The 140,637-nt window shown below is 40.2% G+C and overlaps 12 protein-coding genes across 15 annotated transcripts; 5 read left to right on the forward strand and 7 right to left on the reverse strand.

Annotated features, from left to right (window-relative positions):
• The first annotated feature begins 2,186 nt into the window (after positions 1 to 2,186).
• LOC146630985 (lysyl oxidase homolog 4-like) lies at positions 2,187 to 19,099 on the forward strand. Its single transcript, XM_085356235.1, has 14 exons — positions 2,187 to 2,454; positions 2,546 to 3,219; positions 3,837 to 4,048; positions 9,762 to 9,800; positions 9,897 to 10,104; positions 11,735 to 11,915; positions 13,311 to 13,465; positions 13,551 to 13,718; positions 14,214 to 14,376; positions 14,493 to 14,736; positions 15,589 to 15,704; positions 16,067 to 16,203; positions 18,825 to 18,936; positions 19,029 to 19,099. Exons 1-14 carry the CDS (start codon positions 2,187 to 2,189, stop codon positions 19,097 to 19,099), a joined length of 2,748 nt encoding a protein of 915 aa, XP_085212361.1.
• Positions 19,100 to 29,508: 10,409 nt separating this feature from the next.
• r3hcc1l (R3H domain and coiled-coil containing 1-like) lies at positions 29,509 to 34,181 on the reverse strand. Its single transcript, XM_085356236.1, has 7 exons — positions 34,121 to 34,181; positions 33,328 to 33,801; positions 32,607 to 32,809; positions 31,970 to 32,040; positions 31,585 to 31,680; positions 30,839 to 30,979; positions 29,509 to 30,228 (listed from the first exon to the last, which is right to left on the reverse strand). Exons 2-7 carry the CDS (start codon positions 33,778 to 33,780, stop codon positions 30,176 to 30,178), a joined length of 1,017 nt encoding a protein of 338 aa, XP_085212362.1. The 5' UTR covers positions 33,781 to 33,801; positions 34,121 to 34,181; the 3' UTR covers positions 29,509 to 30,175.
• Positions 34,182 to 34,519: 338 nt separating this feature from the next.
• Positions 34,520 to 40,733, forward strand: crtac1a (cartilage acidic protein 1a). The gene is made up of 14 exons (XM_085356237.1): positions 34,520 to 34,624; positions 35,127 to 35,332; positions 35,425 to 35,621; positions 35,710 to 35,846; positions 35,930 to 36,086; positions 36,195 to 36,329; positions 37,651 to 37,787; positions 37,869 to 38,005; positions 38,111 to 38,193; positions 38,636 to 38,736; positions 38,873 to 39,041; positions 39,487 to 39,632; positions 39,869 to 39,908; positions 40,615 to 40,733. The coding sequence occupies exons 1-14, from the start codon at positions 34,520 to 34,522 to the stop codon at positions 40,731 to 40,733; spliced, it is 1,869 nt and encodes a 622-aa protein (XP_085212363.1).
• Positions 40,734 to 42,925: 2,192 nt separating this feature from the next.
• golga7ba (golgin A7 family, member Ba) lies at positions 42,926 to 46,894 on the reverse strand. Of its 2 annotated transcripts, XM_085356239.1 has the most exons (5): positions 46,847 to 46,894; positions 45,686 to 45,811; positions 43,333 to 43,485; positions 43,135 to 43,236; positions 42,926 to 43,009 (listed from the first exon to the last, which is right to left on the reverse strand). In XM_085356239.1, exons 1-5 carry the CDS (start codon positions 46,856 to 46,858, stop codon positions 42,926 to 42,928), a joined length of 477 nt encoding a protein of 158 aa, XP_085212365.1. In that variant the 5' UTR covers positions 46,859 to 46,894. The 2 variants fall into 2 exon arrangements, with proteins under 2 accessions (XP_085212365.1, XP_085212364.1); XM_085356238.1 differs by having other exon boundaries at positions 43,135 to 43,485; positions 46,847 to 46,858.
• A 3,570-nt stretch (positions 46,895 to 50,464) lies between these two features.
• Positions 50,465 to 60,297, reverse strand: zfyve27 (zinc finger, FYVE domain containing 27). The gene is made up of 12 exons (XM_085356240.1): positions 60,007 to 60,297; positions 58,370 to 58,607; positions 58,179 to 58,249; positions 57,896 to 58,082; positions 56,800 to 56,895; positions 56,380 to 56,492; positions 55,982 to 56,100; positions 55,510 to 55,581; positions 52,797 to 52,938; positions 52,638 to 52,684; positions 52,433 to 52,514; positions 50,465 to 52,318 (listed from the first exon to the last, which is right to left on the reverse strand). Exons 2-12 carry the CDS (start codon positions 58,603 to 58,605, stop codon positions 52,248 to 52,250), a joined length of 1,236 nt encoding a protein of 411 aa, XP_085212366.1. The 5' UTR covers positions 58,606 to 58,607; positions 60,007 to 60,297; the 3' UTR covers positions 50,465 to 52,247.
• Positions 60,298 to 62,256: 1,959 nt separating this feature from the next.
• Positions 62,257 to 68,203, reverse strand: LOC146630990 (uncharacterized). 2 transcript variants are annotated; one of them, XM_085356242.1, is made up of 3 exons: positions 67,642 to 68,203; positions 65,980 to 66,318; positions 62,257 to 63,180 (listed from the first exon to the last, which is right to left on the reverse strand). In XM_085356242.1, exons 1-3 carry the CDS (start codon positions 68,201 to 68,203, stop codon positions 62,591 to 62,593), a joined length of 1,491 nt encoding a protein of 496 aa, XP_085212368.1. In that variant the 3' UTR covers positions 62,257 to 62,590. The 2 variants fall into 2 exon arrangements, with proteins under 2 accessions (XP_085212368.1, XP_085212367.1); XM_085356241.1 differs by having other exon boundaries at positions 62,257 to 63,183.
• Positions 68,204 to 71,887: 3,684 nt separating this feature from the next.
• avpi1 (arginine vasopressin induced 1) lies at positions 71,888 to 73,332 on the forward strand. The gene is made up of 2 exons (XM_085356245.1): positions 71,888 to 72,249; positions 73,131 to 73,332. The coding sequence occupies exons 1-2, from the start codon at positions 71,888 to 71,890 to the stop codon at positions 73,330 to 73,332; spliced, it is 564 nt and encodes a 187-aa protein (XP_085212371.1).
• Positions 73,333 to 75,793: 2,461 nt separating this feature from the next.
• On the reverse strand, positions 75,794 to 82,442 carry pi4k2a (phosphatidylinositol 4-kinase type 2 alpha). Its single transcript, XM_085356246.1, has 9 exons — positions 81,990 to 82,442; positions 79,988 to 80,188; positions 79,769 to 79,900; positions 79,230 to 79,383; positions 79,023 to 79,084; positions 77,686 to 77,785; positions 77,314 to 77,447; positions 77,138 to 77,197; positions 75,794 to 77,009 (listed from the first exon to the last, which is right to left on the reverse strand). The coding sequence occupies exons 1-9, from the start codon at positions 82,326 to 82,328 to the stop codon at positions 76,848 to 76,850; spliced, it is 1,344 nt and encodes a 447-aa protein (XP_085212372.1). The 5' UTR covers positions 82,329 to 82,442; the 3' UTR covers positions 75,794 to 76,847.
• Positions 82,443 to 88,977: 6,535 nt separating this feature from the next.
• On the forward strand, positions 88,978 to 92,069 carry pgam1b (phosphoglycerate mutase 1b). The gene is made up of 4 exons (XM_085356247.1): positions 88,978 to 89,319; positions 90,112 to 90,386; positions 90,498 to 90,678; positions 91,427 to 92,069. Exons 1-4 carry the CDS (start codon positions 89,181 to 89,183, stop codon positions 91,594 to 91,596), a joined length of 765 nt encoding a protein of 254 aa, XP_085212373.1. The 5' UTR covers positions 88,978 to 89,180; the 3' UTR covers positions 91,597 to 92,069.
• A 2,511-nt stretch (positions 92,070 to 94,580) lies between these two features.
• On the forward strand, positions 94,581 to 101,259 carry exosc1 (exosome component 1). Its single transcript, XM_085356248.1, has 8 exons — positions 94,581 to 94,608; positions 97,133 to 97,248; positions 97,434 to 97,508; positions 97,607 to 97,695; positions 99,382 to 99,415; positions 99,533 to 99,583; positions 100,032 to 100,116; positions 100,476 to 101,259. The coding sequence occupies exons 1-8, from the start codon at positions 94,581 to 94,583 to the stop codon at positions 100,580 to 100,582; spliced, it is 585 nt and encodes a 194-aa protein (XP_085212374.1). The 3' UTR covers positions 100,583 to 101,259.
• A 1,642-nt stretch (positions 101,260 to 102,901) lies between these two features.
• Positions 102,902 to 107,005, reverse strand: knop1 (lysine-rich nucleolar protein 1). Of its 2 annotated transcripts, none has more exons than XM_085356249.1 (4): positions 105,647 to 107,005; positions 105,481 to 105,558; positions 104,343 to 104,411; positions 102,902 to 103,207 (listed from the first exon to the last, which is right to left on the reverse strand). In XM_085356249.1, the coding sequence occupies exons 1-4, from the start codon at positions 107,003 to 107,005 to the stop codon at positions 102,902 to 102,904; spliced, it is 1,812 nt and encodes a 603-aa protein (XP_085212375.1). The 2 variants fall into 2 exon arrangements, with proteins under 2 accessions (XP_085212375.1, XP_085212376.1); XM_085356250.1 differs by having other exon boundaries at positions 105,481 to 105,552; positions 105,647 to 107,002.
• A 5,822-nt stretch (positions 107,006 to 112,827) lies between these two features.
• On the reverse strand, positions 112,828 to 120,400 carry gprc5bb (G protein-coupled receptor, class C, group 5, member Bb). Its single transcript, XM_085356251.1, has 4 exons — positions 120,344 to 120,400; positions 118,515 to 119,625; positions 112,996 to 113,108; positions 112,828 to 112,872 (listed from the first exon to the last, which is right to left on the reverse strand). Exons 2-4 carry the CDS (start codon positions 119,623 to 119,625, stop codon positions 112,828 to 112,830), a joined length of 1,269 nt encoding a protein of 422 aa, XP_085212377.1. The 5' UTR covers positions 120,344 to 120,400.
• Between the last annotated feature and the right edge of the window lie 20,237 nt (positions 120,401 to 140,637).

The raw sequence follows: 140,637 nt of genomic DNA on the forward strand, positions 1-140,637 counted from the left end.
TAGTCTTAGATGTGGAGTTACACAAAGTTTAGTTTTTATTCTTTATTTTCAGGGACAACAAACATTGATCTCATAAGAGCAGATTTAGCTACTAACTAAATTCCATCAACAGTTGTTGGGCAGGAACTCAATGTTAAATAAACTACATGCTAAATACAGATACAAGTAGCTGCTGTTTTTTTCTAGTCTTCCATTTACATTTATCAACAATTAAAAATAATGAACTTCAGCAAGCATTCCAGATTATATAGAAATGTCTGATGCTGTTGATATTTATATGAAATGTGTTATAAAGACTAGCCGTTCATTGTTATTTCAACAAAGAGGGGGATTAAAACACAGCCCTTAATAAACCAGAAAAGAATTAATCCATACTTAATAACATTTGCCATTTCCATAAAAGGAAAAGGTTTCTATGGATTGTTACGTAGTTAATGCAAAGATTTGAAGTTGCTGCTTCATAAGTGTTTAAGCACTAAAGCCTCTTTGGGATTATCTGCTCTTTTTTTTTATAAAATCACAGGGCTGCCATTTGACTCTATTCTTAGAGATAACTTTCTTCACGTAATGAGGTGCCACGACTGAGGATGTTATGAAACTTCAAGTTCATGCAAAGAGTTCAGACATGCAGTTTCACTCGCACTGCAGAGCACATAGTATTTGTTTTATGACACCACCAACTGTGGGCAGGGCAGGGTGCCAGGCTTGTGTGTGAGAGAGAGAGAGCATGTGATTTTATCATTGCATGGAATAAAAGACTTCACAAAGCAAACAAGTAAGAGTAAAAGTAATGAGATTGAAACTTAGAATTGTGTAAGATTGGACACACAATAAAACAAGCGTCCATTGACTGGAATATATGTTTGCCGGGGGGGGAAAGATTAGAGATTCTTATAAAAATTACAGGCTTTTATAATTCAAGCTCACGTGTCAAGTGAGCCAAACATGTGACCAGACCAGGGAGTTTACCCACCTGCTGCAATATATAGCATATATTCAATTTGGAGCAACTGTGACCACATAATTTTCTCTGAGATTAATAAAGTATTCTGATTCATATGTATGCACTGGGAGATAGGAGAGAATAAAAGTCATTGATTTGTTTATGTTTTCATTGATTTCCATGGTCAGTTTCCCTTTTCCAGATTTCCTTTGACGGGCAGTATGTGTTGGAAAGGAGAAACGTGACCAGAGGAAGGAAAAACTCCTTAAATGAATAAAATGGGAGGGATGGAGAGCCAACCTGAGGGAGTGACAGAAGAAGAAAGAGGGAGGGAAAGAGGAGAATAGAGACAGCAGGACCAAGCTCACTGCCCCAGTGCTCTCCTTTCTTTCCTCCAGAAGCTCAAGGCTGAGATCAACAGATAGGTAAGTTTTCTCCAGCATTTTTATTTTGTTCTCCTCTCCTTCTGTTTATTTTTTATTTCATTTTTTCTTGTTGTGTTTTTCCTCAATAACTAAAAATTTCATCTCTGTAACTAATTGAAGTCATCCTCAGTCAACATTTGTATGAGGGCCCATGATCCATACACAAAGCAGAATTTGTCTGACTCCTAAATCCATAAAGTGTTTCTATCATCTTCTAGACCTTCTCCTCACAGCTTGCTCCTCACCACTAGTTAGCTACTCTGCTAGAAGACAAACATTTTAGAGGTTGTAATTATTGCTCATTAACTACAGCATCTCGCACAGATGGAGACCTGCTGCTCTATTTATGTGTGAGAGCATTTTTATGACAATGTTTATTTGCTTATGTGTCTGTTGGCCTAATACGTGCAACTAAACTTGAGGGTTTGCGGAAAGCCAGAATTTCCGTTGGCTGGATGCAGAAGCTACTTTTAGCTCCGGTTATTACTCCCTGTGCCTTGACTGGTTCAGGCTGTTTCTCAAACCTCCCGCTGTACTTTAAATGACTCTGATTATTTTAAAGGATAAAAACATCTATCAATCTTTCATTTTACTGTGGAATGTCCCATTAGGGTTGAAGAAAAGGTTTCTAATTATACGTTCTGTTAGACTATGGAATGTGACTTCCATGGCTTTGTGTTTTTTTGAAGATTTTTGTGGTAACATACACATTTATTTTGGGAGCTGCAAGCATCTTGTCTGCTTTGCTCTTTTGAGCTGATGTCAGGCTGATGTTTCTATCAGCCTGTGTTTCACTCTTTGTTCTCCCCCCTACCAGGATGCGGTGGCTCAGCTCCTTGTCTACGCTCCTTGTCCTGCTTCTCCTCTGCCCCCCCTCGTTTTATGCACAGGAGGTCCATGTACGCCTTGCAGGCTTAAACCGGCGCAGTACAAACGAAGGACGTGTGGAGGTGCTCTACAATGGCGCATGGGGCACTGTGTGTGATGATGAGGTAGATCTTAACCTGGCCAATGTGATATGCCGGCAGTTGGGCTTCCAGCGCAGCTTGACCTGGGCACACAGTGCCAGGTTTGGCCAAGGACAAGGTAGGTCCAGCCAAAAATGTGAAGCTTTAAAATACAAGTCTCTTGATTGATTTCCCTTTATTTGATGACTTGCCACTCTTTCTTGTGTTAGGTGTGATCTGGTTAGACAATGTGCGCTGCAGGGGCACAGAGGCCTCTATTGCAGAATGTCGTTCCAATGGTTGGGGGGTCAATGACTGTAGCCATGCTGAGGATCTAGGAGTTGTTTGCAGCCCAGAAAGGAGACCCGGTTTCCCTGCTGTGACTGTAGAAGAGAGTCCTTCATCTTCCAACCAGCAAAGACAGAGAAACCAGTCACCAAGACAGTCTCTGTCGCCCCCAGCTCCACCTCCAGGCCCAGCACACATCTCATCTGCCTCTCAAAGAGGCCATGAGATTGCTCTCCATCGCAACCCAGTCTCTTCCCGCCGTAGCAACATCTCCCCGCAAGAAAATGGTCATGAGATCCAGATCTTGCGACGAAATCGAGGTGGTTCAAGAGATAACAACCAAGTCAGCCCAGCTGCTCCACAAGGGCACCAGCTACTTTCACGTCTGGCAAATGGTGAAACTTACAGGCAAAGACAGGAAACGGCACAGCGCAGTCCACAGGCAGGGAGACAACAGGAAGAGGAGAGGGTGAACAGGCAGTCCCAATATCAACCTGAATCCCAGATCCCCTCTGGGAGGAGGAGTGACAGGAATCAGCAGCTCAGTGGGAACCATGTTGAACCAGAAACTCTTTATCCAGACATAGGAGCGGAGAATGGTGCATACTACACACAGGTAAACACACACACACACACACACACACAATACACACAGCCTCTAGTGCACACCAAAGAAGCAACCCAGTCTAGTTTTAGCCAGACTTCTGCAGAAATGTCATTTGTGGAACCACAGGCCAGTGGACATGTATAATTAGAGACAAACCTAAAACCAGACCTTCCCCAGAACCAGTTCTTATGAATTACCATGGCCTGAAGTTTAGTTTAACCACCAATAGCTCTTCCTCTGAAGGAAAAACTTTAGATCAGAGGAAACTCTGCTATTTATCCCTGCTGTTTGACTTTATTTTTTCTTCTTTTCAACTTGCCGAGTTTACACTTCTTGACCATTTTGTAATCACGATGACACATATTCCAACACGTTAAACAAACTCTGTCGACCTCTGTTAGTTTCTTTCCTGCTGCCAACAGTATTTAATGTGGATGATTAGAGACAACGCATAGGAATCTCCTCGTGTTATTCTTGTCTTGATTGTGTGCTATCTGCTTATGCTTATTTAAACAGTAGGACAATGTGTCAACCTTTAAATGAATTGTTGATGCGAAGCTAAAAAGACAACAATGATTATTTATTTGGGATAAATCAGTGCCCGTTCTGTTTTTTCCTGTCAACAGGGATCTGAGAGAGTTCACTTAGAGGAGGCTCGTCTGCGGCCAGTGTTGTCCAGCAGCCACGGCGGTCTGGTCACAGAGGGAGTGCTGGAAGTGAAGCATGCTGGGAAGTGGCGTCATGTATGTAATCGTGGATGGGACCTGAGCAGCAGCCGTGTTGTCTGTGGCATGTTAGGATTCCCTGCAGCAGAAGCGTTTGAGCAAAACGCCTACCGGTAAGTATGTTACCGTGGGCCAGGCAGAGTACCAGAGGTGGAAAGAGACATAGAAATGGATGTGTGTGTGTGTGTGTGTGTGTGTGTGTGTGTGTGTGTGAGAGAGTGAGTGAGTGAGTGAGTGAAAGGGATGGAAAAGTATAATGGACTAACATCCCTCCACAGATTAGGCAGCCCCATGCCTGGATTGCTGTTCCAACCCCCCTGTAGTAGAGGTTAACCACAACCGCTGTCATTAGTATAACCACACTTGGCATGACAGGTCCATAGTGGTATTAGCCAAGCCTGGCTGTCCACCAGGGCTGTCTTCCCCACTGGCTGAGTTGGTCTCAGCACAGACTTTTAAAATAGTCCTAGAAAGTATGTTATTAATGTCAGATCCAGACAACAAGATTACCGTCATCCTCATCTTGTGTGTCTCTCTACTTAAAACCTTCCCTTACATGGTTTCTAATCTCATACAATTAAGAATCATCCAGTGAAAACTGTGTGCAGCAGCATCTGCGAATGCCAGGTGACATGTTTACAAGAACTAAGAGCTCACACTTACTGAATTCATTAGTAATTATGACTTTTTTCAGCCATACACTTACTTAACAGCTTCTGTAACTATGAGAGCAGAGGTTTTAGAGGTTTTGGAGGCTCTCCCAGGTGGTTAATATACTTTGACCCCCTCCTCCTTTTTTATTTGGTTCATTCTAGTCAGGGCAAACATGCAGGCCAATTTAGAATTACCAGTTAACCTAACATGCATATTATTTGAATGTGGGAGGAAAACAGCACACCTGGTGGGGATCCCAGGCTCAGGGAACACATGTCACCTCTCCACAATTGCGCATTTAAATAAACATACAGAGAAACACAACTAAAACATGTGTCGGGTTTTTGGAACGCCGGAATAATGATCCAGTACGTATACAATAATGACTAAGAAAAGTGAAAGATCTCACTTTTTTTTCAAACTGCGTGTTTTTATAACTATTTAATTGTTCCCTAAACATAAACCCTTTGCTCTACAAATAATACCAGGCTGAATTGTTGATTTTATACCCATAAATCCAAGTGTCTCGTCTAACTTTGGCTGTAAATACCCACTAAAACACCTACAGCAGCCTTCAAAGCCTTTACACACACTTGCGCATGCTTAAACATTCTGCCCTCCGCGCACACAGACCTTGCATAAACTTTGTCCGAAATCCACGTGCTCACACAAATAAACATGCAAACAGAGTACACACACGCGCGCACATACACTTGCGCACATGCAAACACAACTCTCCATATGTCCCTCTGGCTGCCCACAGAGGTCTTTTTACGTCTTGGCTAACAGGACGACTGTACTGACCGCTGGCCTGTTCTACACCATCTGTCTCTTCTCTCCATTTCACCAATAATTACTCCATGTGTCTTGCTACTCTCTGCTCAGCAGCAGGACACAGGCTTATTCACCTCATCTGCCCCATTCACTGCAGCTCCAGCAGCCTAACACTGGCGCTCTGTCTTCTTTCTGACTTATCTCCAGTGCTTCAGAAGTTTGTCTTCACTTTTACGTAATTAGATACATTTGGTCACATTTGGAACCCAAACGTGACCAAATGTCAAAAAGCATAAACAAGTCTGGTTGTCCAACTTTTGGAAACACTGAAAAAAAAACACATCTCAAAGTTGTCTGGAGAAGAATCTTGTGTCTGTGCCAAGAGCCTGAGCAGCAGCTTGTGTAAAGATTGTTTGTTTTTGTCAACCTCCACCCCGCTACGTGGGAGATGAATAGAGCAGACATTTTTGTCCAACAGTAAACAGTTGGAGGTGGCATCAGGTTGAGCATTAGCGTCTGTTTTAACAGATATTTTGTAGATGAATGTTTTTTAAGTGAGGTAGAAGTAGATGTGTTATGTCTCTCCTTAATGGCAGGAGCCTATTTTAGCCATGTTAGCAGAGAAGATCTATGGGGATGGCAGCGCTGCTCGGTACCTTTGGTCCAGACTAAAATATTGTTTTAGTGACTATAAATTGATTCCTGTCACTTTTTATAAAGACCCAAAGGGTTTTGGGGTTTACGTGGCTTTAATTTTAAGTCATTATTTTATGTTTTAGTGATATGTGTTGACCGCCACTGAGTGGATTATCATGAAATTTGCATTGAACAAATACAAATATATTATAAATATAATTCCTTGAGTTTCTGTGCGCACCACCAAGCTTTTCTTATTGCTTATCCAGACATGACAGCAGTCACATCGCCTCTTTCTGGTGCTACACACTACACTGGCAGTTTTCCACGACTAGTCTTTTTTGGGGATTGGTGTCCACTTGAGCAGCTGTAATTATGGTCTGCGCGATCCTCTAATCTAGAATATTCTCTCAGCAGAACCTGCTGCACACCCTTTGCTGTGTCAGCACATCCCCCTCTTACCATGCGGTTGTTTTTTTGGTGTGACTGCCTTTGTCTCTGCCTGTTAAGTTGCTCAGCACATTTTTACAGATGTTTAAAGACTCCCCCACTTTGCTGTGCTTACAAAAGGCAAGTGTTAAATCCATTTTCCAGCTCCCTTCTTTTCTAACATCCACACTCTCTTTGAGGCTGACACTAACTTCTTCAGTTCTTCTAATTTACTTTCACCCCCTGCTCCTTTTTCTCCCATCCTCAGCTTCAGTTTATTAAAAGACCATGTTTAATGCCTTGGAGGCAATTATGCTAAACCCCGCTTTTCATGGAAAGTACATCATTATGACCCCTTTGAGTTTTTTTTTCCATGGAGGTTGACGGGACTCATTAGGGGCTGTTGTGGAGTCAGTGTGGCAACCTGCTGCCTCTTCAGTGAGCCAATTGTTCCAGTCAGGCAGCTTTGCATTCATGCAGTATAATAACATGTTATCTCAGTTTTCCTGAGAGTCAGCTCCTCTCTCCGCTGTGGCTTATGGTATTGTGTGGTCAGAGTTTCATTAAAAAAATAGCATTAAGCTGAGGATCCGGAGGAGAATATTTTCTCCTGAGTAAAAGACTTCAGCAGTACTACAGCAATCAGAATTGGTATGCTGCGTTGAGGCACGTTGCTGTGGTTCACTTATCCGCCACTAAAGCCTTAACTCAGTTCCAACCTGTTTTCAATCCAACAAAGAGCATCACACATTGCATTTTTAGCTCTCAGCTGAGACCTATCGAAGAGAACATGCATTTCCTCTTCCTGTTAAGTGAAGAGATGCCCCTAAAAGTTGCCCGGCTCATGGATACTTTACTCTTACATCACTCGTTCCATGTTTCCCAGCATGCAGTCGTAACTGCAGTTTTACAGAATATTAAAGATCTTTGCTTTTACAGAGGCTGGGAAAGTCTATATGTACGTGCATATTTCCATGTCTGCTGTGTGTGAACCAACATGCTACTGCTCACCACAAAGCAGACACTGCCAAGGAGAGCAGGCAATTATATGGGAAGTACTCTCACCCCCGCCTCCTCCAGACCATGAACCAACACCCCCATGCAGTCTGTCTCTCCCATTTTGATTTACCACGGAGTTGTGACACATTTTATAAGGTGCAAACACAGACAGATAGGCTTACACAAGCACACAGGGAGATAAAGCCAAGGAAATAAAATAGAAGCCTCTATAAAGTCACAAAATACATTTTCATACCGTATATAATAATATTTCCTCACAGTGATGGGCAGCAGGTGGTTTTCTACCTGATCAGAGAAATTACAAGCATGGTCATTTTTTGAAAGCATTCAGCAGCCACTGTTTATAGGTGGGGGGGGGGGGGGGGGGGGACCTCTTGGTTGTGTGACTAAGTGCATGTAAAATGTTCAGGCTTGTCACAGAAGTGGTCACTACTTCTGTCATTAAAATCTGGGGCAACGAGTTTGTTTTCTAAGATGTGGTTATTTAATTGTTATTGTTTACTAGACCATTTAATTCTAGTTAACCCAACCAAGTAGTTTAGGGGCCTAAACTTGACCAAATAGTGCCTGCAAACAAATAAACGGTAAACACAGTGTTAGATCTCAGGTCCCCTGATTAAATGTCTTGTGTCTGAGTCAAACCACAGTCCTATCCTCCATCTCCAGATATAGATTTTATTGGTCTTTATACTTCCTCGCAGGTGCTGCTGCTGTGGGAAATGTGAAAGCACTCATATATTTTATTTCTGTAGACACTTGACAATCAACCTATTCTGCTGTTTCAGTCTGAGGATGTGTTGGTTTTTGCCATTTTTACCTCCCACTATGCTTTCACTGCTTTTATTGTATCCGTTTTCAGCTTCAGTCTGCAGCTATTTGAACAAAAACGACCCCTGATAAAGCTATATACCTGCTCAGTGCAGAAAGGAAACAGACACAATTAGCAGCCAACCAAGTGAATACTGTACATTCTTCAGTTCGACAGAAACAGAGCTCTAAGTCGAAAACAGTTTTCTTAACTGCTGAATGACGCCAAAAATGCTACATCAATTTTTTGTTTCCATTGCAGATAAAACTCATAACAACTTAGGATTTGTGTCTCATTTCTGTTGTTTGTGGGGATTTATTACCAGAGAAGGCCAGCATTAGTGACCAAACTTGCAGACTAAATTACATTTCATAACCACTGGACTGCAGCGGAAATCAGAAAAAAAATATGCAACAGTTTATGCTTATCTGAGCATGGAAAATGTCTTTTATTGTAAAAGAGCTTAAATATACACCATTTTCCCTCCACAGACTGCCTTTTGTTAGACTGTAAATGACTTGTGGTGCAAATGTTCCACACAGTAGTTTTCTGGCTCAGGATTTCTATTAGTTTTCATTATAAGTGCTTCCAGCATCAAAGACATTTCTCTTCTAATATTGGGACTGTGCATGAAAGCACTCAGAAAAGCAGGATACCGAGGTTCTCCCGGAGAGGAAACATCTCCCTTTTCCAGTATGCCAAATATTTAATTGCATCACAAATCTGGTTTTAGTGTAAACTCCTCCTGGTTATACTTGGTTTTGAGTCATTTAATTCAGGCACATTCATGAAGGGCGTCAGTCGCGCTGCACCTGTCTGTGGTCACACTGTCTAATACAAGTGGTCAGCGCTAATGTGTCTGTTTCCAGATTTAAGGGAGCCCATTTTGTGCATAGACAATATTTCCTCTTTGGATTCTAGTTTAAGGTAATACCCATAAAACTAGACAGAGTTTGGAAAGCCTGTTGAAGTTGGCAGACCTCAATAAGGATTCCCGCTGGGATTAATATATAGTGGACTATTCATATGTTTAGTTTCTTTTCCACGTGGACTCCTCAAACCAGACGTCCACACTAGACATATAGGCAAACACTGAAACTGAAATACCCATGAACGTAGGAATAGAAGCTCTAAAAAAGACACAAGAAGGAGGGGATGATTTTAGAGGAAAAATGAAAGAAAGAGGAAACTTTGTTATCCGTTATTCTAAATCTCCTCCTCTCTGTCTTTCTGACATATGTTTAACTAGGGAACAAATGCCCTGTCAAGGATGTTGTGTCTCCTTCATATTTATAGTTTCAGCTGGTTTACTTAACCTTTGATGAACAGAATGGAAGAAGCGGGGATTTCAGGGAAGAAACAAGAAGGTGACTGAAAAGGAGACTGTACAGGAGAAGCACAGGGGTAGACTGTGGGAGTATGTAGGACAGCAGATTGTTTAGTCTACTCGATGTAAAGATGCACATGACTGAACATTCATGACTATAATGTTCTCTGTGTTTTAGGAAACTGTGGGACTCCAAGCTGGCTGATCCTTCCTCCAGGTAAAATCAGCATCTGCTTTTTAAAGGATACAACTCGAGCACAAAATCATAGTTATAATGTGTCGTCTCATTCCATTTCTTCTTTGAATCACTCAGGCTGAGGACACAGATCAGTAAGAAGGGTTACTGGGTGGAGAAGGTGCAGTGTCAGGGTGTGGAAACATCTTTGTCACAGTGTCAGGCCCTGCTGTCCCTGGCCAGGAGCGATGTCCCATGCAGAGGGGGCATGCACGCCGTGGTCCGTTGTGTACCCGGATCCCAGTTCGCGCGTAACGGCAGAGCACCTGCACCGCCTGCAGTGCCGGTTAGTGTCGGGGTGGAATATGACAAATACAGACTGGAAGTGTTCAAATTAAAACCTTAAGCTGTGTCTACAGTGGAACCACTTTTCAGTGACTTGGTGACCAGAGACCACAGAAGGCGAATTACTGTAAAAAACTACGAGTGATCTACTTTTCTCAATGTCACAAGATGCTGCAGACTGATATATGAAATACACCCAGGCCAGATTTACCTAGGCACCCAGCACTTCAAACATTAGCTTCAAAGTAACACGTCCCAAGTGAGTCACTTCCAGTGTGGACGCAGCTTAAGTCTTTTGGGAAAAATGCTCAGTGGTTTTCTTTTTAAGTGGTAAATGAGAAGATTTTTATCACATTACATACAGTATGGTCTCCATGTAGTGGTAACAAGGAAGTTCTATATAAAGGGCCTATAGTATACTCTATGGTATACTCTGTGTGTATGAATCAGCTTTTGGCCTCAGAGGCCCCCCCACTGCCCCGTCTTCCTTGGTGGCAAGAGACACTTTTGTATACAATTACTGGGTTACTATGACTAATATTGTCCTGCTTAATTTTCCCTGCCAGTTGACCTTGTACATATTGTAGGTATTTCTTTATCTGTACAAAATCACAGGGGTCACAGTCTGATACTTTGAGCACATACCTTTACGCAAAAGTCTTCTTATAGGTGTGAAAAGTATTTGCCCTCTTGCTGATTTCTTAGTTGGTTTTTTCTTGTTATTTTTTTATATATTTGTCACACTTAACACTAAACAAATTTTAATATTAGACAAACATGAGTGAATACAAATGCAGTATTTCAACGATGAAGGGGAAAAACTATCCAAACCCAGGTCACCCTATGTGAATAATGTTGTTGCGAGTTCTTTTGTGACCTCCTGAATAAGTCATTGATGCAAAGACTCATTTCTTTGAGGCCGGCCAGTCCTGGGAAGGTTTCTGTTTCACGTTTTCTCCATTTGTGGATAATGACTCTCTCTATGGTTGACTGGAGTCCCAAAGCCTTAGAAATGACTTTGTGACCCTTGCAGACTAAGAGACTAACTGAATATGTTTCTCTGCTGTTTTTAAGTTTCTTTAGCTCCTGGCACGATGCGTTGTCAGACAGGTTATATTTAAGACAATTCATGATTCAACTCGGCTTAAAAAAAATATGGTTAATCACAGTTAGTTTATGATTTAATAAGAGGGAGCAGTCACTTTTTCATAGAAGTCTAGGTAGGTTTAAAGAGCTTTTTTTCCCTTAATAAATGAAAGCATCGTTTTAAAAAAGCATTTTGTTTTTACTCGAGTTAACTTTGTCTAAAATAACGTGTTCATGATTTGAACATTTATTTGACCAGTTTTTTAAAATCTAAGAAACCAGGAAGGGAGCAAAGATTTTGTTCAAAGCACTGTATGCCTTTGAGTCCAAAAAACATATTTTGCTTCTTTTTTTTTAAGTTTTTTTAGTTTGTAGTTTACTCCTGTTTCCTGTTTTTATGCTAACTTTCCCTTTGCTTTTCAGCAAGAAACTGAGTTTAATGAGAAATGAGAAAATGTAGCATCCAAATGTGAACATGCTTTAAGTGTAAAATTTCCAAATTGATTCAGAAACACCTCACTAAAACTTGCACTTTTTTCTTCCAGCCTGTTGTGCGTCTGAAGGCCGGGCCCCGTCTCGGGGAGGGCCGCGTTGAGGTGCTGAAAGAAGGCAAGTGGGGCACCATATGTGACCATCTGTGGGACTTACCTGCAGCCAGCGTGGTCTGCAGAGAGCTGGGTTTTGGGACTGCCAAAGAGGCACTGACCCAGGCTCAGCTGGGACAGGGTAAGATACATAGCCACACACATAGTTTGCATACAGTCAAGCAGTACTTTGATGTCTTTCTGGTGCAGTGAACTTTATTCACCATGACCTGGAAGGTCACTGTGGGAGATGTTTGTGTGTTTGAACAAAACCAAAAGCAGGTTTTATTTGTCTTTATTAGTAAAAAGATAACCTCATTTATGAAATCACAGAGAGGATTAAAAAAAGGCCACGAGCTGCTGATATGATAACCATAAAAGATGTGGTGCAGACTTTGAATCAGTGCATCCTAAGTATGATTAGTTTATTTCAGCGATTCCTTTAGACTAAACACTTTTCTATCTAAATGTCTGTTGCTGCACTCCAAGAATCGTGGACCTGAGCAGACAAATAAACCCAGAGAAAATATTTACTGCCTCACTTCCACTTCTATCAGAGAAGCTGATTGTTGAAGAACTTTACCCATGACCACTTAGACAAGTGTAAACAATGCTATGAAGTTCCACTGATGAAAAAAACTGCATGTGTTGTTGTCAAAATAAACATATATGTATGTGAAAAGTTAGCGCAGCTTTGAAACTGGGATGTCAGGCAATCAGTGCCTGACCAAACACTCAGTTGTAATTATAATAGTAATGCTTTTGTTGTGGGCGTAAAAATATAGCCACCAAAGTGTCTGGCAGTAATGCTTTTTTCAGCCAGGGAACAAAATAGGCCCTTTCTCACACTTTGTTATTGACACTTTTTCTTGCCATACCTCTGCAGTAACTCTGTAATCACATTTATTTCCTCCCATTATCTTTCTGCCCAAATAAGCACATAGCATGTCCTATAATGGTGGGAGCATTTCCTTCTCTCTACTTTACTTAATTAAGTAATTCATGGAAAGCATGTGAGTGTTACTTTAAAGGCTCTATTAAACTAGGTGCTATGGTTACATTTCAGCATGGGGCATTGTGCCTTTTAGCGTCTTATGCTAGTTTATGAGTTGTGTAAACATATAAGGCATGAGTCCATGTGAGGTCCCATGGTTCTGCAGTCAGAAGAGAACAGCAACTCAAAACTAGGTTTGATGACATCATTAGCTATTTAAGACTAAATTATAGGGCTTTAATGGGCTTTACCCTGGGCCCCATACACCTACGCAAACATAGATGTGTTCAAAGATTTTGCTCCATTTTGCTATTTTGACATCTATTTTTGAGTTATAAAGAGCAGCCCTGGTGTGCGACGTGCATGACGGAGTGTACAGTAATTTGGCTTTCAGAGCCACATCACAGGTCCCATTCATGTCTGGGCTTTTAATCCTTCTCTTTGCTCATCTGCTGCACTTGAGCCATCAGGTTTCAGGGATTTTTATGTCTGTATCGCTCTTTTAATTTGCAATCAGTCAACTGCTACTCCGTTATGCTGTAGGTACTGGTCTCATCCACATGAACAGTGTCCAGTGCACAGGCAGGGAGAAGTCAATTACCGAGTGCCACTCCAGACCAGTGCCTCTTTACACCTGCAAACACAGCCAGGATGTGGCAGTCCGCTGCAACGTCCCAAAAACTGGAATGGAAGCCACGGTGAGAAACCCACACAAACAAAGTACACACATATCAACATTTAAGCATACAACAGGAAACATTTTCTTGCTCCTTTCACTTTTAGGTGCGTCTGGCAGGAGGCAGAGAACCATCACAGGGCCGTGTGGAGGTGCTGATGGAAATCGGAGGAGTGAAACGCTGGGGCTCTGTCTGCAGTGAAAACTGGGGCCTGAATGAGGCCATGGTGGTCTGTCGTCAGCTTGGCTTGGGCTTTGCCTCAAGTGCTCATCAGGTGGAAAAAAACAGAATTCCCTTTGTTGATGTTTTCCTCCGATTCCGTCCTTTTTGTCTCTAAGCTTTTGTTATGTGTGCTCCCATTTCCCCGCTTTCTCTCCATCCTACTGTTTGTGTGCCTGTGCTGTGTTATTACTGAGGCCTGAGGTAATTACAGGCTTCTCAGACGTCCACTTCCAGCGCACTGAAAATAAAAGAGGGAAAGTAAGCCGAAGAGAGATTGGGAGAAAGTCACAGAGCAAACAAACTGAAAATAGACTTTGCATGGAAAAGGCCACCGAGAACATTTAACAGGCAGTTTCAACATTGTGAAAAAGAGTGGAAAATGTGATAATATGTACTGATAGATCCTATAAAAAATGGTGCTTCTCTGTTTGCAGCAGAAGCTCCTATTTGCCTTCCGCTGTGCCATTTTTCACAATTCTTGTTATAATATTTCAAAGCACAAATGACTTCTGGGGATTTTTCTTTGAATATTTTTTCTTCTGTGCAGGAGACTTGGTACTGGCCTGGATCCGCAGATGCTGGTGAGGTGTTGCTCAGTGGGACACATTGCATTGGCACTGAGATGTCTATTCAGCAGTGCCGCAGAAATGCACACGTCTACTGTCCAAGAGGGGGAGATGGCAGGGCAGCAGGAGTCACATGTGTAGAAAGTAAGTCTAGAACTGGCAAACACGTGGACACAACTGCACTTTTAGTGATGTTTCCAGTGCAGTACAGTGCCAAATTGGAAGGGAAACTTAACAATAAAACTCTTTGATTCATGCAGCTGCTCCTGACCTTGTACTGGATGCACAGCTCGTCCAAGAGACTGCTTACATCGAGGATCGGCCTCTTCACCTTCTGACTTGTGCTAACGAGGAAAACTGCCTGTCCTCCTCTGCCGCCAGAATGAACTGGCCCTACGGACACCGCCGCCTGCTACGCTTCTCCTCCCGCATTATGAACATGGGTCGTGCAGACTTCCGACCACGAGCCCCAAGAGAAAGTTGGGTATGGCACCAGTGCCACAGGTAAGAAGTAAAGCAGGCATTTAGAAGCCAATGTGCCATTTAACTGAGCTTCAAGGTTTTAATTTAAAACTGTAGCTGCTTATTTTATGCCTCCAAGCAGATAGGGAGTAACTATGTGCTGCAGTCTTTGGCTGGAAAAGAAAAGTACCATAACCTCCTCTATGGTGCAGCACAGGGTATTATGAGGTGATGCAAAACAAAAGCATTTTATAGTAAACACAGCTAGCAGAGGTCAAAAAATTAAATGTCAGCAGGGAAAGATAAATGGGACATTAAGATTTAGTAAGTGAAACTGGATCACTGGGTTTTGCACTATAAATAGCGAAACATGTATAAAAGTCTGTTATTTAGCACAATGAACATAATGTTTTATCCTCCAAAATACTGTTTACAATAAACATCCTTCTCACTGGTCACCCAATTGTTAGCGTCAGAGCCATGACTGCACTCAGAGCAGCCTGGCTTCTTATCTTGGCGGTTGTGGTTGTGTGTCCCAAAACGAGAGGCACAGCTCGTTGTGTCTCCCAGCCACAACCCAATCACTACCTCCCCGACCAGAGAACACATGGTTTGACTTTGAGTTTTGATAGGATTTGCTCTGGGAATGGTTCTGTAATGAGAGGACACCAAACTGATATTTGTCTGTTCTCTTTTGCTTTTTTACAACTTTTTCCTGTGTTCGTCTGACACCTTAAGAACAACATAACAGGATTTATAGCTGCTGAATTTCAAGTTGACGCTAGGATTCTTGTCCATAGATTGTGTAGTTGGAAAATAAAACAGCAGCAAGTCTTTCTTAGTTTTGTTCTCTCTCTTTTTTATGTATTTCATTGTTTATTTGCCTTCTTTCAGACACTACCACAGCATTGAGGTGTTTACCCACTATGATCTGCTCACACTCAATGGGACAAAGGTAGCTGAAGGTCACAAAGCCAGCTTCTGTCTGGAGGACACCTACTGTCCTGATGGTAAGATATTAATAGAGATTACTAATACATTCATTTGTTTTTTGTGTGGAAATGTGAAAACAAAAAAGAGCAGAATCGTGACAGACAAGAAAGAATCAAGAATACATAAAAATGCAAAGCTGAAATCCTATAATGAGTGCTCAAAGTCAGGCTGTAAGATCAGAAGCCAAGCCTAAATAGATCTTGGTTTCAGAGAGGCCAGACAGCTTTATGCAGATCCTTTCTATTCATTTAGAGGAAACGCCAGAAAAGACTTGTTTTATAAATCATGTTATTTTAACTTCAGACCTCAAATCCACAGCGACTGACAGCAAAGAAAATTTACGTTTAAAGTCTCTCCAACTATTTTTTTGTCCCTCTAGGTCTCCATAAGCGATATTCCTGTTATAACATGGGACAACAGGGAATCTCAGTTGGCTGCTGGGACACCTACCGGCATGACATTGACTGTCAGTGGGTGGACATCACAGACATACGACCTGGTGAATACATCTTTCAGGTCAGTTTGTTTTAAGACACAAAAATATATTAAATATATTATCGCTTTACTAATTTGTTTACTTCGTGCTGAGCTCATGGTGAAACTGTTAGTCCAGTGAAAGTGCAGAACAAAAAGTAATCCACACTTAATCTTCATGCTGAAATAGCATCAGTGATCTCAGTAGCTTACACAACTTCTCAGATCAGGCATGAAAGCAAAATAGAGAGCAGAGCAAACACAGACGTTTGTGTTTCAACATCTGAAGGCACACATGAGATAAAAGCACAGATAAAACACTATAATTTTAGCTAAGTGGCTCTTGGCTGTGTTTCCAGCCATTCAGGTGTACAGTATATATGTAGTTTCAAGGGTGTGTGTGTATTTAGAGAAAGTGAATTTAGTCTGGATTTATATAGAAAGTAGACCTGCTATTAGTCCACCCTCTTAGAAGGTACGGACTTATTGGCAGTAGAAAAGCTCTGTCAGCACTTTGCATTTGTACAAGTTTTAGTGCTCTATCACGTCTGTTTCTAGACATGCCGTGTGCCGCTGTGTGGCGACCTTCTCATCTGTCCTCTTGTTCTCTCTGTCATTTGTTCTATTTTTTTCTGGACATTTTAGTGGCAGAAAAGCAACGCTGTTTACAGTTTCTAATCATTTTCGGAGTGTTTACATGAAATCAAGATGCCAGAGTTAGACTTGCATGTGCCTACGTGGACTTTATGTAAACTACACGCAGGAGTGGTCCTTCTGTGTCCACATGAGCCTGCGCACATGTGACGAGCCACTTCTTGAGAGATAAACCCACATAAAGCACAGATGCAGTGCTGCCACGATGCAGCACTTTGTGGTCGAGATTGTGGCGTAACAGTAGTTGAGCTGCTCATAAATTTGTGTAAGAAGTGAGAGATTAAGGAAGGGCGTAGAGCCTTGCTTTTTCTTGTGCAGCCTTCACCGTGATTCACAGCGTGGCAGCCATTTTTAAGACCATACATTAAGCTGATGAGTCACGTCCACCTCAGCCTGATTACTCCTTATTGGGTTGTTATTTAAAAATCAGCGACACAACCTCATAGTCTTTTACATGACTGTGACAGCCTTTCATTGTTCTGTAAAACAGGCTAAGAGTCCTTTGTTTCACATTATTACAAGAGCATTTAATGGGATATCAGCTGCCACTAAGTTAACGTGGTGTTTTACAAAATATGTGCTGACATCATTGGCTGGTCCCAATGTGCTTTTAGGACCAGTTGTAATATATATATATATACATGTAATACTGCACATTATAAATTCATAATTATGAAAATTCTGCATCTTAAATCTTTGTCTGTGAATATAATTGTAACCACAACATTTATACAGTATGTAAAAAATGAAAGTGGGTTACTTTATTGAATATGTGGTCACGTTATCTGTTTGATGTGTGCACCAGGAAAATTCATTTGTGTGCTTTCCTTATATATGGCAGACAGACAGGGTGGAAAACAACAAACCATGGCAACCAACCATGGTTACGGTCTAATGGTAGGCTGCGACTTGAATCCAAACCCAACACTATCATCTGCCTTTCTGGGTCTTTTGTCCTCTACAGAGATAGCAGTGGAAAGTGATGCCATGCATCGCTTGAACCCAAAATATATAAGATCACTGGTCATATAGAAAAGGTGAAAACAATAATCCTGTGGCTTCTCAGTCGGGCCCCATGAAAACCTGTTGTTTCAAAATTATCTGAGGAGAACTGCTACTTTCACACTCACTCCCTTACTTTATTAAAAGACACCCTTTGCAGCATTTCAAGTCTAGACAGAATGTTGCTTTTACTATCAATCCCATGCAAACACCCACCCGTATTTCCAGTATAAACTGAACTAACAGCTGCCCAACTCTAGCTACATGATTAATATACATGCATTAAATAATAACAATACAAAGAAGAAGAAAAAGATGGCCTGAGTAAATTGTGCACATGAAGTATACAGTCTTACCAATACATAAAGTAGTTGTTTAAAATGTTAACATAGCAGAGCATTATCAGAAATGTGTAAGACAGCTCGATGCATGAAATTCTTTGATTTAAATTTAATTGGTGCTACTTAAATAAGTTTAGTCAATGTTGCTGCAATAATAAATATTAAATGAAAACGTGGTAAAACATCCTCGTTATCATATGTGTAACTAAACCCCTCCTAACTGTGTGTTTAATGCAGATTTCGAGCTTTGATGGTGGATATATAATGTTCCGTGTATCGCAGTGATAACCTGGGATACTCTAAATGCTTGCAGTGGTTCAAAAACTGTCCAGACACTATGTACAATGCAGCCACAAATTGCAGTACAATCTTTGAAAAAGACATAGGGAAGGTTGTAGTTATGTACAAGCCATCACAGTATACAGAAGTGGGTTATTTGTTGTTGTTGTTTGTGGTGGTGGTGGTGGTGGTAATCAAATCTAGAGCATCTAAAGCAAGAACAGGGGTTGCTGGTGAATTATAGCGATGCCGTTTTCTCCATCTAGCAAAAGGATTACATTGTGCTTTTTATCTTTTTTTAATAATTCTTCTGTTTCAAAATGAAACTCTATTTGTTATGAAGATGACTGACCTTCAGTCTAATCATCTGTCCTGTTTCTTACTCAGGTGGATGTCAACCCGTCTTTAGACATGGCTGAGTCTGATTTCCAGAACAATGTGATGCGCTGCCGCTGCAAGTACGATGGAGCTCGGGTTTACATGTTCGGATGCCATGCAGGTAACATGTCTTTTACTAAATTCTCTCTGTTTCAATACTTTCCTGACTGATTCTGTGTAAGACTCTTATCTTCTTTGTTGTGTTTTTATCAGGCGACGCTTACAGCGCTGAGGCGGAGGACTTGTTCGACCACCAGCGTCAGATCTCCAACAACTTCCTGTGAATTATGGGAGACCCAAATTTGTTAACAGAACAACTGTAGAACTCCTCATCACACCTCAACATATATGGGGAGGGAGGGTGAATGATAATTACTTGCCAGTAAACAAAGAGGTGGGGATCAGAGAGAGGAGGGTCTGTACACAGGAATGATTTGGGAGGGATGGAGTGACTTTATTAAAAATGAAAAACAGTATCCTGTGACTGATTATGATCAGCAATGAGTTTTGTTGTTAGAAAGTCAAAGAGATTAAAGGAAAAAAATGTTTAAACAAGAAAAAAAAACACATTAAAGTCAGATATCATAAGCATCATGACACCATAATAGACATACAATAGTTTACAATTTTCAGAACTTGATGTTTTAACACTTACCTTGACTAAAAAGTAACATGAAGGCATATGAGAACAACTTTGCAGTACATCACCAGACTGTAGTCCATAAATCTCTGTACCTGCTTACTGTGCTTTCCATCATCACACTGCAAAATGTAGCATTTATTGTTACAGCTGTGTGGTTTTTGGTTTTAAATGAGATTTATTTTTCATGGTGCTATTTTGCCTGTTTTGAATAAATATTGTAATGTATTGCAAATGTATTGTCATGTACAGTTTTATATTACCTCTCTGGAATAATGTTCTTAAGGTCTCTAATTTATGCAGAATTTTAATGTACTTTTGAGTTGAAAGCTGTTTGTATTGTTAATTTTATTATGATAACTATCTCCACTTTGTTTGTTCTTTACCTGTTTAACATTGGGAACAACAGACGAGATCTGGTTGTACCACAGTATTGCGTCAGTACTTGGTAATGGTAGTGAAAGAATAAATGTCAGATTGAAAACTGTCATTTGAGGCATTATTATTTGACCGCAGACATTTATAATGCAGAAAGCAGAGAATAATTGGGCCGTGTTTAAGGATATAATAATAATTAAGCAGAGTTGATGTTACAGTTTCTGTAGAAGGTTTGGAGAATTGCCTAATAGGCTAAAAGAGATTCTTGAAGTTCATGCAGTGCCTTATGCGAGTCTAACCAAGTTGCTTCAGCTTCTTCAGCAGATTTTAAAAAGATCTAAGATGATTAAAGTTGCTGGGTTTCCCATCCTTTTCCTGGGAGCGTGAGCTAAGCGGCGTTTTATTGTTGTTTCCACCATATTTCCACTGAGGAATACATAGAAACACTGGAAATTCTCACAGTTACCCTCTGTCACATTACATAGGCTATGCTTTAAATAAATGACTCACTTTGGCCTTTTTTCTTTCCATTTTATGAGCTGGTGCCATATAAAACTATATAAATAAAGTGGTAAATTAAAATCAAATACAAAGTCGGTAAAGGTGACATAAACATGATGCAAATCTGCATTGCAGATTGTGACTGCATCTGGGGTGGTAGTGCATCAGCAGGCTGTAGACACTCCTTCCATTTATTCATTTTCTTCAACTTATCCGATTCAGGGTCACGGGGGGCTGGAGCATATCCCAGCCGTCATAGGGGGGGGGCCAAGTAGGGCAAACCCAATGTGTTGCAGGGATCACAGAGAGACAGACAACCATTTGCACTTATGTCTAATTTAGAATTTGTTATTATGAAATAAGGTTATTAGAAAATAACATAACGTCTTTAAACTGTGGGAGGAAGCCAGGAGACCAAGAGAGAACCTACACAGGCACAGGGAGAACATACAAACTCCACACATAAGGACCCCAGCCAGCCAGTAGATTCAAACCTAGAGGCTTAACACAGCGGTCCCCAACCTTTTTTGCGCCACGGACCAGTTTGTGTCCGACAACATTTTCACAGACTGGGCTTTAAGGTGTTGCGGATAAATACAACAAAATACAACCGGTATCAAAAAAAGAAGATTTATTCATAACACGGAAAGAGACCCAGGAAACCAAGTTAATGAAAAAAATAACGCTAAAGATAAGATAATAAGATAACCTTTATTAGTCCCACACGTGGGAAATTTGTTTCCCCACGTGTAAAAACCGATAAAAAAAAAAACCCTGTTAAAACCGATAAAAACCCTGAAAACCATTCATTTCACACCCAAGCTCAACTCTCGCGGCCCGGTACCAAACAACTCACGACCCAGTACCGGTCCATGGCCCGGGGGTTGAGGACCGCTTCCTTAACACACTGAAGCAATAGTGCTAACACGACTGTGTTGCCGGCATTTGTCATTTTCAATCAATTCAGTGAGTCAGCTCAGTGGAGTGGGGGGATTGGTAAAGGTCTGATAAAGGTCTGAATCCAGGTAAATTAGATCTGTAAGTTTTAGAAAATTTGAAAACAAAAAATAACTCCCTGAACAAGTCATTTCAGTGTCTGTGGCTCCAATGTCTGGACCTGTTATTAAGACCTTCACGTGTTTATTATCATACAACCCATTTGTTCCATGAAACCAAGACACTACTTTGACTTTTTCAATGTATGTGGTTCTTGACATCAAAGCAAATTACCATTCTGTTATCATTGTATTATTTTATTTAATGCCTGCTTATTTCTACTGCCTTCATATGGCTATAGCTCATGAGGTAGAGCAGGTCATCTACTAATCAAAAGGTTGGTAGTTTGAGCCCTGTCTGCTCCAGTCTGTAACCAACTATCCCTGGGTAAGATATTAACTGCAAGTTGCTCTCTGATGCATCCAGATCAGTGTAGTTGTTCAATAGAAACAATGGTAGCACTTTCTATTACAGCTCGGTAATAAAGCAGTAATAGTAGGATAACAAGGGGGAAACAAGAGGGTAATAATGTGGTAATTATCACTCGTAGATTACTTAATTTAATAGACTACTCATACGATAAAAACATCGAAACCATAATATTATCTCTAGATGCAGAAAAAGCATTTGACAGAGTTAATTGGAAATTTTTATTCGCAACTTTACACAAATTTGGTTTTGGAAACTCTTTCATAAACTGGATAAGAATATTATACAATTCCCCAACGGCTCGTATCAGAACAAATGACCAGACATCCTCCAGCTTCTGTCTCCTGAGGGGCACCAGACAGGGATGCCCACTCTCCCCTTCACTTTTTGCAATTTTTATCGAACCTCTAGCAGCAGCATTTAGACAGGCTACAACAATTAAGGGCATAAAATGTAAGAACATAGAACATAAAATCAGTCTCTATGCGGATGATGTGTTGCTTTTTCTGCAAAACACACAAACCAACCTCTCTGAAGTAATTACTTTAATAAACTGGTTTTCAAGAGTTTCAGATTATTCAATTAACTGGCCAAAATCTACAGTTCTCCCCATTAACTGCTCCTTCCATAATTCTTCCTCTGCCCCACTGCAATCCGGAAATATTAAATATTTAGGTATTAATGTCTCTCCTAAGCTTTCAGACTTAACTAAACTAAACCACATCCCACTTCTAAAGAAAGTAGAAGGCGATCTGACTAGATGGAAATCTTTACCCATATCACTCATGGGAAGGGTCGCCACTATAAAAATGATGATCTTGCCAAAAATAAATTACTTATTTTTGATGATCCCTAACAAACCATCACAAGATTGGTTCAGATCTCTGGATTCATATATTTCCAAATTCCTTTGGAAAGATAAACCCCCGCGTATTAGCTTAAAAACGCTACAAAGAACCAAGGATAGAGGAGGATTAGATCTACCTAATTTTCACCAATACTTCTTAGCCAACAGGCTTCAGTTCATCTCAGAATGGTTAAAACATACCTTCTTAGTTGAGCCCTGGCTAGATGTTGAACAGGCACTATGCAAGGATCTAGAGATTTCAGACCTACCATTTATTAGCTCAAACATCAAAAGACATGAATGCTTTAAAAGTATCAACATCAGCTTTTCTCTAACAGCATGGTGGGAGTTTCTAAAAATAACGGAGTCTTCATTAATCCCATGCAAACGTACACCTATCTGGAATAACCCTGACATATTACAAAACAATAATATGATTAATTTCCCAGAATGGAGTTGTAAAGGAATTAAATACTTAGAACATATATTAGAGGGAACAGAATTTATTCCATTTGACAGACTAGTTGAACAATATGGGATCAACAAGACAAGGTTTTTAGAATATCAACAAATTAAATCCATAGTAAAAAAGAAATTTAACCTCAGTCAAGTTGAATTACAAACACCACTAAGTGCGGCACATTTTCTTACTCTTAAATCCCCCAAATTATTATCTAAAATATACAGAACACTTTCTAAATTAGATGAATCAATATCCCTTCCTACTGCAAAGTGGGAAGCAGATTTATCAGTCAACCTAGACCAAAACTTCTGGTCTCAGATTTGCTTAAAAACTTTCAAATTGATTAAAAATCCCAGTCTGCAATTAATACAATACAAAATACTTCATAGAGTGCACTATACAGGTCATCGGATGTTCAAGATGGGCTTTACATCTTCCAACAACTGCTCACACTGTCAAGGCAATACACCAGACAATTACATCCACGCTCTTTGGTTCTGTCCACCAGTGCAAAAGTTTTGGCGCGAGATATGTGAAGACTTATCAAAGTGTCTGAAATGTAACATTCCAACTTCCCCCTTAGTGTGTCTACTGGGCAGCTTAGATAATGTCACTTCAGAAAAGAATATAGCCCATATGATCTTCACTGCCCTATGCATAGCCAAGAAAACAGTCCTCATGAACTGGAAAAATAAAAATAATCTTAATTCTAACCAATATAGAAATTATCTATTAGATTACATTAGTCTTGACACAGCCTCTGCCACCACATTAGATCAATTGCTCTGGGCCCCTTTTATCAGCTCCATCACCTAGTGGGGGTGGGGGGTCATAGTTTGGTCCCGCCTTCACTGTTGTGATTGGTGAGGGGGTAGGGACAGGCTTAGGGCGTCGGGGGGTTCCCCGGAGGCATCTTCCTTGGGGGGCTCAACCCGGGGTAGCGGTCACGTCCGGTTGGGGGCTCTGTTGGCTCTCAGGTGACTGTTTCCTCGCGGCTGCGTGCAGCGGGGCTAGGGGAGGGTCTGTGCTGACGGACGTGGGTTACTGACCTGGCAACCTGACTGCCCCTGGGTGGGTCCGGGATGGGCGTGAGGTTCTGGGGGCGCTCCGTCTCTGGGCTGGGGCCCGGGCCGGGCCTCGGGGGCTTGGGTCCTGGTTGGTGTGTTGCCGGGGTTGTGGGCGGGTGGGTGCATGGGGGCCCGGCCCTGGAGCAGGGTGCCGCCGGTGCGTCGAGCCGCCTGGGGGGCTCTTCATCTGGTGGGGGGGATGGTCACATCTTGCAGGAGCTTTCTTCTCTTCAGGAACTCTCTGCGGGAGGGGGAGATACAGGAGAGGTGGAGGAAGATCTCAGCCTGGGCGTTTACCGTCTTATGTAGTCTGGAAGATGTGTGGATGGTGGGGTGGGTGCAGTTTTCTCTGTGGTGGGGTTGGGTGGACTGTCCAGGGCTCTGTGGAGCTGGAGGGCGCTACTGCACTGGGCCCCGGTCTGATGGGCCTGGGCCCCCCTTCCCTGGCGGGTCGCGGAGGGTGGGAGTGCCTACTGGGGTCAGCGGGGGAGCTGGCCCCAGGGAGGGGTTACCTGCCCCTCCCTTCCTTCCCTCCCCATCTCCAGCTGCCTCCCTCTTCCCGCTCCTCCACAACCACCCATACATGCAGGGCCTTGGAGTGGGGGTATGTCACCAGGGTGCAGAGGAGGCTACCCCCCCCCCCCCCCCCCCCCCTGTCCCCTTCTGGCTGCCTCTGCCTCAATTTTATCCCACAACTTAGACATTCACATTATTCACACTCTCATTACACATACATATAGGATCTTGGGGGTGGGCACAATCACGGAGTCCAATTTACCATCAGGGTGTATACCTCACCCCTGACGTCGTTGCCCACCTCTCAATTTTAAATACACTTAGTCATTGAGGGCTAGCAGGAGGGACTATGCGCTTACCTGCTGCTCCATGGCAGGTAGCTCCATGCCCTCCTGGGTTTTAATTGCACCTTAGAACACATATGCATCAACACTACAATGAGCGGGTGGAGGGAGGTTTGGAGTCTTCTCCCACCCCCATTCTCTGCGGCCTGCTGGAGCGGGAGGGCTAGTAGGAGGAGTTGGCCGTCCGACTGCGGTCTGGGGTGTGGGGCCTCCCTGCTGCTGCGGAGTCGGGGTGGTCTGCTTCTCCCCACCGCAGGGAAAAGGGTAACACCACCTGGGTCTGGGTGCAATTCCCCCCTCCAGGGGCAAGGGTACCTAGACCCGGTTTGTAGAGTACGCTTGGGGAGTGTGATTGTGTGTACAGCGTCTCTTTATGTCTGTCTCCACGTTGGTTGAGTGTGGAGTGAGTGCATATGAGAGCATGAGGGTGGGAATGGATGTTTGTGTCTGTGTGTGCCTGTATGTCTGTGTCTATATGTCAGGTTGGGTATCAGACGCCACCTCTCTGGGGACACCTCAGGCCCTCCAAGGTTTGGAGGCCTATCTCCACCCACCACCACTTCCCCTGCCGGTGGCGGACTCCCTCAGGTGTCGGTGTGTTGGTGGTTCTTTGTGTCTGGGGGTGGGCGTCCGGGTACACACCGGCTCACTCCTTGGCGGCCGCTTGTCGGGGCCTGGGGCCTGGGGCTCGCTCGGGCCCCTTTGGAGGTGGGGTGCCCCCGGCCTCTCGGCCTGGGGCTCGGTCACTCAGGCGCAGCTGGGGGCCGGCGGAGCTCACGGGCGCGTCACTGCAACTCCCCCTGACTTCTGCTCCGCGGCTGCTGGGCGAGCCCTCATCTGGGACTCTCCTCAGCTCTTACTGGAACAGTGGCGCGGCTGCCCCTCTGTTGGTCTTCCATGGTCTCTTGTGTTCTGGGGGCCTCTGGATGTCTGGAGTTTTGATCTCCTCCATACCCGCTTCACACCCTGGAGGACGGGGCTGTGGCCCCCCCACACTCCCTAGCAGATCATTACATGGAGAAACCTTTGGAATGCAAGCATGCTGATCCACACAGGTATGCACACATGGGTATTCACAGACGCGGACTAAAGCTTTCTTGGCTGCTACCTCAAAGCACACTGTGCGCTGTCTATCTTGCGTGCTGCACAATATCGTTTATTATTTAGTAAATATTGATATCTATGGCTAGCTAGTTTATTGTGATGGTGCTTTGTTTTCTCTATTATTATGTTGCTCTTTGTTGTTTGCTGTCTCCTCTGTTTGTTTTTTTTTGTTTGTTTGTTTTTTTCTCCATACAGGTGACCCAGGAGTTCTTTTTTTTTTTTTTCTCTCTCTCTCTTCCCCCCCCTTCTCACCGTCTCTTCTCCCCTTTGGTTTTCTTTCTTTCTCTCCCCCTCTTTCTCTCATTCATTCCCCCTGTCCTATTTATTTAAAAAAAAAAAAAAAAAAAAAAAAAAAAAAAATGACAAAGGATGAACTGAAGCTCTGCCATCACGTAATGTCGCATACTGCTGTTTCTGATGTCATTTAAAAAAAAAAAAAAAAAAAAATAAAAAATAATAAAAAATAATAAAAAATAATGTGGTAATTATCACCACAGAAATTACCCGAGATATTTCCAGGTAATAATCACACTTCCTTAAGTTAGCTTTAATAGGTTATTCATATGTTATTATAGAGAAATAGGCATTTTTGCTTTTTGCAATGCTATTTCCTCCTTATTACACATAAGACACCTCAGGTAAAAAGCCCCTAAGCTGCCTGTTGTTTCAAAATGGCACCTTAAAAACATTACTGAAATAAATCAAAAACAATGATTTTTCAGGTGTTAATGAAAACGTGTCATTGCTAAGCCAAATTTTAACAAAGGGAAGCGAGTGATGTAAGGTATGTTTGCTGACAGTGTTTGGTGCTAGGAAACCCTTCACCACCAGGGTCCTTTGCTGTGGTGGGAGATTAGATTACTTCTTAATTTGGACCATGTCTCACACTTCACTTGCTCCATGACATAACATGTAGCATTTCTGTGTAGAGTTGGCACTTGAAACCACTTCTTTCTCAGTTGTGGCTTGTGTTTGTGTAGTTAATCTAATGATTGTGTGTGAGGTATCCAGTTGGCTGCTCTGTGGTACATCACCCCCTCGTAAAGCCACAGTAAAACATGAGATTATGGGCAGGGTTCAGATCTCACACGATGATGGTAAAGAGCAGCTACAGACTCTATATGTAGTCCAGCTGCAAGAACAACAGCACACACGGAGGTCTGTTATGAAAATGTGTCCACATTTGCACTTGGCATCAAGAAGAGCCATCTGTGCACTACGATCAAGAAACACCTGTCTATAACCAACAATGAGTGCATAAAGTCTAACAATTAATAGATGACATATCAACATAAAATAATATTTGCTATTCTTTCTTTTTTTTACATTTCACATCAGTTATAGTGCCAAAAACTGCAGTCCCATTGATGGCCACTTGAGGCTGGTTGCAGAAGCTAATCGATCCCTGTAGACTGCCCTGTTAGATTTACCAAGTTAAGTCATAAAAACAACTTTTTCAAAGCCTAAATCAAAAAATTGTTTCAATCATTGTACCTTATTGCTCCTCGAATTTTCTAAAACTTTTTCTGGTTTTCACTCATTTTCACTATATTTTTTTAAATTCGAGAAATGTATGCTTTGATTGACCTCGCCGCTCACTGTATAGACTTTACATCTTTAATGTGTTTGTGTTGTCGGTTCCTCTTGGAGCATTTTTACTACAATTATATGACATATGATACAGTCTGCTGTGAAGTAGCACCCATCTATGTTCATCTTTTATATGCAGTCTATGGTTGTCTCACTACCAGCAACTCAAAAATCACCAACCACTACAAAAGAACAAGTTCCTGCAGAAGAGATTCTTAGCTAGCGAAGAGAGTGACTGAAATAACTGATTTAATGAGCAGTTTCACCGTACCAGCTGCATATACTTAGACTGGCATGGCTCATGCATTTATTTGAACATTTCAGTACTTTAAAAGTTAAGCCAAGCCACTTATAACTCTTCAAATTAGCATTTCCATAATTTTGTGCTTATGTTCATATAATGGACAAATAGCTTTTAATACATAATATGTGTACCCAGTGCTGGGCTTGGCAAAACACCTCGAGCACATGTTTCACAAAGTGGCAGCAGTTACACAGTCTATGGTTTGAACGCTGATACCTAGAAAAGGGAACCATTAAAGTACTTCTAAGGCTGCAAGGTTATCAAATTGTGTATTATAGAGAATGGAATCACTTATCATATAACCACTTTTACACTAATGAGTCACCCATTAAATAAAAGCTTTTTTTTTTATCCTTTTTCATCCTGCCTTGGTATTCATGATTATATAGAAAAAACTATTACATGCTTTCAGATATTTTTTATCACCTTCTAAAAGAGCACATCGTAAACACCAAATGATACACTGTAAAAGGAAATTCTTCCTAATACTGAATCCTCAAACCTGCTTTACAAAAACGTCTTTCACATTATCTGCATGGATATAAATGTGTCAATACACATTCAGAAGAACTGATGTGAAAGGAAACAAATATGTAATGAGACTTTTTCTCATGCTGCAGCGCTTTAATTAGCCCACTGTGAGCCACGTGGCAGTGCCTCATTCATCCACAGCCAGTGAGCTAAACAGTTACAAAACTAACTCTCTTAGAGCAATACAGGGTCGATTTGGATGTTTAAAAGGAGGGGAACTATAAATCACAGTCATCTGCAGGACTACTTAAATTTAAGGAATAATCATTTTAAACATTTAAGTACACAGCAATCTGCTCTGTTAGTGCATGAACATTTCGACTGGCTGAAAGGGCTAAAAAAAAAATGTAAAAAATAATTAAAAATAAAAAAAACTTAATTTAGCAGCAAATTTGATTTTTGTTACAAATCTCTTGAAGAACAAATTTAAAACGCCTTCTCCACACTGGCTGAAAGTGGTGTAATTATTCACTGAGGAACTGAATGAGCTGCAGTGCCACATGGTCTGTGGTCTGCTGGGTAAAGCCTCAGAAGAGGCGTCTGCCTGCAGCTGTCAAAAAAGGGCTCTGGAGCCTGAGATATGTGTCTGAGGAAGCTGAATTATGAAAGCTGACTCTTGGGAAACCCTGTTTGATGACAGTTAGAATAAATACTGTCTCTCTTTAGTGATTACCTTTGTAAAGTTTAAAAAAAAAAAAGCTTGTCAGGAATAAAGAGACACGTTTTTCTTCGTACTGTCATTACATTTTGTCAACAAACAGAGCAAGAATGGATGGAGCTAAAAACAGGAGCTGAACTGAAAATCTTGGTAGATTTGTTTAAGTGATGCACAAAAATAGTGAGGTGCTTCAATGTCAAGGAAAATCTTTGATGACAGTTTTGCTTGTCATCGTGAAATGTCTAGACTCGTGTCTTTAAGCACACGCTCAGATTTTAACAGACGAAGTCGAGCAGTTTTTTTGTTTTTTGTTTTTTTACTGGACATACATAACAGCAGCTGCATTGAGCAAAACATTATACATAATATCGGGTATCAGTTCAAACACCGGAAACCACCTGACACGATGGCTTAAAAGTAAGTTAATACTTTGATAAAACTTAAACTGCAAACAATGCAGCATTAATTTTTAATGACACCATCTTCAATTTAATCACTCAAACTGGATAAAATCAACAATGTTGTGACACATAAAAATTTAACGAATCAACATGACTGAACTTCAGTGACATGTAACTGAAAGCGTCACGTCACTTTTATATCTTAAAACATTTAAAAACCCAAACACGGGGATGTGTACAGATAAGTATTTCAGTTAACGCGTTCGTTACTTGTTAACTGAACCATTAGCTTCAGTGCTTGACTACAGACTGTGCTTACAATACATAGAGTCCAGGTGAGTCGGTGAGTTCACAGATAATTGAAGGTGATCTGATCATGTAGCATTTTATGATGTCAGACACTGAGTGACAAAGGAAACGGTAAAAGCCTCTCAGGAAACAGTTTGAAAAAAAAAAAATCATTTCTCGGAAATATGCCTGTACGAAGGAGTGGCCAGCTAAAAAACCAGAGCATTACATGAAACAGAAATGATTTAAGCCTCTGCTGACTCAAGGAATTTAAAGGGAAAAAAAAAATAGAGGTTTGTCCAGTTACTTTCCCTCCCAAGCGTCTTCCCTCTGCTTGGCTGCCAGGCGCTTTTGTTCTGAAAGATAAATCACACGACAAACAAAAGTCTTATATTTATATCACTGTCTTTGCCGCATGAAGAGCAGTAAAGAGCTGAAGATGATTGCATATTAATCTTCACATAGAACCATACATGGCATCTGTTCCAACACCAAGTTTAGTATTTGTTCACTGATGGTAGTGCAGCAGTGAGCCTAAACTGAGAACAAAGGAGCTTTTTTTTTAGTGTGCTTTACTTCCTGACTTCCTGGACTGACTGTCATTGGATGGCCAGCGGTTGTTTTCTGGCCCTATATACTTATTTTCCATCTGTGAAAGGAAATGGTTGCTTTACTGATTATAGATTTACTGTAACCTACACAGCAATGGACGGACTTCTTTTGGCACTACATTTGAAACTTTCCACTTTCTTCAGTTAAGTATGAAAACAGCTCCCACTTGTGGTGGTAACTTTGTGATACAACTATTGGGACAGTAATTATTTGTACTTACGTCTCAGTTTAACTGAGCACCCTGTATGACCCTCACACATTAGCTACCGAATCCATAATTAGTTTAGCAACCGCCCACCCAAGATGAGACTTCAGCCCAAAAAGTAAGTGGAGACCTAAAGAAGTACAACGTACCTCTTGCTTCCTGGAGTTTCTTCCTCTCTGCCTCACGCTGCTCCTTTGTGAGGTTGCTCTTTACACCGAGGGCACCGATCACAAGCTTCCGAGCCAGTGCTGCACTCGTCTGAGGTCTCTCTTTAGCAGGCAGGAGGTAGTCTGGGGGCAAGAGGAAAGGAGGATACATATAAATGTGGGAGATACAGAACAGTTTTTAAGCGCTTTAAATGTTTAATTTGTGGTGTAATACAACCTGGATGGCACCAAAATACACTTTACAAACATCACAATAACCCCAAAACCACATCATCTTAATTAAGCCTGTAACATATGTAACTGGCTCATTCTACATATTTCCATTCATTTCTTCTTCTGCTGTCATTTTCTTTAGCTGACTGGAAGAGTACGGATCATCTCAAAGAGAGAAACTGGACCACCAATTGGTATTTCAGTGGAGAAACTGAGGAGTAAAGCAGGCAAACCAGGCATAAGTATAAACGCTGGCAACAACATCAGCTATTTGTGTAGGCTGCACCATAGGTGAGATTCAATTCAAAGTAGAAATTCAGTTTCAGTTTGAGGAAGCGACAGACACAAACCAAACCCACAGTCAAGAATGCAGAGGATCTTGAAAGACTAAATGGTAGTGTACTGGAGAATTGGATATGAAGCTAAAGGGTTTTCTCAACAAATATGGATTTGCTTTATTATTATACAAACACAAAATTATGAAAAATGACAAACACAGATATGTGCAATCGCACCTGAGCAGCTACGGGCTTTGGCCTTTGTTGCAGAGGAAGATTTGGAAAGTGGTCGCAACTTCATCAGTGGATTCTTGGATCTCAGAGCTTCACGAGCTTAAAAGGGAAAATGAACAAAATGTAATAGTCGGTGAGTTTAATATCTCCTTACAACTGAAAAATGTGTTTTTCTAACCTGAAGTCAGAAAAACGATGGCCCAAGTAACAGAGACACAATCTCAAAAAGCTCAGGAGCAAACAGCATTAAGATTGTTGGACAGGATTTTCTTTACTAAAACAATTCTACTTACAACATCGTAGCAAGATGATGAGTCATAGCAATGACACTTAATGAACAGCATAATGAACTGTAATTGCCTTAAATGTGAGGCAGAGCTTTACTTACCTGCTATGGGGCTTGAGAAAAGGCCGAGGGCATGTGTGTCATCAATCCATTTAATGTCAAATCCTCTCTTTCTGAAAAGACAGTCAGAAATCACACAAGGTAGTAAGAATATTTCACAACATGCCCTCAGAGCATTAGCTCTAAAAGGAAGACAGTGCTCCCTAAAGATGTAAAAATCATATACTTGTGCTCTTTCATAGATTTCACAACTTTTTTTGTCTTAAAGTAAACCTATTATCCTTTCCTTATTTTCTAACATATACTGTTACAATGGTACTCATCCAAATGCTCTATTAAAAAAGTTTCTTCTACTTCATCTGCATGATGTCAAGAACAGCCTGGTGGAACAGTGATCTTGGAGTGAGCACAGAAGCCCCTCTCACCTGCAGTCCCACCCAATTAGAAGAACACAGCTAGCACCAAGACAAAAAAAAAGAGCTGCAGCAGCTGGTTTCAGACAATGCTGAACTCAGGGCTGCACCAAGGCTCAGTATACGATAAAAAAAAGGATTATTTCAAACTGTGAATCATGCAAATAGATGCAGAGGTTTACTGACATCTCTGCAAATATAAAAGGACATACAGTATATAAGGCAAAAACAAAGTTTGTACAATTCTAACATGGTTAGAGACTTACTGGTAGCACTGAAACAGCTTAAGAAGGTCTTCTGTTTTGAACTCTGTAGGGAAATCGTAGATCTCTACAATATGAGATAGTTCATCCTCTGTGAGGTCAATGTCATCATCATCATCATCATCATAACTGGCTCTGTCCATGTTGTAGTAATCAAACCTAGGCTCTTGGATTGACTCCTTCTTTTTTCCTTCCTTCAAAGCCAGCTGTGCATTCAAGGCAGGCAGGAGAGAAGACAATGATGAGAAGAGAAAAAGATCTGTTTTGCATCATATTAAATAGGATTTTTTAGGTTAATTATCAGCAATGTGTATGTGAATCTGGGTGGACATTATTCTGCTTGTCACTTTTAAAAACACACTTTTTTTCGAAGGCTTTTTAGGAGTAGTACCAGAGTCTGCTTGTAGTCAGTTTTAGTCAGCTGTTGGTCACTCTTAATCTTTTATATTTTGTTAATTTTATTCATTGTATATTTTATTGTCTATTTTACTCATGTTTTAATATTTAATATACTGATTTTTTTTATCTTCTTTTTCCATTTATTTATTTTATTGGTATTTATATTTATTTCTTTGTCTGCTTAATGTATGGTTTTTAACTGTTATCTCTGTTTTATTATTGGAAAGCACTTTGGTCAACTTTGTTGTTTTTAAAGTGCTGTATAAATAAAGTTGGATTGGACTGTCTTGGGTTTTGATTATCAAAACCTAAATCAAGCTCTCACCTCTTCAAGCAGATGTGGATCCAGACAGTCTCCATCATCGTTGAACAAGGTGTCCCAGCTCTCCTCTTCCTGCTCTGCAGTATCGCCTGCCTCCACTTTGGCGGAAGACTCCCCATTAGCCTCAGCATCTAAACCCTGTAATCGGTCCTCCTTCACATCTGGCTTAACGTCGTTGTTTTGCGCTTCACCTCCATCTCCTTCTCCCCCAGCGGGCGATGGTTTATTCGCTCCTCCAGCTTTGTCCTTCTTGTTCTTGGCGTTCTTTCGTGCTTTGTCTGTGTAGCGAGGCCTGGTTTTTGGTTTAACTTCTCCCTGAGTCTGAGCTTTCTCTTTCGAGGCATGAAGTCGTTGTTTGGGGACGTACAGAGGCTGACTTGGCCTCTTTGATTGAGAGGGAGGTGTAGGTGTTGGTTGAGTTGGACCACAGTCTTCTTTAAGCTGCACATCCTCCATGGTTAAATGATGTTAAAGTATCTGGATCACGGAGGAACGAGAACATGAACATTGTCAGACCTTCGCAGATTTTCAAAACACTCTAAATTTACTTTAAAGACTTTATTAAGGAATGAAGCAGCCAGGTACGCGGCAAACTGTTCTAAATAAACAGGATTTGAATAACTAGCTTCAGTTAGCTAACTAAACTTCCTCCCGTGTAGCTTGTAAAGATATTTTTAAATGAAGAAATAAATATAAAATAAATAGCGGTTAATGTTACATTCATTCATGTTCATTTATTTTCACTCAGAATATTTAATCTGTAATTAAATCAAATAAATTTACTCTGTCGGCTTACCCGTTTATGATTTGTTTAACAACAGACTTTCGTCGCACACTTGACGCAAGCAAATCCTAGCGCAAAGCGTAGTGGGAAATTGTGTTCTTCTACAGCACTGCCGCTCCGAAATCCGGAATAACTGCCAGGTTATTAGTTCCTTTTTCCAACGAATTTTCTTTTCCTTTGTAGTTCAACGAGTTTCCCCAAAAGAAATGGTAAATATACTATCTACCGAATCCATCTTTTCTGTGCCATCGTTTAACATAAACTACAAACAAACCAAACCCTTGGGTGCAAGAGACACGTGCACAGAAATTCAGCTCAGCCATTGGTCACCATCTTCATCGGTCAGATAGTTCTTCGCTGATTGGACAGTATTCTCCGCGTTACACAAGGTGTTTCGTAAATTTGTAATTTATGAAACTTATTTGTGTAATAGAGGCGTTGACAAGCTCGCTTCACAACTATAAACACATCATCTTCACTGCAGGAGACGCATTTTCTCCTCCACACCTTGATACGGTAAGACGGTATTGCCATAATGAAGGGAATGAATTCTTGCTCACGCCTCTGCTTTGCACAAAATGGGGAAAAGGCTTCATCCATGTTTTTATTAAAATCAGTGAATTGCATGTCATTACGCTGGAGGAAAAACAAGTCAGAAATACAGAAAATGTATTTGCTGGAGAGCATTAATAACATATTAGTAGTTTTTGCGTTTTGTGTTTTTTAACGTCTTGAAATTTTATAGCTTTCTTAAAGGATTTAAAGGCTTTTGGTTGGTAGATTTAGACAGAAACACTCCACGTTTAAAACAATGTCTGGTGGTTATGTTTTTGTTTTTCTTCTTTCTTTTAACGTACTTATTTGATCGCTTTCGATCAATTCGGATAATTCTATTTTCATATTTAGTTTCAATTGTTAAGAAATGTTGTTTTGTTTTGTATTATAATTCTCAGTTTCAGATGTTTCTTGCAAGTTTTGTTCAAAACAAGATATCTTCCTGACTTCCGTGTCTCGCCAGGTTGGAATAATGTGGGGTTCGGGTCTGCTGCTCCTACTAGTGACACTCTGGCATCACTCCCATGCCCAAAACCTGAATCCCATGCTTCAGGTTGTTACACAGACCATGCTTCCCCCTGACAATCTGCACAATCCCACACAACTCAACTATGGGATGGCTGTGACAGATGTGGATGGTGATGGTGACCTGGAAGTGGTGGTGGCAGGGTAAGTGTGAGTGTTAGTGTATTACCATGTGTGAGGATTTTTATGCAGAAATTTGTGATAAAAAAATAAATCAAAATCACGTTTTCTCTCAGGTACAACGGGCCCAACCTGGTGCTGAAGTATGACAGGACTCAGAAAAAGCTGGTAAACATTGCTGTTGATGACAGTAACTCTCCATACTATGCTCTGAGAGACCAGGCAGGAAATGCTATTGGAGTTGCTGCCTGCGATGTGGATGGAGATGGACGAGAAGAAATCTATTTTCTTAATACAAACAATGCCTACTCTGGTAAATATGATATTGCAAAGTCATCCTGAAATTAAAGTGTCATCAAAGTAATTTGAGGGAACCAAATAATTTTTCTTTCTCTGTCAAGGACGAGCAACATACACTGACAAGCTCTTCAAGTTTCGTAATGGCCGCTTTGAAGATCTGCTCAACGATGAGCTGAATGTACGTCGTGGTGTTGCTAATCGGATGGCGGGACGTTCAGTCGCATGTGTTGATAGAAAGGTGAGTGAACCCACCTATTTCTTCTATCTCATTGCATTTGAGTACATTATACGTTATTCTAAGTTACCGATGTTTCTGTGCAGGGAACAGGCCGTTACTCAGTCTACGTGGCGAACTACGCCAGTGGAAATGTTGGCCCCCACGCTCTCTTAGAAATGGACGAGGCTGCCAGTGATGTGAGCAAGGGCATCATCGCGCTGTCTGACGTAGCTGCTGAGGCCGGAGTCAACAGGTACACAGGTGAGATGTCACAGTGTTTACCTGAAACATGGGATTTTTTTTTTTGATTTTTTTTTTTTTGAAGTTGTCAAAAACAACTGAAAGCTTCACTGTTGGCTCGTTGGTCAGGTGGTCGCGGTGTGGTCGTTGGACCAATCCTGAGCGAGTCGAGGTCTGATGTGTTCTGTGACAATGAAAATGGACCTAACTTCCTGTTCAAGAATAATGGAAATGGGGCTTTTGTTGACATGGCAACACAGGCAGGTGAGAATGAAGTGGTAAGGGAACATGAAGCCTAACTCAGTAGTACTTTCTGCAGTCTGTCCTTCAACTTATGGTTTCATATCAGGTATTCTTTGTCTCATCTCACTCTTCCATTATTTGGTTTCTAATTTTAAATTTATTTACTTTTTTATTATTATATTATTATTATATATTATATTATTCATTTACCCTGTGAATGCCAGCTAGGAGGAACCTTTGTTTCGCTTTTCTGAACTGAATGGCTTGTGTCATATTTCAGGCCAGCTTATAGAACAAAATGCCTGAGTGTGCATCAGAAGTTAGTGGGGGTGGTCTCTGTTTATGCAGCAACCTTTGGAAAAAACCAGAAATTATAATAATAATAATAATAATGGATTGCATTTATTTAGCGCTTTTCGGGGCCCTCAAAGCGCTTTACAATTCCACTATTCATTCACTCTCACATTCACACACTGGTGGAGGCAAGCTACAGTTGTAGCCACAGCTGCCCTGGGGCAGACTGACAGAAGCGAGGCTGCCATATTGCGCCATCGGCCCCTCTGACCATTACCAGTAGGCAGCAGGTGAAGTGTCTTGCCCAAGGACACAACGACCGAGACTGTCCAAGCCGGGGCTCGAACCGGCAACCTTCCGGTTACAAGACGAACTGCCAACCACAATCGATATAGTCATCAAACTACATCTTTATTGATATGATGTGATTTATATATGATTTGTAGAGTTACCAAGAGATTAGAAATATTTGGAGGCTTTTATGTTTGACTGTTTATTTATCCATCAATCCTCTACTGCTTATCTGGGTTTGGGTCATAGGGGTAGCAGTCTAAGTAGAGAAGCCCAGATTTCCACCTGGCCACTTCTACCAGGTATGTAGAAATTTAGATTGACTGGTAAATTGACAGCTTCGCTTTTACACTCAGCTCTCTCCTTACCACAACAGGTTGTAGCAGGTGATGCCCTGTTTGATTTTAATCAGTCTATTTGCTTAGCTTACTATAACATTTGCTGGCTGTCTGGTAGGCTCATAAGGATAACACCTCATGAAGTAACACAGCCTGTCATGTGAATATTAATCAAACACAAGTGAAAATGCTAACTGGTGAGTTTAAGACATTCAGGTATGTGGAGCGTCTTACTGTTATTGAGCCAGGCTGATTTATCCCCCCAGAATCCAGTCCTTATGCTAAACTAATCTAGCAGTCTCCTGGATGTAGCACTAAATATAAGAGACATATGAAGGTCCTCTGATCACTTTTACTTAGTTTTTTTTTATTGTACAAAATTGGATTAGTTGCTTTTAACACTGTGCCCATGCAAACAGGTGTGGAGGACCAATACCAGCATGGCAGAGGAGTAGCACTGGCTGACTTCAATGGAGATGGAAAGACAGACATTGTTTATGGCAACTGGAACGGCCCACACAGACTTTTCCTGCAGCGCAGCGATTCCAGTTTCCAGGTAAGAGAGGAGTGACAAAATTGGCAAAAACAAAAGGTTTTAATAAAGTGTATCTTGAGAGAAGTACAATTTTCTTTGCAGAATATTGCTACTGGAAGATTTGCTGAAGCCTCACCTATTCGCACAGTCATTGCTGCTGACTTTGATAATGACAAGGAGTTGGAGGTGTTCTTTAACAATATTGCCTACAGAGGAAATGCTCCCAATAGGCTGTTCAGGTTAGATTTCATGTATTTGTTAAATTTCCAATGAAATGTCTTTGTTAATTAAAAAATAACTGTTACTAGATTTATTTATTTTTTTGGCTGTTTCCTTTTTTGCAGGGTCTCAAGGAGGACTAATGCAGACCCTTTGATCCAGGAACTTAATGTGGGAGATGCTGAAGAGCCACAAGGGAGAGGAACAGGTCTGTAAACTCTTAATATCAGAGCACATTTTGTGCTGTTTTTCCTATGCATTTAACCGGCACGGTACATCTTAATGGATATCCGTTTAAAAATCTAACATATATTAAGTTGCCAATTCTTTTAGATGTGTAGTCCCAGGCAATACAGACACAAAATAGTGATATACAGATGTTTTTTTTCTAAAATATTACAATCAATTGAGAATGATTTTTATGGCTTTCTTGAAAAGTGACTCTATTGAAGTGTTGTTTCACCTGGTAACAAAACAATAATCAATATGTGAAAATATTAGAGAACATCCTAGCCGGTTAAAATATATTGAGGTTGCCTGAACTGCCTCTGTGTTTGGATGAGCCTCAGAAATATAACTGTCAGGGAGACTCCCCATTGACATTGATGTGTAGGTCAGTTCAGTGAAAGCACTCTGTGTGTTCTGGACAGGTGGTACTGTGACTGACTTGGATGGGGATGGACAGCTGGACCTGCTGTTGGCACACGGGGAGAGCGCCCAGCAGCCAATCTCTGTCTTTAAGGTCACGCAGGTGGGTGTGCGTGTGTGTATTTGTCGGGTGGAGTTTGTTTGTTTTTCTTTTTACTAACAGCCTAATGATATACCTACTAACTGGTCTTCTTATTATTAGTTAGCGAATAATAATCCATGAACATCCTTGTTGCTAGGGATCATCCAATAACTGGCTGCGGGTCATTCCTCGCACCCAGTTTGGGTCTTTCGCCCGGGGTGCCAAGGTGACAGTCTTCACCAGTCAGAGTGGAGCTCACACGCGCATCATTGATGGAGGCTCTGGATATCTATGTGAGATGGAGCCAGTCGCCCACTTTGGTTTAGGTGATTTCCTTTTAAATGTTGTAGACACTGAAAAAACAGCAGACACCTCACAAGTAAACACTAGAGCAGATTGTTGGCCAAACAGCTTTTTTTTTGTGATCGTGCATCTATCCTGTCAAACACTAGAACTCAGTATGTGTGCCTTTGTCATTGGTGTTTTTAGACATCTCAGCTAAACAATAGTATCCCTGATATTTTTTTACTTTAAACCAGATACTGGTGTTATAACTAATGGCTGGTAAAAGTTTACAAATTTTGGGATATAAGCTAATGTCCTTTCTTGCTAAAATTAAGATGAGATGCTCTCACATCAGTCTGTAAAACATAGTTTGATAGTCAGGAGGCAGGTAGCATCCCAGCAGATATTTTTAAATCTAATCCCAAAATACAAATTTGTACTTGTAAAATGTAACGTAGTATTGTGTCTTGTACTCATGACTCCCAGGAAATGATGAGGTGAAGGTGCTCGAGGTCTCCTGGCCAGACAGCACTAGTTTTACTCGAGCTCTTCAGGCTGGTGAAATGAACTCTGTGTTGGAAGTCACCTATCCCAAAGAAGGGGAAACCACTGAGCTTGCCAATGACACGCAGGTACACAGCCCGAATTCCCAGCATGAATTATGAACACGCCTTTTTTTCTGTTAGTGGAGCAGTGAATTGAACAACACCAAAGCCTTAATCTCTCTCTCTCTCTGGTTAGTTTAATTATAAGATATTTTACTCCTACCTTTCAAAAAATAAAAGTAAATTGTTTTTAAAACGTCTCAGAATCAGCTTATTTGGTTTGGATAAAAACCTTTTCCTCTATTTTTTTCTTTTCTTTTTAGTGTGGTAACGGCTTTACTGTCAGGAATGGACGCTGTGCAGGTGAGCAAGTCTTAAAGATTCATAAAATAATCCAAAACAAGATATTATTTTATTTTTAATTGAATGTTTATTTTTCTACAGGTCTTTAAAGAGAATCACATGAAATGCAATAAAGGATTTTTGTGGTTTACAATAATGTTACAGAAAAAAAAATGTCTTTTGCTTTGGTTTTTAAAAGGGAGAGCTGGTTGTTTTTCTTTACTCTGTGAGCAGATTTATTTCATTTTCCTTTTTTTAAGATTTCTTTTCTCTTTTATGGCTTTAAATGAAGTGAATAAACTTGTTCCTATCAATACACCGGCTCTTTCAAATTATTTCATAGCTCAAAAGTCAGTCTTAACTGTTCTAGTACTCACATTTTAATCCTCCAGTCTCAGCATTACCCCTGCTACCCTGAGAGTAACAAATGCAAGGAAGTGTTTCCTGCGTGACTTAAGAGATGCTGAATTTGCACTAAAAACGTGCTGAAACAGAACAAGACACACGAACTGTGGCTGACACAGAGTAACTGAAAGTATTTAGTGCAAACCACAAAGGTTACCCTGAGTTCCCCAATTTTCCCCACTTGTACCTGTCCTCGTCTTCACACGTGGATGACCAAGTCTTCATTTTTAGTCATTCTGTTTGTTTAGTATTAATCTGATGTCTGCTTGTCTGTCTCGTCCTCCCTCACTGTTACTCTCCTCTGTTCTCTCCACCCATGCAGCATTGGCTCCATTTTATGATGGTGTTCGATCTTCGGTCTCCATGTTTGAAGCCTCCTGGTTTAAGACAGTTTTATTACAATGTGTTTTATTCCTGTCTGCAGTATCAGAAATGAAGTGAGACTAGTCTTCAGGGAAAAGACAACCTCTATCCAGCGCTGGTCACCTGGATCTAACACCTGCTAGAACAAATTACTGTGACATGCATGGAGCATGTCCATCCTGAACTTTGCTTGTTTGTTTTGATGAGCTGGCTGCATGTGGAAGCTGTAGTGCCAAATAACCAGTTAGTGCATGCAGGCATGAGGAATTTGTAACAAAATAAGCAATACGCTTAAATTGTTAAGTAATTTTTTTAAGGCAGGTTTTTTTTGTTACCTCTGTGCTACTTAGGTATCGGTGACTGCTAGCAGTGTCCACAATACCACGGCCCTGAGTGGACATTATCAATTTGTTAATTTCTTTACCACTTTGTCAGCTTTGTCTGCTGTGAAGACAAAATGCCTTTAGAAAAAAAGGGCTGCATAAAATTATACATCTTTGGTTTTTTTGGAAATGGTGTCCGTCTCCAGTAAATTTAAGATTTAATGATGTTTAATATTGTTGTCTTTTACACTGATTTACGGATCATGTTACTGTCAAGCTAAAGAATTAAACCAAATATTTTGGTAATAAACTCTAAGCTTACTGACATGTCAAACAAAGTGTACACAACATTGCCTTTGAGTTTAAATGATACATCCAGCAGCTACATTATCACTGATTTGGGCTGTTTGCTTACTGTATCTTTAATGCATTATTGATAACTCAGTGAGAGCTTTGACACTGAAACAAAGCACTTGGATTTTAGACTAACAATTTGATCAAGTACTGAAAACTGTGGAGCTCAGAGGAACTACACGACCAGTATGTCATCCGTAGGCGTTGCTATGAGCAATCCTCTTCACCTTCCATGCTGAGAGTATTAATGCAGAAATGTTAACCAGTGCTGCTTTTGATATTTGCAAACTTCCATTTAGCAGCTGCTCTTCTATATTCCTGCTTAGATAATCTGTGTCCTTCCTTCCATCACATTTGATTTGATGCCGAGGATGGTAGTGTTGTCTGAATGGGGCAGGTTCAACTAGAAAGATTTTTATACCCAATCTAAATGATGACACTCTAAGGCAGAGAGAAAAATTGGCAACAACAGATAAAGGGAGGGAAATATGGATGCCTGGGAGGTATTTATAGCGTTGCACTTGCTTGTTTACATGAAACTTGGTTTCTGGTTTATGTCCAACAAGCAGCTCAGATTGAGTACTGAGCCTTTTCTTATGTTTGTAATCATTTAAAATGCTTAATATGAGTAACACTGATTTCATATATTTGTATAATACAAGAACAATGAGCTCGATGGGGCTGTGATGAAACTGTTTATTTGACGCCAGTCATTTCTACCATGTGTATTAAAACAATAAGCAGTATGAAAACTTGTTCTTGCACAAAATGTCACCAAAATAAAAGAAACATTCACATTTGTGAGCCAGTTTGTTTTTTGGCAGTTATTTTTCTTTGGAAGTCTGTTCATAAAGCAGGGAAGGGTTGGTGTATTTTCATAAACACTTACAGGTATAATTTAGGAAGACATTTCTGACCCATCCCTTCTTTACTTACTGCTGCGCTTCACGCACAACGAGTCTTTGCATAATCTAAATTTAGGAAGAGTTGCTCTCGCTCAATGAAACCAAGAGGTTAGTACTTGGATTTGTGGCTATGACTTTAAAAAAGGAAATACAAGCTTCATCATAAATATGGAGGATCTGCTACATTATGGATGACTTAAATGGCATTCATCTGCTGCCAGACAGCATGATTTAGAGCCGATTTGGAAGAGGTGCTGAATTTGGGGTCTAGTCTTGTGTTTGGTCCAGTGTTTGGGGTGCAGCCCAGGTTGATCTGGCCTACGTGGTACAATGACAGCAGATGAGGCACTTCGTCCCTTTTATCTTGAAATCAGACAGGAAGGAGAGAAATGGTGGGATCACACAAAGCATCACTAGCTGCATCTTTTCATCCTTTTCATTGAGACATTACATCTTAGCAAAAGTGCATCAGCACCTGCACATTTCTTTCGTAATAAACCACTAAAGTGCGTGTTTCAAGTGTCTACTCTGAACAAGTTAGGGACATGATGGGGAAAAAAACTGGTGAATACTTTGTGTGAGCGTAGCTGAGGGGGTGGTTGGTGTTGGAAGAGGAGTCGTATTACATCCTAGGTTTTCCTTCATGGTTGTGAGTGATCAGGTGGACGCAGGTTTAGGAAGCATCCAGTCATCGAGCAGTGCTGCCGGACACAGAGCTGCTCCCTGAGCTGGAGCCACTGGAGCCCCGATCTTCATAGATGGAGATCTCTATCTGTTAAAAGTTGTTAAGGAACAAAAATGATCTGTGGTTTATAATAAATTGCACAAATATTTTACAGAAATGTGGTTTTGTTTTGCTTTTTTTTGCAATACACCCAAAATTCAGAATAAGGATACAACACGCATTCCCCTTTCTATGGGATCTGTGATAAGGAGACCTCTGGGAGCATAAATCTTCTCATTCTGCTCCTGAATGTACTTGGCAATCTTCTTCAGCACCTGACACACAGACGGAAGAGGAAAAATGAGAAGCAATATAAAATCCAAACTACATGTTAATTTGTCCCAGAACATCAAAATGTATTGGATTCTGACCTTCTCATAACGTGTCTCCATGCAGAGGAAAATGAGATATGCTGTAGCACAGGCCAGACACCCTTCCAAGTAGGACTGTCCTCCAATCTTTTCCGCCTCTGCATAATAGTTATTCAGCGTCTTCACAGTGTCCTCAAACAGTGTTCGCTCGATCTGGAGACAGACAAAAGAGCAGAAATGGGGTCAGTGAGTAGCAACAGCAAATACTATGTTTAATAAAGTAACTTACTGAGCTGGAGAAGGGAAAAAATATTGCATGATTTTAATTTCCCCTTTGAAGTCACTTCCATGGAAGACGCTGCGAGTGTTTTATTGCCCATGCACTTGCGAGATTTCAGCACAAACCTCAAACATCAGCTAACGTGTGAAACTGACCTTCATTTCAAGAATCGTCAGTGCTGATGAGACCTGGGACTCCAGCTATGACCCAGTGACCAGCTGTGTTTATTCCTCCACATTTACAACAATACCTATGAAGCTTTAAGACGAGACCCCACAAGCAACTATGAAAAGAAAGTCATCAGTTGCCTACAACAACTTGAAATGGATGAAGCCACTGACTACACTTCCTGTACCCAGGAAATGCTATACCCTGTATATATGGACTTCCAAAGATCCACAAAGGAGTCCCAAGCAGTATCAACTCAGCCACCTACAAAATTTCCAAGCACCTTGCAACCATCCTAGCTCCCTTGTGGGGAACACACATCATCACATCTAAACTCTGAAATCAAAACCCAAGAAGTAGAAGCCTTCACTGTTCACATCGACTCAGTGGATAGAATGATAGTTTACCAGGAAAGATACAAAGTATAACAGTTTGTCATTTCTGGAAGCCTACACACACAGACCAGTACCTACTCTTTGACTCCCACCACCCTCTGGAACACAAACTTGGAGTAATCAGGACCCTACAACACAGAAACTGTTCCCTTTAAGCCAGAAGGAAAAGAAAGGGAACACACACATGTAAATAAAGCTCTTAAAACATGTGGATTTCCCAATTGAGCTTTCATCAAATCAGCAAGGATGCACAGAAAATAAGGTCAGACACCAACTAGGGAGAATCAGAAGGACAAACGTCATATCTTATGTAGCCAGTTTATCAAAGAAACTCAGGAGAGTCTTCTCCAAGCAGGACATCCCAGTGTAGTCCAGACACAGCCACACACATTTAGACAAAAGCTGGTTGATCCCAAGGAAAAAACCTCCAAACACAAACTAAACAATGTAGTGTATGCAGTACAGTGCAGCGAGGAGGGCTCCATTGGAGAAACCAAGCAGCCACTCCGTAAACACTTGGCACAACATAAAAGAGCCACCTTGACAGGACAAGACTCAGCTGTACATCTGCATCTAAAGGACAAAGGTCACTCGTCTTGAAAGACGAGTCTAAGAGGCCATCTATGTCCACTCTGAACAGAGGGTGTGGCTTACAACACCAACTGTCTGCCACCTACAGTGCAGTTTTGAAATCCCTGCACAGATGCCTTAACGCCCACTCACATCATGCGTCAGTTGATCTCAATAGGTCATATAATAGGGTGAGGCAAGGTCTCACAATGGTTTCACCCACACCTCTGGTTATAATGACCCACACCCTTTTTCCCACCTTGGCTCATGTGATGAGGCACATAATCAATAGTGGGTCAGCAACCCTCTTAATGGACGACTTACACCTCATACTTTTTACTCCACAGTGATAAAAGCTAGCGAGGTAATGACTGACCAAATCACAGAGCTTTGTGCGTATATCATTCTACACAGCATAACAATTTTATCTAGCAATCAGGAATTTTGTTTGCTTTATCTACATGTGAAAGAACCGATCTGAGTCATGAAACCCTTATATTGCTACATTAAAAATCAATAAAATAAAGGGAATTAAGTGTCTGATGCTGAAAGATTCACTTTTTGTCCACCCCAAATGAACTCTACACACATATGATATGATGACATAAGGCTTTATTCTATACGTGTTAAAATGATGCCAAAAATAGGGAACATGATCCTCAATAAATAACATGTTTAAAAAGAAGTGGGAAGAAGCATTCAAATACGCTGAAACCAGTGAACAACAGAGAATGTGGAGTGATTTGTGTGTTTTGCTTTACTCGGTACTGAAATGAAACTTTGTTACTGTATATGCGTTTATATTTATTATATTATTTATATTATTTTGCATCTATTATCAAGCATATGAATGTCATGATAATGCCTTTTAACAGACTTTTTCTTTTCAGACCATGATGCTAACAAAGATCTAAATGCTTGTATGATCTGCACCTATTAAAACACAATATAAAACCTAGAATTAAATCACATTACACTGTAACTCCTCCAGTTTCCTTACCCTGCTCTCCAACTCAGAGGGGAACTTGGTCTGAAACTTGCAGGTGGTTCCTTCACTGTAGTCTCTCTGAATGAATACTTTGTTGGCCAGAGATGCACTGTGCCTCAACTCCTGCAGGTTATGAAACTGTGGGAATCAAATAACACAGAGAGAGAGAGTAATACAGTAAGGGTTAATATAGTATCTCTTTAATGAGTCCCAAAAGAGAGCTATGTATCCCTCTATGTGCATCCCTGAGCACCTGTTCACCTGTAATGTGTACAAACAGCAGCTGATTTAGAGGAACAGGGTGATGGAGTAGATGTGATCGATCACTCGTTGGCTCAGTGTCTGCACGCTTTTCTGCCTTGTTGACTGCTGGAGCAAAGCCCAGCATCAGACATACGATCTTTTACACACACACACACACACACACTTTCTCTTGGTCTTTCAGGAAAGCAGGGAGACGGGACAACATTTCACTACGGCTAAACACGGATCGATTACACGGAACAAGCTGAAGCAGACTTTTAGAGGCCAAATAAGTATTACATACAAGCTTGTTTATGCTTGATATAATCAGTTTTGTGCGTCACCATTATTTTTGGTTACATGAAAGCACAGATGGAGGAAAAGGGAGTCAGGCAAAGCACGGAGGAAGGTCGGGGTGGAGTGGCTTCTGTCCATGGTGCTGAACGGCTGTCCTCCGTGTGTGTGTGAGTGGGTATGTGTGTGTAGTCAAACACAGTTGCTTGTCACCGGATTAACGTGGCTTCTCAATACACAAAAACAGATCTGCTTTCACCAAAACAGCTTAACATGGCAGGGACGGAGGGGGCTGCACTGATCCTTTTTTCTTATAGCTCAGCTGACTTTCAAAAATGCCTCCCTCCCTTTTTTTTTCTCTTTAAACAAAATACTAGAACGCGTTTATGTGGTAAAAAAAAAAAAAAAAAAGACAGAAATGAAAACGACCAAATCCTCTGGCGAAACTGGCGTGATAATGTAGGACACAGTGGTCACTCCAGATACAAGTGATCCGCACAGGTTAACCGTGTGCAGCCTCCATGCCCTCAACGTCCGTGTTAACTGGAGCCGCGCCTGTTTCGTTTAAACCTTCATGTCACTGTTCGTGCCGGTAACCGGACCCGAGCTGGAAATTAAACCGAGCGAGTGTCTTACCTCTGTCGCCATGTTGCACCGTGCATCCGTGGCTGTAGGGACGAGTCCCTTCACGCTCTGAAACCGCTTAGTGGGACACGGAAGGGGGGAGGGTGGGGAGAGGAGGAGAGGCTTGTAATCCTGAGGGGGCGGGGCTTAATGTAGTAGAGTGTTCGGCTTTTTCTTCAGTCTCAACTTGACTTTGCAGGACGTCGGGGTGGGGGAGACGACCTCCAAACCTGAAAAATGCAGCCAGAGCGGAGAATGTGGAAGTGTCAAAAACTGCAGTTCCTCTGCTGGCCACTTGAGGCGGTCTCTGAAAGGGAGTCAGCTAGTTATCTGCCATGCTGCACATTTTGGTATCGATCAGATATGAACTAAATATTGCCGATACTAATACCGATACTGATATGTTTAACCTATAAAGGCAACTTATATAGGGTTTAAGGGGTTAGGTTTCTTTTTTGGAGACCTGGAATGTCAATGTGCCTGTCTTTAATACACTTTGGGTCAGCTTGTACATGTACATTTAACACAAAAAGGTTCAGACATTTTTCACAGTGTATGTTTGAGGTCTAAATACTGAAGTTGGAGGATAGAATTAGAAATATCAATACTATTGCGCTAGTATTGCGATACTTATACCAGCATTGGGATCGACCCCCCCCCCCCCCCCCCCCCAAATAGAGGCAATAGTGTCCCTCCTCACAGCAGTTCAAAGTTTTTATAACTCATTCACCTGATAATTGAATCAGGGGCGTGGCTGCTTGATTGACAGGTGTTCTGACATAGGATGCTGCAGGTCCTCATCCACTATTTGGAGTGAAATTGAGGTTTTGAAGCCATGTGACTGTTAACCAAGTGACATTAACTTGTCTGCCATTTTGGACATATGATAATATAGAGTCAAATCAATAAGACAGCAATCATACAAGTTTAGAGGACATCTGGCAACCATCTCCACATCCAGAACCCTTAGAGTTAGAATTGTGGCCACCACCGTATTTCTGGAAGGTCGAAACTACTTTAAAGCATAACACAATCCAAAAAGGTGAATTAAAAAAAACTCAAACAAACTGTAAACATGTTGTTTTGATTGCTGGGTTTGGTCTTTTCTAGCCTGCTTTTGCCTTTGGAAGCAACCTCAAGAGGCTATTAGAGGAACTGCATTTATTGATAATTAGGTGTTTGCTTTTATTTTATTTGTTTTACAAAATCTCCATGTAAATTTCATAATATGTGTTAAAAAGGCTTCATGAAATAAGTTTTTCCTTACAAAACTATATCTAAAATATAAATTTCTGTGACAAGAGCTTTTTGGTTTTATGTTCAGGAAATGAGAGCTTGTTTGAAACAGATTGCAGTCTTGATTATTAGTAGTAGCCTATACTATAAGCTATATGTTAAAGAAAGCAGCATCATTCATCCTAAATTTTCAAATAAAATTTATTACAGCTCCATTTTGTGATTTAACAACTAATTTTTCTCTCATTTAAAAACAATCGAAATGAGTCTAAATGGCAATTAGTTTTTAAAACTTCAAATGTCACTTCAAGGTCTTACTTGAAGTGTCGTTATTTGTATTTTCTTTCCCATATCTGCACCCTTTACAGTAGAGCTTTCTTGTTTAACCTTCCTCTGGCATAAACATTATGAGTTTATCAGTGGGAGTGACCCATTTCACTTTACACATCATAATTTAATCCACTAGTTCAGACAAATATTTGTAAAACCAACTTTGAGGATCTATCACCAGCATATCACTGAAAATGTTGATACTTGAATAAATTAGTTAAAAGTTAAACACCAAATTTTAAATGAAGGAATTCAAACTTTTATTTCTAAATGGAATAAATCAATCAAATGAAGCTGTTTTGAAAAAAAAATAAATTTCTGATGCTTTTTTTAAAGTGTGGTACAACTGTGCTTTGAAATGACAATGCCTTTTAGTTGCTAATAAAATGATTCCCATGCCAAAAGGAACATACTTACCACCTGTCACTTTAATTGCTGCTGTGGTTACGCTCATCATGGCCACGAGTGCCATGCTCATTTTGAGCTTTTAATTGATTTCAATGACCGAACTATTCTTTTTTCCAGAGTGGAATGATCATACAGCATACATCTTCAACAACTTGTAAAAACAAGTCCTAATTTATTTTTGATTTTCTCTCATCTGCACAGGGTCAAAGTGATACATGTAGCCACAAATATATACATAGACCCACATTTTTATTTGGCTAAATGTCTCTTAGCAAGTTGCACCTCGAGAAGGTGCTTTTATTCTTCTGGCATAATCTTGGCTGGATAGTTCTTGGCAGAATTGGTAGAGATCATTTAAATTGGTTGATTTTCTGGCACCAACTCGGCTTTTAAGCATAGTCTACATATTTTCAGTAAGGTTGAGTTCAGGGCTTTGATTGGGATCATTGTCCTGTTGGAATATTTGACTGTGTACAATTTTCAACCCTTTAGCTGTTGATGTGAAGTCAAGTTGAAGAATTTGGAGGTAGTCCTTCTCTTTCATTACTCCATCAATCTTGTGCAATGCATCAATGCCATTAGCATCAAAACAGACAATGATGCTTCCACAAGCGTGCTTGAGAGGTGGCATTGTGTTCTTTGGGATGAAAGCCTCACCTTTCTGCTCCTTTAAACATGCCCCTTATAAATAAGCAAATACCTCAATCTTTGTCTCATCTGATCATATTACTTTTCTCCAGAAGGCATCTGGCTTGTCACTGTGGGCAGGTGAAAATTCCAGTCGAGCTTAAAAGTTATAATTTTAGACCAGGGCTTTTGGTACATTCTCAGTCCATTGTAGAAGTTGCTTCACTGTGGACAGTGGCTCTGGTGTTCCACCAGTTTCCAGTTAACAGCAATTCTAACCAATTTTCTCTCACCTGAGGGTGACTATTTTGGTCTCTTGTAGACCTTGGAAAAGTAGTGATACGTCCAATTGTTAAGTTTGTTTGAACTGATTATCTTTGAATACAGCTGTTTAGAAACGGCTCCAAGAGGCCTTTCCAGTTTGTGTAAATCTCCAGTTCTAATTTAAGGCTTCACTGAGTTTCTTGCACTTTCCAATTGCAGTATTGGTCACTCCACCATGGCAGCAAAGAGAAGCTAGCAGCTGTAGTCATTCACAATCACTCTTGAGAAATTAAGAGACCTTGGCCTCGCCACCACACTGTAGAACCTTCAGCACCATTTATTGAAACATTTAACGGAGCGTGTGCATATATTTGAGCCCTTGCATAAAATTTTGACCCTGTGTGGATTAGAGAAAATTCAAAATAAAATTAAACGTGTCAGAAAAGGGATAAGAACAGTTCAAAGAAATTGTGAAAATTCAAAAGTTACTATGACATGCAAGCTCACAATGAGTGTATGTAAACTGACCACAGCTGTAAATCTTTACATTGTTTATTTTAATAACGGCATAATTTAATCTTTAAAATCCTGGGCAGTATATACATAATTAATCATTCGGTCAAATAATAACTCGCACTTTCAGGAGTTTTAAATTAAATATATCATACATAGAACAATTAGAACTATTTACAGTAAGCTTATATATAATTACAGTAAAAGCAAAGCAAACAGTTACAATCATCTGTGTCTGAAACATGATTAAAACAATGTTGCCACCAGGATCCACATATTGGGTTTCAGTGCCTCACATGAGTTCTTCAAGTCAAGTCCTGCTTGCAAGAGTGTGAAGTTCTGGTAACAGTTTTAGTGGGTTCTTCGGTCCACTCAAATTATTTTTATCCAGTTGGGTCGACTCGATCCAGTCAGACGAAAAACATGGACTCAAAGGACCTTTGGACGTGCTGCTGTAATACAATAAAGCTTGTTTGACACGCCCACGTAGGAAACCATGACAACTGAAATGCAGCAGCAATTAGATTATTACAAGAGTGAACTGGTCTGCTCAACTTCGAAAACGGCTCAGACCCTGCCTTCAACAAAACCACGCTGTGTGAGACTTTGCTTTGCATTTTCAGTTTTTTATGCTTTTCTGCATCTGCTTCCTCTGGTAGGAAAATCAACTGAAAAAGACAAATCTAATCACAGTGAGTTTTCCAGACCAGGATTACCAGGATAGCATTTGCTCAAAAATGATCTTATGTGAGCAAACTATCTGTCGTGCATGTGCCAATCAGTTAGTAAGCAGGTGCTGGCAGACACTCTGATATTGACTGCTAAAGCCCTATTCACTCAGACATGATGAACAGTCAAAGCTCTGTGAGATGACTGGTTGATAGGAGACTAGAGTGAAAACAATTGCAAACTACTCGCCAACAGCAGCAAAACTGTAAAGGTGTGACAGAAACCGGAGATGGAGAACATTCGGCTTCAAAGTGAAAGGTGACCCTTTTAAAATGTGTTTGTTCCAGTAAGGCACAACTTGTACTATGAAGGCAAATGTTCTCTTTTTCCAGTTTGCACTGTTCTTTTTCAACTTTTACTACAGCTCAGAGACTAAAATGATAAATGTCTCCAAACAAGTTGGCATCTTCCTCGCACACTACTAGTGCCCGCAGCAATCTGCCCGCAACAGAAGCAATCACAAGTTTTTTTTGCAATGCTCTCTTTGCAACTTTACTTAACAAGAGCCAGAAACCTCCAGCAACTCTTCACAAACAGTCGGGGAACGCACATTCTCTTGGGGCCAGAGGTGGCTTACTGTGGCTGTGGCCCGGTGTGACTCAGAACTCAAACTTCCCTTCAGAATCTCGGACAAACCCACAATTCATCATATCATATTGGTGACAGATGGATGTCAAGGTCCTTCAGCATTATCTTGTACTTTTGAACAAGCTTAAGCACAACTTAAGCATTTTCCCACATCATATTCATCAGTCTGAACGGCAGATTTGATGCCTTATGTTCTTACAGAAAGGTCCTTCAGCATTACATTGTCATTAATCTGCCAAACAGTCCTTAAGATATCAAAATTCACGAGCCATCACCGTTATTGTGAGGCAAAGATTGTAAAGCAAAACCGCTGTAACCCTGTTCACTTATTTTAACCACCAATCACTACTAGCTGAGTCGTGGTTATCACTGTGCATATATTGGTCCTTCTCAGAAAGACTGTAAATAGGTCCTTTGATTTTAGAGCCACTGTGTACTGTGCTGAGTCTCATTGAGTGATAAGATCCAGTCCTTCACTGATAGCACAAAAAAAGAAAAATCCAACAACAGGAATAGTAGAAATCCCATAAGCAACAAGAGAAGCTAACGAGGAACTGATAAAGGCAAAGGAGTGTAGGAGCTCCACATGGGATGTTTCTTGACAGAAGAGCCTTAACATGAACACAAAGGCATGTACGTCAGGGTCCAATATAGGGCTCAGGGCCAAACAGTGAGAGAACACTTGCTGACCGTTGGGAGATATAACCAACATGCCATCTCACTGTGGTTTGATGAGAGTGGAATTACAGGCAGCACAAACAAACACTGTCTCTCTCTGTGCTTCTGGAGCTGAGGATGAAATAATAAAAGACAGCGGCTTTAACTCAAAGAACAGATGAATAAAACTAACAGAAACAGAATTGTGTGATATGATGCAAATATTTTAACGATACTGCTTCTCACCTGTTGCCCCCATAACAGATTTCAGCACCTTAAAGGAACAGCATCGAGAGCAGAAGCTGTTGCCACAGTTACTGCAGTTTCTCTGCAATAAAAACAGACAGTGGGTTAGAGCTCATCCCAACAGAAAAATAGGATAAAATTAACCATGATGACGACGTGATGCCTAAATATATCCCAAATTCTTGCCACAAGGTTTCAGTCTCACCCTTTTCTTCAGAACTGAGAAGACGGCATTGCAGCTCGAACAGTTGCCTTTGGAGACAGAAAGAAACAGCCAAGAATAGAGCTGTAAGTCTTAGAAAATCTACCGTGTCATCACCGAGCTATAAATAAGAGGGTTGAAATCAGTGGAGGATTCGCTGACCTGTGACGGTTGCGGGATAGCGTTTACGCAGTTTCTCTGTCAGTTTAGACACTTTGCTGCGTATTGGTTCATTTCGGCTTAGAAGACCATTTTCAGAGATAGTGTCATACTCGGGAGCTCCAAGGGATCCATCATCATCCTCCTTAGGGAGACGAAGAGGAGTGAGATACATAGAAAAAACAAATGGTTTTTTTTAATATAACGTCTAAGCTTTTGAAGTGTAAAGAAGCCAGGAAACAAATTAAACATTAACAGAGGAGAAACTAGAATTAAAAATAAATCAGGTAGTCTGACTAATAGCTGTTTGATGAATAAGCTAAGCATGATGATCACAACAACTACGACTACTAGGATGATTATGAAGGTGGAGAATACATTTCAAAGAACATGCATTCACGCACTTGCTGTACTTAATTTATCTGCCAAACATGAGGACCGCAACCTCCATAAGAGCAAAAGCAGAAATATTAAAGAAATTAAATGTTGTTAATCTCTCTTAACTCTTAATATTCAATATAACTAGGATGTGATAAAGGTACCAACTGTCTGTGAACCAAGGGCTACCAAGTAAGGTTAGCACAACCTACTCCACTACAAATGTGATCCACTACACTGAGTGACAGCAATGACACAGAACCAAATGAACAGAGTGTAGGAGGACAAACAGAATGAAGATATTAGTTGTCATGTGTTAAAAGCTTTTCTTGTTAAAGAATATAAAACTATTCTTTAATAAGAATAACACGTATCCAACTTCAGCAAAAAATAAAGACTTGGAGAGAGGAGGATAACTTCTTTCTTCCCTGCAGTTAATGGAACAGTTTAGGATTTTAGCAAATAAGTGTATCCATTTATTTGATGAACAAATTCATGTACAGATAAGTCAGGTGTAATGGACCTTGTTGACTAATATTGGCCACTAAATTTGACAACATATTTTTTTTATTTAAAGTTTTATGTCACAAGAGCTAATAGATTTTAAACGCACTTTTGGTGTTTAACTAAATCCCTCACCACAAGGGGGCAGCATTTTACCAGTCCTGAAACGTTTTTGGGTCTTTGTTTCTGTTCTTTAAACGTTTTAAAAGACATTTCTTTTTAGCTCTAACCCCATTTCCCCTATTATGAATAACAATGTGTGTTTTTAAAATAAAAGGTTCATCGCTACTCATTCTTGACTGAGTCTTGTCGTGCAGACTGGTGTTACACAAAAGAACACCCTGGAGCTAGTGTTCAGCTGATTTCTCTTAAAATATTTTGGACAGAAAGTCACAGGCAATTATTCACATTCTGTTGATAGAATTCGTTCAGTCTGGGGATTTAATATAGTAAAGATTTGTTTGTTGCGTAAAGCATGATGGTGATCATGCTGAATAATAATGATACAAATATTCTGTGTAATGGAACCACTGGAGGCAACAATTATGGGCATGTTATTTATAGCATTATTGCTGCCACACAACTCCTGCCAAGGTGAATGGATGGATGGATGGATGGATGGACTGGCAGTAGGGATGAACAGTGAAATCACTTACCACCAAAACCAATGGGGTTTCCTTGTCAGGCAACAAAACAAGAGATGAGAAAAACGTTACCTAAAAGTACTAATATTCAGTGTTACTATCCGTGACCACACCTAAAACTGCGCTTCAAAAAGCAAAGCAAGAACTAAAGAAAAAGCCATGACGAACTAGCCTCCTCTCAACAAAGGAGAGAACACTTACCTGTGTTGAAACTGAATTTTCCTGAGTTAGGAGGATAGCAGAGGGAAAAAAAACTAATAAAGACAGGAGGTATGTCAGCAACAAAGGCTTCCTCCTCCCTAACAGTTACCGGCAAGCTCAAACTGAACTTCTTAATTTTTTTTATTATTTTGCAAGACAAAAATTTATAGAATTCACCATCCAAATTTGTTTCCCCCTACATCTATATATTACATGAAAAGTTAAGCTAATGAATGACTCCAGTTTACTGAAGATTTCAGTAGAAATTACTTATCTCAGCAAAAGAAGAAAGGAATGAAAGATAAAACTTCTCCCATTCTTTACACCATTTCGGTTGCTGTCAGGGTGAACCAAGTGGAACACACTTGGCCTTTTTGCTCCACCTATGAGTGTAAATCTGGGTCAAATCAGCTACAAGAGTTGGGAGTTCGCCTTGTAATCGGAAGGTTGCCGGTTCGAGCCCCGGCTTGGACAGTCTTGGTCGTTGTGTCCTTGGGCAAGACACTTCACCCGTTGCTTACTGGTGGTGGTCAGAGGGCCCGGTGGCGCCAGTGTCCGGCAGCCTCGCCTCTGTCAGTGCGCCCCAGGGTGGCTGTGGCTACAATGTAGCTTGCCATCACCAGTGTGTGAATGTGTGCGTGAATGGGTGGATGACTGGATATGTAAAGCGCTTTGGGGTCCTTAGGGACTAGTAAAGCGCTATATAAATACAGGCCATTTACCATAAATTCACTGCTTCCAACTTGGCCAGACAATAAATGGCAGTAACCATTTTTTCTAGTATAACTTTGGCAAGAAAACAAATTAAAATACTACAGAAACATATTTTATGATTACTTAAACTAGAAAGATTTATGAAATTGGACATCACATTAGACATTATAAGGAAGAAGTTATAATACTGCAGACATCTGAGAATTACAACTGCATAGAAGTAACATACAAATGTAATTTAAAAGAACATCCTAAAGTGTAAGTGTTCCGTTTACCTCAATGGCATCTTTAAATTCATCATCAGGCTCAGCTTCCTCAGCTTCTTCTACACTGCCAGGGGACAGATCCTGTTGTGACAAAACACAAAACAACATCTGAGCACTTGTTTACTTAACTCCTGAAACACAGCTGATCCCAGAGTGAGCACCCAGGACAGCTGTTAAACTGTGGTATGGTCAAGAGATCTGAAATCGGGATCACACATGAATGTAACGGGTGAAGTTTTCACTCTGGAATTCCACAGATCAATGTGATCCCCAGTCCGTGACTTTGCTGGAGTAAAAATCCTAACACAGAAAGACACAGAGGGCATGAAAGGAAAATGATGGATGGACTGTTTATCCCATGCTCTCAGTGTAAGAAGCTTTCAGCTGTATTTGGTTTTAATATAAATCACAGCAAATAATCCTTCAGTGTAAGTCGTATCAGACCGTATAAACTTTTGTCCTCCGTGCTTCTGTCTCTCACCTCTAGACTGGTTGGTGTGGGGGTCCTCTCCAATAAATTGCCTTGTTCTTGTTCTTCACACGCCCCTTCTGAAGTCTGTGTCTTGCTCATGTGGAACAGTTTCTTAAGCTCCAATAAAACTGAAACAGATTAACAGACCATCGACTGCATTTATAAAGATGGATGTAGCCACCTAAAGGTCGTTCACTGGATTGTGGACTACCCTTTTTAAAGTCTCAAATTCAGTCACCATCTTACTTTTTAACCATAATTAAATGAGAATGTATTGTATGGAATGACCATGTACTACTATTGTATTTTATTACTGTTTTTAGAGCCAGGCTCTAGAGGCCGTTTGAAGATCTGCAGTTTTTAACGCTTCAGTGTTAGTTTTATTTTTCAGCCTTTTCCAAACTAACCTCTGCAGAAGTCTCTGTTCCACAGAAACATGACACTGTTGAGTCCAGCTAGCACCCAGGCCACCGGAGCAACATAGAGTAGACACACCACGATTAATATCCCTCCATAGAACCTGGAGGTGGAACATTTTGAGAAGTCACATTAAAACTATGTGAGCGATTGATCAGCAACAGAATTCTTTGTTAAGTTCACATTTGACATTTTAAACCGTGACTACTGACACACATCTGAATGTCTTGTTACTATCGGCAACAACAGAAGAGATCAGTACAGTAGAGCTTGTTAAAACATATACATTTCATTCACATGCATGAGCTGAACTGATGTTATCATGAGCGCCGGCTGTTGAGCAATAATGACTCAGCTATAAGCAAAAAGAATGTGCGTGTGTGTAAAAGAGAGAGACCACAGATGCAGACCTTGATGACTTGGTGTGATTATCCCAGTACAAGACTTTATAAGCAGCTTCTGCTGACTGACAGGCAGAGGACAGCATGTCATCCAGCTGCTTCAACCTGGTGAAGGCAAATGAGACCCACAAATAAAGGGTGAACAAATACATTTCAATCGATTTGCAAATACATACCATGAACAAATACTCAGAAATGCACCGATAGCTACAGTTTATAAACTGCTTAAAAAATAAAAATAAAAAAGGAAGAAGAAACTGACTTCCTCCATCTTCTTTATCAGTGTTTGCCTGAAACTTAATCTTTAAATTGGATATTTTAAAATCGTATGAAACAATGAATATGCCGGTAGCAGGTAGGACTCTAAGTCAATATTGTGTGATGAGAGACACATTCAAGTTTATAATAGTTTGGAAATAATGACAGTTTCACTCCGATCAACAATTGTGGGATGCATTACATTTTATAAATGTAAAGTTAACAACTCTACAGGACAACTAAGCATTTCCTCAAAGGTTTTTCCTCCAAACACGAGCCAAGTGTTTGCTGACATCTTCCATGTCAACTACAGGCAACCATGGCAACCTGCTAATAACCAAAGCAATTGAAAAGAGGTTTTTGATGCATCGCTGTAAACCTCTCTACAACCAATTTCACCTAGTGACTGCCAGCAACCTCAAGCAATTGCTCACAAATCAGCAAGGGAATATACTTTTTTCCCCCCTAGCGACCAGTGGTTGCCAGGGGGTCACCTAAAGGTCTCTAAACCTTCCAATTGGGACCTTAGCTTTTTGAAACCAGAGTTTATAAGTATAGAGTGCATCAAACATTGAAAGCATACTCTGCTTAACTTCTTTCTGCACATTACGGGGGACCATAATTTACAAAATGAACATAATGTTGGATTCAGTAAAACCTGAAAGAAGTGTCTCAGACATGGATCAAGTGAGCTGAGGGCTCTGGACTTTGTTTTTGACAACCACAGGTTGTCTCTGCTGGCCTTTTAAACGAAAGCAGGTTTAAAGCAGCTCCACACTGACTTCATTTTTTAGATTGGACGCTACATGCTAATAGTTTAAGACATTAAATGCATAATTTGCCTTACAGGTCTTTGACTTCCAACATGGCCTCCTGTTTGGTGAGATGAATGATCTGCAAGTCTCTGCGATACACAGCATGAAAGCGACGCTTCTGAAGCTCATCGTCTGAGGCTCTGCCCCTACACCTGTCCTGCAGGTAACCCAGGGCAGCCGGCAAAGATACTGCTGCTAAACTCACAGTGAACCAACCAACTGATGTCAGAAGAGGGAGACAGAAAAAAACAACATAGTAAATTATTCAAAGGGCAACAATAAGGCTGAATAAGGCTGTGTAATGGTTCCTCCTACCTTCATTAACTGTGCAGAAGAAGACATTGAGGAAAATACAAACAAGCAGAGAACACAGTGGCATCTTCCACCTGAGAGATTAAAAAAAAAGATCATAATGAATACTGCAATATAAATATGTAGTTCTGTGATTACTATGAAAAAGCAGTTATGTGATATTCATATAGGGTACAGAAAGCACAAATACACACCCGAGCAGGAAGCGAATGAGCTCCACTGTATCTGTAACCGGTTCTAGATATAGAGCCATCCTCTTATAGGACAAAACCATGTTGAGGAGGTCAAAGTTTGGTGTACTGCGAGGGCTTCCCAACTCAGAGGCATCTGAAGACCCAGGGGCTTCTTTAGACAATGTGTGCACCAGCTCCCCCCGATCCCCTGTGCCCTGTGAGGGGTCTTGGAATGATCCAGTACTGTGCAAAGCCATCCCTGGACAGAATGAGGGACAGACGACAAGCAGGATTCAGGTGTTGAGTAACTTTGAAAGCAAAAATGCATCTGCTGTGATAATATTACCAACTGTCTAGAGCTTCAGCAACAGAAAGTTTGTAAACCCTTTTGAATTACTGAAATTTCATCTTCTTACAAATAAAGACAAACATAAACTGATAACACAAAAAAAAAGTCTTACAAAAAGTCCAAGCTGAGAAAAGTAACAGGCCTCGAGTTTCCTATATCTTAGAATCTCTTTTAGCAAAAACATACATCAGATCTTTTTAGGCTTTATAGAGGATTTTCAACATTTTCCATCATACATCAACCTTAAGCAGTTGTGTTAAGGTTAGGACTCTGACATGACCATTCCAAAAACATGAATTTTTTTTCTTTTTAAACTATCGTGTTGTCGATTTACTTGTGCACTTTGGTCACTTTGTAGTTGTGGCACTCTACTCCTGAGATAGCAAAGCAGCCCCAAACCACAATCCGTCCACCACTCTTTCAGTTTTAGAGCTGGTAGACAGTACTGTTCTAAAATTCACAAATACAGAGTTGTGTGTTTTAAATAGAAAAATGGACTTCTTTGTCATCTGTCCACAAAACATCATCTCAGAAGTCATTGCAAACCTGAAACACACTAAAATGCTTCCTTCCATTAATACTACTCTTATTTGGTGTTTTGAATGAACAAAAATTCTGATACTTGGAGAGATTTTTACTCTTTGTTGAGTTCATCAAGCTGAACTCAGTTTTGCTCAATATTAATTGTATCTCTCAATAAGCGTATTAGTGTAACCCTCCACAGCAGTCCCTGTTTCTTCTGTGACCCCCTTGAGAAAATTAACTGCTTTAGTGAGATTAACACCAGTGCTTGATTTGTTCAATTTGTAGATAGTCTGCCTCGTTATGACCAACCACGTTTTCAGAGACGCTTTTGTTGGCTTTTCCGGGGTCTATTCCTGAGACCTGTGAGAGAAACCCATCATCCAAGCGTTATTGGAAAGAGCGAATTTCTCCACTAACCTATTCTTGTGCGCTTTAGTTATATGGAGGATCTCCCATAACCCACGCTTACAGTCTCAACTCCTTTATGCGAGTTGATGAATGAACAAACCTAGCGTTCAGGTGGATTCCTTCCAAGGGTTACGATATGTTGGTAGCTTTCATGAGGACTACTTATTTCTGATTAATCTATTAAAATCGATTTCTTTATCGTGACCATAAGGAGGGAAATCCGGGCTAACTGCTGTGGCCTGCGAGATGCGGTCAAACCGGAAAGTTAACTCAAGTCCTGTGCCGGTGGGAGAGCGCTGTGCTGTACAATAGCAGCACGACACCGGCATGTCAGCCTTGCTAACACTAGCTACTAAATACGAAGGAGATCATTTACCTCGAGCTCGGTTTCCAACAACAACCAACTTATGAGGCGGCGGCGGTGCTGAAAGGAGCTCAGGCGAAACTAGCGAGTCCCACCGATACCATCATCTTCAGCCTGGAGGAAGAAAGAGCCTCCAAATTCAAGCAGCTCAGTCAACATGGCTCCGGTTGTCCTCCTGCATGAGCACAAACCTGGAACAACGAGGCGATTTCTGAAACTGTCAGCGTGTCGGCATAGAGAGTCAACCCGCTATTTTGCTTTTTTGGACCTGCTACCTTTGCCTTGCTAGCTCTGTTCAGCTGCGAGAGCGTCTGCTTCCTCGTTTAATCCAGGCCTGATAATTGATAACAGAAAATGGTCAATGGCAGGTGTCCAAACCAGTCGATCGCAGAGAGACTGATCAGTCAAGTCCCCCCCCACTTTTTTTTTTTTTAAATTAAGAATACTCCTTTGTAAAACAAGAACATAATAAACATTCTTTTATTAGGGGTTTTTTTTTTTTTTAAACAATTATATTTGTTAATTTTACCACCATCTGCGCTCTTGGACAATCTTTCCATACATTTCAATTTTATATTGAAAGTAATTTTGTGAGTAATGATGATAATAATAATAATAATGTCTCTTTGTGACCTTTAAAGCAGAAATTATTCAGACTGTCAGAGTTTTGACCGTTATGATTTATCAGAATAGTTTTCATACCAAAACATCTAATTAAAGGATGATTTTGCTTTTTTGTTTTTGGAAGGGGGGGGGGCTCCAGTAGATGTGGAAATAGGTTTTTGTTGATTATTAGTGAAAGTACAACAGTTAAACAAAATACACTGATGGAACTACACAAGTTGAAGTCATGTTGAAGTTGAAGTCATGACAAAGTAAAACTCACCTGGTTTAAAGAGCTTCAGTCAGTCCTTGACCACACATTTACTGTACAGCAGTTGATGAAGATTAAATAGCAGCTGTGGAATTTAGACTGTTGCTTTAAATCCCAACACACAGGCAGAATGTAATAGAAATAACAGAGGAAGCTTAAGTTAAGGTTTTGCAATTTTGCAAAGCTATTCAGCAAAAATGAAGGAGTATCCTTCTGCAAATGAGCAAAGAAAGAAGAAAAAAGAGGAAGATGATATAAAAGTGTCAGCAAGACAAGTGGAGCAGTTAATAACAATCAAATGAAACACTAAATAATAATAATAATAATAATAATAATAATAATAATAATGGATTGGATTTATATAGCGCTTTTCGAGACCCTCAAAGCGCTTTACAATACCACTATTCATTCACTCTCACATTCATACACTGGTGGAGGCAGCTACAGTTGTAGCCACAGCTGCCCTGGGGCAGGCTGACAGAAGCGAGGCTGCCATATCGCGCCATCGGCCCCTCTGGCCAACACCAGTAGGCAAGTAGGGTAAAGTGTCTTGCCCAGGGACACAACGACCAGGACAGAGAGCCCAGGGATCGAACCGGCGACCTAACCGGTGAATAACTGAATGCTGCTAGTTTAGTCTGGGAGAGACTTGAATGACACATTATTTCTTTTGTTAACCTTAAACATTAGTTACCTTAGCTTAAAAAAAAAAAAAAAAAAAAAGATGATAAATAAATAACAAGTTTCAACTTTAATTCATTCATTGTTTAGGAAATTGTTTTCGTACAGTTCCCCGTTGTTAACTGAAAAACTCCTCTACTGGGTTAAGATCAGGTGACTGATTAAACAAAAAAAAAAAAAAAAAAAAGGATCCACTTTGTGACTTTCTACTTTTAAATACTACTTTTATTAGTCCATATACATTATTTTACATAGTGTAGTCGAAATAAGAGACATACAGTAGTACATATGTGAGTCACAGACAATTATAAAAACGGGATTGGCATAAACACATACTGGCTCAACCAGTAGTTTCTTCAATACCACGAACATAATTAAAATGGCACTTGGAATTACACTGAAAGGCTCCACACACATTTAGTTTTCAGCACTTACTACTGACCTGACATATACCGTATGCATTTAAATGTTGACCTCAGTGATCACTGAGCTACAGTTCCTGGAGCTTATTTTCTTTTCACCATGTAATCATAAAAGTATTTAAATTTGTCTGAGAGTTAGATAGTTTTAGTTTTTGACAGGTGACCTAAGATGCTCGTTGCAGTATCTATAACTTGAGATACTGCTTTGTAAGATTTCTTTTGAAACAACACAGTCTCAAAGGGAAAACCTGGTCTTAAAAAAAAAAAAAAAAGTGGATTGCACAGAGAGACCTCATACTGGTGAGTCATTTCGGGTTATATCAATATACAGTAGGGACTGATTATGGCCACTGAGCATGGCGCACCTCAGAAACGTAAATATTTGCGTCCTGTATTGTGAATGTTGCTTGTTTTTAGACATGACTCTTCTGAGCGTGCTGTGCCTGTATATCACGTGTGCATGGGAAAATATTAAATGTCTTTCTTTGACATTTTACTCAGCAGAGGCAGGACTGATAGGTGGCTGCTAACATAAAAATAAAATTTAAACATATTAAGCCTTGCATAAAATCAACTTTTATGCATATTGCATAACAAAATTCCAATCTCAAGAACCACACTACTGTAGCTGCTTGCTATGAGAGCGCTGGTGGAATTTGAGCCCACCACAGTTTCTAAAAGACTTTCCACACTGTCCACAGATGTAAGGCTTCTCTCCAGTGTGGATGCGGAAGTGCCTGGTTAAAGCACCAGAATGACGGAAACACTTTGAGCAGACTGAGCAGGTATATGGCCTCTCTCCTGTGTGGATTCGAAGGTGGGTCTTGAGATTCTCCAGGCGATTGAACTCTCGGTTGCACACTGTGCAGCGGAAGGGGCTGCAACCCGGTGGGTAAAGCTGCAATCTGGCCCTCTTGCTTCCTGCCACAGGTTGCTGACAGCGTTGCTGGAACCTTAGCTGGCACTGGCCAGTGTGTCGGCGCAACAAGCTGGGCAGATGGAAAGTCTGACCACAGGACTTACAGGCATAGAGGGTAGCTACGGGGTGGTTGAGTTTATGACTGGTTCGAACATTGACTGGGTAAACCTGTGGAGCGGCCTCTGACACAGGAGCTGGTTCGGACAGCTGGAAGATACTGGAGAACTCTGCAGGGAGGGATGGAAGATCTGTGGGCGGTTGAAGGGTGGAGGCTGGGTTTGAAGGATGAGCTGCTGAAAGACATAACATGCAGAGTTAATTACACTGTAGAATAATTATTTAAAAAATATATTTTTCAATTACACAAACTTCATTAGCCTTAAAGATCAGAATTCATGTAGTACATACATAATACATGTAAACAAATAAGTGTTTTAAGTCAGTAGATTGACCATTGTTTTTATATAGAGCAAACATTTTTTGAATCCTTTAGAATAATCTGAGGAATAATCTGACATTTAGCCGCCTGACTGGAAGTCCAGATGTTAAAATTTTGCATCACTAGACAGTAGGAAAGCATAAATGTTGTGCTGTTTGACTGGCACATGGGTATGAGGCAAATTTTCTATTGCATACTGGGTGTACAACCAATCAATATTATTGATAATGAGAAATTGTCTGTTACTTATATAGAACTTTTGTCCCACTAGCAACTTAGATCATTTTACATTGCAAGCCAATAAACCCATTCATTTCCCTGCACCGCCAACTTTTTGTTTATCTCACATGCACAGATAAACTCAATCCAGCATCGCTAGTTAACTGAACATGTATGTATTTGAACCACGTGAAGAAACTGCTGTATCGGTGCCAGAACACTAAAAACATCCCAAAAATTTCAAACCCAGAATCTTTGTAATGTAAAGTAACAATGCCAACCGAAAAACAAAAACTACTCTGGGTCATGAATGAAAGTATTTCTATCTACCTGAACACAAACAGGAAACTGCTGTTGTTCTTGTATGACTATGATGTCTAATTTAATTATACAAACTCAGGAGATAAAATTATAAAAAAAATAATCTTTCACTAAGCCCGTATTCTGTCATCGTGTTGGCTGTGCTCAGTCCCAGAAGGGCAGAACTGGCCAAACATTTGTTCTCACTTTCACAATTCCCTATACAGCTTCCTTGGAGCTTGTCCAGCTTCCACTATGGTGGCAGTCAGAATGGACTGTGGGCTGGTGAAGTTAACTGCTGGCACAGAAAGTACTGCTTGTCCTGCTGGTGCGATGATCTGAGGTGTCAGAAAGAATGCTGGTAGGTCTTTCTCTTCACTGATTGCTTTGACATGATGGGATGTGGGAGGTGACTAGAAGTCATCTCCCTCTGTTGCGTCTGATCTGCTGTCATCTCTAGCAGCTGCCAGTGATGCTCCTGTTGTGCTGGCATGGCTTGAGCACTGCTTACTCCTGTAGATGCTTGTCAGACTCGGGGCAAGCTGCAAGCAGCACAGGACTCTGAAGCAGCACTAAGAGTTCCTGCCTCTTCTACATGTTATACCATTAGACAAGCATGTTCTGGTTTATTTCCATCAGCTGAATGTCTGCTCCCTTCATCACCTAAGAGTTCCAAATGCTAAATCTCACAACAATCCCTCAGAATTTAGGACCAACTTGGTTCAATCCCCTTAGCATTCCTTTTTGTGGCGGTGGGAAGAAAAGAGTCTTATATGTTTTCCACTATCTGGAAGTAGCCAGGACACTACAGGTCCCAAACTCACACTACAAGTCATGCTCTCTGCACCTGCCATTTGTTTAGAGCTTAAACCAACTTTTCCTTGTCACCTTGATCCAGTCTCTTGCACAGAGATATAGTTGTGTTTGTCTGCTGGATACTAACATAGAGAGGTGTGATCACACAGCTCTACCAAATCCTCAGCAAGTCTGTCTGTATTTTAGTTATTCACAGCCTATTCAAATGAATAAACAGAAAAGACAATAGCAATGTAAGATATTTACTGTCAAAGACCTTTAACAACATTTTTCTATGCTGTGGATTTAACAAAATATGTGTACACAAGTACTCAGAAATACTATAGATTGGCTCAGTGATGGCATAATTGCATCTATGGCTCAAACATACCACATTAATTAACCTTAGGGGCGATCGTGGCTCAAGAGTTGGGAGTTCGCCTTGTAATCGGAAGGTTGCCGGTTCGAGCCCCGGCTTGGACAGTCTTGGTCGTTGTGTCCTTGGGCAAGACACTTCACCCGTTACCTACTGGTGGTGGTCAGAGGGCCCGGTGGCGCCAGTGTCCGGCAGCCTCGCCTCTGTCAGTGCGCCCCAGGGTGGCTGTGGCTACAATGTAGCTTGCCATCACCTGTGTGTGGATGACTGGATATGTAAAGCGCTTTAGGGACTAGTAAAGCGCTATATAAATACAGGCCATTTACCATTTACCATCTAATTTGCATTACAATTGCTTCATTTGAGATTAAACTATTTTAATTACATCGTAAGTGGACTTACACATATAATTTAAGCACAACTTTAATGCTTGTTAATGCTAAGTAAAATGAACAGCTAATCATTTTGCACCCAGTGAAATAGCACATGGTGAGTTGGCATATAGTCCATCTACCAGTTTTAATAGTAATTTCGGAAACAGACAATAATTTCCCATAATGATCAAATCTAGCTGCAAATGTGACTGGCCTGCAGCTCCAAAAATGACAAAAATTTCCCTGGATGATCTTTCAGCAACTTGATCACAAGGAAAAATGTCTATTTACTCTTGTTGATTCCACATTTCTAAATCTGAATATTGGAAATGTCAGTGCAGTACATTTGTAAAACTAAACAATTCATGAGAGAAGGCTCTGCAATGTGTTAACTGTGTTTACAGGCCTGGGTTTTTTTAAGCCCTCTTGAATCTCAAACATTTTACCCTCCCATGAGGTAAATGCAGTTTCAAAGACTTTTCCACTTTAGGTGAGTATGTCATTGTTAGATATTGCAAATCTGATCTTAATTTCAACCTTATTTGTTGTAACAGAGGGAATACTTTATGGCAGTTTTCGCTCTTACCCTGATCGAGCCCATCGCTGGACAGCTGAGAGTTTGAATCTTGGCTCTGAATATCCTGCACTTCTGGTTTCCACTCCAACATTTTGGACTGGACTCCAGATATACTCTCCAGGCTAAAATCCTCCACTTTAAAGGAATCCAAACAGCAAGAGGAACCATGCGTTTCCTCTTCTGGCTTCTCCTGCTTTACAGTAACCTGAGTAACCAGCTCTCGAGTGGATTTGCCAAGAACGCTGGGAAGTGGTGGTGAGATGCCATCTTGAGCTGCTTGGTTTGGACATACTGGGTTCATACGTTCGATCTTCACCATACAAACGCGAGAAATCTCTTCAGTTACCTCTGCAAATAAAGAGATGCAAGCATTTAATGATTTCTTTTAAATTAGAAAACTAAGACAATTTTTCCATACATTATAAAATAAATTTAAAGTCAGCCTTCTATGGAGCTTGAGCACAGTACCTTTGCAACTGTTTCCAAAAACAGTTACTTTAAAAACAGAACTCAAAACAGATGTGAGGATCCAGAACTTTATGTTTGGAAATCATTACAGCGTTAGCCTCTTTTCTCTCTAGTCTGAAACCATCAGGCATGTAATCAGGGCACAGGTCAAAAGCCAGAATCAGAATACTTTAATCCCAGAGGAAATTATGTGGTCACAGTTGCTCCAAGATAGTTTATTTTGTTACTGTTCTTACTAAATGAAATAATACCATATGTTACAAATATAACAACATAGCTCTTATTATAATTATCCCAGTATATTACACAAAATTAAATATATATATATATATATATATATATATATGGTTCACACCGAGGTGCCCTTCGTATCATAATCCCACACAGCAAAATCTCCAGTGTTAAATTAACGCTAGAGAGTGTCTATATGGGTCCACACCTCTGAGTGTTAAATACAACACTGTTGAGTGTTAAATTAACACTTTTGACAGTGTTATATGTTTAAAAGTAACCTAGTCAGTTTTGAAGATTAACAATGGCTAACACTGAGCAGTGCTGATTTTCTAACACTGGAAAATATCCCAGTGTTAGAAAATCAGCACTGGAGATTTTGCTGTGCACAAACATCTGGTGTGGCAACAAATTGGTGCACAAAGCATGGGTAACCTGCAAATCTGTGAAGACACCATTAATGCTGAATATACACTTTTTGGAACAAGATATTGCAACCCCATCAATGCATAACCTGGGTGGCATACGTCACCATTTTTATTTTTGAAACACTTGTAAGTTATATGAGCGCATCAAGACAAGCTAAAGACCTTTTAATGATTCTTGGATGATGTGTTGTGTATTTTTGATCTTTGCACTTGGTGGATTCACACACAAACCAACAGGTATATTGTTTAAGTCTTTGCATTGGCCGCAATCTTAACTGTGTTAAAATAAATAAATAAAAATTAAAATAGCAAAAAGGTGACTGTTTGCACTTCAGCAATCCTGCTAGTAAAACATTCTGTTGTTAAAACTGGCAACTGTGCATCACTGGTTTCACACTTGTCTACAAAACGTGTGAAAAATGTTCATCCCCATGCATTAACAGTTTAGCTGTTAGTTTCTGTGCACACATCGTGATCTAAATATAACTAGGATGCTGAGGCAATTACTGGGGCAGTAATGAAAGAGAACAAGTCTCACAAGTACCTCTAGTGCATCCATCGTTCGCCTCATTTTCTGGATCTGAAGCTGCGTCATTTATTCTCTCTTCCTCGCGCGATCTGCGCTCGTCGGGTCTTCTCAAATGTAGATCGTGGGTGTCACGAGGCTGATGCGCTCCGCTGTGACCCGCAGGGGTAGTGTCACCTCTGACCTCTGTGCGGCTGAGCACACTGCCCACAGCACTTGTGCTTATTTGACTGCAGTTGGGGTGTGGCGGTTGATCGGTGTATTTTATGGCACCGAAGAGCTGATTTGTAGTAAGAGGGCTTCCACAGTTCTCCTCTCTGCGCGCAGAGTCCAGCTTAGCTTCGGCTCTCTGCAGCCTTTGTTTGAGGGACTCGTTTTCTCGTCGTATCTCTTCATAGATGTCGCTCGTCACCTGACCTGCCACAAGCTTTTTCACCTCGCGAACCGCGATCTCCACGGCCACTTCAAATGCTCCGTGTATGGCAGCTACAAGCTCCTCTTGAAAGGACAGCGCAGCGTCCGCGCTGGTTTTGTTTGTTACGCACGGTCGCTCTTTGGTCCCAAACAGCTGCGGCTTCATGGTGCGTTTAACGACCCACTAACGCTGTGCAATGACTTAATATTAAAACCCCTGATGAGCACGTGATGGACCCCTTGTACTGATGGAGCTCGTTTATAAGCAAAGTGAGAGGTTTTACTTCCGCCAACAATTGCTTATGTGCCAACTAGTGGTCCAAACGGCGAAGTGCATCACTTTGTTGGTAAAAAAGAAAAAAAGGACAAAGTACAACTGAGAAACCTAAATTTATTATCTCAGCAACGACTGAAATATCTGAAATTATGCTCTTTTAAGGGCAAGCACAGGTGTAACGACTGCTCCTGGGACGTCTTCCATCAGTCACGGGTTTTGTAATGGTCTAGGCGGGAAAGAATCCAACCAGAAGGCCCTAGGATGGCCAGAGACATCACCATCAAGACAAAGGCAGATTGCTGCAGAACAACAACATGTTACTTCTGTTACCACCAGTCAAAATTTGTAACATATTCAACAGACATGGAATTAGCGTCTACTTACGACAGCGCCTATTTTATCTTTGGGCGGTTTGCCATGGATGTAAGTTGCTCTTTGTTGAATACCTGACCCGGGTATAAAGAACCCGGCCAGCTTTTAATCCAGCAAAAAGCCCACGCATGTTTGGTCTTGAAAGGAAACGCTGGTCACACGCAAGAGAAATAACCACCAGGCGTTTTATGAGTTTTTAAAGAGATCTCCTCACACGCCTGCTAATTGGTCTTAATTAGGTGCTCTACACCTGCTGTAGAAAACGAGCTTTGTTTTTTAACGTCAGCGACATCCTGAAAGTAAATAGTTAAGGTATTTCGAGCAAGTTAAGCTAGAATCTTGGATCTACTAAATGCTCGTTATCTTAAGTAAATGGTTAACGTTTAAAATCTGTCCTTTTCCTGTTGACGATCACATTAAACTCTAAATTCAGGGTTTGGGTCTTCCACAGTCACAGTGCTTCCTTTTATCAGTGTTTATAAGCATATACAGTTTGATGTATTTCTGTTTTATTTAAATTACAATCAACCTCCTACACGGTAAAAATAAATAAATTAATAAATAAAAAGATGGAGCGTTATGAGTTTATATATACGGAGCCCCCCAGGGGACATGGGAGAAAAAAAAAAATTAGGGAGGAAAAAAAAAATTAAGACGGACTTTTTGCGAGCGCTCGCAAAAGTATTGCGAGATCTCGCAATAAGTATTGCGAGCGCTTGCAAAAGTATTGCGAGATCTCGCAAAAGTTTTAGCCGCATTCTTCGGAGGCCGCCAGCTCGAAGCCGACCGGGAGGTCGAGGCACGATGTGCCGGGAAAGCGGTGTTCCTCCCGGCTGTAGTAGGTCTCGACTTCCCGTTAGCTTCGAGCTAGTGGCCGCCAGCTCGAAGCCGACCGGGAGGTCGAGGCACGATGTGCCGGGAAAGCGGTGTTCCTCCCGGCTGTAGTAGGTCTCGACCGCCCGTTAGCTTCGAGCTAGTGGGTGTCAGATCTCCAAAAACGTCGGAGCTCTTTTGCAAATATGTGATGTCTTGTAAACCGAGCAGGTATCTGACGTTTACACAACTACATTCACGCCTCAAAATATCTTAAAAGTGTATTTTGTGACCCAGAAAGAGTAATATTACAACTAAGTAGCTGCCGCCATTGTTGGAGTTTTGCGAGATCTCGCAATACTTTTGCGAGCGCTCGCAATACTTATTGCGAGATCTCGCAATACTTTTGCGAGCGCTCGCAATACTTTTGCGAGATCTCGCAAAAGTCCGTCTTAATTTTTTTTTTTCTCCCTAATTTTTTTTTTTCCTCCGTAATTTTTTTTTCTCCCATGTCCCCTGGGGGGCTCCGTATTATATAAGTCAGGGCCGTATGAGAGTATATGAATAAAAAACTTTACATTACCTCTAAACCAGCCATTGCTAATTGCTACCTTTCCACCAGGCTTCTTGCCGAATGGTAGGAACAATGGGTCACGTGGTATGTGCTATTAAATGATGTTGAACGTCTGAACAGAGACTGGATAACGGCAGTAATTTCAGTGGCTTTAATCGTAGGAGGTATTAGCTTTAGTTCAGCTTGTCTAAAATAAGTTAATAATGGCGCACTCACTTTTTTTACAGGTAAAATTGCTTTGCGTGGGTTTTATTAACGACTTCACTTTATTAATCTCATTAATAACAGGAAGGTATAGATAGAAGTACCACTGAAATTTCGTTGACGGAAGAAATGGGAGAAATGCATAAAAGAGGCTTGAAATAAACTTATCAAATAAGACAGTTATGATGCCTCAGACCATTTTGATCTATTCAATATTCTTCAGGAGATCCTGAAGCTCATGCTCAAGCAATGCACTCATGTTCAGCTCTCATGCATAGATACCTGTAAGGTTAATTAGACGGCTATTTAGAATTTTAAGACAAAATAACCCCGCTTTTAATCTCGCCACATGGATTTGTGCGAGATTAAAAGCACAAATCCATGTGGTGGGGTTAATGTTTGCTCTGTTGGTTATTGTTTTTCTTTTTGAATGCTACAGGCTGACTCTTGCTGTGAGGTGAGCGCACAAACACTAACGTCACTAATGGATTAGCCTACTCTTTGATTATTCCTTTACGTTCCTCGTGACACCACGTGCCACTGACGCGCCCCTGTGAAGTGGGTCGGCTGGGCATTAGCCGGTGTGAAGGTTACACTTTGGATGCCGGTTCATTAATCAGGTTGTCTGTCTACTGGCCTAGTGCATACAGTTGTCTCACTCAGACTGAAGGTAAGCACCCTTATTATTGCATTTGTAGTTTACAGTTATATTTGGGATACACTGTCAAGATGATAATGGAGAATTATTTGATGTAGATTTGGGGCTTTTGATGCTTTAGATATGACATGGAGACTGGCTGTCACAACAATGTGACGCATAGAACTATTAGGCTGTGAATAGCCTATGAAACTTCCAATTTCCTTATCAGTTCTCATCAGCCAAAACAAAAGCAAAAAAGCAAAAAGCTAGCCTAATCTTAAAAATACCAGTTTCTCCTGAAACAGCAAAAAGACCTGAAGTCACCCACTTCAAACATGAGGTGGTGTTTTGTTAATGTTTTTTTTTTTTAAAGATACACATGCATGTTTTTTGAAAGCCTACAGGGGGCTTGAACACATGTTGTCATGATTTAGCAAAAAATACAAAATTCTGTCGTTTTCGTCTTCTCAGATTTATTCTTTTTCAGGTTTTACTTAATACAATTAAACAATTAGAAAATCTGACTTTTTATGGCCCAGTTAAGTCACTGAAAAAATATATTGGTAAGAGAAATTTGCTATTTGCAGTCCCACATAAGTGTTTTCACATGGATGTGTGCAAGTACATGAGTTTGTACAATGTGTAAGTTGTAATGTGCCCAACAAACTCCCTACATACTGTACTTAACCCAATACCCATGAGTAATGAGATAAGAGTTTGTCAGACAAGGATGGTGTTGGTAAATAGTTTTTTTGGCTCCAGTCATGGAAATTGTCTGCTGGATAAAAGCTTGTGGTCGTGATCTCTTTATCCTTATCCTTATCCTTAGTTTGACCAGGTTAGTCTCTCTCCTTTTAATTCTCTCTCTTTTACCTTATCTTCCAGACTCTCAGCAGTGCCCGTACATTGGGTTCACATCATCATCCTCGTGCCCTTATATAACAACCCAGAAATTCTCCAACCGTGTGACATGGCAGATTCCCTGGAATCCAGCTCCAGTGAGGAAAGTCTCCTTATGCAGTGGAACATTTCCAGTCGACGCAGCCGAAAGTCTGGATGCTCTAACATTTTTACAGGCTTGAACATGCATCAGCTACACAGGCTGTTCAGAATGTCAGGGGAGAGAAATGCTGAGCATCGGGCGAAGCTGGTGTGGCAGGGGATAGATGACGATATGCCAGGAGCAAATGAAGAAAAGGATGAGAAAGAAGGGGAAGAAACAGGGCTGGCCGAGGCCTTGGTAGGACTGAGAGTCCGAGCAAGGAATAAAGCAGGAATCAGAGTCGAGGGACGGAAAGATCACAAGTGGAACAGAGCACTGGGATATCTCAGGTTTGTGTCTGTTTTGTCTTTTCCTACACAAAATAAGAAAAGACAGGATGTGTGAAGATAATGATTTTAGATTTTATTTGTAGAAAATTGTTTTCCCCCTCGTATCAGTAATACTGTCACCAGTTAAACTTTGGGTTACACAAGCTCCTGCCTAAATGCAGCAAACAATTGTCATGTGTCTAACAAACTCATTTTAACCTCACATGACTGTGTGTTCCCCTGCATTCTGTCACACACACACACACAGTCATACATCTGTTTCTACATTCCTCACTGAGATGAAATAAGAGTTCTTAGAGTAATAATAAAGTCTCACAGCGTGGTGAAGGTCGGCGACAGAGTGGTGCAGTATTAACAGAATTACTCAGTGTTACTTCTTTGACAACGCTGTGAGCTAAAGTTGTGAAACTCTGTTTGACTGTATAGTTCAGCTTGTTTTCTCATGCTAAATGTCTAATGTGACAATTTATTTTTGACACTTTTTTGTATGCCACAAATGACATATTCATTTCACTTGCTGAAAGGCTTTTTTTCTATTTCTGGAGAAATAAAGAGACATTGTAACTTTATTCTGTTCTACAACCATAAAGTAAAAGTAATTGTCAATAACGTTTTTACTTGTTACGTTGTAATTTAACTTCTTTTCCATGTGGCAACCTACAAATTTTCTTTATGGCTGTTCTCTCATTGTAGCTCGTCTGTGGCTATATTTCTGCTTTAGAGTACCATACACATTAGTATCAAACCATCAGGCCAACTGCAAAGGAATCAGAATTTTAGAATATAAACAGCAAATGAAATGTTCAGATCCTCAAATTATAATGTGTCTTTGTGACAGTGTATTTAACTGCCTAACCAAGAGTTATTTATCTTTGTTCCAGGATTAAGGAGCCATTATCTGACTTTAGTGCTGATGATGAAGAAACCACTAAAGCTCCAAGTGCAGGAGAATTTCTGTTGCCAACTGAGGAAGACATCTCAGATAGTCAAAATCCCTTCAAACCTTCATCATGGAGGTTGGGGGTGACAAGGCTTGAGGACGCCAGAGACTCTGAACGTTACCTTCATCGCATCCTCTATTAAAAACTAGATTTTGGATGAAGATGCAACAAAACTGAAGGCTGATTTTGTTTAGAAGTACGCGCTTCTGCTATCATGCACTATACGTGTTAGACACTAGCACAACTTTATGAACTGTGGTAAATCTGCATGCAAATTAAAGGACAATCTATTATAGGAAATTCAAATGTGTGTCTACTCACAAAGAGAGTTGTTGGAAAGAGGCTAGAATGAACAGTTTTATTGTTGTTGTTGTGGTTTTTTAATGAGCTGTTCTGTACACTACAATTCTTATACACAGAGTGAAATATTTTTGAATAAACAGAGGGAAATACTTTTATATGGATATTTCAATGTGTCACAGAATATCAAAGCAATCATAAATTTAAAATAAATAGTTAGCGGTGAAATGTACATCCATCCATCCATCCATTCGCTTCCACGTATCCTTTTCAGGGTCGTGGGGGGCGCTGGGGCCTATCCCAGCTGTCATAGGGTGAGAGGTGGGGTACACCCTGGACAGGTCGCCAGTCTGTCACAGGGCCAACACACAGGGACAGACAACCATTCGCACTCACATTCACTCCTGCATTCACACCTATGGGCAATTTAGATTGATCAATTAACCTACCCCCACAAACTGCATGTCTGAAATGTACATATAAATAATAAAACAATTCACTCACATTCATTTCAAACCCTGGATTAGCTTTTCAGCAACAGAAAAAAAGGTACCATATTGTAAAGTTGCCTATTTACAACACACTAGCATGAATTTACAGTTAGTTCTAGCCATCTGGTAAATTTAAATACAACATTCTCTATCTGGTTGCTAAATCTTAGTTGCTAAATTCCCCAATATATTTACCAGCTGGGTGCTAATTGTGTTTGTCGATGGGTGGTGGAGAGAGTGTACTGTGGGTTGATCAGTGCTCTTTTCTGCAAACAAGTGCGATGCTAACCCAGAGAATAAGGGGACAAAGGAGAATGAACCAAATCATTAAAACTGGCAGTGAAAACAATGAATAAATCAACAAGCTGAAGAAAGTTGGGTGGTTACTGTGGGTTTGTCACTACGTGTGACAAACCCACGATGCACACCAGGGTTGGAACCTGATTACAGAACTGCTTTAATTCTTCGTGAAATAGATTCAACAAGGTGCTGGAAATATTCCTCAGAGATTTTGGTCAGTATTGACATGATAGCATCACACAGTTGCTGTGGCTTTGCATGCACATTCATAATGTGAATTTTCCATTCTACTGCAATGCAGAGGTTGCTTGTTGGAGAACTGGTGACCGTGGAGGATATTAGAGTACAGTGAATTCATTGGCATGTTCAATAAACCTGTTTGAGATTATCTTAACTTCATTACATGGGATGTTGTCTTGCTGGAAGCAGCCAACAGAAGATGGGTACACTACTCAGGTAGGCTGATTCCCCAAAAGATCCCCCACTCCATTACACCACCAAGTTTGAGTCGCCAAATTCTGACCCCACTATCCAAATGTTGCATCAGAAAAAGCAACTCATCAAACCAGGCAATACTTTTCCAATCTTCTCCTGTCTCTCTCAGTTTCCTCTTCTTTGAAGCAGTGGCATGTGGTTCGGTCTTCTGCTGCTCTAGCCCATCGGCTTCAAGATTCAGCAGTCAGCAGTCTGGCCATTCTCCTCTGACCTCTGGCACCAGCAAGGCATTTTTGCCCAGAGAAATGCCGCTCACTGCCATGCTCTGTAAACCCAGATGATTGTGTGGAAAAAAAAATCTGGCACCAACAACCATGCCACGTTCAAAATTACTTAAAATAACCTTTATCCCCCATTCTGATGCTCAGTTTGGACTTCAGCAGGTCGTCTGTTCTATGTTTACATGCACGATGAGTTGCTTGCCTGCGATTGGATAATTAGTTATTTGCATTAAAAAACAGTTCAGCAGTGAAGTGGTCCTGATTTTATATCAACTGTCAACAGAAAAGGATACTGAGCATAGCACTGAGTCTTAATTAAGAGTGGAACAATTTTAAAGACAAGGCCAAAATGCAAAATAGACTTCAAAAGTGCTGCCTGTGGTTCCCTCTCCATGCAACTCGATACGCATGAATAACTGTTGTCAGATTAAAGTGTGCTAGTCCGGTGTTAAAGGTTGTTCAGTTAAAAAATTCAGTGCAAATCCAACAGAATAATAAAGTTTATTATTTGTTCATGACTCAGTCATGATTAAAAAAAAATTTTCTATCCATTAAAAAAAAAGAAAGAAAAAAAGCCATAAACTGAAAGTATAGTTTTGAAAAACTAACAAACTTTAGTTCTGCTTGAACATGAGCAAATTATTCTTGCACTTCTTATTTTTTGATTGTACATGTACAATGACAATAAAGGGCTGTTCTATTCTTTTGTATTGTAATAAAATCAATTATAATCAACAGTCACAAACGCACAAATCGCCTGTATTAATGGAATATGTTTTAATTATAATCTGTCATTAAATATTACATACAAATTATACAGTGCATTACATTTCATGTCAGTTCAATACAGCAGAAAGTTACTTCTTTGTTTACTTAGGTCCACCTTGGAGACAGAAAATCAACTCAAACCAAGAGTCCAAAACAAAAGGAGCTGATGGACGAGCAACCACCACTCCCCTTTGTTTAGTTGCAGATGCAGTAATTTTGTTTTCTTCACCAAAGACTCAATTCCTCAGAGGGAGTAGACACATTAGACGAGCCACTCAAACTCACACTTACCTTAACTTAACAAACAGTTAAGTTCTTAAACCAAAAGTACCTCAGCTTTTCTACATCAACCAAGATGACTTGCAGATCCTGATCTTAGGAGGAACCATGTGAAACCAGTTCACATGGTCGATGTTCATTGTGTAAAGGCATGCACACCACTGAGTGCCTGTTTCCTGAATCTGTCATACTTGGTCACAATGAACACTTCTCTTATTTGTTAAAAAATAAAGTAAAATAAAATAACGATTTAGTGGCACAACTGCTTTCACCAACCCGGGGTTTTGAACTTTGTGGGAGGGAATATGCATGTGGATATTGAAGGATGAGAGATATGGAAAAAAGCAAACAAAACAAAACATGGACTTCAACACTTCCCATAAAAAAACAACAACATGAGAGGCTTCTGACGAGTGTGCGTGAACAAACATTGTGTGCACCCAGGATTCCAACAGAACAGTCACCTCACTGAAATCTTTCACAAGAAGGTACAAAATCTTCATCACATCATCAGTTTTTAAGCTGACCTCCACAAAAGGCACATAAGTAAAACAGGGAAGATACATTATGAAATTCTTCCTCTTTTGGCCTCTTCTTAACATTCACCAACTCACACTCTGCTACTGAATTATCCATAAGGAAAGGATGGGAGATGTGAGGACTAATTCCATTTCAAGGAAAAAAAAAAAAAAAAATTAAAACCTGTGCCCTCAGGTTCTGTAGTGTCCTTCATCCAAACACTAATGTTCTCAATTGCTTTTCTCGCTCCAGCTCCTTGTTGTTTCTCTTCTTCTGCTTCTTTTCTACCACCAGGTGAAGAAGGGTCTCCTGCTCTGGAAACTCTGCGTGTAAGACTCACTGTTTGCTCTCTGAGGAGCTCTGGCTGTTTCAACAATTACTGGAGGCATCTGGACCAACTGGAGGGGTGTTTTACCATCTTTCAGGGCTTGGCACAGGTTCAAGATCTTGGGATGCAAATTGAGAGGTTTGTCACATCTTAAACTCATACATATATTAAGAATCATTTCCCACTTTTTGTCCTCACCATTAGGTTTTGCTGTCTAGACAGACAATTTCAGAAACGACAACTCACCTGTCCCCTCATAACAGCTACTTGTCTGTGAAACTGTCCTCTGTCAAAACCAGGATCTTTCTGTGAGACACAGTAGATAACATGTATATACCATAGCCATCCTCTCCATCCTTGTTTTCACTTCAAACTTCTCTCACTTACATCAGTCTATGCCACAAAAATTAATGATGACTTGCCTTAAAGAGTTCATAGAGGTCCTCTTCTAGGTCTTTGATGAAATTTGGGTCACTGAGTTTAGGAAGCACTATCTCTCTGATTTCCTGAGAGAAAGGAACTTTGGCCTGGGGAAGCCACGCCCAGTAAAAGGGGTCTGTGATTGGACAAGGAAACATTCTAATTGAATATATTGCTTGTAAAGAGCTCAGCAATTATTTGTGAAATCAAAACGAAGAGAAAATTAATTAAAACCTAATGAAACAAGCAAAGATACAGTCAATGTATATAAAATGTACGTACTTATAAAAAGGAAAAATAAAAAGCTCTTTCTTTTTCTCAAGGGAAGAATAATGTTCTTAAGTTGAACAATGAGTGGTTTAAACGGTGCTTACAAGCTCTCCAGGAGTCAGGGTGTTTCAGGGGGAATGCTAGGCCGTTGTCTATGGCTGCCAACTTGATGATAGGATCCTTTACTACCACCCAGTCTGTGTCCTGGACAGATAAAAACATAAATATAACAAATACATATTTAACTACTGACCTTTTCGGGAGAAAGCATTTGGCCTTCACAATGCAGAATGAGCAAAAACAATAACAAAAAAAAAAATTAACAATATTAAAATTGCAATGTTTAGCATTTTTCACGTATCCATCCATCCATTTTCATCCACTTATCTAATTCACTGTTGAGACATGGGTTGTAACTCTTCCAGCTGTCACTGGGCACAAGGCAAAGTACAGCCCGAATGCATCGCCAGTCTATTGCAGGGCTAAAAGAGAGGGGCAACCACTGACTGTTGCATTAACACCTACGGCTGATTTAGGATAACCACTTAACCTGACATAAACATCTTTGGACCGTAGCCAGAGAACCCAAGAAGATTAAAGCAGGCACGGGGACAATAAACAGGCTGGTCCACAGCTGGTTAATGGTTTGGAACCCAGGACCTTATTACTGTGAGGCAACAGCATGCCACTCTCATTCTTCATATGTTAACGATTCATTTATTTATTGCAAATATATGAACAGATTCTCATTTAATTCTAACAGGGTTGATTCACTGAGGGACCTTCACTTGATTTTGTTGCTCAAAAGTGAGACGTCTTTTTTCTTGCTAATGTAAGCTAATGCTAGCTCATCTGCTAATACTGATACTGATTTTTGGTGATTTAAAAATCGGATATATCGGTAATCTATATCAACATCGATAATTTTTATTTCCTTTCAGATACATGAAACATAGACAGATTTCCATAAAATCTGTTATGTTTAGTTATTTATGTGTCCTTACTAAGATAATGAAACTGCAGTTAAAAAATAATATTGTTTTTAGGTTAGCAGCAAGTCTGCCTGACTACAACAATGTTGTAGCATCCAACTGCAATAATCAAACAGCACTTTAAGAGACATCTGCCTTTCTCCATCTGCATGCTACAACATGAAACAATACTAAGACCACATCCTGTACTACTACATTCATGTTCTCAGCCTCACTGTAGTTTAGACTGAGCAGTAGGTTATTGTCTTTTATTTTATAAAAAGAATAAAAAGATGCTCAGATCAGCTGGTTGGTTGATGTTTGTGTGGGAAACATGTTTTGCCTACAGGAAAAATGTAAATCGCTACCTGTGCTTTTCCTGACAGTTATATTTTAATTAGCATTTCTGAAAATTAATATTACAACTCTAAATGTATTTGCACTTAAGCTTTCGTGTGTGTGTTTCTCACCCGGTTTCCAACAGTGTCCATGGGACAGTCGTACTTCAGCAACCAGTTGTCATTTCCCCGGTCTGGGATGCAAAAAATATTCAAATTCAGATAAACCCAATCCTAACCAAAGCAGCACTACACGCTCTGCAATGAGCACAATAAATGTTTTCAACAGTGATAAATGAGTTCACTCTGCTTCGTTTACTTACGGTTGTGAGTACGTACCTGTATTCCTGATAATATAATCGAGGACTACGAGCCGCTCAAACTGCAGCTGGAGCTGCCGGTTGGTGTTTTCGGGCAAAGGCTCTGCTTCAAACCTTCGCAGCCAGAAATCTGCATCCTTGTATCCCTCAACAAAGAGCTGAAAAGAACCGACCTGTTGAAGCAGAAAAAGTACTGCAAATTAGAGATTTTCTGATAGATTTCGAAATCATTTTCCCAAGAAAGTTAAAAAGCCTACAACTCTTCATCTGAAATGACCTAAAATGGTATTTTATCCCTGGGAGTTTTTTTTAATATTTATGTGGGTTGATGACCAAACATAGATATTGTGTCCACTACAGCTAAAACGGCATTTGATTTTATAAGCTAATCAATAATGATGAACATGATTATTTCATGAGAAACAAGCTTAAATCTCTTGATGAGAGAAACTGAACATTTCATAGAAATGTAAGAATACATTTAAGAATATTTGTAGAATAATAAACAAATTAATAACTGAATAAAATGACTTGCATAAAACCAATGTACCAGATTACCTTGGGTGGCAGTCCAATCCTGTGAAAGCGCTGGCCCACTTTAGGCACCTTCTCCAAAGCTAGCCTTTTTCCTCGAGACTTGACCCTGTCTATGGCACTATAGTTGAATGTTTCACTTGCCAAATACACCACCTAAAAGTAGAAATTCTGATTAAAAAGAGGGAAATTTTTTCTTTACTGACCTTTGTAATGTGAAGACACTGCCCTGAGAGTTTATACCTTGGTCCTGGGAACAATATTGAGCTCCAGTTTCTGATCAACCAGACTGGCCCCAGCTTCTGAGAGGTAGCCCTGGTTCAGGACCAAACAGTCACGGCCAAAACAGCACGGACAACACAGTTTCTGGAGCCACTTGGTCCACTTGGGATTCAGCTGCCCATAGGGCTCTTCATTTTTTGGTTTGAACACACCAATTATCTTCTGCAAAGGGAGACAGAATGGAAGAAAAATAAAATAAATTGCAGATAAAGTGGCCCATGCAGAGAAGATAGAGTAAGAAGGGCAGGTTTACATATATGTATGAGACAAACAGTAAAATTCAAAGACAATGTGTTTCTTTTTTGTTTTGTTTTTTAAATCTGACACCAACACAGAATAGAGAATAACAGAAAGCAGAATTATCCTGTAGTTTAAATAATAAAAGCCATTAACAACATGAACTGAAATTGTATACTGAAACCATATTATGGCTGAAATGAAACTAGAACCTTTAAACTTATTTTAAAAGCTACACAGGATGACAGTTTCACAGGATAGGCAAAAGGCAGATTTTTGGTATGGTGGTTATAATTCTTTATAGAAGTCACATGTTACATTACATGGTGCGTATAGTGTATCTCATGCGGCAATTACAACATAAACCTTGGTCACTGAAGAGTTATATCCTCACAGGGAGCAAGCACATGACTACTAATCACGGTAGTGACTAAGGAAACTGGAGAGGTGGAGAATGGGAGGTGAATGGGAGCAGCAGGTCACTGGATAAAAACCTCACACATTCAGCCTTAACAAGCAGCACAATAAAGCTGGTGTGATTAGACGGAAAATGCATTTGTGTGGATCCATCTCAGATGCCTTGAGGCACACTTCTCTTTTCTTAAACAACTTAACACACTGGGAGAAACTGGGAGGAAGGTGTCAGTGAGCTGCTCAAGCTGGCTCCAATCATGAAACTTTAGAGTATCATCTGAAAAAAAAAAAGAAGCCTAAAAATCATGTATGTTATTTGAATATGTGTTGCTGTCACCGGGACAGCTGGTCAGATACAGAGTCGCTAACAGATTACTTACACTAGCTGGGATGTAGATAATGAACATGTGTCAACACACTTACAGTAACAATGGTGATGAAAGCATTTTAGAAGAAAGCAAGTAATTTGTTATAGGAGTTTTGCAATTGGTATATAACATTCATAATTTTGGTTGAAGACAGATATATTTGTTGGAAGCGGCCTGCAGTGTGTGTCTTATTTAGGGTGCGCTGATGTGCAATGCATAAGCTAAAAAACAGCATCAGTGTGGCCAGTAAAATAAAAAGAATACCCCAGGTCCATTTGGGTTGTGTCTGTGTGTGTTTTTTAATTAACCTATTTTTCACTGATTTGGTGCATAAAGAGTCCTGGCATTACTGGACCTAGTGTTGGAACCACTGACATCTGTGATTATGAGTAATTAAGTCAGAACTAAGTCTACACTGGCACGGACAGTGGTGCACTGGTTACCAATTCAAAGTTCCAACTTCAGCTGGGGTTGCATGTTCGCATGTTGTCACTGTGCCTGGGTTTCCTGTGGACACCTCACCCTTCTGTCACAGCACATTAGGTGATTACAAATTGGTAGTGGAGGTGAAATAGAGGTAAAGTACTTAGAGAAAATAAATATCTGAGAAGAAAACCTGAGCTGAGAAGGAAGGAAAAAACCCTAAAGCCCCTCTTATGGAATCTCGGGCTATGTTTTATTTAAACTTTCTCTGTTGCATTGTATTATTCATATACCAACCTCCAATTCTCTTCAGTATCTGGCTATTCGATTGGATGATAATTAGTTTATCTAGACTTACAGTGTATCTGCAAAGTCATCACGAGGCCTTTCCTGGGACCAAGTAACACTTCTCAAAACACCCTTAAGTGTTTTCAGACAACACCAACAACCTCTCGGGTTTCACAAATCCCTCAAATGACCGGTCAGTTAAGAGGCAGATTTAAGTTAGCAAGTCTTCTTACCCCCTGTGAATCTTTGACAAAATAGCTCCCACTGGAACCCTGATAGATCCTCTCGGGGTAGATCCCCTCCTCTATAGCTCGTTCGGCCTTTCGGATGATCTCCCTGAACTCGGGATCTTCTGGGAATTCATTCCTGTGCGCCTCCCGTGGCGTGTTTCCACGGTCTCGATCCAGAAGCGGCTGTCTCTCTCGATTGCGCCCCGGACTGCCGGCCGTGATGCGCACCACGGAGCCCGGCGTGCTTCCAAACGCGCCCCGGGGGCTGGTGGGCTCCGTGGGGCAGTAGGTGAAATCACCCGAGTCCCGGAGCGGAGAGACAAGCGGACTCGTCTCGTCCATGACTTGGGAGGTAGACGAGAAGTTCCTTTAACTCCTAATAATGGATGCAGAGAGGAAATAGAAGACCGAAAAGAAAGTGGAATCGATGTTTTGTTAGCTAGCACTGACGCTTGCTAACAAGGAACAAGAAAAAAAAATCAGATGACCGTCAGCTTCCGGGAAGAGGCGGGACCCGTGAAGTGTTTTGATCTGTAACCAATCAGCGTGCAAATAGCCACTTCAGCAAGCTAATCTGTTGCAGTGATTGGACAGAATAGTTCCGCCCACGGAAAGCATGTGAGAGAAAAGTTAACCCAATCAATTAACCCCACAAAAAAGCCTTTGATAAACACGTCCTGTGTTTTTATCACGGGGCCTTTTTAGGATGTTATCAGACTGGGTTATAACAGTTTTACTTGTAGATGTCGGTAAATTCTGCCAGGCTGATAAAAAAGGACTTATATTTAGATTCAAGTACTGCATGAAAGCGCTTTCAATTTAATTAGGAGAATTAGATAAATCAGTGTCATAATATAATTATGGAAACTGAAGTTGAGTCATGGAAAGTTGGAATTGGACGTGTCATTTCTAATGATTTCTGGTGATATTTTTAAATGTAAAAAAAAAAAAACATTTAACAATCAGGCAATGGGTCACAGTTCAAGATACTGAAACATAACAAAACTAGACTCTATGGAATTTTTAAAACTATTTTTAAACAATTTATTCTTAATTCTTTTTATTTTATACTATCATGCACATGTATGATTTACTGTCTTGTTTGTCTAGAGTTCGTTAACATCTTCACCTAACACACAGAAGACCCGATGGCAGGGCATCCGGAGGAAAAATCTGTTTCAAATGAGAATATACAGTTCCATATCCTGTGCAACCTCTTGCAATTAAGGATTCAGCTATACAAAGCATCATTATCATTATTTTGTATTTTTTTCTGGTTTACACTTAGAGACATTTCTGGGTGACATCGGGCTGACGTACCTAGCTTTTACATGTAGACATGTTTCCCGTTCCCATCAATGATAAAATAAATTATTTTCATACTTGTGGTATATTAAAAAAAACTAAAAAGAATGCCCTGTCCCCAGTCAATTAAACATGCATGCACAAACACAGATTCCCCATTCACCCTGCAGGTGGTCTTTGAGGGTCCCGTGCAGTATCTTTGCTTTTCCTAGGACTGCACCTTCCTGGACTAAGATCTGGGATTCCTTTGGTATAGCTACATTTATCACTGTGCCACCGCTACTCTGTCTGGTTGGTTAGCCATCATATCTATACTGAGAACATGTGTGTAGGAGTGTTCTCAGTCCTTGTTGAGTCATATAACATCAGAATGCCTTAGGCAGCGGATGATAAATGGTGATGAGGAACTATCATGGATGACCAACCTCTTTGTGGGATGTACCATGGACAGATAGAGGAAGTTGGTAACATCATGAAATCCTACCAGTGGCTTAAAGGCTGACTTAAAGGACAGCACAGAGGGTCTGATCATGCCATCATCAGAACCAAGATCCATGGAAGCAGGAGTCTACCACAGCCAAGAAGACCCAAGTTTTAGCCTGTGCAAAGGTGCCCTGGAGACTATCCAACAGCATATAGCACGATGTAATGTGCAAGCTGAGATGGTATACACTGAGACGGATAGTGTACAGGAAAATGTGTGAAACATGTGAATTAGAAGTCTTCAACTCCTGATGGGAGATGACACTGAAGGTGGTTGGGGACACCAGCGCTAATATACCAGCGCTGCAGGCCCTGATGGCATCCCCGGGCGTGTTCTCAGAGCGTGTTCTGGGGAGCTTGCAGGAGTGCTCACAGACATATTCAATCTGTCCTTGGCCCACGCTGTGGTACCGGCCTGCTTCAAATCCACCTCCATCGTCCCGATACCCAAAAACTCCAACCCATCTTGCCTCAATGATTACCGCCCAGTAGCACTCACCCCCATCATCACTAAGTGCTTAGAGCGACTGGTCCTAGCACACTTCAAATCCTGTCTCCCCCCCACCCTGGACCCCCACCAATTCGCATACCGCCGGAACAGGAGCACAGAGGATGCAGTCTCCATCGCAATGCACTCTGTCCTCTCACACCTGGACAACAACAACACCTACGCCAGAATGCTGTTTATAGACTTCAGTTCAGCATTCAATACAATCCACCCCTCACAACTCATCAGGAAACTGACAGACCTGGGTATCAGTTCCCTCATCTGCAAATGGTTACTGGACTTCCTGACCAACCGCCCCCAACATGTCCGGCTGGATAACCGCTGCTCATCTACCATCACAATGAACACCGGTGTACCACAAGGCTGTGTGATGAGCCCTTTCCTCTACTCCCTCTTCACCCACGACTGCAGACCTGCTGATGGTTCCAACACCATCATTAAGTTTGCAGATGACACCACGGTGATTGGCCTCATCAGTGACAACGATGAGGCCGCCTACAGGGAGGAGGTGGATCGTCTGGCTGAGTGGTGCGACAGAAACAACCTGCTGCTTAACACCGAGAAGACCAAGGAGCTCATCGTGGACTACAGGAGGAATGCTGACCCACATCCACCCATCCACATTAAGGGGACGGCTGTGGAGCGTGTGAGCAGCTTCAAGTTCCTGGGAGTCCACATCTCCGAGGATCTCACCTGGACGACCAACTGCTCCAAGCTGGTCAAGAAGGCTCACCAGCGCCTCTTCTTCTTGAGGACTCTGAGGAAGAACCACCTGTCCTCAGACATCCTGGTGAACTTCTATCGCTGCACCATCGAGAGCATCCTGACCAACTGTATAACAGTCTGGTACGGGAACTGCTCTGCCTCGGACCGGAAGGCGTTGCAGAGGGTCGTGAAAACTGCCCAGCGCATCGCCGGAGCACCACTTCCTGCCATAAAAGACATCTACAGGAAGCGGTGTCTGAAAAGGGCTGGGAAAATCATCAAAGACCCCAGTCACCCATCACATGGACTCTTCACCCTCCTGCCCTCTGGGAGGCGCCACAGGAGCCTCCGGACTAAGACCACCAGGTACCGGAACAGCTTCTTCCCCACAGCTGTCAGACTCCTGAACTCTGCCTCCTGACATCTGACCCACGTTAAACTCATGGACTGAACATACACACACCCACAATGGACAACTGTACCCTCAAACACACAATAATAACATGGACTGAACCACCACTCACAACCACTAGCACTTTATATAGCCTCTGTAGAAACTATCTACACCCTCACTTATCTTAACTGCACTACTGTATAGCTCTGTGTAAATAATCATTCTGTACATTCGATAATCTTTAATCCTACAACTGTTTACAACTTGCATAGTTCCCATTTCTGTATAGCTGTATATCCCAGATTCTGTAAAGTTATTTATTTCATTTCATATTCTGTATAGTTTTTCATATTTATATCCTGTTCATATCCTGTACATAGCTTGTACTCACTACAGCCTGTACATACTTATAGTTATAGAATATTCACAACATACTTCATACCGTGTACATTATAACATACCATAATAGACCCATTTCTGTAATATACTCACATATCTATATTATTGCTAATATATATTGTAATATATCTATATCACTAAAGCACTTCTGGATGGATGCAAACTGCATTTCGTTGCCCTGTACCTGTGCATGTGCAATGACAATAAAGTTGAATTCTATTCTATTCTATTCTAAGGTACTGTAGGACTTCAAGTTCCAGACAAATAAACAGCTGCTGGTCAACCAAACACACATAGTGATGGTTGACAAGGAACAGAAGACTGCAGCTGTGACAGATGTGGCAATCTCGGTTGAAAGTAACATCAAGAAAAAGGAGCACAAGAAAAGAAAGAAGCACCATGGGCTAAAGGAAAACTGGAACAGACGTGGAAGTCCAAAGTGGTTCGAGTGATAGAATAGAATAAAGGCATTTGGAGCAAACTCCAAGCTGGAAGAGCATCTCTAACAGATTCTATCAGAGGTCTCTGTCCTGTCTCAGAACTGCTGAGATACAACAGTCTTCAAACGCTCAGGCCAAGAGGCTTGAGAAAGAGACACATAGCACCCCCTACAGGGGTGACAGGGAGATGCCTTCTCCGTGCTTTATTGGAAAAGACAAATGTATATGCTCTAAATTTTTAGTGGGGGATGTCTTTTACCTGTAGATGGTATAGTTTCCATTAAAAGTGATGTGAATCTGCTGGTATATGTGCACTCATTTGCCACTTCTCACCCTTTGCTCCTGTTGTTAGAATGGATGCTATCCATTATAAGAAGAAGGCTTAATATCTTGAGTAGGGGGTGTTAAAATCTGAACCTTTCTGAATTTAGAGTCACACTGAACATTTGAAGACAAAGTGTGGTTTAAATGCGGGTACGCTAAGTGCATACTCATCACACGACTACCACGTCTCAGTGTGATGAATGTCTGAAAATTCCAATGAGTAACAGGAAAACCCAACTCACATCTCAGGGTTTCTAACCATAAAGGATTCCTTATTTAAATATACTCAGTTTAAAACGATTTTATATTAATTTTAAAATATTAATGATAAATAATAAATCATGTAATCACATATAAATAATTTATTTGTCAAATGGGAGTCTGGGAGTTAAAAGAGAAAAAAAAAAGTGACAAAACTGACTCACCTTTTGTATCAGTGATTGATTTTTATAACCCAACAGGTGTTTTAGATTTTACACAATAGTTCTGCTGTCATTTTTTACTTTTACTGGTAATCTATATGTGTCTAAATGTGTGATGAGGCTATAGTGTTTATTATTAATATGATACTAGTGGTGCTTTAGTGGTGTTTCTAAAATTGTCTCCTTCATGTTAATAAAGTGCACAAATATCTATAACATCTTTGAATATAATGCATTTAAGTAAATTGTCTACAGTGACCTAAAGAATTATGAAAGTAACCGATTATCGCATTTTTGACAGTGGCAACAGAAACTATGTAGACTAGCTTTGAGATTATGGCACAGTCTTATGTTTGGATCATGTTTCACAGATGCTACCATTGACTAATGGTTCTATCTTAAATATGATCAATCTTTCGCTCTCCGTGTATTTATACACCACAGAGTAGTGTATAAATTCAATAACCAGTAACTGGATTTAATCAACAGTAACAAATTTGAAACTTCGTCTCTCTCCCATGTGTCTCCCTCTGCTCTCTTCTCTTGCCACTCATTAAACTGAATTGAATATATGTTTCTAACTTAGTGAGGATATGCGATATATGACTTTTTTTTTTCAACGATTAAAATGATCATTCGTGATTTTTTTACAGGCACGTGCTAACATGATGCACAAACACCGGTGTGGACGTGCCGCTGTGCGCATCTTCCTGCCTCCCCTCCTCCATTGAACGCAGCACGCCTTCTGATTGGTGGAAACTAGTGATGGGATTTCCGGCTCTTTTTAGAGATCCGGCTCTTTCGGTTCGGCTCACTAAAAAGAGCCGGCTCTTTCGGCTCCGAACCGGCTCTTCAGGTTGTTTTGTTGCTTTAATTAATTTATTATTAACAATAATATAAAATTATGCACAAAAAGAATTACTAACGTAAAACAAAGTGGTTTTATTTATATACCGGTATGTTTATATATAAATATATGCGGTGGCCCCTAGAGACAAAACACGTACAAACTCCGAAAAACATTTCTAGCATGAACTGAACTTCCAAAGCAGAGCTACTAGATCACTTAAATTACACAATTGAAAGCATGTGTGTATTGTTTGTGTATTTATACACAGGCACTCATATATATTCAAATAATTAAAAAAAAAAGTTCATTTACCTGTTACTACCACACACCAAATCCGGTTGTTGGTACTTGCTGGCTTGTGTAGCCACAAGATACCAAAAGCTCCACACTGCGCCCAGCATCCTGGAGCACTTCTGTTGTCTTTTGTACGTGTTTTGAGTTTTTATGTGCTTCTGAGTTTTTACATGCTTCGGAGTTTGTACGTGTTTTGGAGTTTGCACATGCATCAGAGTTCGTACGTGATTTGAAGTTTGTATGTGCTTTGTCTGTAGGGGCCACCGTAAATATACTTTTATTTATTCACTCCACATAAAATGTAATAAATAAATCATATAATACAAAAATCAACTATTCACATTTCAACTTTTAACTATTTAAATTTTCAGCTTTTTCCTTTTACAAATTTAAAGTGAAAACAACACAAAACACTGCAAACCACAACCCAATTAAATATAAATTAAAATATCAAAACAAAAAGAACATGCATATTCTCTGTCATATGGGCCTGGATGAATAAACTTTCTGAATCCTTTATCATCTGCAACCGAAAATAGTTGTGGATGATTACTATACCTTTCTAATGTCACGTTTTTGTCCCTGGCTCTCTTTGTCTCTCTCTCTCTCTCCCTCTGGCTCTGTTCCTGCTACTGAGTGTAACTACCGCCCCTCCCCCCTCTGCCCAGCGTAAAGCACAAGGCTCACGTGCAGGCGAGAGAGAGAGGGTGAGAGAAAGAAAAAGAAAAAAAACCCCACGTGACGGCTCGCGATAAGGAGCCGGCTCGCGTCGTTCACGTCAAAGAGTCGGCTCTAAGAGCCATTTCGTTCGCGAACGACCCATCACTAGTGGAAACTAGCAGGAAGAGAGGAAGAGGACTCAAATCTTGAGAGCTGTCAAACTGGGCTACTCGCTAACCTTCCATCACACGAGCTCACATTTAGCAATCACCCGCCTGTTGCTTTGTAGGAACGTTTGGGGTTTCGGTGAAGCCCGGCTAAATCTGAGACCGTTGCTTCTGCTGCCTTTTAGGAGGAGTCACTTTCCCCGAAGTTCCCGGAAATACAGCGTAGAGGACATTGGTGTGAGGATGGCTGCGTACAAGATTGTCCTGATCCGCCATGGAGAGAGCTGCTGGAACCAGGAGAACCGCTTCTGCGGCTGGTTCGACGCGGACCTGAGCGAGACCGGGGAGCAGGAGGCAAAGAGGGGAGGACAGGCCTTGAAAGGTACGGTATCAGAAAATGTCAAGGCCTAATCGGGCTTTCTCTCGGTCACTGGATTAAGCCACAGCAAGCCGGTGCTTACGCAACTTTGTTGAATGGGGAAACCGGTGGTAGGCCCAGTGCGGCAGAAGGGATGGAGTCATTTCACGGGTTGTCCCGCAGTCTGCTGGGCCACACGGTCACTGCTTCAAATTAAATGCTACTGGAGTTTTTTTCCATTAGCTTCTCTCCCACCGGGGCAGACGGTTTGGCGCCTCCTGGTGCAGCAACATAGCCTCTAATTTTCATTCAAAGAAAGCAATTCTTATTTGTGGTGTTCTTTAACCACAGAAGTATTTTGGAGAGTCATAATATAATTAATTTAGTCTTTGACGATCTTAAGTGTATTTGTATTTATCAAAAATAATAATAAAAATCCATAGCTTTTAGAAATGAGCATATGAATTAAAACTGGAGCATATAACCAGGCCAAAGATGCTTTTGTTTCCAGAGGGCAGAATATTACTGTTTGCTGAGTCATCATGCTGGATTCACACACACACACACACACTCCTGCTGTTTTTTTTATGACCTAAAAATCCCAAACAGGCACATCTTGCAGTGTTAAGTCTGCCAGTGCCTTGCGGCCCCTGACCAAGAAAAATCACATGCAACTGATAAAAGAAGGGCAATAAAACATGAAGGTATCTATTATTTGATCCTGTGAATGGTAGCTGCAGTAGTATTCCTTCATGAAAAATATGACAAACTGTTTTGAAATACACGTCTCAAAATGTCATCTCTATTTCCCCTCAGATGCTGGCTATGAGTTTGACATTTGCTACACATCTGTCCTAAAGAGGGCCATCCGCACTCTGTGGTTTGTCCTGGATAGCATCGACCAGATGTGGCTGCCCGTCCACCGGACCTGGCGCCTCAACGAGCGTCACTATGGTGGTCTGACTGGGCTGAACAAGGCTGAAACGGCAGCCAAACACGGGGAAGCCCAGGTCAAGATCTGGAGGCGTTCTTTTGACATTCCTCCCCCACCTATGGATGAGGGACATGACTATTATCAGACCATAAGCAAGGTAACCGCTCGGGGAAATTATGACAAGTTGACTCTTTTCGTTATTGCTTCAATGTAACCCTGCGTTGCTGAAACTATTTTGACAACACCGACTTCTTCTTTTTCCCTGTAGGACCGACGTTATGCTGACCTGACAGAGGACCAGCTCCCTAGCTGTGAGAGTCTTAAGGACACCATTGCTCGGGCACTTCCTTTCTGGAACGAGGAGATCGTGCCACAGATCAAAGAAGGAAAGAGGGTGCTGATTGCTGCCCATGGCAACAGTCTCCGTGGCATTGTCAAGCACCTGGAGGGTAAGGAGTAGAGGAGAAACTTGTGAAACATTTCTCAGCACTAAAAACACCTTTCAGTGTTATTTCACTTACTATGAGTCAACAATGAATTGAGTTACCTGCTAAACCTTCATAAAGGCCAATATTTGATCCATCCATTTGGGTTTTAGGGAAGTCAGAAATTAACTTATAGACAAGAGTGTAGAGTTATTAGCTGTTGCAGTGGGTTAACTAGCAGATTGTTATTGGTCTAGGTGGCCACATTCCTAATAGTGCAGACACCCAAGTTTATGACTGTGATAACTTGAGAGTTACACAGTGTTGTTTTTTGAAATTATACCATAGAGGCATCTACTAAAAATCTCAGGCAAGTTCGAGTCCTGGTGACCTTGACCTCAAGGTCAGAGGTCACCAGGAGCAGCACCATAGGAGCAGCTATTAAATTTTTTTGAGTTTGAATCTGTGACCTTGAATTCAAAGTCAAGGTCATAGGTCACATTTTCTGAAAATCTTGTAAATGCAATAACTCAAGAAGGAAGTCACCTAAGATTTTCAAATTGATCTAGTTGCAGGCTGAGGGATAGGCAGTATTTTGTGTTCCAAGCAGGTTTATTTTAGTTCTTAAGTTGTGAATTTTAATGTAACAGTTTAACAATCATGTGTTTATCTAACAAAGCTATCATCCGCTGTTACGCATTTTAACGCGGTCTAAAGCAGCAGCAGCTACATTGAAATGAGTTACAGCTTTGTGTCTGTCATTGTTTCATAGGTATGTCAGAGGAGGCCATCATGGAGCTGAACCTGCCAACAGGCATCCCCATCGTGTATGAGCTGGACAAGAACCTGAAGCCTATTGGACCCATGCAGTTCCTGGGAGATGAGGAGACTGTAAAGAAAGCCATGGAAGCTGTAGCTGCTCAGGGCAAAGCCAAGAAATAGACTTGTCCTTCCTTTGGGAGTAAAGATCAATCATCTGCTTTTTTTTTTCTTTCCCCATCCAGTTTTGAAAGGGTCATTTACTGTTTATGTCATCGCAGACTTGAGCACAGGTAGACACACAATGTGCACTTTATCTTAATACCACCCATTTTTCACAAAAATGTACAATCTGATGTTTAATTTGACTGCTCTTTACTTTGTTACATACTGAAACACACATTTCATTATTAGACTGTGGATATAAGTTGTAATGTGGTTTAAGCACTGACCAAATATAAATTAGGGACCAGCAAACGCACTACCCCAGCAGAGTTCCAAGTATTCTTTCCAATTTACAATCCATGTAGATGAAGCGCAGTGGAAAAACCTACAGTTACACTGGCTATGTTAAAGTGTGAGCAGACTTGCTCTAGACTGCTGAATATTGTTTGCTGTGGCATTGTGCTTAAAAATTAATAAATGTTGTGAGTCATTATGCAGTGTACTGTGTGTGATGTCATTTTTTTTTTCCAGGACAACTGCACTTTTTTTTTTTTTTATATGGTAACTGAGAAATTTGTCTCAGTAAAAGGCAAATATTGAAATGCACTTTATCCAGTTCCCTCACTAAGTAAATGCAATTAGCAGAAATGAAAAGTTTGTTTTAATTGCCTTATGTGATAGTCCTTGTATTCACACTTTTCTGTCACAGTAACTGCTACTTCAGCAGCTGTTCTGTTGGTTAAACACATTTGTATTTCTTGTATACATCCATAGATCAACACGTTTCACACGAGACTCTGATAACGAGTTTTGTAAACTGCAACCAATCGAAAATGTGAGAGATTGTTTTAGTTTGTGGGATTGGGGGGGCAAGTTTTTTTTTCTCGAAGGTTTGAGATGCACCGTAACAGAGGACTATCATAAACATGATTATTTTGAAGAAATGGCTCCTTGGTGGCAATTTTCCGATTATATGATGTTTTTAAAACCATGCTCAGATAAAGAGATTTTCAATAAAATAATCTACAATTAAATTTACATTGTAGGGAAGTAATAAACCTAGTACATCCCAATACTGTAAGTAGCTAACTTTCATAATAGAGGTGGGTAGATTGATACCAATATCGATCGTATCAATAAGAATGCTGGTACTGGTGTCAGATACTTTAGCATCAGATTGCTACCAAAATCTGCAGTATCTCACTGACGTATTTCATAATTATCTGACCATATACAGTGGGGCAAAAAAGTATTTAGTCAGCCACCGATTGTGCAAGTTCCCCCACTTAAAATGATGACAGAGGTCAGTAATTTGCACCAGAGGTACACTTCAACTGTGAGAGACAGAATGTGAAAAAAAAATCCATGAATTCACATGGTAGGATTTGTAAAGAATTTATTCGTAAATCAGGGTGGAAAATAAGTATTTGGTCACCTCAAACAAGGAAAATCTCTGGCTCTCACAGACCTGTAACGTCTTCTGTAAGAAGCTTTTCTGTCCCCCACTCGTTACCTGTATGAATGGCACCTGTTTGAACTCATCATCTGTATAAAAGACACCTGTCCACAGCCTCAAACAGTCAGACTCCAAACTCCGCCATGGCCAAGACCAAAGAGCTTTCGAAGGACACCAGGAAAAGTATTGTAGACCTGCACCAGACTGGGAAGAGTGAATCTACAATAGGCAAGCAGCTTGGTGTGAAAAAATCAACTGTGGGAGCAATCATCAGAAAATGGAAGACATACAAGACCACTGATAATCTCCCTCGATCTGGGGCTCCACGCAAGATCTCATCCCGTGGGGTCAAAATGATCATGAGAACGGTGAGCAAAGATCCCAGAACCACACGGGGGGACCTGGTGAATGACCTGCAGAGAGCTGGGACCAAAGTAACAAAGGTCACCATCAGTAACACACTACAACGGCAGGGAATCAAATCCCGCAGTGCCAGACGTGTTCCGCTGCTGAAGCCAGTGCATGTCCAGGCCCGTCTGAAGTTTGCCAGAGAGCACATGGATGATACAGCAGAGGATTGGGAGAATGTCATGTGGTCAGATGAAACCAAAGTAGAACTTTTTGGTATAAACTCAACTCGTCGTGTTTGGAGGAAGAAGAATACTGAGTTGCATCCCAAGAACACCATACCTACTGTGAAGCATGGGGGTGGAAACATCATGCTATGGGGCTGTTTTTCTGCCAAGGGGACAGGACGACTGATCCGTGTTAAGGACAGAATGAATGGGGCCATGTATCGTGAGATTTTGAGCCAAAACCTCCTTCCATCAGTGAGAACTTTGAAGATGAAACGAGGCTGGGTCTTCCAACATGACAATGATCCAAAACACACCGCCCGGGCAACAAAGGAGTGGCTCCGTAAGAAGCATTTGAAAGTCCTGGAGTGGCCTAGCCAGTCTCCAGACCTCAACCCCATAGAAAATCTGTGGCGGGAGTTGAAAGTCCGTGTTGCTCGGCGACAGCCCCAAAACATCACTGCTCTCGAGAAGATCTGCATGGAGGAATGGGCCAAAATACCAGCTACTGTGTGTGCAAACCTGGTAAAGACCTATAGTAAACGTTTGACCTCTGTTATTGCCAACAAAGGTTATGTTACAAAGTATTGAGTTGTATCTTTGTTATTGACCAAATACTTATTTTCCACCCTGATTTACGAATAAATTCTTTACAAATCCTACCATGTGGATTCATGGATTTTTATTTTTTTTTTCACATTCTGTCTCTCACAGTTGAAGTGTACCTCTGGTGCAAATTACTGACCTCTGTCATCATTTTAGGTGGGGGAACTTGCACAATCGGTGGCTGACTAAATACTTTTTTGCCCCACTGTATAACTTATTCAATCATGTACCCGCCCATGTGTAGCTCAACAATCATGGCGGATCAACGCATTTTGTTCCGCTGACGCTAGTGACTCTGACCAATCAAAATCTTCCCAAGCCCTTCGTCCTAACCAATAGGCTGCCTACGTTCACCTCTCGAAAACATGTCGCCGATGAAGCTGTGCGTTCCCGGTAAGTCCCGTAATTTTGTCTCTAAAAGCGCTTAAAAACTAAATATACCGGTGTGTAGATTGTATTTTGGGATATGTAAACAGATTTAACAGCTTTAGCGTCATTTTCTATTAGAAAAGGAAGTTAAACGGCATTCCGAGCGTGTGAAACCCTGGTGATTATTTCCAGCTGCCATGCGTGGAGTAGGCTTTGGCTTCCCATTTTGACATAATGAATGGTGTTTTGAAACTTAAATGGTTAAAATCCTTCCTAAATAATCCACACTCCATTTGGTTTTTTATACCAAGTAAGGTCTTTAACACACTAGGGGGTATCGACTTTCTCCTAAAGTGTGACTTTGAAATTACTAAGCTACCTGCTAAACTCTCTGAATTCCATAAACAGGTCCTTCTTTATTGGAAAATGTTATTTAAACATAATTTCACTCCACATAATAGCCCAATTTGGAACAATAGATATATACTGATGAACAGAAAATCTATTTTTATTCAAGATTGGTTATCAAAAGGTGTTTGGGCAATTGCCCATTTTGTAGATGAGGAAGGACATGTTCTAGGACATCAAGATTTTTGCCAAAAGTTTAATATCCAATGTTCTAAAAGTAAATTTAATCGGGTTATAAAATCCATTCCATTGTCACTTAAAAACATAGTTGTAAATGATATAATATATTCTGACATCTCCCCCAAGTTAAGGCAATTATATATAGATGGTATTCGATTTTGTGATGTTAAATGCAACAATAAGTTTCTTAGATCTTCATTAAGGAGTCTTTATTCTCCAAATTTACTTAGACGTAATTACATATTAAAAGATTTCCAAAGGGAAGAAATTGAAAAAATAAGAACTGATTATATCACCTTCCCTATCCCTCCTAAAGGGAAAGAAGTCCAATTTAAAATCTTGAATAAAATTTACCCGACAAATAGACTCCTTAGTGATAGATTCAAAATAGAAACGGGTAATTGTGTATTTTGTGAAACAGAAGAGGAGGATTTGGACCATCTATTCTTTTTGTGCAATTTTATACAAATATTTTGGTTGGATTTTCATACCTGGCTTTATTCCAGTGGGATTCAAATTACCCCATTTACCTTAAATATGATAATGTTTGGAGTGTTTTTGAAAGAAAAGAAAGCTAATTATGGTGTTAATGTGTTATTAATCTTGTGTAAGTATTTTATACATAAATGTCGCTTTTTTAAGATTAAACCAACACTGGCTCACTGGAAAAACGACCTAAACCTGTTGGTTAAATCTTTGACTTTAGTTAAAAAGAAAAAGGCTGCTTTTTTGTTTCCTTTGTAGAAGATTTTGATTTAGTGAGTTAATAATCTGTTAATTTATGTGACCCCATCTTTATATTTTATTTTCACTATATATGAAAGTTGCTAATATGTAAGAAATGTTTATTCTCTGAATCTGTAATATATGGTGCATTTTGTTTGTATGTTTATATTACTAATAAAATAAAATAAAAATAAAAAAAAATAAAAAGTAAAAAAAGTAAAAAAAAAAAAAAAAAAAAAGGCTTTGGCTTCCCGTACTTGTAACGCTGTAGTAACTTATTTTATAATCAATCACCTGTTGGATCAGCTGACTGTCAGATGGAGTCGGGGTTTTCAGCTCTACCGTATCATGGTCTTTTACCGTATTTGCAGGGCTGTGAGTTATTGACTTTGGCTTTCCACTGCTGATGAGACCCGATCCGCAGCCCTGCCCATCTCCTCGGGCAAGATAACGCATTCCTAAGCTTTGTTTTGTCACACCCGTGGGAAAGCTGCATGTCTATCCGGCGCATGGCAGTAGTGAACCTTAAATGAGTTGTCAGCAGGAGTAGCATTTAATTTCATTCTAATTACGGTTGAAAAAGCGCAAAGTAGCAAGATAATTAATTGTAGTGCAAGAAAAATGAAGGGTAGTAATGTGTCACATGACATAAATTATGTTTTGTGTTTTAATCTTATTGTCCATGATGTGTTTTGTGCTTAAGGGTTGCAGATACATTGTTAGTCCCACAATGCTGTTACATCAAAGCATCCTCAGTTAGCCTCTCAGTTTCAGTTAGCAGATGATAACCAAAATAAGGGAAACTATTATTATTGTTATTATTCTTTAGTTATATATTGTATAGTCTATGTTTACAATTGTAACAAAATATTCTGTTACAATGCTGGATGCTTATATTAAACATGGACAAAGTTTTAAATAATGATATGTACAGATCATCCCTGTAAGCCAGTAGCTCATTTTCAGTTTTTATTCTACGGTACTTCTGGATCTTTGTTTTGTCCTCAAGAGAGGGAGGATGTTCAATCTGTCTGATAAAGATGTCAGATAAAGATGGTTGATGGAGATGTGAAAAGGCTGGGTTCAGATATGGAGCCAAGCATAAGATAAAGATTATTTTTGGTGATGACTCATGCAACAATGTTTTTATTTTAATTCATTTTTTTAGAAGGAACAGTGCATCTCCAGAACCCAAACACTAACACAACATCTATGTCTTTTTGTTTGTACTTAGGTGACAAACTATGCAGCGCGGAAGACTGTATTCCTGGCACAGGAGTATACCTGCGACATGGCTACATATACTCGTCACTAGCAGGCTATGTGCTCAGGAAGAATGAGGGAGAGGAGGTAAGGGGTGTGGGTAAGACAGGGGAGGGGAAAGTTTGTTCAGCAGTGAGACAAGTACAAATGCCAGACTAAAGGTATTTTTGCAATGTCTGTTGACGTGAGTGAGCTGAACTAGTTTTGTTAATGTCTTAAGTGATTTGTACATCATATGGATAACTTCTACTGGGATTATTTTGTCTCCTTAGTTACCAGTGATTTCAGTCGTGAGGGAAACAGAAACACAACTGCTGCCAGATGTAGGCGCAATAGTCACCTGTAAGGTATGCAATAGAATAAGAAACTGTTACTACCGCTGGATGTTCTGAGTAAATATTCGTGCACAGTTTACAATCTGTTTTATTTATTTTTCATTTAACAGGTAACCAGCATCAATCCCAGATTTGCCAAAGTCCACATCCTTTATGTAGGTTCCACACCGCTGAAGGACCGCTTTAGAGGCACTATCAGGTAACCACAAAAACTGAGCCAGTTTTTGTCTAATATTATACTGGAGACTGTTCAGTACAATTCAGTTTTATTTATACAGAGTCAAATCACAATAACAGTTGCCTCAAGGTACTTTATATTGTAAGGTAAAGGCCCTACAATAACACAAAGAAAACAGAGAAAACCCAACAATCATATGATTCCCTATGAGCAAGCACGTTAGCGATAGTGGGAAAGAAAAACTCCCCTTTAACAGGAAGAAACCTCCAGCAAAACTAGGCTCAGGAAGGGTGGCCAATAGGATAAGATGGGGACTGATTATTCCAGACCTTGTATGTGAGGAGCAGGATTTTGAATTCAATTCTGGATTTAACAAGGAGCCAATGAAGAGAAGCCAATATACGAGAAATCTGATCTCTCTTTCTAGTCCGTGCCAGTACTCTTGCTGCAGCATTTTGTATTAACTGAAGGCTTTTCAGTAAGTTTTTAGGAAATCCTGATAATCATGAATTACAGTCGTCCAGCCTAGAAGTAATAAATGCATGAACTAGTTTTTCAGCATCAGTCTGAGACAGGATCTTTCTCATTTTGGAAATGGAAGAAAGACATCTTACATTTTTGTTTAATATGTTCATTGAAGGACATATCCTGGTCAAAAATGACGTCTTTAAGACATTCTCATAGTTTAACAAATTGGTGTGCGCTATCTGGCTTAATAGATAAATGAATGAATAGATAAAGTCTAGTGTCATCTGTATAACAGCGGAAATGTATGCTATGTCTTCTAATGATACTGCCTACGGGAAGCATGTATAATGTGAACAGAATTCTAGAATGGAACCCTGTGGAACGCCATAGTTATTCTTCCTATCTGAAGAGGACTCTCATTTACATGAACAAATTGCAGTCTTTTAGATACGATTCAAACCGCTGCAGCGCAGGACCTTTAATACCTACAGCATGCTCTAACTGCTGTAAAAAATGTTATGGTCACAGAGATGTGTCCACTGTCAGAGGCCATAAGAAGCTCAATTGTAACCTTCACTAAAGCTAATTCTGTAAAGAAACTGTTAGAAATACCAGGTAGGTAAGAATGAAGAAGCTTTTTTAAAGTTGCTGTTATCCTATGATTGGACTTAAACATACATAAAAATAGTAATTACTGCCTCCAGATTTTAAGATGAATTCAAAAACACATTTTTTTCTACTGTTTTTTTTTTTTCCAAAATAAAAATTCATCTCATTGTAATTCTCACCAGTACTTGCCCAGCTAGTCTTATTCAAATTCAAACCGATGAGTTGATTTAAAAACAACGAAATAAACTCATTAAAGTCTCTACTTAAACTCCAATATATGTATGCCAAACTTTCAGACTGCTAATCATGTGAGATGGGCCTGAGGCGGCCAAAAGCAGGACCTGTTTTAACCCTCTCAGGCTCAAATTAAACTTTTTGTTGCTAATGCACAACCAAGTCCTGCAGTGGTACTTCTGAGTAAAAAAAACTCATAAAATATGTATGTGGGGTAATCAGGTTGTTAGTTTTTAACTGTTGCAAATCGGCAACGCCTGCCTCGAGAGGGTTAAGGAGGTGGTTGTAGAAAATGCTCATAGCCGCTACCGTACAGATCTAACTCCAGCGTGAGGCAGGGTTTTATGGACATAATATTCTGGCCTAAACACAAACTCACTCTCTGTTTCTCTACAGAAAAGAAGATGTGCGTGCAACAGAAAAAGACAAGGTCTGTTTGAATTCCTGTTTTCCACTCACATCTTTCATTAGTTTCTTCTGCATATAATAATTTTTATTAAAATAAGGTGACATGTTTATTTGTAACCGTTTTTCTTCCTTGTTACAGGTAGAGACATACAAAAGCTTCAGACCCGGTGACATCGTCTTGGCAAAAGTTGTATCCTTCACATTATTATGCCGTCACTGGTGGTTTTGAACCAGCGCATGCTTGTCATTTCTTTTTCTTTTTTTCAACATTTACATAATTGTGGACTCTGAATTCATTCCCCAGGCTGAGACTGTCAACAACAAGTTTTCCTTTTTTCATTTCAAAATGTGCTTGAGGGAGAATATTTGTCACAGTCAAAATAACCCCTGTGCCAAAAATGTTAATAAGAGTGAACGATGAATGACTGGAAAGTATGCAGGTCATATGTAACTTTTATTTCTTCCTGGAAACACATCAGGTCACCAAGACACGGCTTAAAAAACAAAAACAAAACGTGATGTGTAACATGTAAACGTTTCATCATCTGCCTTTACAAATTCACCTTTCCATTTCTGGAATAAGAATTTTTTAAATCCTGATTTGTATCCATTGATAAACCTTGACGTGACTGTGTCAGATTTCTCTTGGTGATGTTCAGTCTAACTACCTGTTGACAACAGCAGAAAATGAACTGGGAGTGGTCGTTGCACACAGTGAAGCAGGTAAATATCAAATGCATAATATGGCCATTGGCCTTGAAGCGCTGGAGAATTCCAGCACCGTGCTGCACAGAATACTAGCACCCTGTTGGACCACAAGGTGGTGCTATCTGATGGATTATCTTTCTACAGAAAAGCATTTGTTAGGTTTGTTATTGCCACTTGAAGACTGTGACAACACATGTGAGAAACATGTATCAGTCTTCTTTTAAACTACCACTGCTTTTTGCAGAATTATAATTGTGCCTAAGTATCAAAATGTCTGATTCACTAATCTGTTAGCTGTGAAGTAATTTATTGTTGGTTAATAATGTAATCTTGATGTATTTTTTTTTTTTTCACTCTGTTTTTCTGTATCCCAGGTGCTCAGATGGTTCCCATCAGCTGGTGTGAGATGCAGTGCCCACTTACGCACGCCAAAGAGTTCCGTAAAGTAGCGCGAGTGCAACCCGAGTACCTACAAGCATGAGTCTGGAAATTCCTTCCTATCACAAGGAACGCACAACCCCGCCCGTCTGTCCTTCAGTCACTCCTGTCAAGTAGCTTCCCAGCTCTGTTTTTCGATGCTATCTGAGTAATGATTCACAGATTACTTCTGGTTTCGCGTGTCTTAAGTGTTTTGCAGAAAGCTGTCTTTCATCTGTCCATGCTGTTTATTTAGTCATCTTTTCATTGTGTTAGATTAAAACCACTGAACAGAACAATTTAGAAAAAAGTGGTTAAATTCCAAACAATAGCAGGTGTTGTTAAATCCACATGCCAGAAATGTGGGTGTGAAAAATTGCCTTTAAATTTTCTGACAGCAATCATATTAGAACTGTATCAGTTCACTCAACGTGTTGCATTGCAGCTGCCAAACTGTCACAAACCTGAAAACTGAAAATTGAGCAACTAGCCAAATGCAGGAGTCACTTAGTTTTACTGTTAAGTATTACAGTTAGAAATGTGGCAGGTCATCGGGTTGGTTAGTCGATAAATGGATGGATCTTTGACATAAAGACAAAACTGGACTCTTTTATATCCATTTTATATCTGGAGAGGTGAGAAAAGTGACCCTGATCCAACCAGAAATACTACATAGGTAGCAATGTAGTTTTTCTGCTGAGATATCCATGCAACTAACCTGATTGGCCACGTTCATAAAAGTGAAAGACTTTGAGCTGAAAAGACTGAGCTCTTTTTTTTTTTTTTTTTTGGTTCCTTTAAAACTTTTCAGTTTCTAGTAAAATAAATGTGATTAAAAGAATGGAATACTGAAGTACTGCATACGATAGTCAGATATTTTTGATTTCCAGCATATTAACTCAAAGATTATAAGCGAAATACAAGAAAGCAGTAATACTAACATTTTCTTTGATATATACTGGACTTCTCTTATTCTTTCTTTACTGTACAGAAGATGTGCAAGAATGAAATAAAACGACTATCCAAACCATCTGTGCAAGGTTTCCTCTTTACACACATTCATAAGATCACAATGAGAATTTTGATTACTTCCACATTGCTTTGCAAATTAAAATCATTTGACAATTATTATATTCTGTGTTTTACAATTTTGTGGCCCATGCTTTTGTAAACAGACCGTTAACACATTTAACTCAATATATTCTAACCGAACTCTTTCTCAGGTGCACCATGCTGGCACTGGGTTCATCAACCCTTTTGGCTTCTCAAGTGCTTTAATTCCTTTTCACATAGAATCTACAAGGTGTTCAAACCGTTCCTCAGAGTTTGGTTAATGTTAACATGACATCATCACGAAATTTCTTCAGATTTCTCTGCTGCACATCCATGATGGTGAATCCCGTATTCCGTGTCATCCCAAAGGTGCTCTTTTGGATTGAGTTCTGGAAATGGTGTGTTAGCCTGATGTTATCTTTGTACACTCTGATCATAAAGGGTTGGACATGTTCAACAATACTCAGTTGGTACTAAGAGGCCCAAAATGTGCCAAGAAATTATTTCCCCACACTGTTTCACCGTCACATTCAACCTGAGCCACTGATACAAGAGGATGGATCTCTGCTTTCATGTGGTTTACTCCAGATTCTGACCTGGTAGTGACTGACTGCCTGGGTAGGATTCAACATCTTGTGGATTTAAATGCTCTTATATATACCTCAGTTGTAACAATTGGTTATTTGAGTTACTGCTGCCTGCAGCAAGAACCAACAAAACATTTTCACCTAGATCTGCCACTCACTGAATACTTCTGTTTTTCTGCACCATTCTCTGTAAATCTGAAGAGATGCAGGAAATGTTATGCAGGAAAATTCCCATAAACAATCACGTCACTCAACATCACTTGAATCACCCTCCTTCCTCATTCTGATGCGCTGTTTGAACTTCAGCAGGTGCCTTGACCATGTTTACATGCATAAATGCGTTGAGTCGTTTCCATGTGATCTGCTGATTAGATATAGTTGCATTAACAGTCAAGTGTATCTAACAAAGTAATCAGTAAGTGTAGATGTCTCATTGTGATCTTTCCCCAAACGTATATGTTTCACTATTTTACAAAGTAAACAGTAATCCTTAATCTATATAAAATCCCACAAACTGTTATAAAATAATGAGCTGCTCACACATTAAACCAGCCGCTTGTTTTCCAGCTGTTGGAGAAATGTTTAATATACAGTATATACAACTAACGATGTGTTTTTCTTTTTTTCACCAGTGTACATTTGACTTTCTGCAGGATCAATTCTACAGTAAAGCTGATTAAACAAAAAAGTGTGCCAATTAAAACACTATGTACAAAAGCTTTGTAAAACCAAATCTTCACTCGTCAATCATCAAAGCGAACTGATCGACATGTATTGATATCAATTGAAAATTTCTTATTGGACGGTGCAGTAAACCCAAGTCCCGCCCCCCTGTTATTAAAGTCCATTCTGCGCGAGTGGGCTCGTTCAAACTCCCCCAGAAGTCCTTGCTGCAACTGCTGCTGCGCGTCCTTCCCTAGTGCCATATTTGCTCCACCAGTGCTCGTTGCCGCCGGCTGGAAACCCTTTTTAAAGCCCCCCATCAACCGGAGGAACTTCTGCTGTTGTTCAGAGCTGTTGAACTGCGCCGTGCTCCACTGGCCCAAACCCTGCAGAACAGAAACAAAAGTTCATAAACATTAGAAATGCATTCAGGAGTAAAGTTTCCACATTTAAGAACCTTCTTCTGCTTGAAGACTATAATTCTGTAGCTACAGCCACACTAAACGCATCGTTTTCTCTCCCGTCCACACCGAGACGGCGTTTTCGCTGATGGAAAACGCAACATTTTAAAAACGCATGCATTTGATAAAGGTGCTTTCACGTCGCAGTGTGGACAGCAAAAGCGGAGACTTTCTAAAACGATGACGCATGTTAGTCATGTGATGCAGTCATGTGACCAATTAAACAAAGACAGCGGAAGGCATTATACAGCAGTTGTTTTGTTTGCTCTCAGTTTTGACAGCCCTATTAAAGATTAATATCAGTCTGTGCATGCTCCAGATAGCTTTTCTTCAAATTCTTTAACTCTCTCTCGCTTTTGCAACTTTGTACTTTTGTGTTACTCGCAGCAACAACTCCACCTCATTGTTAGTCCATTTAAAAAACTCAGTGCTTTTCCTCAACATTTTGCCGCCACGTTTCAAAGAGCTGGAAAGTAAATAAGCGGCAGACAGAAATGAGGCAGGTCGAATCGTCTTGCGTTTCACGCATGCGCAGTACCGGAACATAACCGTTTTCAGCCGTTTCAATGTGGATGCACAACTCTGTGAAAACGGCTAAAAACGCCAGTGTGGACGCGCAGGGTTTTCAGACGAAAACGCCGTTTTCAAATCTATCCGGGCTAGTGTGGACGTAGCCTTAGAAACTTGGGATTATTTGTTTTAAAAGATGGGGGCATTTGGCAGGTAGAACTGATCTTAAAGACGTATGTGAGCATTGTGAGAAGTTTTTTGTTTTATTTTTATCTTCACCCACAACAGTGTCTTCCTTAGATAACCCCGTATGTCTCATCTCTGTTTACCATTCCCTTTTTTTGAGTCTATCTGCCATGTTAATTCATTAAAATGCATTGGTGTTGCACAAGGAAGGGCATCTGACATAAAAACTCTGCCAGATCAAACATGCTGAGCTACGTGCTGTGACAAACAAGTGCTCCTTCATTTAAAGGCATTTAAGACACGGGGAGTTTGCATAGTGGTATTCTTTGTAAAAACAAAACAAACAAACAACACTAATACCGACCGTAGGTTTGACTGTTTTGTCAGGTTGAGAGGCCTTGTCGATCTCCATTTGTAAAGCCTGTCTTCTTTCCTTTAAGACAAAAACAAACAAAACAAAACAATCATCAAACTACACTGCATAAAACACAAAAAGCATTCTGATTTGCTTAGCTCTGGTAAACTCATTTTACATCGTGGGCCACATACAACCCACTTTGAGCTTAAGTTAAAATACCCTTTCTGACAGTGTAAAGGTATTTAACTGCACATTTAATCTCTGAGATATCTCAATATATGAGGAAGAAGAGTAATTTAAACATTGTCTCCGCTTTTCAAGATGATAAAAAAAATGCTGCTCCTGTAATTATAAAGTGGATTTTTTTTTTTGTTGATTCCCAGAAAACTTCCTATTTTTGTAATTTATTTTTACTGTGGACACGCTTAAAAACAGACACCTATAGCTGTACATTGGAACTAAATAATAAAAATACATAAGATTTAAATAAAAAACACATTTAAAAAAGCTCAAATAACTAAAACAAAAGCTAAAAAAAGAAAAGAAAAAAAAGGAAAAAGTGTTTTAAAACGAGTTTTAAAAGTAGACAGTGAAGGGGCCTCTCCACCTGCAGAGGCGACTGGGCACGATAGAAAAAGCCTAGTCGCTTCTGCGCTTCCTACTGGATCTTGGTCAGCTGACCTGAGACACTGACAGGGTGTGCAGGGATCAGGAAGTGCAGAGAGGGAAGGTGGGGCAAGATTGTGAAAGGATTTAAAAACAAACGTAAGAATTTTAAAATGAACTCTAAAAGACACAGGCAGCCTGTGCAGCGAGGCCAGGACAGGGGTGCAGCTGACGCGAAAGTAATGACCCACTGACTCAGTGGTCAGTGACGTCAGACAGAAACTACAGTTTAACAACTTGAATGAATGTGTTTCCTTGGACCTTACGTGATATATGTCACATCTTGCTCATAGTACATAATAATGTCCCTCAGGGAATGTTGATGTGACAAGGGCTGCTAATATAAAAGTGGCCTGTAGAAGAACAGTGTTTCCTAAATTTCTGAAGGACTACGTGCATTTTGAAACATGCCAATTCCTGATTATGGCAATAAGTTTCACACATCAATCTACGGAGAGATAACGAGAGCTCTGTTGACCTGATTGATGGTGATCTCATCAGTGTTTCCACTCCTCTCTGACAGGAAAACCACGTCGACTTGGGGAGACTCCTGAAACTACAGTTCATAAAAAGCTCATACACTGTTCATACCAAATAAAAAGCATCCAGGCACACGGCTAACAACCTGAGAGAAGCACACTCACCTCTGGGTCTTCCCGTTCTTGTTTGATGTTTTTCTTCTTTTTAGCAACAGGTTCAACTCCAGAGTTGCTCGTGCGTTGCACCTTAGCAGAGCTCTTTTTCTTTTTGCTCTTCTTCTTGTCACCAGCTTCGCCACTCTGCTCATCCCCCTGAACCTCCTGTTTGTCTTCTTCCTCTTCACATTTTACCTTTTTTCTTTTCTTCTTCTTTGGCTCTTCTTCCTCTGCATTGGTAGACTCCACAGTAGCTATTTTACATTTACCCTTTTTTACCTTTTTCTTAAATTCTGTCGTTACTTCATCATCAGTAGTAACAATAACACTGTTTGTTGATTTCTCTTGCTTTTCACTTTTTCTAACTTTGTCTGATGCTGCGTTGCTCTTTTTGTTTTTGCCTTTAACCTCTGTTGTTTCTACTCCATTTTCTTCTTTAGTCTCAGTTTCTTTCTTTTTCTTCTTTTTTATTTTTACGTCCTCGTGTTCGATTTTTTCTAACTTTATGCCATTTTCAGCTGCTTTAGCTTTCTTTAATGTTGCTCCTTCCACAGTTAAAGGGCATTTTTGTTTTTTCTTCTTTTCTTTTCTTTGCCCTTCGGTCGCCTCTGTGCTCATATCTAAAGCATGTTGCTTATCTTTCACTTTCTTGGGCAGACTGTCTTGTTCCACTTGCTTTTCTTCCTCCTCTTCTTTTACCATATTTTCTCGTTTTATTTGTGTAGACTTATTCTTTACGTTCTTCTTCTGTTTCTTATCCACTTCCTGCTCTTTTACTAAAGTATCTGCAGTTTCTACATAAGCCTCGCCATCAGCCAACACCTTATTTTTCTTCTTCTTTTCTTTGCTTTTCACCTCAGTCTCCTCTGTGCTCATATCTAAAACCTGTTTTTTCCCTTTCTTGACTTTTTTGGGCAGATTATCTTTTCCCACTTGCTCCTCTTCCTCTTTCACCATGTTTTCTTGTTTAATTTGTGTAGACTTATTTTTTCCTTTTGTCTTCTTCTCTTTCTTTTCCACTTCCTTCTCTTTTACTAAACTCTGTGTAATTTCTCCTAGACTCTCACCATCTGCCAGCAGCCTCTTCTTCTTCTTCTTTTTGGTGACATCTTGTCCATCAGTGACCTCAGAGTCATTGACATCATCCAGAGAATCTGTTTTCCTCTCCTTCTTTTTCTTATTTTTTTCCTTCTCACCATTTCCGTCCCAAGACCCGTCTTCGATCCCCACAGCATCAGCCATTTTGCCTTTCTTCTGTTCTTTTCTCACCTCTTTTAGGCTGGAATCATCAGCTTTTCCTTTTTTGTGTTTCTTCTCTTTCTTTATATTATTTTCCTCACTCTTCTCTTCCTCCATCTTCATTTTCATGATTTCTGAGTGCCTCTCCTCAGCTACAGGTCTCTTGCTTGACTGGTGAGAGAAAGTTCACTGTTACTTCAAGTTTCTATTCTGTGTTTGTGGAACAGTGAATGACAGAGCAGTAAACACTAACCAAAGGTTTGGCTGGCTCTTTGGGTCGGGACTGCTGATCAATTTCTCTTTGGAGGGCCAGTCGCTTTGCCTGAAGAGAACCAATCAGAACTGGACATAAATATTTGTAATAAAAATGGACAACCCCACCGCAACACTGTTTTGTGTATTGGTTAGCAAGTCTGGATTACTTTGTCGCCTTGTAGCGTTAAGAAGTCAGAATAAGATATTCCGATTAGGTTGGATAATCAGTACCTGATCAATTGTGATTTCAATGGGCTTGTGACAGGACCTTTCAGAAACAAAAACTACGTCCTCATCGGAATCCGTCTGAAACATAAAAGGGAAATATCAGCATCCATTCAGACACATCTCTAAGCTAACCGGTCCATGGTCTCAAATATTTAGAAAAAAAATGAAGTTAAAGCTTTACTAAAACACCAGGTGTTGTGTTTGAATATGTACGTTAAAGGCAAAATAATATATAACAAAACTAAGCGATTTGATTCAAGATAAGAAGACCAGGTTTATGCACAAAACGCTACAGGTAACTGGCCACGCTAGCTTATTAGCCAACGGGAGCTTACAGTAAAAAAAAAGTTAATCCGATCCAGAACTGAACAGTTTAATTAGTCAGACAATTACACTATTTTGGCACAAGCGCATCGGATATTGTAAAATACAAACTTCAAAAGCGATTTACTTACTTTGCACACTTTTACAATTCACGTGGGTAGCGTTTTACGTTCGCGACCCGGAAGTAGATTTTTCTCTTCCTGCTAGAGACGAGAAAGGAGTCCGTAGCAACGGAGGCGAGCTGCTAAACAGTTTGACAGTTGTTTAATTTTTAATTTTCACTGTTTTTGTTTGTGTTAACCATCAACATTAAAATGATTAAAAAATATTAACTAAAATATGCACAATTTTCAATTGTAACCCAAGTAGGACCAAATTCAGAACTCATAATTACTTTGTCTTTATTTAAACAGACGTATGTAGTTAGATGTATGATTTGCTTATGATAATGTTAAATACCCTCAAGTTATTACTGTCAGTGTCATTGAGGAAAAGTGACGATGCAAGTCAGCAACGCCTAACAGACGTCTCTTTGAAACATGTCTTGTGATTTGACTTTAAAGCATGATCTCACTTGAAACTTGCAAAATAAATAACAATGCTGTGTATTTAAGGTTATTATGCATACTTTTTATAATGGGATTTTAGATATGGTTGTGTGTGCTGAATTTCTTGTGCAGGTGGCAGAATTTCTTATGAAATGGCAAGGGGAGTGAGATGAGCCTAATGTGCCCCTGTCAAAGTTGTACTTCCCCCTTTTTGGGTGACATTCCAGTATTGACAATACACTTGTGACAGCAGATAATATCATTGAGCTTCAAATGCACTTTGTTCATGACACAAATAACAGCTCAATTATTCCAAGCCACTTACTTACCACAGGGGAAGGATGCATTTTACACCAGATGTCCTTCCTAATGTAACCCTCCCATTTATTCAGGCTTGTGATCCCTGAGGCTGGGTTTGTGTCGAAAAAACAGGTATCTTTCAAAGCAGGATCCACAACTTAAACACATAGTTTGAGGAGAAATTTTGGGAGTTTGGCAGCGAAATCCCTGTTATTTTAACAGTGAATTCACCCTGCTGACTTCTGTTACAACCAGGGATTAAAATGGTCTGAAATGATGTGGCACCTTAAGTAAATTAGTAATTTACATCTCTTTAACGCATGATAAAATCAAGCCACTTAATTATTCATGTTTTGTGTCCAGCATTCTTACAAGCCTTCCTAAACATAGGCTCACCCCCCCCCCCCCCCCCCCCCCCCCCCGACATCCCCTTTAGTCTAAACAAAGCCAGAAGCCAGCGACAGGTCTCCGATGCCTTTATTAACATGTAACCCTCCCCCTGCAACCTCTTGTAGCCAGCCATTGCAGATCCAGCCATTAGCTTTATACTCTTCCATGTGCATGACAGTCATTTTGACCAAGCATACAGTTTTCTGTCACCCAGCTTTCATTTTGGAAATGGACGTTTAAGAAGCCGCATCCGAATCCAGCTCTGCTCCTAGTAGCTAGCTGCAATCCTCCTCCATCTCCATCATCCAGCAGGCCATGCTTTTGCAGGTCCCTGACGTTCTTACTACTGAAAGCTTACTTATTTTTAGAAGACTCCCACATACAGTGAGGATTTTTGGCTATTTATGTGATATGACTTGGCTCGTGATTTAACATAACACAGAGAAGGGGGATGTGTGTGCCTTCATATCAGTAGTTTCAGTCCTACTAAATAACACTCAAAGCTAATGATATAGCTTAAGTATCATAAGCAGATTTGCATATATATTAAGTTTTAAAATACACTCTAGATCAGGATTGTTAAGGAGAATGTGTGGACTAATATGTGGACCAATTTTAAGGATAATCTTTTCAGGAAACATACATTTATATGCTTGAAGTGTTGCTTGGAAACCAGTTTGGTGTTAAAACAGTTGCACCATTTCTTTCTTTATTTGTGATTCAGTTACAGTGCACTGAACACTTGACGACGATACATCTGAACTAGATGTAGTAGTACCTGACTTTATAGTTATCCCAACAATAAAAACAACAACACCAGGGTATATTTAACAGAATAGGTGCACTGATGTATTAGTCACTTTGTGCAAATCACATTACAGACATTCATGTTATGCTGCCATAAAACAGTGACAGAGCTATCATTATAAGAGGATCTCAAAAAAGAAATACCAGTGCTTTTTCACATTTGGAACAACTACAGTACATGTTTAAAAATCAGTTATATAGGCTTAATACATTAAAAAAATCCTACAATGATCATATTTTCATTGTACTATATTAGAACACAAGGCTTTACACAAAAGTAAAATCACTCACAGTTTAGTTGTTTAGTGTTATAGTAAGAAGAAATGGTCTCAAGATTAGAGAAGAACATTGTGAGACCTGCTTTTCAACCTCATTTTACTAACTTGTTCAGGATTGGATTCAGAATTCAGTCTCAAAGTTAACTGAGTCTTAATAGGTTAAATTCAACACAAACTTTTCAGCATTGTAATTAAATGGGCTTGATTTACTAAACAGGACAAAATAGTGCGTGAGCACGATCCCCAAATAGCACTTACAGGTGTGGTTAGTTATCTAAACACACCCACTTTCAGTTCATTATAATATCAATTGCAAAAAATGTGATATGCTGTTTTTCAGTGTAAAATATCACGACTGGATCGGTCACAAAAATCTCTGAAATCCCACCTCTGACATGCAATCTTGTTACTGCAATGTCTTTGTTAATACTGATGTTACTTTTTTTTCACACCAAAACCCAATTTCTGCTTGTGCAATACGTCAGCAAATCTGGCCCAAAATATCAAAGGTTTCCAGTTAAATTTACAGTTATGCCAAATCTTTTCATTTTGTTTCATGGAATTTAAAGTTTAACTGTAAAGTGGGAAGAAAATGCAAGAAAACCCTTTGGAATTATCAAAATAACCCTACATGTAAACTTACATGTGATATCCCACATAGTGTTATCATTTTGGGCCACTTTTGTTTCTGTTGCGCCTGGGACTCCACCAAGTGATCACCACCATTAAGCTTCAGTATAATGTAAGGATGGGTGGTATTAAGCTGAAGTCTAGTAGAGGTTAGGTAAGAAGGTAATAATGAGAACAATAAGCCTAACCTGAAGTAAAATCATCATCTCTGTCTTGCCAACATACCATAAAGCCTGCTTTGTTGTCATTTTGACTGAGGTGGGACCATAATACACAAAATTAATGTTTTGTTGTAGTCAAAAAATGTGAAACAACCGATTAAGACCTTAAACTCATAGGGGAAGTTCTTACAAAGGTGGGAATCAAGGGAGCCCAGACTTTTATAAATTTTGACTTCTTTTTGCAACATCAAGGGCCCCTGCTGACCGTTAGAAAGAACCCATGTTTAAGGCACTTTGGCACTAGCTTTACTTATCAGACTCAGAAGCTACAGCCATCTTTTATATACATTTTATGGCTTTCTGGAATGAATTTATTAACCAGTGTACTACAGAATGATTTCAGTGAAATATAATCCTAAAATGAACCCAGGAGCATCGTTATATGACAGTTTAGGGAGGTATAAGATCCAAGGTTCATCATTTTTCCTTTGTCAATATATATATTCACTATGTTTAATGAAGACTAATGACAGCTGTTTATTTCTCACCACCAGTTAATGGATAAAAACCCAATAAAAAAATTTAGATTTTTAATTCCAAAGGGTTTACTTTTTCTGCCATTTTTAAGATTTTATCATACATCTAAAAAATGTTGATAATGCACAATAAACTCTGCAAGACAAAACAGTCTGACCACAGAAACGGTTACCTGTTTCTTTTAGGTTTACACATACCTGGCCTTCCTCAGCAACGGGATTTGCTTGATTGTCCAGAAATTGTTTTATTTTTAAATGTAAATTTTCTGACTTATTGGCTTAGAGGGGTGAGACTGTTTTGTCAATGATCTCTCCAATGCCAATTTATTAGAAACACAAACAACTGGTCATTTTCTTTAGTATACAGTTATTAAAATTCTAGAAAACAAAACACTTATGTTTTGACAAAATACATTACCTTTAAACTGTGCTTTTACATGCATGTCCAGTAATGTCAAATATCACAATTCCCAGATGTAATCAGTGCTGATAAAGTGCAAAATTACAGCCACTAACAGTAAACCCTATTTACTAATACTGCAGGATTAGTGCTGCAGTATTAAATGGCTTTTTATCATAGGCTTATTAAAAATTAACCTTGTTTAAAAAAAACAATCCACAAGCTGTAGAGTTTTTATTCACCTTTTAAAATCTATTTGATAGTCCTCCACAGCCCTGCACGAGATCTGCTGAATACAAAGCCTTTATGAGTAAACACTGTGAATGTGGCAAACTGCCCAACAGTACTTATATTGGAAAGGCGAGGGATAGAGAGAAAATCACTATGCGAATCCTTTGGGACTTTCCAGGATGAAAAACAGAGGCTGTGCAAGCATTGTGGGTGTAAGCAGGTATTTTACATACCTATCCTAACAGCTTATTTGTAGTTGTAGCTTGAATGCAAACAAAAAAATAATAATAATAATAAATGACATACAAAGTGCATTTTTATGAAGTAAGCATGGTTGATAAACAAAAGTTAGAATGTTGCAGCACTGGTTTGGTGCTGCTCAGGCAAAAGAGTTTACCTCAACACATTCAAGTCTTCCTCTAAGCTCAACTCTGTCATGGTTTAACAACAGGTCATTCAATATGTCTCTTTTAATATAATATAATAAAAAAAAAACACTTTAAATATAACATTTAGTTGTGCTAATAGACTTCTTGTTCTTGTGTGTATGTATTATAATTCAGATTACACGTGTTCATCGAAAAATGCATCATCGAAAAATATCACTTTACTGAGAGATGTCGCTTTCTCTTCCCTCTCTTGTTCCTTTACATCCATCAAAAAAGCCTTCGGGAAAATGTAGGCAAAAATACCACTAGTTTCTTTTTAAAATGCCAAATCTGCACATGTGTGGCAAAAAACACAAACACAGTAAACATAGCTATCTCTTATGAAGTCGCTTCTTTGTGATATGTACCGTCTTTAATACTTCTTCCCTCAAAAATGTGACTGAAGTGTGTCCTCTTCAACATTTGCCCCGTATATTACCATAACCGTCGTCCAGTGTAGTTAACTGGGGCTGTGGGCATCTATAAGACACGAACAAGTAGTGAGAAAGTACAGCATTCTACTGTATCTAATCTACTGTACAGTCATGTTATTCCAGAGTGATTTAGAGGCAAAAACGCAGTTTGTGTTTATGGCATACTTACTGTACCACCGTTCATCACTAGAGCCATCTCGGTAGGTTGGTAGACATGCCCTCTGAAGGCGATACCAGGACGCATACTTCCATGGCTACCGTGGTATGTTCCGCTTCGGAGAGCTGGCACGCACACACACAAAAGATGCATTTGGTACTAAGAATAACCAATGTGTCATCTGATTATAATTATTACATAACCTTGAAAGTCCAAGCAGCTGACTTTAAGTATAACTTTCATACTGATCATATACCTTTTTGTGATCTTTATTTGGATGAATAAACTACAGCCATGTGAAAGAGAAACTTGTCAGAGGGCTCTGCATTGTGTCAGCCACTAAGTACACCCTTACTGCTTCCATAAGAATTAAAAGGGTAAGTGGCATCCAGTTGCTGCTAATCAAATGCACTTGATTTGTTGATCACTGGTTCGTGTGGCACCAACCACATGGGTTGGTGGTTTGTTGATCTGAAGCATTCAGGTGCCACAATCTTCCCAGCAAACATCCCAGTAAATTCACCCCAAGGTAAGGCCGTGTAGTGCTTAGAGGAAAAAATAACAAACAGCTGCATCTCAGACTCTACAACACTCAGTTAACTTGCAAAATATTTAAATTCTTGACAGCACAGTTAAAAAAGACAAGAAGTATGGCTTGTTTAGAAGGGCTGTCAGAATAATATCGTTCGGACAGACAAAATTAAAGTGAAGATGTTTGGCCAAAATGCCTTTCGCCCAGTTGAAATGCTTTGGTGTGACCTTGTGAGAGGTGTGTGAGTTATTGTTGCCAAAAGTGGTTCAACCAGTAATTGAATCATGGGCTGTACTTAGTTTGTCACAGGACTGCATAGAGTCCATTGAAGATTTATTATTTATTTATTTATTTATTCTTAATGCAGTGAGATGTAGGTGGGTGCCTTTCCATAACAAAATTGCTTACTGCTCATAGCAGTAAGCAATTTAAATGAATTCAGTTCTACATTTTGACTCATTTGAATTAATTGAACACTTGTTTTGTTGCCTTCTTTGTTCTGTTCTCTTTTCATGTCATGCATTTATTTCCCACACTTGTTTTCTCAGTTCCTTCATGCCTACTGATTCTGTCTTTGTCCTTTCTGCCTCTGTTCTTTTCTACAGGCATCTCTGTTTCCTGCATGTTTCTGATTTGCAGTAACTTACAAACCTGCTCAGTACATACTGTTGCTGTTGCTCAGTGCCCTTTGTTTCACTCTGCTTTTATAGACAGATTGAGGCAGATGACTGCTCATACTCAGTCTAGTGACGTCCAAGGTTTCTTCTTGTTAGCGTTCATATTAAGTCTCCTGCAAAGACTGAACACTTTAAATTTGCTGGCGTTCTGATTTGTATAAGTTCATTTCATGCCGCACTATGTGACATGGATTTAATATACCTGGGCTGGAAATCAAGTTTGGTTTATGTAGACTCTGTGCTTAATGAAAACTGCTCTGTCACGAGCTATGACGCTTTGCTATTTGTTTCCACTACATTCCCTTAGTTGCTTTCACAAAGGCAGCTGTTGACATGCTGTATTTAAAAAAAAAGGAACTGCTGGTGTTGAGTTGATTAGTGCGTCATTTCAGCTGCATTCCTGGTTGGCTGGTTATTTAATTGAAGTAGGTCACAGCTACCGTGAAATTGTGAGATAGTTATCCTTGATTTCTAACACTGTCAGAATTTTGTCCCAGGCTATCTTTGGTTGCGAGACCATTACAACAGCCAACTTTAACATCTCTCACTGTGCAATGCAGGATCTCATGTTTTGAATTTTTTTAGTAAGTCAGACATGTTAGCAGCCCAACCTCAGTCTCTTAGCAACTTTCTGAAGTCACTACAAGTACAGTGTTGTGTCTTGATGCATGCTCAGTCATCCAGGTAAGTAAATCTCCAAAAGTTGGTTCTGTTCATCTGGACGTAGCGTTTTGTGGGAGAAACGCTTCGTCACTCATCCAAGTGACTTCTTAATTTAATTAATTTAAATTAATTTAATTTAATCTTAATTGTGCAAATTCTCATGACCATTGATCAACAGCCACTGATCAAAGCCCACTGATCAATGGCCATGAGGACCATTCACACAGAGTTGGGGAATGGCTGCAATCACAGCATTGTAAGGTGGTGACAGATGTACCCTTAGGCCCCTCCTCGATTCAGAGATGGTCTTTCCCTTTTCACGTAAATGGCCTCCTTGACTCCGCGCTCAAACCAGCGTTCCTCCCTGTCCAGGATGTGTACATCCTCATCCTTGAAAGAGTGTCCACTGGCCTGTAGGTGTAAATAGACTGCGGAGTCCTGGCCTGACGAGGTGGCTCTACCTCATCAGGCCAGGACTCTGCAGTCTATTTACACCTACAGGCCAGTGGACACTCTTTCAAGGATGAGGATGTACACATCCTGGACAGGGAGGAACGCTGGTTTGAGCGCGGAGTCAAGGAGGCCATTTACGTGAAAAGGGAAAGACCATCTCTGAATCGAGGAGGGGCCTAAGGGTACATCTGTCACCACCTTACAATGTTGTGATTGCAGCCATTCCCCAACTCTGTGTGAATGGTACTCATGGCCATTGATCAGTGGGCTTTGGTCAGTGGGCTTTGGTCAGTGGCTGTTGATCAATGGTCATGAGAATTTGCACAATTAAGATTAAGGAACTGACCTCCCAGCCCATTGTTCCTTCACTGGGCTGGTTTCAGTCATTATGCAAATGTACTGGTTATAAGATTGGGGAAACCTGCAGTCAGCTGAGACTGAAGAAGTCATTTGGATGAGTGACGAAGCGTTTCTCCCACAAAACGCTACGTCCAGATGAACAGAATCAACTTTTGGAGATACAGTGTTGTGTCTGCACTGTCTTGTGTCTGTATCGTGTATCGACTTAAAAGACATGTGCTTGATGAAGAACGGTTTGATAAACAAGCCCCTTTCCAGTGTTTTTGAAAGGCGTAGCTAATATCAAATCAAAAATGAGCATGTACTTTTTTTAAATTCTCAGTTTCAGCATGTTTTGCAAACATTGCATTCTTTCTTTCTTTCCATTGTTTAGACTGTCTGCATTCATTTTTACAGTTTCACCTGAGCAGTGGTCTGATTGGAGTATATAAAAACACCTGTATGGTTATGACTGAATCACTTCCTACTTAGCTTTTCCTCATGGAATGTGACCTCATTAGTTTAGTCCTTATGTATTATTTATAAGCCATAAAATGTGCAGATCTGCATTTTGGTTGGGTTTGTAGAGAGTAAGTGGAATCCCATGTTTTTCTCTCTTCATGAATACATTCCACATTACAGACACTGAAACAAAAAGATGACAAAACATTTCCCATTTCCCAGCAATGTAAGATCTGTGTTATCATTTTTATGGCACAATAAGATAATGCACAACTTGTTTGTGTTAAATATCTGTGCTATGTTGTATTTACTGTTTATTTAAGTGCAACAATTCAAGAAGAATCTAAGTTTTTCTTAGTCTACAGTATGTTCCATTTTTACACGTTTGAATTGTCTTTTGTTTTTTATTTGTTTCATTTATGTTAGGGGAAATAAATTAAACTCAAAACCAATAGTTTAACCTAGAGATTTAGTAATACTACTTTGAAAAGTCATTTGGTTACATGTGTAGGTGCACAGAGTTTGTCTATGGAGACCTGGATGGAGAGTAAAGACCTGCTAAACTGTGAATCATTTTTTAATAAATGTTATGACTGTGTCAGAAATTCCAGAATGATTCACTACATATACTAACCTTAATAGTGAATGATAAAACATGTAACAATAGAATGAGACTCAAACTTCTCATTTGACTGAGATTTTTTTTTAGCAAAATTCTTCTGAACTGTATTTCCCATGTGCCCCAGTGCAAAGGTACACGTATCCCACAGTGCCTCACAAGAAACTGTACAACGGAAGGTCACCATCCAGCCCTCGCATACTATCAAATACTGCATCAAAAGAAAAATGAGAGCAGTGCTGTAACTTAAACTGTCTTGAAAGGATTTGTTAGTATTGCTCAGTATATTATGTCTTAATCACAAAAATGCTTAGCAGTATTTATTTATTTTGCTGATTTTGATCTTTCATTTAAATGATGCATTAGCAATTATGCAATAAATTGGCACTTAGAAAGTCACACCATTAGTGTCCAAGAGTGTTTGCTGTTGGTGGTGTTTTTCTTTTTTCCATTTTGCGACTGAGCTCAGTTCACACTCGTCTACATAACATGACTTAATATGGAGCAGCGAATGGGAATGAGACACAAGCAGTATTTTTATTGTTGTTTGGTTCTTTTGTTTGTATGGGGTTTCTGTTGTTTTTTTTTTCATAAACTGAGAAGTGGATCATTTTTAGGTATTACACACACTCACCAGCTGCCCTTACAAACTCACGGTTTTTAAAACATAGCTTAGACTACATTATCAGTTATATAACTAAGAGAAACCTTTACCTTTTACTTTCAACCACAAATTAAATTCTCTTTTAAATTTCTCTTTCTTCTAGATCTGACTGCCTATTAAGAAGTCTAAAAGGATCACCAAATATCATCATCATGCTGGAGACTGCATGTGCCTTTCTATTCCCTTCACTCTTTGTTTATCCTGGCTTATCGAGGCTTAGCTCTTCATCTGTGCATCTCGCTTCAAATAAATATAGCGAGCAATCAAAGTGAGATGACTCATAACTGTACTGCAGTAAAAGCCTGTTGAAAAATCAGACATTTTCTGAGGTTTAATTGGATTCTTCCCATACAGTACCTAGAAATGAGCTTCCCTGTCCGTAAATAAGACTACTTGCCATTCATGGTTGGATGGTGATGTAGTTTTTTTCATGTATGATGAATGGAAAACTGGCCTGCAATTCAAAGTAGGATTAGTTCAGTTATTACTGTAAAAAAAAAGAAGGTGATTAAAAGCAGAGGATTGACAAGCAGCAAAGAAGGCAGTAGTGTGTCATGCACCATAACCATGTACCCATCAGATTTTTCATTTTCAGTCTCCGCTTGACTTGAAATATTTTGGTTAACCTTGTGTTTTCATGAACTCGTGAGAGGCTCAAAGAGTTTTAATGGGAAAAATGTAAATGTGGTTGTAAGATACCAATTTTTATATCTAATTGATATTCAGATTGATCTAACATAATTTTATTTTAATTAATATTCTTTTATAAATTATTAATAAAAGTAATTTGGAACTGTAACATTAAATGTATTCAATCAATTAAAACGATTTATTTCAATTTTATGTAACATGTCTGAGATTTTAAAAAGACAAACCACATGAATTACTTTTGTTGTTTTCTCCTTTTTCATTTCTCTTCATAAGGTTGTCACGGTCCCCATTTTTGTTGCCAGTTGCCTAGCAACAGTGGTCTCATAATTTACTGTAAAACACTCAAATGCTAAACGTATTTTGCTCTCAACCTAACATATTGAAACTATGACCTAATAAGTTCCCTTTTTTGTTAGATTAGTTATCTCTGTCACTCAGGTATAGACATGCACACACGTCACATAGGCTTACTTGCACTGTGTTCCTCCATTGAAAAGGCCTGGTTCTCTTGGAAGGATCGGTGCGAATGTGCAGGGAGCTCATCTCCGTAATGTGAAGGAGGAGACGTGTGACTGGTGTCAAAGAAGTCTTGCGTGTCGGATTGTGAAGTTTTCAGGAGACACAGGTGAGTCTCTGGGACAGCGTGGAACAGGAGCAGAAGCCATCCCTGAATAACCAGGGCGACAGCCAGTGCAGGCTCATCGAACACTTTTGCATCCTTATTCCCCCCTCCCTTCTCTCTGTTCCCCCTTCCCCTTAACGTCTGGCTGCCGTAAAGGTAAAACCCCAGCCAGGCCACCCATAGTAATGCTGATGCGAGACTGGACAGGACGAGCCAGATTGCGTTACACTTCCATTTCCGTCTTTCACTATCTCCTTCTCTGTCTTCGTCATTGCCACTTCCTCCATCTACTGCCAGCTCTCCACCACACAGCACCACCCCAAGAGAGAGACCCATGGCTATGAGAAGAAGCCCCAAAGTGTAACTGCAGGTAAGGGCAAAGTCTAAAGGTGGATATTCACAGGCTGGGTGACCCTCCCTAACTACAGTCAGCAGCACCCATTCGGCAGAGATTATCCCCTGAACCAAGGCCAAGGCCAGACCGAGTGCTGCAAGGGAGCTGCCAGATGGGCTTGCCTTTCCAGCTACCAGCCTCCTGAGCCTCACACCCTGCACCAGTAAGCTGGAAAAGCAGAGGGCAAAAAGGGGTCCCCAAAAGGCCCTTCGAACCACACAGAGCGCCTGGTTCTTCCCCACCAGGAAAGCCAGAGAGATGGTAAAAAGCCCAAGAAGTGTGCCCAGAAGCAGGAGTAGAGGCCCCAGGCTGGAGCGCTTGGCAGGATCAGAAATGGAGCGCATCTTGACTAGCAGGAGCACAGCGAGGACCACTGATGTGAGACCACCGCTGCAGGCCACAGTTTCCAGAACAACACCCCAGACTGATTCCAGGTCGCAGAGCACCCTGTATGGAGGATCCACATCCACACTACATCCCCGGGGAGGAGGTGGCGGAGGAGAGGGGTGGGATGACCCATAGCAAATGAGTGGCAGGAGGCAGATGATAATGTGGCTGAGAGCCATCTTAGAGACAGAGACAGAAAACAGTGTACTGGTGAGAAGAGACAGAGAAAGGGTTAAAAGAAAGAGACAAAGATACAAGTACAGGAAGGTTACACTGGGGTGAAAGCTCCAGAGAAGAGGGAGGCAGGGATGTGAGTGTGAAGGTAAATTTCTGCATATTAGTTCCTACTGCATCCTCACAACACCGTAGAAACAGCAGTCAATATCTGTTAACATCCAATATACCTGTTGTGTGAGATGTTTCAAACACACACAGACACATACTCGCGCATTCAATCCACACGACAGACCTGCTTTTAGCACTGGGCAATAGTTTCCATGGAAACGGGAAACAGCGTGGGCTGGCTACATTGCACACTGGGCTTTTGAGAAGTCGAGTTCAGTACCCCAAATCACAGAAAAACATAGGAGTATGCACACACACACACACACAGACTCAGTGTTTGTACTGATTACTGAGAATCACATTGGTTAAAAGGTTTCCTTAGAATGACTCCAATCACAGTATAAACCCAATCAATTCAACATTGTACAAAAAAGTTTTAACCCTCAAACTGTAAACAAGCAAAGGCAGAAATGTCCTTTTAAGGTCTGAAACTGAAATACAAGAATAAGTTAATACACATAATGAACACAAGCACAAACCAAATAAAAAAAATAAACAAAACATCATCAAAATTTCAACACAGTTTGATTTTTCTAAGAATCTCCAACTCACCTCAGATAAAGTCTTCACTTGATTTCCTATTATTGAGGGTGCAGAGGTATCATAATTTTCCACAAATCATTTTTGGCATCACTTCACTTAGTTGAAGTAATTTTGTATTCCCTGTTAATGAAATCCTTGAGGCAGCAGAAACAAGTCGGTTTCCATTTTGTCTTTCAAAATGTCGCTGTCTGTGCTCACAGCTTCCACTGTTTTAAAGTACAAAATAACACAATTTGAAAGACCAGTAAATGTCCTGCTGATGCACTGACTTGTCCAGCTGCTCCAAGAAGAATCCACAATTATGATGCATGCCTTGATACTTCACACACCCACACAGTCAAATATATCTTCTGTCTCTTTCACTCGTCTCTCTCACTCTCTGCCTCACTCTCTCGCTCCCTCTGTCGTCTTTCTATCCATTCTGTCTGCATGTCTGCGCCGCTCTCTCTCCCTGCTTCACGCTGAATCTGTGGAGGTGTCAGAGATGCAATCCCAGCTTACTTTCGTTCACCCACACACTGGGAGTATGTTGAGTATGATTTGCAGATGCACCTGTATAACTAGGAAGAAGATAGGAAATAAGTGCAGTACACAAACATCTCACAGTCAGCCCAGGATTAGTCACTAATTTGCACATTCAAGCTCCCACGTCTTCCTCTTACCACTTGTAAAAGTCTTCTGCACACCCATAGTTGTGGGAGGTATAGATTCATCTTTCATCAATAAATTATACCAAAGCTATTTTTTCAGGTGGCAAGATGTCTATTGATGGTTTGCATGTGTCAACATGATATAAAATGATGGGTGTCATGTGGTCAGTCTACACAGGTGAGCCTTGTGGCCATGTATCTATTCTAGTAGAGTGTTGCATAATCTTCTGGAAGACATGATTCAGCCAAGTCTGCTTAGACAGGATTAATCCTTTACCCTGCATGTGATGTTAGAAAGGGACACGGCATTGGGAAAGTCATAATGAGCAGCTACCATTGTCACTGAGCCAGTTTGGATTAGTGTGTGAGAAACTGGTTCTGACAGATGTATGAGCTCAGTGATAGTGAGCAGGCAGGAAAAAACAAAGCTGGTTTGTGGTACACAAATAAGTAAAGCATAGACTGTATAAAAAAGGACATAGCCATGATTTGTAAAGTTGTGAAGTCTTAATTCGAGGATTTCTGTCACGACCTTGTTGATTACATGGAAGTGAGCATAATGTGGAGTGCTAGGTCGTCTGCTAATGCTAGCAAGCTGCATCCATAGACTCAATAAACAGACCCACATACCTCCTTATTACTATTAACAAAATACTGCTCACCAGAAATGTTGCACAGACCTCCTGAGCAGACTGGTAATATAGAAAGCCATTGTCTTTGGTCAGCAGGGAGCATTAAAAATGTTCCAAGAGGCACCAAGATTCTGTGCTTGAATGAGCTGAGGGGAAGCGCCAGTTAAAGGTAATATCTCCATAACTATAATAACTTTATGCAGCTATTAAGATTTGGTAAGTTATCTGCCGAGATCAAAACTTTATTTATTTTGATACATTTCTTTATTATGCTCTAATTTAATACGGCAGTCTACGAGGATCAACTGTTTTGGAGACAGCTTCAAGTGGCCATTAGACGAGCTTAATTTTCAGTGCTGGACAACAAGTATGCACACTAGTGTCATGCTGAGTCGATCATGTCAGTGTAATCCAGATAATGAGCCCTCACATGCAGGCAAGCAGCAGCTTAAGTTTATAATTATAGATGAATAGAGTGATGATGAATTGTTTCTTCTGTGCAGCTCATTGTCATTTAATCCTGCTACTAAAATGATTAAAAGTTACTAGAATAAAATAGTAATAATGCCTGATTACCTAGGTTGGCATTACCCTAAACATTATAAATAAACGAGTTGTCCTTGAGGTACCATTAAAAAAGGTCACGTCTGTGCAGTAAACACAAAGTAACAACTTGCAGTCATTTAGTGTAGTTTAGAATGGCATTTTGATTGATGTGAAAATGCAAACAATCATCTGAATTTCAGACACATTACAGCATAACATATACAAAGCCTTTAAAGCTCAATAATTACCACAATATGCTGTATAAAGCTTGTTTAATTTTCTTTTTCTACATTTAACAGAGTGTCAAATATGAATCCAATTTTCAGGCAGTTGCTTCCTTGTATGTGCAGTCTAGTGCATGATGCCACTGGGGACGTAGATGCTTGCTACGGAGCTCCGCAAGGGACATTGGAGAAAAAAAACCAGTAAAGCTAAATTTATGCGAGATCTCGCAAAATAGGCTGCATCCTTCACAGGTCGCAGTTGAAGGACGAGACGGTGTATCCATCGTGGCCCAACGTATTCCAGAATTCATAGCGTGGCCCAGCCGGCTCCAGTATCCAACAATGCAGGCAGCTACGTAGTTTTAATATTAGTCTTTATGGGTCACAAAATAAACTTTTCAGATAATTTCATGCATGAATGTAGCTGTGTATATTTTAAGTTTGATTCTGTAAAAAGTGACAAAAACATTAGCGTTTACTGTACACTCTGTGTGGGAAGAAAACTTTCTACAGCAAAAAATTAAACTTCAAATCTGTGCAAGCACCTAGCAAGCCACCACGGGAATGTGAAATTCACAGAGAAACGCCCACTGACATGACTGTTGCAGCACCGGGCACCCACCCCACTCCTGCTAAACAGGTGAAAATAGCTTGAATAGCAACAGGACCTAGTGCCACTGAATCTTTGATTTTATTTATTTTTTGCTGTGTTTTACTTGCAGCTATTTGAAAGAGCGAGTGTAAACACAAAACATTATTTTATTTTATATGCTGGAATATGCAGAAAATAGGTTTAAATGTTAAACAAATTTCATTAAGCCAAAGACTGTTGCATATAATTAAATTTTTGCTTAATGTAATGTGCATAAAATTAAAAAAAATTAAAACTAATAAAACAATTTTTAAAAAGAGGCTTTCCATTTGATTCAATTTTATATGATGGATTATGCATAAAAAATACACTGAACAAAAATATAAACGCAACACTTTTGTTTTTGCTCCCATTCCCCATGGGATGGACGTAGAGACCTAAAATTCATTCCAGATACACAATATAACCATCCCTCCCAAACAGTGGTCACAAATCAGTCCAAATGTGTGGTAGTGGGCACATCTGCTATATTGAGATAATCCATCCCACCTCACAGGTGTGCCACATCAGGATGCTGATCTGACATCATGAGTAGTGCACAGGTGTACCTCAGACTGCCCACAACAAAAGGCCACCCTGGAATGTGCAGTTTTTTGCACTATTGGGGGTCTGGGGACCCAGAACCGGTCAGTATCTGGTGTGACCACCATTTGCCTCATGCAGTGCAACACATTGTCGCATGGAGTCTATCAGATTGTCAATTGTGGCCTGTGGAATGTTGGTCCACTCCACTTCAATGGCTGTGCGAGGTTGTTGGATATTCGTGGGAACTGGTACACGCTGTCGTATACGCCGGTCAAGCACATCCCGAACATGCTCAATGGGTGACATGTCCGATGAGTATGCTGGCCATGCAAGAACTGGGACATTCTCAGCTGCCATCTGCCCTGAACAATGTGAACCATGATTCATCCGTGAAGCGCACACCTCTCCAACGTGCCAGACGCCATCGAATGTGAGCATTTGCCCACACAAGTCTGTTACGGCGACGAGCTGGAGTCAGGTCAAGACCCCGATGAGGACGACGGGCATGCAGTTGAGCGTCCCTGAGACGGTTTCTGACAGTCTGTGCAGAAATTGTTTGGTTGTGCAAACCAATTGTTCCAGCAGCTGTCTGGGTGGCTGGTCTCAGACGATCTTGGAGGTGAACCTGCTGGATGTGGAGGTCCTGGGCTGGTGTGGTTACACGAGGTCTGCGGTTGTGAGGCCGGTTGGATGTGCTGCCATGTTCTCTGAAACGCCTGTGGAGACGGCTTATGGTTGAGAAATGAACATTCAATGCACGGGCGACAGATCTGGTTGACATTCCTGCTGTCAGCATGCCAATTGCACGCTCCCTCATTGCTTGTGGCATCTGTGGCATTTTGCTGTGAGTCAAAACTGCACATTCCAGGGTGGCCTTTTGTTGTGGGCAGTCTGAGGTACACCTGTGCACTACTCATGATGTCAGATCAGCATCCTGATGTGGCACACCTGTGAGGTGGGATGGATTATCTCAATATAGCAGATGTGCCCACTACCACACATTTGGACTGATTTGTGACCACTGTTTGGGAGGGATGGTTATATTGTGTATCTGGAATGAATTTTAGGTCTCTACGTCCATCCCATGGGGAATGGGAGCAAAAACAAAAGTGTTGCGTTTATATTTTTGTTCAGTGTAGAACTGTGCTAAAAGGTCTATCGCTTTATTACGTATTCAGGTTGTTTATCATGTTTTTTGAAAGGTAACTAAGTAACTAAGTACTTTTGAAAATAAGTAATGATTAAAGCAATGGGATTACTTTTTTTTGAGAGTTAATCAGTAATTAGTAACTAATTATCCTTTTCAAGTAACTTGACCAACACTGGTCCTGACCTCATGATAATTAAGATGACATCATGCAGTTTGAATGCAGTTTAATAAATAGATCTTTTGCCACAGACTTAAAATGTTTGACAAACCTTCACAATTTGATGTTTAGTGTTTGCATGTGTTTCCTGTTTTGTCCCTGTGAGCATTTAAGACAGAAATGGAGAAGCGCTAACAGAATTCATCAGTCCTAATCTTGTTAATCTAGGAGTGACTATTGTCACATTCCAAAAAAGAGGCATATTCCAGCTTTATACCACCTCAGGTCTCTTCTCAGTCCAGAGCCACACTGAAACCTAGTTATTATGTTTCATATAGGGGCTCCCATGGGAATGACATAATGTGTTATCTTCAGCATCCTTACAATATACGCTGTAAAATGCACATTGATTAGGCAAAATATGTTTGTCTTTAAAAATATAGTCATCTAAGAAAGTTTGTTTTTTTGTGCTGCGTCTCTCTCTCCCCTCCCGCGCACTGCGCTCTCGCCAGCCTGAGGACCGCCGTTTGGTGAGCTAAAAGCCGGAGTCCGAGCTACCTGAGCTGCAGTGAAGGATTGTGTACATAGCCCGTCCCCTTCCCGTGCCTGTGTTCCCCGGAGACCCTCTTCCTGTGCCTCCTCACCTGTATATATCCGCACCTGGTGTCTGTGTGTAAATAAATTGCGAACTTAAGTGACGGTCTGCCTCCGAGTCTCTCCTGAGCCTGACACATGGCTGGAAACCCAGATTTACATTGTAATTATTAACAATAAAACCATGGCCATCAATAGTGTAATTTGCTATCAAAACATACATGAAAAGACAGCATTGAACCTGCAAGGACTCAGTTTTTATTATACTATAATAAGGACAGAGAACTATAATATACTAATATACTATACTATATTATCACTGATGCTGTTATTATTTAGAAAACATAGAAATGATCTTTTCTTTTTTTTTTTTTTAATATTTTTATTGAGAGACAAGTGTACAGTAGTTTACAATGACAACACAATCTGTTCCCCTCACATATTTTTTAGTTTTTCTTACATGAACAGACACAATAACACACACACAGGCACATCTACACACACGCTTAAGTAAACAAACAAAACAAAACCTAATAAGAAACCCAAAACAAACACAAACCCCAAAAGGGGGGAAAAAAAAAAAAAAAGGGGGGGGGGGGGAGAAGAGACATGATATTAATCAGCTGGTAGAGCGTTTAATGACTTGCAATAGTCCACGAAGGGGCCCCAGATAGAATAAAATTCTCTGTATTTGCCCTTCGCCACAAGGCCTATCTTTTGCAATTTAAGAGATGACATCACATCTCTAAACCAAAAAGAAACTGAAGGTGGCTTTGAAGATTTCCAAAGGAGTAAGATGCAACGTCTAGCCAAAAGTGATGTAAAGGCTAATATTTTGAAGTGTGTAGGGTCGGTTAGACCAGTGTTGACTGGAAGCCCAAAAACAGCTAGAAAAGGGTCCATGCAGATTTGGGTCCCAAGAGCTTTGGAAAGAATAACTGAATACTGACTCCAGAAGCCATGGAGTCTTGGGCACAGAAAGAACATATGGCCTAGGTCACATGGGGTGGCATGACATCTCTCACACTGATCCATCACTTGTGGGTAAATCTCAGACAGACGAGACTTTGAATAGTAAACCCTGTACAACACCTTGAACTGGATGAGTTGTAACCTGGCACAGGACGTACTATAACGGACATTGGATACTGCTTTCTCCCATTGCTGATCCGAAAAAATTATTCCTAACTCCTGCTCCCAAGCCCCCCTAATTTTAGCAACGGAATGGACATTTAAATCCATAAGTTGTTTATATATTAAAGATATAATTGACTTCTTATTGGGTTTAAGGGATAAGAATTCCTCCCACGGTTGGACATTTGGGAGAAGAGGGTAGGAGGGGAAGAGAGCAGAAGTGCAATGCCGTGCCTGAAAATAACGGAATAGATTGGTAGCCGGAAGATTTGTTTCTGAACACAGGTCTAAAAAAGTTAAGAAAGTGCCATCTTTATAGAGATCCTTAAATGTATTAATACCATGACGCTTCCACTGTACATAGGTACCATCAATGAGGCCAGGAGTAAACAGATGGTTCTGCGTGATGGGCATGTGTACTGACGCAGAGATGTACTTAAAATGACTCCTGAATTGTGACCAGACCCTTAGACTAGACTGTACCACGGGATTTTGGGTGAAATGAGAAGGCTTAAGTGGTAGTGGAGAGAATAATAAAGCTTCTAAGGATGAGGAAGTGCACGACAGGCGTTCCAGTTTGCACCACAGCAGGTCTTGAGATTCAAGCCAATGGGTCAATTTGTGAACATGAGAGGACCAATAGTAAAATAAAAAGTTAGGCAAGGCAAGACCACCATCAAATGTCAGTCTCTGTAATAATGATTTCCTCACCCTGGGGTGTTTCCCTCCCCACAAAAACGATGTAACTAGCTGGTCTAACTTTTTGAAAAAAGCTTTAGGTAAAAATATAGGAATACTCTGAAACAGAAATAACAATCGAGGCAAAATGTTCATCTTTACAGCATTGATCCGACCAATTAGGGACAAAGGTAGCGATTTCCATCTCTGAAAATCTGATTGAATTTGAGTCATTAAAGGGGAGAAATTGGAAGAGTATAGAGAAGACAAAGTACGAGTCATGTTAACTCCCAAATATTTAAAGCCAGCAGGGCTAAGTCTAAAAGGAATGTCAGATTGTTTAAGTGTAAGACTTAAAGAATTTATGGGGAAACATTCACTTTTAAGAAGATTTATTTTGTAACCTGACAGAGAGCCGAACTTGTTTAGTAGCGACACAATCGATGGTATGCTAGATAAGGGATCAGAAACATATAGAAGCAGGTCATCTGCATATAAAGACAATTTTACGTCAAGGCCTGACCGGGAAATACCACGAAAATGAGGAAGGGCCTTCAAAGCTACAGATAGGGGTTCAATTACAATAGCAAAAAGTAGGGGGGACAGGGGGCAACCCTGTCTCGTCCCGCGTGACAATGAGAAGTAGCCAGAGGAAACACCATTTGTATAGACACTGGCTTGGGGTGCCCTGTACAACAGTCGAATCCATGAAATGAATCTGTCCTTGAAACCAAATCTTTGCAAGACCGCAAAGAGAAAGCTCCACTCTACACGATCAAAAGCTTTCTCAGCATCAAGTGAGATAACTACTTCTGGATTAGTGGTTGAGTGTTGGGAAAGAATGACATTCAAAAGCGTGCGGACATTAAAGAACAGCTGGCGGCCTTTAATAAAGCCATTCTGTTCATCTGAAATAATAGTAGGAAGAACCTTTTCAAGGCGAATTGCTAAAATTTTAGCCAAGACTTTAACATCAACATTCAGCAGTGAAATAGGCCTATACGAGGTGCAAGACGTAGGATCCTTACCCTTCTTTAAGAGAACAGTAATTAGTGCTTGAGACAATGTAGGGGGCAATAGACCACGTTCAAAAGATTCATTATACACTGAAAGAAGTAGTGGGGCTAACTTGTCTATAAAAGTTTTTAAAAATTCAACTGAAAACCCGTCAGGTCCTGGTGCCTTACCATTGTGCATGGTCTTGATTGCATGCACAATTTCATCCAGCCTAAGAGGGGCATCTAATTGTTCAGCTATAACAGGATCGACAGTGGGCATTGTAAGACCGTTAAAAAAAGAATCCATCTCTGAGGCGTCAGCAGCAGATTCAGATTCATATAGGGAGGAATAGTACGTCTTAAACACCTCGTTTACTTCAGAGACCGAGTTGCCTGCCGCATCTTTAATTTGGGAAATTAATCGAGACGAGGCCTGACGTTTTAACTGATGGGCCAAAAGCCTTCTGGGCTTATCACCATATTCATAATAAGTTGCACGCGCACGAAGTAAAAGACGTTCAGCATCTGCCGTAGAAAGTAAATCAAATTCAGTCTGCAAGTCAAGTCGTCTTTTATGCAAATCGGGAGTGGGACTGTCAACAACCTGTCTATGTCACAAATTTGTGTAGTCAAAGTTTGAAGTTTGGCTTTGTGGCTTTTAGTGGAATGGGCAGAGAAAGAAATTATTTGCCCACGCACATATGCCTTAAGAGATTCCCAAAGCAATGACCTCGTAACAGTATTGCTGTCGTTAAACACCATAAATTCATCAATTGCGGATTTGATAAAGGTAACAAACCCCTCATCCGAAAGCAACAAAGAGTTAAATCTCCAGGGTGAGGAAAAAGAGGACTGGGCTATGAGCTTGATGTCAACGCTAAGTGGTGCGTGATCGGAAATGACAATAGGATGATATGTAGATGACAGTACTTTTGGAATAAGGGAACCGTCCACAAAAAAATAATCAATCCGCGAAAAGGACTGATGTACCTGAGAAAAGAAAGAGTACGCTCTGGCAGTAGGGTTAGAAAACCTCCAGGGATCTACAAAACCATTCTGAAACATAAACTCAGAAATAGACTTGGACATAGAGGATTGGGTCAGGGTCCGAGGATTCGAACGATCTAAGGCAGGATCAATAACACAGTTTAGGTCACCACCCAATATCAAAAGATGAGTATCAAGGGAAGGGAGACTACTCAAAAGTGCATCTGTAAAACCTGGATTATCAAAATTTGGCGCATACACATTGACTAAGAGGACGGGTACATTGTACATGGTGCCTACAACAACCAAATACCTCCCGTTTTTGTCAGCTTTAATCTCAGAGGCTGTAAACTGTACCCTTCTGTTTATTAAGATCGCCACCCCCCTGGCTTTTGAATTAAACATTGAATGGAAAGTATGACCCACCCATGGGCACCTGAGCCTAAGATGATCCCGATCTCGCAAATGGGTCTCTTGCAAAAACATTACATCACTCTTTAAACGTTTAAGATGCGTAAATATTTTAGATCGTTTAATTGGGCTATTCATACCTTTGACATTCCAAGTTAAAAATCTAATACCACTATTGCCTAAGGACTGACCTGAAGTGCTGATCATTGCAGAAAGACAAAAGAGAAAATACTTATTTCTTCACCCCCAAAGAAAGAACAAGTGGGAAAAACACACTCACACAAACACACAACGCAAACCCACAACAACAAAAGTACAGCTTCAGAATAAAAATAATAATAACACGTCAAACACACCCACCCGCCTCCCCCCTGCACAGCAAAAGCCCCCATCCCCAAACGACGGAGACGGCAGTGCACGCTCCCACCCGGAGCAATCTGAACAAAAACGCTCCCGACTACGAAACGAACCGTGTCAAACCAAAGCTCCAACAGAGTCTTTTCTCAATAGATTAAAAGGCACAAATAAAATAAAAATAACCCAATTATATTTTACTATTAGACAGGTAAAACAAAACAAGTGTTTGGCAGAGTAACAAACTTAGCTTACCACAATGATGTTTGGATTAGGATCATACGCTATTTCAAACAGACAAACATTGTCCTGCTATATCTTTTATCTTGTGGTTATTGTCTTAATATATTCCTTGGCCTCATCTGGCGAGACGAAGTCGCGCTGCATTCCTTGATAAGTGATCCGTAGTCTTGCCGGATAGAGGATCCCAAATCGGACTCCCTGGATGCCGCGAAGCTGGCGACGGACCTCATTGAAAGCCGCACGGGCCCGCGCTGTCTTAGCGGTGTGGTCGGGGAACACAGAAATGGTCATATTATTTATCTGCACTCTCTGCAGCTCCCTGGCCTTCTGGAGAATCCTAGCACAGTCCGCGTAATAGTGCAGCCTCACAACCACAGCACGGGGACGTTCACCGGTGTTAGGTTTGGGGGCCAAAGTTCGGTGGGCTCTGTCTACAAGCGGCTCCTTCCCAAGCTGAAATGCCTCCATCAACAGCACGGACACATCTGTAGCGGACAGGACATTCTCCTCTGGCACAAATCCTCGCATTTATTCTCCAATTTGGCCAACTCCTTTGACATCGCATCAACTTTGGCTTGGAGGTGGACAATATCATCTGTACATGTGGAGAGAGACTGCTCCATCCCCGTAACCGTGCTCCTGAGGCCAGCGAATTCCTGCCGCATGGTAGTTATATCTGAGGAAAGGTCCGTTTTTAGTTGCTGTATGTCGGACCTGATAGACGTGAGATTCTGCGCAAACGCTGCCGTCAGTTCCTTTTTAAACAGTGATGAAATTTCTTCACGAAGTTCAGAGAGGAGTTCAGCCTTCGTGAATTTTTCCGTATCGACGAGCGGCGTGTCGGGTGACCCAGGCCGTGGCGAAGTTTTACCACGAGGCGGGGATGCAGTGTTAGCAGCAGGCCGCAAGTTCGGCTGAGAGGTGCTTGCGCTCTTATTAACCTTACGCGACATTGTAAACACAAAAGGCAAAAACAGTCTTGTCTCGGAACTATACAAAAAGAAAAAACCCGTCAAAATGTGCCTGGAAATGCTAGATAATAACTAGACTCTGCAGGAGCTACGCTCGGTGCGACCTACGCCATAGTCACATAAACCGGAAGTCAGAAATGATCTTTTAAGCATACTCAAAATGCACTAATGTTATACAACAGCAGCTCTGCACTGGCAGCTATAATCAAATCATCCTGCTTATCAAATGTTAACTACCTGCTTGTTAACAAGTCGATTGAAGAATTTTAAATATGTGAAGTGGAGTTAAAGTCAGGAGACTAGGAGTGTACCTGACATGGGTGGATGGTTAGTATGCAGGAGTTTAAATGGTGATACTAAAAGCTCCTCCTGAAAATACTCTTTTGTCAACACCCACTGTGTCAAATACTGGCATTACGTTAGATGTCACTGACTGTTTTAAGTGCAAACAGATACAAAGTCCTGGTGTTTTTACCTCATTTGAGTCCCAACTCCTGACTTTAAGCTGTCCCGTGGTTCTAATTATAGTCATCTATCATCCACCTAAATATAACGACTTTTTTCCTTCGGAATTTTCAGACTTCTTGACATGTTTTATCGCTCACTATGAAAGGATTCTTATACGGGGGGACTTTAATATTCATCTGTGTTGTGAGGATAAACCCCTGGTCAAAGATTTCTTAAATGTAATTGATTCCTCAAATTTCACACAATCTGTGTCTGGGCCAACATGTAAAGGCCACACCCTAGACGACGCCCCGCCACACACATTAACCTGGTAAAATACATATTTAGGCAGAATTTTGCAAATATCTATTTTTCATTTTTTAGCAGCATAGTGGTTTTTTTTTTCAAATTATTTTTAAAAGTCAAGTCAAGGCTCCAAAAGCCCAAAGGCGATATAAGGGAGGTGGCTCACAACAGTTTTTGTTTGCTACATGGATCATTTTAGTTCAGGTTGGTGTCTTTCCTTTTGTTATATTTCTTTAAGAGTTCAAAATGTAATTTTCTCTGTAGCACTTCATGGATTTCATAAGCAACACACCATAGTTGTTCACACAAAGCATAAAGGTATAAAACAATATATACGGTGTTATCTTCATTTTAGATGTCAAAAAGTATTTGTGGCTCCCAGTGTTTTCTTTTGCATGGAAACCAGGTCCAAATGGCTCTTTGGGTCTTAAAGGCTGCTGACCCCTGCCCTAGACCTTGTCTTGGGTTATGGACTGAATGTATCGGTGACTGAAAACTGTGTTTTACCTATTTTAGACCACTCAGTAATTTTAGTTGATATTTTAATCCCTAAATCTTCAGCTTCTGACAAGGGAAAATTACTCCTGAGATCATCTCGTCATATTAGCCCCGAAGCATTGCTTGGAGTTAAATTACATTTACCTGATGTGTTGGACCCCATTTTTACCCAGGAGTTATGTGTGGACACCTTGACTGCGAACATTAATATTACACTTCTTCTACTGGACTCTGTTGCACCTGTAAAGAAGTTAAAATGTCAACAAAGGAACCCTATGCCCTGGTTAAATGAGGAGCTCTTGAATTTGAGAAGAAATTGTAGAAAAGCAGAGCGTCGCTGGCAATCTTCCAGACTAGAAATATTTCTCCAGGCTTGGAAGGACTCAATGTCTTTTTTTCAATCAGCGATGTCTGCAGCGAAAGCAAATTTCTTTCTTTCAAATTTCTCAAATCTCATCATGAGTCATAAACATAACTCAAAACTCTTATTCAACACAGTGTCGCAACTTACAGAGAGTAAGTCATCTCTCTGCTGTTCTAATTTGACAGCTCATGACTTTCTTATGTTTTTCAGAGACAGGGCTGAAACACTTAGGAATCAGATTACTCCCTCCTCGAGCTGTACATTAGACTACTCAGCTGCTTTACCTGTTGGTGCTGATGAACTGTTCTCTGTCTTCAAGGTTATTTCTCTGTCTGGATTAACTAAGGTTGTAAAAGCAGCTCGATGTAAAACCTGTTCTTTGGATCCTCTACCTGCTAAATGCTTTATCATGGCTGAGATCTTACCTGTCTGGGAGCTCTCAGACTGCTGGTTTTAAAAATGATCTCTCTCCCGAGACCTGTGCAGTGAGGCATGGGGTCCCTCAGGGCTCTGTACTTGGACCATTGCTGTTTTCTATGTATCTGCTGCCTCTTGGTATTCTTTTATGTTCTTTTAATGTAACTTTTTATTGTTACGCTGATGACCTGCAGCTTTATGTTCCTCTAACCATTGAAAATTGTGCTGAAGTCTCTAAACTAGAATCTTGTCTATCTGCAGTTAAGGGCTGGTTATCAGATCATTTCTTGCTCCTAAATACTGATAAGACAGAGTTGATGGTCATCGGACCACAAACATTTCAGCACTTGTCCCAAAATTTCATCTTGAAAATTGATGACAGTGTCATAAATTGCAGGGACAAGGTAAAAAACTTGGGCATGTGGTTCGACATGGTGCTCTTCTTCGAGTCTCACGTAAAAGAGATAACAAAGACTGCCTTTTATCATTTCAGCAACATAGCCAAAATCAGACAAGTTTTGTCAAGCGACACCGCAGAGGTTCTTGTCCATGCATTTGTGTCTTCACGGATTGATCATTGTAATGTTCTTCTTTCTGGGCTACCAAAGAAAAGTTTAAGAGGTCTACAGATGTAAACAAGCAAGGATATAAACTTATACAAAAATAACAATTTTGAATGTAGCAGATGGAAGGCACTATATCCCATACCATGAATTTATTTTGACACTTCTCACTCTGTGATAGGTGTCAATGTGAAAATATACCCCTATTAATTTAATTTTAATGAAAAAATGTATGCCTCACTCAAATGATTATGCTCTTCTAATTATTTTTCTCTATTTTGCTCATTTAACAAACAATATTTTGCATTGTTTGCATATTCAAAAACTTACATTTTGATCTAGACATATCCTTGCTTGTTTACTTCAGTAACAATTTTATTGACTTAAAACCCATTGCAAATGTCAGTGGTAGAGTCAAGAAATTTTGCACTTCAGTGATAAATGCCTTTATGTTTATTTTATATTAATATTTGAATTTTATTTCTAGATCATCATTACATCTAACAAGCAGCAAGTCAGTTACTTCGGTAAAGGTTTTTAATATAAACAGATAAATCAAGACATATCACATGATTGTTGTAGGTAAAAACTATAAAAAAGGTAAAAATGTGAATTTATTTATTAATGTAAATGTGAAAATATAGTTCCAGTGTTTGTAAAAAAAAATGGAACAATGTCGCAAACAATGACTAATGTTAATTAGTCAGCACTGACATTTTAATCTTGTCATCAGTGTTATATTAATATTTAAAATATCAGAAATTTAAATGAAAACATTCAATATGTCATCTAAATGAAAAATCAAAGAATAACTTTAAACGCTAAAACATCTAAATTTGATTTTACTTGTGGGTATGTTATTTTAAAAAACCCACACGCCTTCATTTAAGGCTTTTTTCCTTCACTTTAACGTTGAGGTATTTGATACAGAGACAACACCACTGTCACCAAAACAAAAAAGAAAAAAAAACAGTCCTGATAACTAACTCATATTTTCACAGTAAATTTATATAAAGTGATTTCTTAAAGGGTGATTTCTTAAGTTAAAAGGAAAGGAAGGAAGTTTCTTTGTTGCTCTTCTACATAGCTACATATTCAGCATGTTCAGTTTATATACAGTTAAAACATGGAAACAGGTATACAGGATGAGCACAGGGTTACAGAGGATGTCTGTTTGCACAGAGATGCCCTGCTGCTGTTGCTTCAGTAGAACATACACTGCAGTTCTGCTTCACATGCGCCTGTGGACGTGGATAATGCCGCTGCAGGAGGGGCAGGAATGCTCCACATCCTTGCAATCATTGACGCAGAAAGGTATGAAACAGCAAGGCCAGCACCTGTTGTGAACAAGAATAGCATCAAAACGGTTATCATATGCCCATCAACTCATTCATTCTACAGACTGAATATTAATAATAATTTGGGGAGTGAAGAGAGGAGAGTGAATAAGAAATACTCAGTGCCTCACAAACTCCAGTGTGTCATTGTCCTGCAGCAATCTGAGCATGTTGCAGTATAAATAAGGTATGGTTTAGGATCACCTGATTCAGTCTTAACTATAAACTTTATCCGAAAAAAAAGAAAAAGGTTTTGAGTCTAATCTTAAAAGCAGAGAGAGTGTCGGTCTTCCAAATTGACTCTGGGACTGGTTTTGTGGAAACAGCCTGATAGCTGCCAATTAAATCTTTAAAAACTCTGGGACCCACAAGTAAGCCTGGAGTGTGAAAGCAAGGTGCTACATAGGGATAATATGGTACTATAAGGTCTTAAGAAGGAGAAGACGGAGTCTGAATATTTAAGAATTTGTATTCGAGGAGAAGAATATTAATTTCAATTTAACAGGGATTCTTCAAAGAGAAGCTAATATGGGACAAATATGCTCTCTCTTTCTGGTCCCTGTCTCACAGCAGCATTCTGGATTAACTGTAGACTATATGTCATATGTCACAACATGACCCAGAGTGTGAGTAAAGCAGTGAGTGCGATCATTTACATTTTGAGAAAATTATTAACTTTCTGTCATGGTCCTGGGTCTTCGAGCCAGCGTTTTGAGTTAGTTTTGAGTGTGGTGGACTTGCGGTTTTATCTTTTGGATTTCAGAGATGATTTAAGCTCATTCTCTGTATTATTTTGTTCTGAGTTCAGCATTTCCTGGTGCTTTTGAGTTTTGTTTTCTATATTTCTGGTTACTGGGTTCTTGCTTATGAAACTTCTTTTTTATGTCCTAGTCTTGTCTTTGTGCTTTTTCCTGAGCAGCCGTTGTGTTTATTGTGTCTATTTTGTCTCTGTTTTTTGCCTTTTGTCTTTCAAATCCACAAGTCTTTCTCCAGGTCAGTGTTAGTTGATTCCTGTTTCATTTGACAACATCTTGTCCCTAGCTTTTTGTATTTAGTTCTACTTCCTGTGTCTAATTATTTGTGAGCGGTTTCAGCTCCTCCCACCTTTTGCCTGTTCCCTCATTATACTCTGTTTATTTAATAGTTATATAGTTTCCCCCTTACCCTTTGCTGTGTTTTACCTCGCATTTTGTTTTACTTTAAGATTAGTTGAATTTTGATTTCCTAGTGTTTTTGACCTGGATTACTTTGTTTAGATTCTGACAGTTATCACTTGAGGGTGTTGATTAATTTAAACTACCATTAAACTACCTTCATTCTGTGAGGCAGACTAACTCAATATTTTGATCAAATTTTGTTGAAATGTTTGATAAACTACAGATTTTCTGTCCTACCTTCATCAGGCCATCTGGTATAATGATGACTTGATGAAACAGGTCACACACAAATACCAAAAAACTTTGATATTTACTTAAATGTTGCTGAGAAAATAATCTTATATGACATTTTGCAGTGTGTTCAAATTTCTTCATGTGTATGTGTGAGTATAGTGGGGTTTTGACTCACAAGAAGACTCCTAATAGGCCACAAACCAACCAGGTGTATGGTCCGATTTTGTACTCAATTTTAGTCACAACATTGGTGTGGCAGTAAGGGCACAACATCTGTCCAGGAACGCATTTTGGCAGATTCTCCACCACCACCACTTGGCTAACTGCGAGAAACAACACAACACAGCCAAAAATGACTTTAATAATTATACATCCTTACTAAAACTCCACTAAACCTGGAATTTTGTGACACCAAATTCAGATTTAACCTTCAACCACATAGACTAAAGTAACATTAATGAATCATAAATTAAGAGCACTGTATTTAAGTATTTAAATATACTATATGACTAGTAACCTCTAATTTCTCACCTGTCTGGACAACAGGCTGGACAACAGGCTGGACAACAGGCTGGATAACAGGCTGGACAACAGGCTGGACAACAGGCTGGATAACAGGCTGGATAACAGGCTGGACAACAGGCTGGACAACAGGCTGGATAACAGGCTGGATAACAGGCTGGACAACAGGCTGGACAACAGGCTGGACAACAGGCTGGATAACAGGCTGGACAACAGGCTGGATAACAGGCTGGACAACAGGCTGGACACTTTGCTGGTAACCTTGTTGGAAGACTCCTGCATTGTAGTCCAGAGGGGGGCCAGGGTATGGTGGTGCTGGGATTTGGAATCCCTTTTCCATTGTGTCTTTCTATAGAAACAGAAATGAAGAAAATAGAAAATAGAAATTACAGTAAAGCTCTGAAATCCAATTTTTTTTCTCTGAATAAAACAAAGTGAAAAAAAGTTAAACCACCAAAGTCAAGAGGAATGGGCTTAAGTCGAGACTGAAACCTGGAATCCCTTCTCACCAATGTTTGAAAACTTGCTTATCAGGTTGAAGCAATGAATCACATCACACTCTTTCAACATATGCAAGTGAGCAGGTTTGGTAGCACTGTAAATTTTTACAGGAAATTGTAGAACCTACTCTCACATGACTAAAAGTCCTGTTTCTCTGCATCAAATCACTAAATGCCTTTGAGTTTTATATGTTTGGTTAAATCTGTTATGGTGCTGTCTTCATTTGCATGTGTTTTTAAAAAAAAATACCCTGATAAAAATGCAAATCTTGTTCTGTGAATGTTAGTGTTCTTTTCGAAATATGTTGCATTCAAGTAGAGTCTTATTCAGTAATTGATCATTTTTAATTTTATTGATTTATTTATTTTTGACTATCTGCTGCAAAGGTTCAGCTTTAATACTTTGACTCGCTCATTACCTGGTAGATGACTCTTTTTCAATTCAGAAAGACAAAGTAAACAACTTTCAATGGACTGTGGATCCATTTTTTTTCATAGTCAACTGAAAATTGACCCCACACATATCTTTGGACTGTGGGAAGTAGCTGGAGTGTCCAGAGACAATCCATGCAAACACAAAGAGAGCATGCAAACTCCACACAGGAAACACCCCAAAGACCTCAATGGTAACCACTTCATCACCGTGCCACCTGCCTTTCGATTTTATTTTTAAAAAACAACAACAACAAAAAAAAACTTCACCTATTGTTGTGTTTCATAAACCTGGCCCAAAGATGTACCACTGACTAAAAAAAAAGACTGTTATAACTGACCTGAATTAAATTTTATAACCTTGTTTCATAAAATAGAAGAAAAAAAAAGGTTTGTTAGGGACATTTTACCAACAAAAAACACGCTGCTCATAGCTTTAACATTATAGCTTCTTAATTTTTTCTTACTCTTTTTTTTCTCCACTTATATGATTGAATGTTTTTCTTAACCTGAGAAAAGATCACATGCTTCTTACCTTGATAAGTCGGTCAGAGGTGTATGGGTGGCAGTGTGGTCCTGCTTCTTTCTCAATGTGACAGTGACTGTATTAAATACACAAATGCAACTGCATTGCGTCGAAAAGAAGGTGGAGCAGCAACACTATGAATAGGCAGGTGATTAGGTGGGTGTGTCAGTGTTTTTGTAAAATTCTAAATGTCATTGTCTTGCTTTAGTGCGCACATGCACATACTGAGATGTACTTCAACACTGTGATCTTAGGATCCTGAGAAAAGAAGGCAAAAGGAGTTCTTTAAGTTTGCGAAGACATTTCATCTGTCATTCATAGAGAGAAGTGAAACTTTTAAAGATACCAATTACTAATCATGAGCGTCATCACATGAGCAAAGGGGTGAAAAATGGTGTGGGTCATTATCATCGGTGGAAGATAAGGATGAAACCACTGTGAGACGGCCCGTTCTATCATGTGACCTAATGAGGTCATCTAATGCAAGGTGCGAGCGGAGGTTCAAGCACCTGGGACAGTATGTCAGGACTGCATTAGAGGTGGTTGATAGCTGATGTTATAAGTCACTACCCCTGTTCAACAACGGTCATTCACAGTGGAGATAGATGGACTCGTCTTTCAAACCATCTGTCTTCTCGGTCCAAAATGTGAACATTGGCATCCTCAAAAGAGTGTCTTGTCCTGTGTCTCAGTTTTGTCCTGTTGAGTCTTGTCCTGTTGATGTGGCTCTTCTATGTTTTGCCATGTGTTTGTGGATCTGACTGCATCCCATTTTTTAATAAACATATTCAACAAAGCACCTATATGCTTGTTATGTTGACAAATTTAACTAAATGTTCAAATACCAAAACTCAAATCACCACATGTTTGGTTTTAATTTTATGAGTTGAAATTTCATTTTAGTTACTCAAAAGAAATTTAAACCAAATTTAGTGAACTACAATAACCATGAAACTTCTACTGAAAGTAATCTAAATTCTGTGTTTATCTATGAGCAGGAATTAGAAAGGCATTTGCCGTAGATCATTCAGTCAGTACTTTTACTCCTTTAATTTATGGCAGTCATACAGAAGCCCAAAATCAGTAAGCTTGTAAGGAATTTTTTTGTCATATCTTTTTTACTAAAGTAATTTTTGACCACTGAATGTTTACTTAATCAAAGTAAAGAAGAAAGAAATTAAAAGTAACATAAATCCTGAATGGGCATGGAATGCAAAGGTTAAAAATGTAATTGAAAGACAGTGAAGTCCTTAAATAAGGATAAATCAGTGACCCACAACCCAGACTCACTTATCTGAGTCTGGGTCGTGGGGGCAACAGCCTAAGCAGAGAACCCAGCCCTCCCTTTCCCTTTCCAGTTCCACGGAGTGTTCCACAGACCATTCCAGGACCAATCTCCTTGGGATTGTGTCTGGCTTATCCATCTTGTTGCTCTGATGAATTGCTAGGTTCTTCATACTCGTGGTACTTCTGTACATGCTTTGTGACTCCTCTGACTGCCCTCCCCTCCCATTTTTTATGCAGTGTAAGCAGTGTGCTGCTTTGAATAACATGTAGGTAGGAAGTAAAAAAAAAAAACTTAAAATAAATGTATGCAAATTATATACAAACATTCATATAATAAAACCAAACCTATGAAAGACAGAATAAAGCATTAACTTTATTAACTACGTCTACCCCGTAACACCCGAACCACCTCAACTGGCTGCTTTCTATGTGGAAGAGTAGCGGTACTCTGAGCCCCTCCCAGGTGGTTGAAGTCCTCATCTTTTCCAGCTGAGGACCATGGACCATCTCATTCCTCAAGCCTTGCGCCACTTGGCTACGCCTAGAAATTCTGTCCATAAAAATTATGAACAGAATCAGTGACAAAGGGCAGCCCTAGCAGAGTCCAACGCCCACCGGGAACGAGTTCGACTTATTACCAGCTATGTGGACCAAGCTTTTGCAATGGTTATATAAGGATCAAATGGTTTGTAGCAATGGGACAGACTTCCAAAGCACATCCCACAGAACACTCTGAGGGACATGGGTCTTGCAGACCAGGGTCTCTGCCAGGCTTTCCAAGTGTATCCTGACCTTACTTTCATGCGA

This window comes from Diplotaxodon limnothrissa, linkage group LG6, assembly GCF_057381915.1.
Source record: "Diplotaxodon limnothrissa isolate DT_005_m linkage group LG6, D_limnothrissa_male_GT1.1, whole genome shotgun sequence".
Classification (NCBI taxonomy): Eukaryota; Metazoa; Chordata; class Actinopteri; order Cichliformes; family Cichlidae; genus Diplotaxodon; species Diplotaxodon limnothrissa.

What these genes read in the sequence shown, in the direction of transcription:
- LOC146630985 (XM_085356235.1), top strand. Translation starts at nt 2,187, where the DNA reads ATGCGGTGGCTCAGCTCCTTGTCTACGCTCCTTGTCCTGCTTCTCCTC. An exon ending in CTGGCTGATCCTTCCTCCAG is followed by an intron (nt 9,801 to 9,896) that starts GTAAAATCAGCA and finishes TGAATCACTCAG; the next exon opens with GCTGAGGACACAGATCAGTA. An exon ending in CATGTTCGGATGCCATGCAG is followed by an intron (nt 18,937 to 19,028) that starts GTAACATGTCTT and finishes TGTTTTTATCAG; the next exon opens with GCGACGCTTACAGCGCTGAG.
- r3hcc1l (XM_085356236.1), bottom strand. Translation starts at nt 33,780, where the DNA reads ATGGAGGATGTGCAGCTTAAAGAAGACTGTGGTCCAACTCAACCAACA. An exon ending in ATCCACATCTGCTTGAAGAG is followed by an intron (nt 32,810 to 33,327) that starts GTGAGAGCTTGA and finishes TTGAATGCACAG; the next exon opens with CTGGCTTTGAAGGAAGGAAA. An exon ending in TTTCTCAAGCCCCATAGCAG is followed by an intron (nt 31,681 to 31,969) that starts GTAAGTAAAGCT and finishes TTCCCTTTTAAG; the next exon opens with CTCGTGAAGCTCTGAGATCC.
- crtac1a (XM_085356237.1), top strand. Translation starts at nt 34,520, where the DNA reads ATGAAACTTATTTGTGTAATAGAGGCGTTGACAAGCTCGCTTCACAAC. An exon ending in CTCCTCCACACCTTGATACG is followed by an intron (nt 34,625 to 35,126) that starts GTAAGACGGTAT and finishes GTGTCTCGCCAG; the next exon opens with GTTGGAATAATGTGGGGTTC. An exon ending in AGTCGCCCACTTTGGTTTAG is followed by an intron (nt 39,042 to 39,486) that starts GTGATTTCCTTT and finishes CATGACTCCCAG; the next exon opens with GAAATGATGAGGTGAAGGTG.
- golga7ba (XM_085356238.1), bottom strand. An exon ending in CCTCTGAGTTGGAGAGCAGG is followed by an intron (nt 43,486 to 45,685) that starts GTAAGGAAACTG and finishes GTCTGTCTCCAG; the next exon opens with ATCGAGCGAACACTGTTTGA. An exon ending in TAGAAAGGGGAATGCGTGTT is followed by an intron (nt 43,010 to 43,134) that starts GTATCCTTATTC and finishes AACTTTTAACAG; the next exon opens with ATAGAGATCTCCATCTATGA.
- zfyve27 (XM_085356240.1), bottom strand. Translation starts at nt 58,605, where the DNA reads ATGGCTTTGCACAGTACTGGATCATTCCAAGACCCCTCACAGGGCACA. An exon ending in CCACACCAACCAGTCTAGAG is followed by an intron (nt 55,582 to 55,981) that starts GTGAGAGACAGA and finishes TTGTCACAACAG; the next exon opens with GATCTGTCCCCTGGCAGTGT. An exon ending in TCTCAGTTCTGAAGAAAAGG is followed by an intron (nt 52,515 to 52,637) that starts GTGAGACTGAAA and finishes TTTTTATTGCAG; the next exon opens with AGAAACTGCAGTAACTGTGG.
- LOC146630990 (XM_085356241.1), bottom strand. Translation starts at nt 68,203, where the DNA reads ATGAAGCCGCAGCTGTTTGGGACCAAAGAGCGACCGTGCGTAACAAAC. An exon ending in GAACGATGGATGCACTAGAG is followed by an intron (nt 66,319 to 67,641) that starts GTACTTGTGAGA and finishes CTTTATTTGCAG; the next exon opens with AGGTAACTGAAGAGATTTCT. An exon ending in CAGCGATGGGCTCGATCAGG is followed by an intron (nt 63,184 to 65,979) that starts GTAAGAGCGAAA and finishes TATGTCTTTCAG; the next exon opens with CAGCTCATCCTTCAAACCCA.
- avpi1 (XM_085356245.1), top strand. Translation starts at nt 71,888, where the DNA reads ATGGCAGATTCCCTGGAATCCAGCTCCAGTGAGGAAAGTCTCCTTATG. An exon ending in AGAGCACTGGGATATCTCAG is followed by an intron (nt 72,250 to 73,130) that starts GTTTGTGTCTGT and finishes TCTTTGTTCCAG; the next exon opens with GATTAAGGAGCCATTATCTG.
- pi4k2a (XM_085356246.1), bottom strand. Translation starts at nt 82,328, where the DNA reads ATGGACGAGACGAGTCCGCTTGTCTCTCCGCTCCGGGACTCGGGTGAT. An exon ending in ATATTGTTCCCAGGACCAAG is followed by an intron (nt 79,901 to 79,987) that starts GTATAAACTCTC and finishes TTCTACTTTTAG; the next exon opens with GTGGTGTATTTGGCAAGTGA. An exon ending in ACCTCTATGAACTCTTTAAG is followed by an intron (nt 77,198 to 77,313) that starts GCAAGTCATCAT and finishes TGTGTCTCACAG; the next exon opens with AAAGATCCTGGTTTTGACAG.
- pgam1b (XM_085356247.1), top strand. Translation starts at nt 89,181, where the DNA reads ATGGCTGCGTACAAGATTGTCCTGATCCGCCATGGAGAGAGCTGCTGG. An exon ending in ATTATCAGACCATAAGCAAG is followed by an intron (nt 90,387 to 90,497) that starts GTAACCGCTCGG and finishes TTTTCCCTGTAG; the next exon opens with GACCGACGTTATGCTGACCT. An exon ending in CATTGTCAAGCACCTGGAGG is followed by an intron (nt 90,679 to 91,426) that starts GTAAGGAGTAGA and finishes ATTGTTTCATAG; the next exon opens with GTATGTCAGAGGAGGCCATC.
- exosc1 (XM_085356248.1), top strand. Translation starts at nt 94,581, where the DNA reads ATGTCGCCGATGAAGCTGTGCGTTCCCG. An exon ending in GGAAGAATGAGGGAGAGGAG is followed by an intron (nt 97,249 to 97,433) that starts GTAAGGGGTGTG and finishes TTGTCTCCTTAG; the next exon opens with TTACCAGTGATTTCAGTCGT. An exon ending in CGCTTTAGAGGCACTATCAG is followed by an intron (nt 97,696 to 99,381) that starts GTAACCACAAAA and finishes GTTTCTCTACAG; the next exon opens with AAAAGAAGATGTGCGTGCAA.
- knop1 (XM_085356249.1), bottom strand. Translation starts at nt 107,005, where the DNA reads ATGAAAATGAAGATGGAGGAAGAGAAGAGTGAGGAAAATAATATAAAG. An exon ending in AAGAACGGGAAGACCCAGAG is followed by an intron (nt 105,559 to 105,646) that starts GTGAGTGTGCTT and finishes TATGAACTGTAG; the next exon opens with TTTCAGGAGTCTCCCCAAGT. An exon ending in ATGAGATCACCATCAATCAG is followed by an intron (nt 104,412 to 105,480) that starts GTCAACAGAGCT and finishes TTTGTCTTAAAG; the next exon opens with GAAAGAAGACAGGCTTTACA.
- gprc5bb (XM_085356251.1), bottom strand. Translation starts at nt 119,625, where the DNA reads ATGGCTCTCAGCCACATTATCATCTGCCTCCTGCCACTCATTTGCTAT. An exon ending in AATGGAGGAACACAGTGCAA is followed by an intron (nt 113,109 to 118,514) that starts GTAAGCCTATGT and finishes TGTGCGTGCCAG; the next exon opens with CTCTCCGAAGCGGAACATAC. An exon ending in TAGTGATGAACGGTGGTACA is followed by an intron (nt 112,873 to 112,995) that starts GTAAGTATGCCA and finishes CGTGTCTTATAG; the next exon opens with ATGCCCACAGCCCCAGTTAA.